Below are 121,896 nucleotides of genomic sequence, written 5' to 3' on the forward strand. Positions count from 1 at the left end.
CTCTCTCTGCCTAAGAGCGTCTGGATAATTCCTTGTCCCTGAATATTTGGATCTTTGACGCTCAATTGTCCAATATTAATACGAGTCCTCTATTGAACACGCAGCCAATGCAGAGGCTGAAGTAATGGTGTATTGTGACCATAGGGAATCCGCATCATCCGGATATATTTATTGTTTGCGCAGACAAAAAAAACAACAACCTGCTAGATTTGCCTGTTTCCATGTTTATTAATGCCAGAACTCGGTGATTTATGACATTCAATGCAGCACAAACTACCTGTAAGAAATAGATTTGCACCATCTGGGTGTCCTCAGATGGAAGAAGTCAGAATATTCACGGTTTTGTCCCTTTTTCTGCTTTTTAAAGATTTTGAAAATGTGACCAATATGTAAATTTGTGCATATTATTTACATATGTCGGTCTTCAATCAAATATATAATATTCATATTCTCATTTGAACACAGAATATTTAATAAAAAGTATTCTGTGATGTAGTTACCAGTGTATTGTGCACGCTAATCAGATAACATGGTTAAAACTAATTTTTGTTTTTTAAATGTAAAAAAAAATAATGTAATGAGTTTATGAGAAGGCAACTACCACATCCATTAATGTCACTGATGATCCCTGGAGAACTGCAGTTTTCGGTATTTCTCTGTTTGCGAGGGGCGAACCGCTCGCTCCGTCAGAAACCGCTGATTGCCGTCAGCCCTCCGGGAGATGTAAGTGTCACTTGATGGCTCTTCATACAACAATCTGCAGCAGTCAGAAGTGATTTTGTTGATTTATTGCAGCACGTACTGATCTACGAGGCTTCGCCTGGTGGGTAAATCCTTGTTGTAAAGATCTTCTTATGTTTAGTGTTACTGCTTGAACGATCTCTCTGTTCAGCATTTAACACCCTGGATAGACAACTGATCCACAATATCCTTGTGTTCTGGGATTGATGTAGACATGATCCCTTTAGTAATCGCAGTTTCTTTCATACACCTTTTATATTTCTCATGATGTGCCCGTTATCCGCTCGCTCAGTTACACATTTAATGCAGTGGGAAACTACCTGCGCCAATATATTGGAGCTTGGCTCAGCTCCATTTTTGAGCAGTGCTGAGCTTACAGGTAATAACTACTGAGCAGAGTGCATGGGGGTTTTAAAGATCCCCAAACTAGGTTTAAGCTCTACTTTTTAACAGACCTCCACTGGAAAGACAGAGCATGATTGGTCGATGCCCAACAACCCGCCCCCCCCCCCTTCCAATGGCAGACAGCGGATATCACATATCTTTAGGTCATTGTCTTAAGTGGATCTGATACAGCCCAAAAAGCATAAATTGCAAAACAAAGCATGGCAGTTATTTGCTGTTATGTCCGTGTCTGCCAGTCTGCAGCCTGTAGTTAGCATCCTTGTTACAGAAAAGCTAGCAGACCGCTGGCAAAAGCTCAGTTTCCCGCAGAGGTGCTCAACAGTTCATGTTTTCAGGATTTCTTCAATCATGCACAGGTGAGCTAATCTATTTTTCTTAGTCCCACCTGTTTCTACAGACTGATATTCTTAAAACATGACCTGTTAACTCTTGTGACTGGTTTTGCGCAACTCTGCAATCCTGTACTCAGTCCCAAGTGAACGCAACACTAATATTTAAATTATTCAGACATTTGAGTTCCTCCAACATTTTCTTATGGTTTTTTTTTTTCCTCCATTCACACACACACCAAAGAGGTGTGTTTGACATTGATGTCTTCCTTCGTCAGTGTGACAGGAACCTCCTGTCACCGCTCTGTGCTGCTGTGGGACCCTGCACCTTCCACTATATAACTCTCAGTCTTTGACTTCCTGCTGCCTCCATTCCTCTCCATACACCATGTCACTGCCCCTGTCACATGCAGTCCTGTCCTCACTAACACATCACTCATCTCCTGATATACTCTGTGCTGCTGTGGACCCTGCTCCTTCCACTATATAACTCAGTCTTTGACTTCCTGCTGCCTCCATTCCCCTCCTCACATCATGTCACTGCCCCCTTGTTCTGTCATGTCATGTAATTAAGCCATACATAAAAACCATCTATGTTGAGTGCTCTCACAACACTGCCCCCCCCCCCCCCCCACGTATTTTACAGCTGCATTTATTCACTCTACCTTTTTATTTCTCTATTTTATGGATACTATATTTTCTCCACTGGCCTGCTCTGCGGAGCGCTGCAGCACCTTACAAATTACAGTAACACTAATCCTAGTATGTTTTGTTATATTTTCCTTTTACAACACACTCCTTACATATGTACTCAGTCTGTGTAATGTCATGTCTGCTGCAGGAAAATAAAGTGAGATTCAGCAACCAGACGACGGAGCCAACAGAGGAACAGAATGTGCTGGATCAGGTAACAGTCTGTAGCGGACTTACTGCCTCTTTAGATGTCGCTAACTTAGTATCACAGCGATCCCGTCACCGATGCGCAGGCAGCCGTTTCGTAGGTTGTGCCAATATACACAAATAAACCTTTTAAATATATTTATTGAAGAATATGAAGTGTATACTTTATATAACTGTATTCTTGGCTGGAAATATGAGAATTCATCCTCTCGTTAATCTGTGCAGAGGGTACAGCCATATATTACACTGAGAAACCGTAAATATTGACTCCGCCCAGAAAATGGTTGTATCCAGTGTACATACATGGAGGATCCATGGATTTTATGTAGTAATATAAATAGTTTTTGTTGTGTGTTTTTTTTTTTTTTTTTTTTTGAGGTACTGATAATATTATTATAATGTTTTCTAGTGCCTCAACAATTCTAAATAATCACACACACCTTAGTGATACAGATAGTTTATAGGAATGGTGGCCAAACATCCGTCAATTTACAGATGGTTATTAATAGCGTTACTGATCATTATATGTCTCTTGCAAACAGACAAAAAAGTAAAACGCTGATGTACCTGTGTCATGAACACTCAGCAGGAGTCTCACTAGTTGTTTCCCCAAAAAAATTTCAATATTTAAAATGTGGGTCAGTAACTGTCAGTAAATTCTTATACAATTGTCAGTATTTAATATTTAGAAAAGTTAAAAATTCTGCTGGAGGAAGAGTTTGTCTGATGCAATATATGATTTATGGCGGTTTAAATACTATGGGGGGGGGGGGGGGGGTTTAAACCCATGAAGCGATTTTAGGAATGAAAACAGTTTGTCAAATTCAGGCCGCTGTGTTCCTATTGGCTGTTGCACGTTACATTTACAGTATTCCTGGGGGTAGATTATACCACGCAAAAAGGAAAAGTGGAGGTGTTGTCTATAGCAACCAATCAGAGTCCAGCTATCCTGTTCTAGAATGTACAGGATAAGTGATTACTAGAATCTGATTGGTTGCTATGGGCAACGCCTATATTTTTCCTTTATAGCATTTTCAGTAAATTTCCCCCTAGAGTCTACACTTACTATATTTAGTTTGGTCTTTCAAGTTGAGTAACGATTCTTATGTATTATCATTATTCTCTCTCTCTCTCTCTCTCTCTCTCTCTCTGTAGCTTGTCAACCAGCTGAAACAGTCCAAGAGCAGTACCAAGATCCCATACAGTGCCCAGGAGATATCTCTGGCACCGGCTCCCTCGTACATTATGCCGGAGCCGGAACTGACCAGCCAGAGTAAGATGCCGGGAATGATGTGGGATGGGTTATTAAACATGTGACTGTGGTTTTGTTGTAGAGGTTTATAAATAGTTTGGTGACCTCATACCCCCGCTCCCTTCCATTGGGCACCACACCACTAACCCGTATGGTGACAGGATTGTCACATGATCGGTAAGGGGATTATGGGATATGAGGAAAAACAATGGTACAACCTTATTACCTTCATAGAAGATATTCTGGCATCGGGGATATTAAGACACCTTCATCGCTCCTGACATTGGAGAGATACAACCGATATTTGTCGTAGACGTTACTAATGTGTTGTGTATTGTCGCTGTACGTTGAGCCTCACTTATTTCACTTTCCTTTGTCTTTAGGAAACATCCCGTCTCCGCTATCGCACTTTGATCCCGCGACCTGTCCAATTATCCCAGGACAGGAAATGACCATCGAGATTTCCAAAGGGCGTTCCGGCCTGGGGCTGAGCATCGTGGGTGGGAGAGATACTCCGCTCGTACGTTGGTTGCTTAATAACATTGTTCAAATAATGCACATTAATTCACTGTATCATAATATGCAGACAATGTGCCTGTAGCATCTACACAAAGTCATTACTTTGAAGGAAATTCATGCTGATTTTAACAGAGAGCCATTAAGCTCATAAATCCCCCTATGATGATTCTAAAAACAGCTTAATGATCCCACACTCCCTCCACAGGCGAATGTGTTATGTAATTTATAATAGTCTATTAGTGTAACACAAAAACTGCTCTATAATTAATGATTACATTAGACTGTAATTAAAAATGCATTGATAATTTTACTGTTCAGTGCGACCCTGTTCTGAGAGAGTCTGCTGTTCAGTGCGACCCTGTTCTGAGAGAGTCTGCTGTTCAGTGCGACCCTGTTGATTTGTTTTCTACCTAATGAATCCAGTATATAACTCTTACATTTGTAGGTCACTCAACTTCAAGACAACCGTGCATTCAATGATTCCCTTCCATAAGCAGGATTCAGTTCTTATAATTCCCTTCTCTTCCTGTGTTTTGCAGGAGGCTGTGGTGATACATGAAGTTTATGAAGAAGGAGCTGCAGCCAGGGATGGGAGACTGTGGGCTGGTGATCAGATTCTAGAGGTATGTCCGCTATATACATCATATTCTTATTACCAGACGGATAATCTGCATTACAGACTGCAAACATTTGTCGTGTTGCTGACCATGCTGCATATAAAGTGGTTTCAGTTCCCACCCCACCTGTATAGCCAATAATTCCCTTCCTTTTGATTTCCATTTCTTTAAAGTGTATCTCCTCTCAAAATCAGTTTGTATAATTAAATTCATTGTTTGGTAATACAACGTTTTGTACAAATCCCTGATCCTTGTAATAGTACTTCTGCCTGAAATAACTTCTTAAAAACTATTGCACTATCACCGCCGTCTGCCAGGTTGTAGATGGCTAACCTACCATAGAAACATCTATAACCAGACACAGGTAATGGTCAGATGTTCACAGTCTGTTACATGGCAGTAATAGTGTGTCTCTCAGTTTCTAACAGGCTATTTCAGGCAAATATATATCTATATCTATATATTTTTTTTATTATATATATATATATATATATATATATATATATATATATATATATATATATATATATATATATATATATATATAAAATAAAAATCTAAATATATATATATATATATATATATATAAAATAAAAATCTAAATATATATATATATATATATATATATATATATATATATATATATATATATAATAAAAATCTAAATATATATATATATATATATATATATATATATATATATATATATATATATATAAAATAAAAATCTAAATATATATATATATATATATATATTTAGATTTTTATTTTATATATATATATATATATATATATATATATATTTAGATTTTTATATATATATATATATATATATTTAGATTTTTATTATATATATATATATATATATATATATATATATATATATATATATATATATATATATATATATATATATATATATATATATATATATATATATATATATATATATATATATATACCCTTAATGTAGCCTTCTATAGAAAAACCCAGCTAGGAAATTCAGTTACTGAGCGTTCAGCTTCCTATACACTTCCAGGTCTAGCAGACCGTTCCTTTTAAAGCGATAAGAAAATCTACTCTGGGAAAACATTAATTTTATATGTATAAATTAAAGTGACTTTCTGGACTATTAATAATCCAGAGCACCGCTGCTGACAGTATACGGGTCCCCCAGAGAACGTCCGTCCTCTGTTATACATAAAAACTTCAAATTTACATTACAGAGAAACTGGAAGAAAATGTGACTTTTACAGACAAATTAAAATGTGTCCTTTTGAAGAATATACATTTCATGTAGGACGATAGCTGCTACGGGCCCTGCTCTCATAGTTAGTGAGCTCTTTATATGCCCAAAACTATCAGTATCAAAATCTACTTTTGGGGAATGAAGCCCAAAAACGTTGAAAATGTTCACAATTATTTTTTTTTTTGTTGTGCTATAATTTTAAATATAAGGCACTGTCATTGTTAAAATAACATTTCAAATGATCGTCATCTGTCTTTCATTTATTTTGGGCTCACTGTGTTTGTACAAGAGCACCGGTGTCTCGTGTTATTACAGCCGGCCGTGAAACGCAACGGCAGCGCCAACAATAAAACAGAGAACCTTGAGAATTCTTGTGGAAAATGTTATATGCACAAAATATTGTGTGATGTCCAATAAAAATAAATCTCTGAAGCTTCTCCTGACTGGCGGGACCTGTCACCCCCCCCCCCCCCCCTGCTGCCGTTACAGGTGAACGGTTACGATCTGAGGACGGCCTCCCACGAGGACGCCATAACTGCCCTGCGCCAGACTCCGCAGAAGGTGCGGCTGGTGGTGTACAGGGATGAGGCGCAGTACAGGGACGAGGAGAATCTGGACGTCTTCCAGGTGGAGCTGCAGAAGAAGAGCGGGCGGGGCCTGGGGCTGAGCATTGTGGGTAAGAGGTAAGGTTCGGCATGACTGTGACATCGACCATTGAGGAACATCTCTCAGGTAGAAAGTTACAGGGGTCGGACAGCAATAAATCAAATGAACGTAGTTTCAGTTTTTATGGACTTGCTGATATGTTGTTACAGACAGGTGTCTCTCTTTCTTTAATTAAATGTATTGTTTTATATTATCACTGAGGTTAAGGGTAATCTTGAAGGTTAGAGGGCCGAACCGAAGTGTATCAGGTTGCCTAGCACTGATTTAGGTAAAGCTGTTTATTATTATATTATTTATTGTCTTTTGGATATGATACAGTACTCTTTGGTGCATATTCAATTGTTGGCGGTTTCCGCCGCGGAAAAACTATTACCATTATTACGGTAATACTAGCCGGATTTCAGCTCGCAGCTCCCTGAGCCGCGGGGCGCGTTACTTTTGGCTGTAACGCCAACAATTGAATATCCCCCTTTGTAGCCAATGTAGAACTGAAATGTATCATATCCAAGATAATTATTAACTCTATTCACATGACTTAAACTTCCATTGCTGAGTAACGTGAAATAAAGCCATCGACCCTCCGGATTGAAGCCCCCGGGGGGGCAAATCTGCTCTATAGTGTGTCTTTTGTTTGAGTCTGCAGAGGGAGGGGCCTGGGTGCTGGAGGACCAATCGGAAGCCACAAACATGATGTTTTAATAAAGGATAAACTTGCATGTAAAAATATCTGTTCTACAATTTTAGGATTATTTGTTAATCTAAACACAAGTTAATTGTAGCAGAGGGTTGTGTTCACATGGTAATGAGATGAAGACATCCAGCTAGAACTCACAGATATAAGTGTATTGTTGTGGCAGATGTATTGTACATGATGATGATCTATGTCTGACACTTACTGGAAATATAATTTCACAGCGTAGTCCTAACAACATTTGCAGCAAGTTAGTTGTGATTCCATGTTTATAACATATATATTACTATTTGTTTTTGTTTCCTCTTAACCAGTTTGTATTTGATATAATCACTTGACTTTCACAAGAAGTTACTTTATATATCACAGGTTATTTCTCGAGACTGATCAATCATTTCCCTAGATTGTGACCGTCTTTGTCCCAGCTACTGTAGTGCGTCTCCTGGGAATGAGGAATTGATGGATCCGTGAGTCGCTCACCATAATAATATATACGTTTATTGCTCTGTCTTCCAGGACCGGCAGCGGAGTCTTCATATCGGACATTGTGAAGGGGGGAGCCGCCGACTATGACCGGACATTAATGCAGGGGGATCAGATCCTATCAGTCAATGGTGAGGACGTGAGGAACGCCTCCCAGGAATTTGTGGCCACCATATTAAAGGTAAGAACTGGAGAGTAACTTGGAGATAGACTTTATGTACACGGACGAGCTTCTAGAGTGTTTAGTAACGTCCAGAATCCGGGCTTTGTTCAGTCTCTCGAAGTTCCCCACCCAGATGTTGTCTCCTGTCCCTGCGTAACGGCTCTTTCACTTGTTACTGTACTGCGCTGTGCGTAGGGAGTGATTTATCCGCGCTGAAACTGTGGAGCACATAGGGAGGTTCCCAGCTCGGTGGACAGTAACGTTCTGTAGACTGTAAATACGATAGATTATCTGGACTCCTGGTGCAGTTTCAATGCTGCTGGTATCATGGTCCAATCACATTGTATCATCCGCTCAATTCATACCGAATAAAGCCGCCCGTACGTAAGGACAGGATTGTACCCCTATTAGTTTCCATGTGTCCTTGCTTTCTCAGCATGGTCCTATTTTTTTTAATCACATTATTTTCCAGCAGGTCAGACTCCTGCACCTACTGTAAGTTATCAGAGGTGGATTAAGAGGGTAGAACTGGTTACTGTGTTATCACCTAAAAGGAAACCAAGGTTGTGTTTTATGGACTCTGCAAACTTCATATCACAATGGCGTCCGGTGATTCAAACATTATGGGCCTGATTCCGAGTGAGACGTTGGCCCGTAGCGTATCTTTGTGTTTATTCACACTGTTCAGAAAGTGACCGTACGTAACTGCGACTATTCAGGTCAGAAACTTTTCAGCACTTTGGACTCAGGCGCAGATACGGCTGAAAAAAGTGGTTTTATTTTTTTGGGTGTTCTGGGTCAGGTGTAAATAGATGATGACGAACACCCGAACTAGCGAACCGCTTGTAATTAAAGGTTTGCAAATGATTCGGAGACGCTTATTGAGACTTTAGTAGTCGCTCGGCCATAGATTAGGATTTGCCAAGTAGCAAAATGAAATACATGATTTATTATTTTTTGTACGCATGTGGGGAAGTAGTTCCTGCTGTATTAGGTTATTCAATTTTAAATGATGCTTAATAATAAGTGTGTTCGGAACATATAAAATAAAAGGTTTTGTACAAGGTCACAGGTTGGATGTAAGTGTCTGAGGTGCGTCTGTTGTTCAGACGTATCTGCTGCTCGTTCAACTCTGTATCCGGCGGACATTCATATACACTTGTCTGCAGTTTTCCTCAGTGCCACGTTACGCTTGTGGATGCCACGTTACGCTTGTGGATGCCACGTTACGCTTGTGGATGCCACGTTATGCTTGTGGATGCCACGTTAAGCTTGTGTTCCCCTCTGAACCAGACCCTATGTGTCATTCATTTCTCTTTGTGGACCCAGACTCCACATTAATAATGATCTCTCTGGCTGCACCTTTCCGCAGCCCATAACCTGATCAGGAACATTTTCTACTTTCTATTTTGTTTGATCAAATCCAGCATTATAAATAAAAGTTGCAAAGTATACTGTGTGTAAAAGGTGTGTACACGGACATATGACCTGGTCATGGAATCATGAAGAGCGCAGTTGAGGCCGTCCTGTGGGCTGAACCGTATGAGAATGCAGCTCGTCCGCTCGCTAGGAAGAAAACACATTACTGACTCTCTGTGTGTCTTAGCGAATAGACAAGTGAGTTGTTTTCTGTTGGTTCAGCCCTTCCACTATGTGTAAATGATGGGGGTTCTATCATGTCCTGAACAAACCCAGTAATTAGTAGCCTATAACTAATCCTTTCTCTTGTGGTGCTAAATCTATAACTTCACACATCCATCCAGGGCTCCCATCATCTAGGTTGCTGTGGGGAACAAGGCTCTGTATTCTGTATACACATCACAGATTGTTGTCCCTTGCGCTGGTGATGTAGAGAATCCTGCTCGGAAAGATTCCCCGCTGTGCGAGTCCTGTGTAATTTATAGAACTTGTCAAACCTCACGCGTTTCACCGTGACGCGTCCATTTGTTGTTGGTTGTAAATCCAATTTCAATCCCCCTCTCTCTCTCTGTGGTTTCCTGAAGCTTGTGTAAATGTATTTATCTGTCGTGTCAGCCAATGACTGTCCCCGGCCGCAATGTCGGGATGGCGGTGTGCGATTTACCGTGGGATTCCCCGTGGCTGTGATTTTTAAAGCGACTTCTGTTTTATCTCCAGTGCGCACAAGGACTCGTTCATCTGGAGATCGGGAGACTGCGAGTGGGGTCTTGGTCGTCCTCCAGGAACTCTTATGACGGCAGCCAGGTGCGATGTCCAATGTTTTCTACTTATGATTGACGTAGAGAAATGTTTTATATTGTGTTCCAGTTGCTGCAGTGATTCAGCTTTAGCACATTGTGGACTGTTAGACAATATACCGGTGACAGAGGACAGGAACTCTGCCCCGCAAAGTACTGACCAATCAAAGGACCAGAGAGAATTCTAAAAACATATAAAATTAAATTAAAGGACACTTTTGCAAATCATTTGAAAGGAAAATCTTAAATGTGGCTGAATCTTTGCACTTAATCTTTATTGCACCCCAATATGTCTGTGGTTGCCCCTGACAGCCGTTTGCATAAATAAGACTCGTTATATTAATGGGAGATGTCTCATGAGCCTCTCATTATCCTGATGCCCGTACTATTGAGACACTGATATTATTTTTAAAAAAATGGCTGCCAGAATTTTGTGCAGGTGACGCGTTCACAGCATCTGAGAGTCGCTCAATATCATCATCATCAGTTATTTATATAGCGCCACTAATTCCACAGCGCTGTACAGAGAACTCGCATCAGTCCTGCCCCTTTGGAGCTTACTACCGTGTTCTTGTCTTGAGTTATCCCAAATGCAGAATTTTTCCAACAGTTGTTGTTTTTTGGGAAACATGATGTGAGATCAGTGATCACTTCAGCACACTCTGCTCTGTACTATTATATCCTGATAGTTTAGGCAATTTTGCGACATTGAAACCCTGTTTGGCTTTTCCTGTGAGCGACCCCTAGCTGCCTGTTCCAGCACTACACCGGGCAATTCTCACATTGATATTATTCTTTGTCTTTTATGAAGTTATTTAATTGTATAACTTCTTCCTCGATAAATCCTTATAATGTGACAGTGGACAAATAGATTAATGTGTTATTGCCTGTAGCAGCCAATCAGTTGTTTGCGTACATTGGTCAATCTCGCCCCAGACGGACCGTTGCCTGAGATGCTCTGCAGAGTATGGGCACAGTGTTATTATATAACTTATATGTCGGTTGCAGGCGCTCCAGCTGTAGGTGACCTTGTCCTGTAGCAGAAATGCCACAAATCAGTGATTCCTATTAACGAGCTCTGATAATAAAACCAATGTACTTTATAAAGAGCTAATACTGCAGCGGCTTAATTGCAATCAATGACTTTGTCCTGCGCAAATCCCTCAATTCATAATATGCTGGGTCGATATAACTGCTTCCCGCTGAATGAATGCTGTGCGCGGTCCTTTATACGGCCGTCCTGTGTGCTGAGACAATTATCTGGCACTAGAGCGAGCGCTATGGAAACAGAAGTCATTATTTCAGGTTTCTACGCTTCAGTGGTAATTACATACCAGTCAGTGGCCTCGTTCTTATGTGGGTAAACGTTACAGGCTCTGCAGCCGAGTCTGCGGACTCAGCACATGAGATGTAGCCAGAGACCACCGAGATTCTGCCCCAATATTTCTGCAGAATGGATTATATGCTGTAAACGCTGGGTCCACCCCCTCTTATGAAGTGTCAGTAGAACAGTACATCGCTCATCCTGCCCAGAGAATCTTATCTGTGTATTTTAATTTATTATCAGAAATCTGATGTAAGCTACAGGGAGTTATTAACGAACATAGTGCAGATGTGGACCTTGCTCATAGCATCCAATTAACTTTGACCCATTAAGTGTAAATTAGACAGTGACGGCTAATTTCTAAATACTTTAATGCACCTTTGTCTATTATACTTTGGACAAAATAAAAACCCCAATAGTCACCAATGGAACAGTGCCCCCTGCTGGCTGAAATACCAAAAACATTCATAAACATTGATCAGTTGGTGTCACATTCTCATGGGCTTAATTGTAAATGTAACTATTTATGTCTTACACTCGGTGCCTCCACCAACGAATCAGTCCCAGACTTCTGCGGTTCCATCACAAATGCTCTTATCACCCGCTCCCCACAGATTCATTTATTAAGTGTTCTATTAGTTTGTCCTGGTCTCTCAATCCGCAATCACATCTATCCATAACGTACTGGATCCATCATCTCGCAAGTTGTAACTCTCTCCAAACTGGGCTGCCCCGTACTAATCTAGCTCCATTTATATCCACACCCCCTGTGTACAAGGTTAATGTTACTCCAAGCTATGGATTTAGTAAACAAATAAATGGATTAAATGTACTTTGCTGTACTGGCGTACCTCCTGTCTGGCGTACCTCCTGTCTGGCGTACCTCCTGTCTAGCGTACCTCCTGTCTGGCGTACCTCCTGTCTGGCGTACCTCCCTATGTCTGCCGCAATCAGTTAAGGTTGTCCCTTCTCCTAACTGTATGATAAAAGCCCACCTCAGCAGGAGCTAGGATAGCCCCCCCGGGAGGTACAGACATTGTAGGAGTACCCTCACTCACTGAGGCAGCCTTGTGTCATACAGGCAGCGAGTTACTTATGGCCATCATCATCTATTTATTTATATAGCGCCACTGTTTCCCAGCGCTATACAGAGAACTCACTCACATCAGTCCCTGCCCCATTGGAGCTTACAGTCTAAATTCCCTAACATACACACACACACACACACACACACACTAGGGTCAATTTGATAGCAGCCAATTAACCTACCAGTATGTTTTTGGAGTGTGGTAGAAAACCAGAGCACCCGGAGGAAACCCACGCAAACACAGGGAGAACATACAAACTCCACACAGATAAGGCCATTGTCTGGAATTGAACTCATGACCCCAGTGCTGTGAGGCAGAAGTGCTAACCACTGAGCCACCGTGCTGCCAAACATGAGTGAAGACGCCTCTCCTGGCCATCATGGTGACCAGCTGGATTGGGTTATTCGCTGGAACATAGAGAAATTATATTTACCCTTTATGCTTAACATTTTATGAAGTATAAAGGTTGGTTGGAATTGGGTTTGAATGTGGGGATGTGGGTACGGTGATAAGGGAGGACAATGGGCATTTTTTTTTTAGCCCACACTTGTCCCAGCTTCACACTTTCCCTTTCATCCATCTCTGTTTTCTCCAGTGTCCCTGAAGTGTAGGTGGAAGCTGTGAACGCAGCACTTTGTGGGAACATACAATAAGAAATAAATACGTTCCTGCAGGTTTCCACGAAGCTGAGCGGCTTTTCCTTGTAGCACTTCTTCTACGTGCTTAACAATAACTTCAACGGGGGATTTGAGTCTAATAATAGCCGGCTACGTCCTGTAATTAAATTGTAATGAAATTATTATGAAGGCTTCGGAATGTACAACAATTTAATTACTCTGCAAATCTTTTGTTCCAGATCAGTAAGAGCAGCTCTCACAGCGCTCAGCCGCCCTCGCTCGCCCCGGTCGTTTCCAACGCACAGAATTTCACAAGCGCCAAGAGGTCGTCGGCGCCGTCCTCTCAGAGGAACTCTGGTAATAACCGCTGCGCTACGTTCTCTGCCTCGTGCTTCCCGCAGAGTATTGCTCCCGCCGGCAGCAGTGGCTTAGTGTTAGGGGTCTCACATGTGACCCCGACTTCTCTAACGACAGACACAATGCATTGAAAAATAGAACATGAAGTGTACTAGAATATATTAACTGTAGATTATATTATTAATACTTCACCTGCAATTGATTGGAGATCTCCACTAGGGGGCAGTAGAATTACTATGAGACTTCACCAGACTGTGTCAGCGGTTGGGGTACGTATTTCCGATGACCGTAATCCTGACAAGAATGATAGTGATTAAAGACGTTACATCTAAATTATAGTATGTAGATATTTACTCACTATTGCGCTGATGGTAATCATGATTTTTATGACTGTGTCATTCTTGTCGGGATTAGTGTCATCGGAAATACGTACCCCAACCGTACAGCCGCTACAGGGCCGTAACTAGGACTGTGCGACAGGGACGACCGCCCAGGGCGCATCGCTGAAGGGGGCGCAATTTAGGAATATTTTAGGTTAATTTGGTTAAAATTGAGGTTAGGGGGCGGCATTTGTCTTTCTCACCCCAGGCGCTAGAATTCTAAGTTACGGCTCTGAGCCGCTATTCCTGCAGGGTAATCGCGCTGTAATAATGGTACTCTTTGTTCTACGTCGGCTGATGTGAGGGATTAGTCACCCAATCAAAGCTGACAGCACTAATCAACTCTAGTTTCTTATCCTCTGTATCTATTCCCGTTTAGCTGTAGCACCTCTACTTATCAATAGACGTTATTTAAGTAAATATATTAGAGATTACAGTGATTTACATTTTATTGGTGCGACGGTTCCCTCTGCACCGAGCGCTAACTAACCATCAGCGCTAACCTGTCCTCGCTACTCACCAGAATCCATGGGTTATATATTTATATGGATGCACATAATAGACGGAGAGGAGAGAGAGATTAATGCTGCTCCCAGGATGTTATGTGTCGGACGAGCTAATGGGGGGGACACAGAGAGGACAGACAGATATTAGGGAGCAGTTTATGTAGGGCAGATGAGACAGAGGGGTGGATGATTGGGTGGTGGAGGGGACTTTTGGGTCAGGTCTGCTGTATCACATAGGAGATGATCTGCTCACGTCTCTACCTCTCGCTCTAGGTACAGAACTGGAGCCCAGGACTGTAGAGATCAGCAGGGTAAGTGCCGACATCCACAGAACATGGATCTCTGGTCCTATAGATCACAACGTAACTCGTCCTTGTGTCTCCACCCTCAGGGTCCTAATGACGCTCTAGGGATCAGTATAGCGGGTGGAAAAGAGAGCCCCTTGGGTGACGTTCCTGTGTTCATCGCCATGATCCAGGCCAGCGGTGTCGCAGCTCGCTCTAACAAACTGAAAGTAAGTGTATTACCCCGTCTCCGCGTGTGTGTGAGCGGCCTCGCCGTGAGCGATACTGTACTCGGGGCAAAGACAAGTCCATGATAGTGGATGATCTACTTAACAAAGGAGAGAGTGATAAGTATTGTTGTAAATCATTTATAATATGTTAGCACACAAGTAGGTAAGATGCAGAAACACTTCAATGCACACGCTGGACGGCCCTGATCAGAGGAGCTTACACTCGGTTCTGTACTTAGACTGACGCGCTTTGGGTGGTTAATATAAGAGGAGCATAAAATGTTTTCTTTAATAATAGAACAGTCTGTTGTTACCATTGGATGTCTGTAACCAGAATGATCATTTTTCCTATGTAACAGAATTATTATAATGGTTATATCATGTAACATACATGTATACTTGCTACATACAGTCGTAACATGTAACAAGATCTGGGACTCTGTCACATGATCACCCAGTGAGTAAATATCATTATCATATATTATGGGACGTGTCTTCTGTGGCACAATGTCATAGTGACAATGATCTTATGGAAGCCGTATTAGGGTGGGGATATTAGGGACAAACACAGGATTTGTAGAGGGGGTTTCCACACCACGCCACCAGTGGGCGTGACCAGCATGTATGGGGGCGTGGCTATAATATTAGACAGTGCTTGGCTGCTCTCCAACTCTTCCTATCCCCATAATATACATGGGCAATGCTGCGTGCACTACTGTTAGGTGCACACAGCTCTCCCTTTTCAAGCAGAGCCGTGTGAAGCCGGGGCAGGGTCCAGCCACCTCAATTATACAGTGCCCCAGGCTTGGAAGGGGGTTTCCAGGCACTAGAAACCCCCCCCCCCCCTCGGTTTGCCTATGGATATTGCTTACAGTATACTTTTTTTTTCCTGATTCCTCTGCTTACACTTACAGATAAATTCCTTTTAAATTTAGTAACAGGGAGTGTTGAGGGTATAAATGTGGGCATGTTATCGATATATATTTACCCTGGTGTTTGCTTTTCCGCTGTAACTGCACTGATAATTCCCTTTATTACTGTCGCACATTACACACAGTATTTATCCCTGTTCTCTGCTAATTTACCAGAATGTCACCCTGGTAAATATTCCCACTGTGCAGCATTGTACCGCGGGTTTAATTGTCATTGTGTGACATTCGTGTGCAGCTGTGTTATAGTAAAGTCTGCTCATTATTAATCGCTGCGTCTTCAGTAGCGATTCACGTATCCTTGGTCTGCGTTTCACCCGATACCAGGTATCTCTGGGTTACGGCAGCGTTGTACCATGTGCATGATGTTATCCATATTGATAAGTGGCACCGTAACACACGTACTGTTGTTTCTTGCACACCCAGGTGGGAGATCGCATTGTCAGCATTAACCAGCAGCCACTGGACGGCCTCTCGCACGCGGACGTGGTCAACATCCTGAAGAGTGCCTACGGCAGCATCACCCTGCAGGTAGGCTGGCAGCGTGGTACAGACCTGTGAGCGGCTGATAATTGGTGCTCTGACCGTGAGCTCAGCTCAGGGGATCGAGAGACGATTATAACCACAAGCAGAGAACCTCGGTGTTAGCGGGGATGAGGAAACGCCTCAGGTCTGGAAATTGCAGTGTGCTGGAGATGTGAATGGATTGTCATTCAGTGTATTAACGTCATTGTAAGAGGAGCTCCCGGCTCACTGAGACGGATGGATCACTGATGTGAGTTCATCTGTAACAGTATTTAAACTGCTGCTTAATATATTTATTATAGAAAACATTGCACTAGGTTATGATTTCCCGACATCTATTCTGTGTGCGAGTTGTCTGCAAGGCTTTATTCTCCATCATATAACTAGTTATTGCATCTGCAGCCGTCTCTGGGCATTCGGCAGCTTTATCCGCCATTAGACAAGAGGTTCTTGGTGGCTTTTGCCCTTTTTATGGAAGGTTTGGTGAGAAATCTTTGCATATGCCTCTTATATAATTATACTCCGTAAACAAATCTACATTGAATGCCCCCTAACACTTTCAGGTCTGACATCTGGGCCTGAACGCCCATCTCGTTCTCTGATTTGCCTACATATGTGGGCACAGTTAATACGGTTGGATAACGGCTGCACACAGAGTTAGAAGGGGTCATTGATTGACCAGTTCAGCCAATCTGAGAAAGATCTGAAAGATCAATGTTAGGAGAGAATCGGGATCTGCTCATACACGATGTGATTTGCAGCCAGTTCAGTCTTAGAAGACAGTTGTCAGCGCTTATCCTTTACACTGCATATCTGTGTGTGTGTGTGTGTGTCTAGCAAATTGAAAACCTGAGGTATTGGTTCATATTTTGTTCAAAATATTTAAGCCTGCATCCCAGCATCAAGGGCACCTCATTATATGCAGGTCCTACACTGACCTATATGCTTTAAACACCATGAAAATGCAGTTAAAATCAGATGCACTCACCTCCCAGGTATAGGGGTTTAGAAGTCTTAGGAGAGGTAATTGTCCAACAGGGTTTACAACATTTTTGGGCACCTTTAGGTTCTAAGTACAGTGGACAGTCCAAATAACTAGAAAATCAGTTGTAGAAAATGTTGGGTAGTTTTGTACTTCTGTAGTTTGTACAATAATTATACAGAGAGTTCGGGCAGTTTAAAAATATTGCTGAAAAACTTTTCATATTTTTTGTGTGATATTTTCATTATCCACTAAAAGGTCATTGGTATAAAAAAAAAATAGGCTTACAGGAATTTTCAAATAACTAAAGATAAATATGAACATTAAGGGGGGAATTCAATTGTCGTCGGAAACACCGAAAATCTCACGGTCCGCGCACTATTACCGTTATTACGGTAATAGTGCGCAGAGAAAAACGTTACTACGGTAATTTTCTCACTGGATTTCAGCTCGCGGCTCAGGGAGCTGAAATCCAGCTAACTATTACCGTAATAATGGTAATAGTTTTAACGTGCCGCGGAAACCCAACAATTGAAGACCCCCCTAAAAAGGGAATGTGAACTGGCAAATGTAAACTCTTCCTTGCATCAAACGCATTTTTATATCAAGGAGTCTATCCAAAATATGATATTGTAACAGTTTTGTTGTATTTTGAGGTACTTGTAATAATTTGAGAAATCTGTACAATCTCTCACTTGTCATTTAAAAGTTCCAGTGTTTTCTTTTTGTGTGCTTTTTAAGATGTATTACTTTAATTGTATTTAAATACTTTATATAAAAGGATTATATTTTGAGACTGTATAAACAAATATTGATTAAAACATGAAAACACTGGTAGATACAATACATTTCACTTTTCTCATTAACATCACATTCACAAGTGAATATTTTATTCTTCCATGAATATAAAATTATAAATATAGTTTTTAACACTTTTGTTATCTGCTGCACTTTGCTACTGGGTCTAGAAATGTCTGTCTCACAAGTTTAAATGTCGTCAACAAGAACAGAGAAATCTCTTGTAACAGACGATAATCATGATGGACACATAGGTAGTTTTGTGTATTACAAAGTTCCGCTAGCGCGACGCAGACTTGTAGAAGGCAGATAATTGTGTTCACTGGCGTAGAAAGCTAATTATCTGCACGTCCACATAGCTCCCGCCAGACGCTAATCTTCCATCTTCCAGCGGCGTCTGTGCAATCATCCCAGTCTGCTGCTCCAGCGTGTGTCCAATTTAATCTGCCAGATGCAGCTGGACTGAGATAAGAGGAGTCGCACTGAACTGCGGGATGACTCCGCTGAGCAGATTGCAGATCTCCTGGGAATGCAGTTATATAGGATCTGTCTGATAACCGTCATACGCACAGATTAGTACTGCTGTGCAGTGAATGACAAACAAGACTCCCGGCATCTGGCGGACACAGAGATGATCTGACCGTGCTCTATACATTGAACAGTCCTGATTGATAGATTTAGCAATGACTTAGTGTAATATTTATCTGTTACAGATTTCATCTCAACAATACAATTGTTTCTCAGACTTTGTGTATAGACTGAGTATGACCACTTGTCATTTAGTTAAGTAGAACAGTTTGTCAATACAGATACATTGTATCACTAGATGATGATGGCTTTTTTATTATGAGGTCTGTGTATCTGTGAGCGTATGTGCGGGACGGGCTGTACACAGCGCTGAACACAGTCTCACAAATATGATTTCAATAGATTTACAAAAACAACAGTTTATTCTATTATAGTAATTCCCAGGCAGTTGTTCCGTAAAATAGCAGACGGTATGTGTGACAATGATATAGGAAAGATCAGGACATTTATTTAACAGAAATGGAAGTACATTGAAGGATGATACAACATGTGTTTTAATTGAAAAACACCCAATAAAATAAGAAATGTGTTATTACTCGTTAGTAATAATCTCAGTCTCCATAGATGGAGATATGGGAGGCAGTGATGTCAATGTAGAAGATTACTAATCAGCTCTCCAACCTTCAGTTCCTTTATTCAGTGCACCAATTATTATTATTATTAACTGAGGGGGAAAAAAGTCACATAAGACAAACCAAGAAATACCGGGGCCCCTCAAGGATTTAGTTGAAATAATACAATGTAATTTATTATTATTATTATTATTGTATATTGCTGTAAGTGTTGATCGTTCCTTGAGCCGTGGTGGGGTTCACAAGGAGCTCAGCAGTGTAGCACCCTCCAGTAGTATCTGGTAACATTACAGAGGGACATTGTAAGATTCCAGTCTCTTTGTTCTCTGATAAATCCTGCAGTCTCTTTGGCCATTTTGCTTTGTGATTCATCAAAGTCAATTCATGAGTTTCTGTGCGTTCTTTTTGGGTCAAATAACAAACCAGATTTATGGGTGCCGAACCCACTCACCTCTTCCAGCCTGTTTTACTGTTATCTAAATATATTCATATTTCACTTACTGTACAATCTTGTGGCCGAATTCCCAGAGCCTCTTGTGTGACACGAGATTATGAATTACAACCAGAACAGGGAGATGTAACTGTGCGTGTTCTCATGTTCTTCTCATATGACTACAGAATGGCTTATTGATTGACAGCTATACATAGTGAGAGTCCCGGTGATCAGGGCTGCCAAGAAGAATTCAGGGCCCGGGTACAACAAATTCATGGGGCCCCCCTCATATTCAAGTAAGACCCAAAATTTTTTTGCGCCGCCTTACGGCGGCGCAAAAAAATTTAGGTGTATGGTCATACATTCAGGGGCGTGGCTAGCCAAATGGCGGTGCAAAATTTTTGGGAGGTGTGGTCATGCATTTGGGGGCGTGGCAAACGTGCCATTGGGGCGTGGCTAACATAAAAACCACTAGGCTCTCAATTCGCCAGAGCGTCACATATGTTCAAGCACTCCTGACTTTCAGGACATCTACCACCACAGTGTAGTATACAAACAATGCAGTGTGTACACAAACAGTTCAGTCTTGGCCTACACCTTACATTGGGCACAACATTCACCAAAAATTGGTATTGTCCTTACTAGAATCACAACATTTCACACACTGTGCTGCTCTCTCCTACCTGTTCTTCTCACTTTCTCCACCTGTGGCTGCTGCTTTCTTTTGTTGCGGCTTGTCCGGATCCAGAAATGTTGAAGGACCTATTTTGAAAAAAAATGGCTACATTTAGAAAATTACAGCCAGCCCCGGCCTTAAATCAATAGCACCCACGATTAATAATTAGGCCTTCCTCCAGCCCCAACATTAAAATAATAGTATTCACATTTAATAAATAAACCTATTTCACTTCCTGCAAACAGCCCCAGCAATACCTATTTCCCGCAACCATCACTGCCATTAAATAACTCATAGTCACATTTAATAAATAGACCTCATTCTCCCTAAACTCACCCCAAGATTCAATAGCCCCCAAACCACCCCATCTTAAATTAATAGTCCCTACTATTAAATTGCCTCACCATCATCCTACAAACAAAATAGCGCCCATTAATTAGCCGCCACCTACCGCACACACACTACATTGCAACAAGCCCCATCACAACTACACTGCGACCTCCATGCTGCTTTCCCCCCTTTTTATTCACTCTGTGCCTCTCTCCCCTTTTTTTTAACTCTGTGCCTCATTGCACCTTTTTTTCCTCTGTGCCTCTCTGCCCCTGTTTTCCTCTGTGCCCCTCTACAGTTTTCCTCTGTGCCCCTCTGCCCCTGTTTTCCTCTGTGCCCCTCTGCAGTTTTCCTCTGTGCCCCTCTGCCCCTGTTTTCCTCTGTGCCTCTCTGCCCCTGTTTTCCTCTGTGCCTCTCTGCCCTGTTTTCCTCTGTGCCTCTCTGCCCCTGTATTCCTCTGTGCCTCTCTGCCCCTGTATTCCTCTTTGCCTCTCTGCCCCTGTATTCCTCTTTGCCTCTCTGCCCCTGTATTCCTCTGTGCCTCTCTGCCCCTGTATTCCTCTGTGCCTCTCTGCCCCTGTTTTCCTCTGTGCCTCTCTGCCCCTGTATTCCTCTGTGCCTCTCTGCCCCTGTTTTCCTCTGTGCCTCTCTGTCCTTGTATACCTCTGTGCCTCTCTGCCCCTTTTTTATAGTACTGTCCCTCTGTTTTCCCCCTTGCCTCTCAGTTTCTTTCCTTACCTCTTGTAAGCTTCTTTCTTTTCTTCTCTTCTGTCTTCTCCTTTTTCTTCTGCCTTGGTCTTGTCAGGCTGCGGCGCTCCTCACTGACTGACTGTCGGGCGTGACTTGATGACGTCATGCCCGACAGTCAGTGTGAATGGAGAAGACAGGAAAGGAGGGACGCGGCGCCGCGGTCACGTGAGTATTGATTTTTTTATTTTATTTTTTTTTTTATTTCTTATAGCTCCCCCACCAACGGACCACCCCCCGGGAAAAAAAAAAAATATATATATATTTTTAAAAACCGCAAGATACAAAAAAATTTTTACAAAATAAAATAAAAAAAAAATTTCAGCGAGGGCCCGGCCCGGGCCCCCTGGCATGGCCGGGCCCGGGTAAAATGTACCCGCTCCCCCCCCCCTCTCGGCGGCCCTGCCGGTGATTGCAAACCCCATAGTATAATATGTTCCAGTCCATTGAAGAGACGCTTAATATTTGGTCTTGGAGAGGAGGTAACCATTTTGTGGACTGAACCCAATATTCACAAGCATACAAGTTATGATTTCACTAGGAGCCAGTGACATCACTGAGAATGCAGCCTATCCAGTCACTAGGAACCAGTGACATCACTGAGAATGCAGCCTATCCATTCACTAGGAACCAGTGACATCACTGAGAATGCAGCCCATCCATTCACTAGGAACCAGTGACATCACTGAGAATGCAGCCTATCCAGTCACTAGGAACCAGTGACATCACTGAGAATGCAGCCTATCCAGTCACTAGGAACCAGTGACATCACTGAGAATGCAGCCTATCCAGTCACTAGGAACCAGTGACATCACTGAGAATGCAGCCTATCCAGTCACTAGGAACCAGTGACATCACTGAGAATGCAGCCTATCCATTCACTAGGAACCAGTGACATCACTAAGAATGCAGCCTATCCAGTCACTAGGAACCAGTGACCTCACTGAGAATGCAGCCTATCCAGTCACTAGGAACCAGTGACATCACTGAGAATGCAGCCTATCCAGTCACTAGGAACCAGTGACATCACTGAGAATGCAGCCTATCCAGTCACTAGGAACCAGTGACATCACTGAGAATGCAGCCTATCCAGTCACTAGGAACCAGTGACATCACTGAGAATGCAGCCTATCAGTCACTAGGAACCAGTGACATCGCTGAGAATGTAGCCTATCCATTCACTAGGAACCAGTGACATCGCTGAGAATGCAGCCTATCCATTCACTAGGAACCAGTGACATCACTCTATGCCGATGAATATTAGTTCAGACTACTATATAGAGGCCACCACTGTGTGTGTAAGTGATAGTTGCACCTTTTCATTCCACCATCCATCCCCGAGTGTGATGACAGTAACATCTGAAGAGAAGTGTTTGACATCTTGGCCTCTCTTGTACTTCTTTTCCCTCCTGTTCAGCATCATTTTTTGTTTATATCCGTCCTCTTTCAAAATTCTGCTTTATCTATAATAAAATGCAAGTTAATAAAGCCCAGTGCAGCAGGAAGACGCAGCACAGACAGAGCAGGTGAGAAATACAGATATTATTGGCATCTATAATGGCTGTGATCCATGTTACTGTGACAGCCGCACATTACACTGACGTTTGTACATCTTATACATGTCACATATTTATCAACTGTCTTATGGTACAATGTGTACGTAAGATAAAGAGGAGAGCGTCCCCTGCTCACCCCGTCAGCTCACTTTAATCAACATTCTGGAAATCTTAAGCTGCAGTACAAGGACTTGCGTTTGTTCCTTATAATACTCAGGTTTCCCCGATGAAGACTGAGGCAATGACATCAGAACTCACAATTTATACAGTTATAATTTACAGGCGTTTATATACTTGTGCATTATATTTTTAAGTAAAAGTACATTAAGAGCCTGATAATGAGTTATTTGTTCTGTTTATATAACGTGAGGATGTTGTTGTGCAGAAATAAATGGGATTTTGATGTTGTCCCATCTCGCTCTGTGTGTTTCATGTTGTAGGTTGTAGCAGATACGAATATTAGTGCGATCGCCAGTCAGCTGGAGAGTATGTCTGTGAGCCAGAACTTCAGTACCGATCAGCAGTCCGAGGAGGGGGAGTGAGTACATCTTTACCTCTGGGGGGGGGGGATAATGTACTGATTCTTCTGGGAAACTGTTTATAAAGACCAGTAAAATCACACCAAAATTCTGCATTGTTTCACGATAATTTAACCACAGGGTGGCACTGTCTTACAACTGTTTATAAATGATATAACATCTTGTGTATATAAATAGTCATTTAAAAAAAAAAATGGAAGGTACCTTATAATTTTTAGCCTGAGAAAAACAGTGGAGAACAGTCTCCCTAAAATATCTGCAAATATCTTTTTTTTTTGTTTTGTTTTGTTTTGTTTCCCAACTTGGCCATTATATCATATTTCCTAGTTTTCGCTCCTCTCCAGGTCTTACTCTCCCCCTCCCCCTCCCTCTATAAGATGCTGGTGAATTGATGCCACAACTTTCTATCGTTCACTTGTTGTGTTTTGCAGGTGTCCTGTCCCGAAACTCATTCATCTGGAGAAGGGTCAGGATGGTCTTGGGTTTAGCATTGTTGGGGGGCACGGGAGCCCTCACGGAGATCTTCCGATTTACGTCAAGACAATATTTTCTAAGGTAAATTGTTGCTACACATCTCAATATCCATTTTCTATCTATATCTAATGACCTGGCCATATACGTCGTACATGGTCTATCAACTAGTATAACAAGAGTCCGCCGGGTACATATATATCTCACAGATGGGATGTGGTGGGATCTTCAGAGAAGGTTTCACAACAGGAGGACAATGCACCAGATTAAGCGGAGAATTGACAATTTGTGGGAACCCAGATCCACAGCCTCAAGGGAACCTCTTGTCTGCAAAGCTGCGTTCACCGTAAGAGGCTTATTGTGCATGTTCCCCATATTGTTGTGCAAGACAAAAGTGGTGGTAAAACTGTAACATGAGAATTGAAACAAATGTATCACTGACAATGCTCCGTATTGTCTTAAATGTGAGTTTTCATATTCTGGAAGTAAAAGGGAGCAAGCATATTATTGCAGCATTTTTATACAGTACAATTGGGGGGGGGGGGGGGGGAATGCAGATTTGTGACATTTTAGGGCACAAAATATGTGGATATGTACATATAGTCAGGGTAAGATGAATGCAGGAGGCTGTAAACCTAGAATTGTGACATTCAAGTGGTGCGATATATTATTATTATTCAGGAAACACCGGTCCGGACTCTGCCCAGCACTTATATCCTGGGGAACAATGTGGGAAGAAATGTTTCTGTTCGTTCTCCCTGCACACAGGAGCTACGTGCCTGAGTATTTATAGTGCTGCCCTCTGGTGGTTGATGCTCAGTAATACAACTGCATTCTTTCCACTGACAAAGGCTGTACAGAGGGTGATAAAACACTCTCTTTACATTCTGCCATACGGTATAAATTACTCTGCGGAGATCCCATGCGTGTAGCTCACAGCCTGATTACTTCCATCTGTTCATTCACAGACCCTTTGTTCCTGGTACATTGTAACAATACTGCAAATGTTTCCTCTTATTTTGTTCTGTAAGAGTCCATCTTTAACAGCTGTCTAAATGGCTGAAACAGGAGAGATTACCGCGTGTTCTACGTTATTACATTACAAGACAATCTTCTCTCCGCTCGCCCCATAAACGCGTAGTAATTGGCCTCAGGGTGTTGTGATTTAATAATCCGGATTATTATAAAAGGCCGCGTGTTCCTGTAACCGGTACCGTGAACCTCTTTTCAGACTGTAGCTCTTGTTGTTGTTTTAAGAATTAGCATCTCATTTGAAGAAACTACTGTAATTTATTTTATTTTATTAATATTTATTTTTTTGCCATTTTTAACATAGGGAGCTGCTGCAGTCGATACGAGACTGAAACGGGGCGACCAGATATTAGCGGTTAACGAGGAGAGCCTGGAGGGCGTCACGCATGAAGAGGCTGTCGCCATTTTAAAACGTCAGCGAGGAAACGTGACGCTGACGGTGTTATCGTAATGACCGTGTGTGTGTGTGTGTGTGTGTGTGTGTGGTGATTGTCCGAGGGCGCACAGTGTATCACAGGCAAACGGCGACTCTCCTGCACTTGGGAAACTAAAACTCCTTTGCATTGGACAATGGCTGTCTGGGATTTGTAGTTCCACAACTGCTGGAGAACAATCAATTTTGCCAACCTCTGGTGAAACGCGTGAATTCTGTGTGTCCCGAGGAACCACTTACCGTACCGCGCTTTTTGCTGAGTCCAGTGTACAATATAAAGCACATTAATACAGAAACGCATTACCACCGTATTACCTTAATAGCGGACAAGTCTTCCAGCCAGCCCGTAGTACAGTATAATGTCATTTTGTCGTCTTGTCAATGTAGAATGTTTTGCAAACTCTTCAATTCCCTAAATCCGTCCTTGCACTTCTGGGATATAAAGGGTGTATTGTTTAGTGAAATGTGGGAAAATGCTAAAGGACATTATGTTCTGGTTAAACAATTACACTGATTTTTTGAGATATTAGGAGCCCAAGTAAAGAATTTAATGTGCTGTAACAATGAAACCTGTTCTGTGTGTTACAGAAATCTCTCAACATTTCTGGTGCTGGTAAAATGAGACCATTGTAGGAGCGTTTGACCTACAGCTCGTATAATACTTCAGATAATAATAATTAGCGCTGGTGTGACTGATCAGCGGGAGACGCGTCAAGCTGGTGATTCAGCATAAGTACAGTAGCTTATAGCGGGCGCACACTTACTGTCTAACTTGCACCAGATTATTTAGAGCTAATTGCTGACTGGGTGCTGCAGGTTAATGCACATTCTTACATTGGCAGCATGTTAGTAAATAACCCCGCTGGCTTCTTGCAATTATGTTGCGCTTTACATTCCTGCGATCTGCACAGCGGATACAAATTGACTCTGTGCTCTCATTTCTACTGTGTTGTACTATTGATAAGTGTTCTCAATGTATATGTATATAAAGCGTGTGGATAGATAAAGCTATATATTTTATTTAAGACTAAAGATTAATTTTTTTCAGAATTATAAGAGTATGTTGCACTGTGCGGCTTTGTTAGGGCGCTGTTGGTTTGGGGCAGAGTAACAAAACAAGATAAAAAATGCTGCTAGCTCAATTATTTGTAGACCTCCCCCTGGTGGCAGAAAGGTAAACTGCACCTGCTGTGGTATATAATCAGAATAGACAGGATTAGACCTGGAATAAAAAGTGGCCACTAATAAAAATGATATACAAATACTCTATATATATATATATATATATATATATATATATATATATATATATATATATATATATATATATATATATATATATATATATATATATATATATATTATTGTACAGCCTTCAAAATTGGCAGCCTCCATTGTGTGAAGATAACGGATACAGTTTAATGGCTCGCTCAGGCTTACTGGTAAAAAGATTTCTCTACTCTGAGCGAAATCCCCTTTTAATGGATGACTTTTATGATTTACCAATTAATACGCCGGCTCTGTTATCCCCTTGGTGGACTTAAGAGGTTCGGAATGTGAACACTGAATGTATAGACATCTTTATTCTGGATATATGTGTGTATTTTATATACACTTTTTTTTATATATATATATAGAGGGTGACAGCTGAATGTAATCTGTATACCTGGCTTAAAGCGTGCGCGGCCTGCACACGGCGGCCATTTTGTGAGTTCCACCCTGCTGTCTGTCAGTGCACTTGGATCTGGTACCATCACTGAGGAATTAGGCAATTTTTTAATGTTAATAATTGACCATGAGTCTGCTATATATAATTACCGGCTGTGTACTGTACAGAACATGCTAGAACCTCGTAATAATCACCAAGGAAGGAATACTCACATAGGAAACATTATTCCCGTTTTAAGAGCTCATAAACTAGATTAGAAAAAAAAAAAAAAATAAACAAATGTCATTTCAGTAAGATTTTGTGGTATTTTCCTTTGTATGTTACCAAAGTATATTCCCTTATATACGTATTTATCAAACGGTCTGCTTCCATGTGTGACCTCGCTTATCTTACATTTGAGGTGTGGCTCATACAGCGATGACCGCGTTCTGTACAGGAAACATGAAGTTTCTTCCTTTAATTCCTTGTGATCTACTATTTTTTGGAGGGAAAATCTACCAGAACAGCCGACCGTGCGTGTTAATGAGCAGGCCAATCCAATATCGTTAGTAATTAAACGCAGCGTGCCAAAAAGGATGCCCCGGAGCCAATGTTTTGTTCCACGCAGACCCTACCTGTCACTGTTGATCAGTTTGTGACTTAAGATATTTAAGCTGTAAAGAATCATTTTGTCTCTTTTCTGCTCAGGTGAAACCTTTTCTTGTGTTTTATAGGTTTATTTTAATAATTGAAACCTTCAGCGGAAGGCCAAGCTAATTGTATTTTACATGCCTGTAAACTAATGAAGTGAACAGAATATTTTATTAAGCTTATACAAATTCAAATAAAATAGTTGCTTACAACACGATCTCTGCAGTTTGGCGTCTTCTGTTGGGTGCAGGAATTTTAATCTCCGTTCTCAGGTTAAAGTTTCCACCTTGTCAGCACTAAGGGCAAGAACCAGGAATCTGCTGCACTGAACAAACGGGGTCCCGAGAGGAAGTACTGATGTGTTGTAGGGGGCAGACAAAGAGAAAACACCTATAAAGTAAATCTGTCCCCTCCTATAAACACATTGGTGTGTAAGGATTTGTCGAAGATTATAAACTGAACTTAAAATGAAGGTAAGCCAAATGGTTGGCTTACCTTCATTTTAAGTTCAGTTTATAAGCTTCATTTATATGCATATAACTCGACCTTTCAGCTAGTTTCTGAATTTAATTTCATCTAGAGGTTGTGGCCTCCTGCTGCCTCCATTCCCCTCCTCACATCATGTCACTGCCCCTGTCACATGCAGCCCTGTCCTCACTAACACATCACTCATCTCCTGATATACTCTGTGCTGCTGGGGGACCCTGCCAATGGCAAAAACTGGCACATACAGTAAAACACTGTCACTTATTGTGCAGTTGGATACATGTGTCTACTTTGCTCAATTCTGAATGCAGAATACACAAATTGTAGGTTGTATTAAAGTCTGTTACATGTATGATGTGCTGGGTTCCACTGGGCAGTTTAAACACTGCAGAAAAAGTCCACTTTTATGTGATTTCTTTAAAATGTCTGTGGTGCAGATAATTGTGGCTTTATGCTCACCTCTAACGCATAGAATAAAAATAAGGGTCATGTGGGGTCATAAGTAAGTTATCCAGCAGATGGCGCACTTGCTCAGCTCTCACTAATTTATGCCTTAGCTTCTGGTAGCAGAGGTTTAATTATTTCAAGGTCATTTAAATAACCTCTGCAGATGAGAAATGCACCAATGACCGGCACTAATTCATACTGTGGCTTCTAATTTATGTTCACAATCTATTAAATATATTCCAAATAATGCTCAAAATCCATCAACTGTAAGAGTTTCTACATAGAGGTATCTGAATGCAGTATCCGGGCGTTGGGGTGATATGCTGCAGATTTGTAAATCCGGGCATTGGGCTGATATGCTGCAGATTTGTAAATCCAGGCGTTGGGCTGATATGCTGCCAGACTTACAAATGCTGCATACTTATGTGAATTCCAATACAAATGTATTTTGGTGGGAATTTGTTACTCTGTTACTTTAATTGAAGAGTGAACTGTGATAAGAATGGAAGGAGATGGCTTCTGTTAATAAAGTTTTTGTGAAGCAAATGTCAGTGATAGCGAAACGCGCCTTTGTACGAGAATCCTCTAAGCAGCCGTGTATTGAAGGTGTTAACATGAAGAATAAGTTCATAAACGCTGAGCTCTGGCATCACACAGCCCTATTATCATACAGCTATTATGCACTAAACTATAACAGCATATTATTGTCTAATATGCATTCCATACAATTGTTGAATTCCTCACATCTAGTAACCTTTATAACGAGAGCATACATTTAAATCTAGGTCTTTTGTTAGCTGATTTATACAGGTATTTGTGGGAAATGAAGATGTTAAATGTTCTAACAATGAAGATAAAGGTTCGTTATTGAACATTGTCATGGCAGCTGTGACTTGTCATCTGTGCTAACGATCACACACTCTTGCTAACGTATTGATCCTATTGTCACATCGCAACCAGCACAAACAAGAAATATAATCAATATTCTGCTGTGATGCCTGTGGGGAAAAGAAAATCCCCTTTTCTTCCCCTAAATAGGCATTCAGAATGGCTGAATTTAATATGTATAGAAACTGAGTCTATGCTCATTTAATGTAATGTAGACTTCACTAAAAATCTGTCCTGGAATATTCGCTTGTACAAAATATAAAGCAATTTGTCTCCGTATTCGGTCTATCCACGGCTGTCTGATGCTTCAGTGCCCAGACGAGGACTCGGCTCTATTAGAACAGGACGTTTTTATGCAGAAAGGCTTTTAGATTTACTGTACACAGATTTATTCCCATCTGCCTCAGTACACATGGCTGCGGATGCCTCCAGTAACATTTTACACAGTCATTTAAATTGGTTAAAAAGACACCAGTATTTCTAGTTGTTCCTCTCTAATCTAAAGGAAACCGGGGATGAGATCTAGAATTATTATTTATGTCCATTAACCCAGGCGTCAATGACAAGACTTTGATCGGATGAACCCTTACACCTATAAATGGATTTTTAGTTCTGTTTGTTGTTAATTTAATCTGATTTCAGTTTTTGGGTATTAATATATATGATAAATAGCTGAACACATAATAGTTTTATGCTTACAGTTTAAACATGGCAGGTGCCTATTAGACAACATATCTGCCGGCACGGTTACATTTAACCCAATGGTACCTATGTCTGAGTGACCATCATTTATAAACGTGGCCACATACGTTGGTCATACTGCGTCGATCGAGTTGTTGCTGGTAATGGGTTGAACGGGATTGCAATGCAATAAATAAATGAAGGTCATAAAATCAGTTAGAACTAATGACTCCTTGTTCATTTTGATTGTGTACAATGATCACGTTGATGCTCATGGATGCTTCATTAGTTGACCAGTTTGGCAACATCTAGAAGTTACAAAATTGATCAGCAAAAATTGTACAATGGGACCAGCTTAAAGAGAACCTGTCAGGTCCCCTCTTAATAACTTTTCTCCTTAAGCAATTACATTTTGTTATCTTGCAATGTTATGCACCACTGTGTCCCTACACATCAAGGCCTAGCTGCCGTCTTAATGACATGAATGTTCATAAAGTACACGCATGCTGTTATTATGTAACCGTGAGATCTCAGAGCTGAATGGAAGTTAGATGACCGCTCCGAGATAGCGCTTCAGGGTTGTCTCATTATACTACAGGACAAACACCTTTACAAGTCTACAGATCTGAAACAGAGCTGCAGGTTGCAATGAATGAAACACTGAAATATTTATATATTAATGTCCAAACACATTTCATCAAAGATAGATTACCAGGTTCTACATATTTCTTTTAATTATGTATTACACTGAGCCTTCTGTATATAGGTAAATAAACTGTTCTTGTCCCCATTAACCAGGCAGGTAGCACATTAATAGCGCAATGTCTTTTCTGACAGCTCAGCTCTGCTTCCAAGGAACTAGAGAGCTATATTATTTTCTATCTCCTGGGTGGACAGGGACAAAGAGAAATATAAGACACTAAGGACAATGTAGAACCTGGTGACGGGATATTCAGCTTTCAAATTACTTTGACTTGGAATGCAACATTTACTTAATTATATTGCTTTATCTTTGCAGCTTCCTTCTGTGATTTTAAACATGTCCTTTGCATCATCCAGATATTTTTTTTTATAAATGTCATATTTGGTATGGTTTATTAGTTTAGAGTTAAAATTTATGCACATATTCATAGTAGCCTATGAAATATTAAAGGGAACAGTACTGATCTACAATACATTGTAGAGTATTTTCGTGACCTCTCTACAATACAAAGCATCCTTGGGACCGCCATACAATGCAGAGAGCATGCTCGTAACTGCCCCACAAGTCAGAGAGCATTCTAGTGACCGCCATACAATACAGAAAGTGGACCCCTCAATCCAAAAATGGACTAATGTCAAACCTGAAATCTTCTGCTATAGGTCTCTTAATAAAAAAAAAATCCTTCCACTATATCACACACAGGAAAATAGTTTTAACCCACAGGTCAATGATTAAACACGAACGGGGATTGGTCAATTATTCCCTTTCAGATTTGCCAGGAGACCTGTCTCTCAATCCACCAAGCTGGATTAAGCATTCCTGCTACCTAGCAGAAGGCAAGACTGTCATTCCAGAGTGAAGGAATGAGAGTTCTATAAGCCACTTCCCTTTACACAGCTCTACTTAGAGATGTCTGTTTATCACAAGGTGATGAGCTAGCATGCTGAGCACGATTAAATGTAAAATCTTACATTTAATTCATCTAAGAAAAGAAATTGGTGAGAAACCTGCATTCTAATCCTTATGTATGTTGCATCTTCTCAATAACATACGGTAAGTATCCATTTAATCATTTGTCGCTATAATGAGGATTCTCAGAACAGAGAACCCTGCGCCGTTTATGCAGTCAGTTACAAATAAATCCATGATAATGAAAATACTCCCCTCTCGCGGTCTGCTGTCAATAACTAAATATATTATGCATCTTGCCGATGGTACTTGCTTATTGATCCAAGTCAGCGACTTGAGAGGTGATCAGACTTTCAGTGAAATATTGCTGCATCCAATTGGCAACTTCTGAATGATTTGCTGAGTAAACAAGGCTGATCTGAGAAGAGAGGAGATTGTATACAGTTCACCGTCCTCTACCACACAGACAATACACATTTACAGTTGCACATTAAATTCACATGGAGAATGGTCTAAGGAAAGAAAGATGACATAAGATAAGATATACTTTATTGCTGATTTACTTGACATAAAAACTACTTTTGGCGATATTGGGCTGCGTAGATTTATGTGGGAAGTTAATGACAAAGTGTTATGTGAGATTACAAAGGAAATCAGATAATCAAGCTACTAAGAGAGATAAAGGGCATCATATTGGCAGGCATTGAAGAGTTAAAATATGGCAGCTGTCTAAATATGTCTCTTCCCACATCTATATAAGAGAAGCTCGGCTTCCGTTCCGCTTGTACAGTGTATATACATTTGTGTGTGTGGCAATCATTATACATTGCGACATGTATGCATTATATAGCCGGACAATACAAACTTTTCTATACTTGTAAAAAAAAACCTCCTGTACATTTTGAAAGCTTCTGATGCGTTGAACCCCGTAGAGTCTAATGTCTGACATCACTTATTTGGCACACTAGCACGTCAATAATACATTCATAAAGCTGCCCCCAGCTGGCCCTGTTCTTTGCCAATGTACGTCCACTTTCATACACGGAATATTATAACCAAGATGCTCTACTGAGTGTAATAGTCACAAATATTACAGCACATGACCCAAGCATTGCAAAGACCACTAAACATGACATAAGTAGATATAGAATAAAACGGCATCTTGTAATACTCTGATATATGTATGTAAAGGGGTTAAGACACTGTACAGAAAAGTCGTCTGAATAGGGGGAAACAACTGATCCTCTGTATTCAAACCCTTAACAGAAGTGCCCTAGTTCTCATTAGTGCCCGAAACACTTGCTGTACAGTATTTCCAATGCTAAAACTGAAACACTAGACCCCCCCCCCCCCCCCCCCCCCTATTCATTTATTAGGAACCAGTGGGGCCGATGCCTTTACTTTTTTAGACTTTTTATTTTAGAAGGGATGACATGTCTACAGCTGTCCCCTCCTCCACATCAGATTTGTGCAACACAAAAAGCAATATCAAGCCCAACAACATTTGTGTCATTGCTGAGGGTTCCAACTTCCAACACAATCGATGGACCCCTGTAGGTGCTGCAGGATCTGTATAATAAAGAGTCCTCAAAGCAAACGCTTAGACCAGTGGTTCCCAAATTGTGCAGTTCAAATCCTTGGGGTGCCGTGGGCAGGACCAGTGGTAAGCAAGGCGGGGGGAGTACTTGGTCCTTATTTTGAGTTGGGGGGGCCTTGAAACGATTATGGAGACCCTAAGGGTCCCTCTAACTGAGAACGTTTGGAATCCACTGGCTCAGACCGTGACCCCAGTAAATCTCATTGTTCACATTTAACCAACTGAAGCACAAAAAAGCTCCATGTTTTGTTTTTAATATAGTTTTCTACAATACCAGAGACTTCATGACAAGCATTGCAAAATTGTCTTCACAATTGGGGGATATAAATTAAAATGTGGGAGATGTTTCCCTATCAGCATTTGGACTTTTACATATGAGAACGCTACAAAATGATTTTGGATTAAATATTAAAATTACATATTTAAAATGATGACAGCTCCAGCGAGTACAGGCTGCTCTCCCATTTGTGCGCCTATTTCTGTCTTGGCTTAGAGGAAAATGTGTTTTAATTAAGCTAAAATAAGACGGGAAACATTTGTAACCACAAGTATCACCGAGCTCTTTAAGTCAATCTTGTAGTGATATCAGCACAATCTCTTCCAGGCAATTTGAATATGACATTATAATCCACCCACTTCTGTACTAAATGCAGCTAATTGCCCCCATTCCAAAGAGCAGATGGCAGAAGTGCGTTTGCAAAATAACGATTTCTGTCATCTTCAATTCTTCAATTTGAAAATGTAAACACTGCGCAGTAAGAACAAAATGTAACAGAGTTATGTGATTAAACAGAGATACAGAATTACAAGTTTAGGGGGATATTTAAAGGTAATGCAAATATTACAAACTGGGGTAAACGCCCCAATCACATTAGGAGAATAATAAAATTCAAACGGTCCTTTTTCCCCCCTTTAACGTGATTGAGTGTTGGATTGCCCATAAAACTTTTAGTAACTCACCCCTATAATATTTTGTGCTACATTAGGATATAAAACGGCAATTTTCTAATATAAAATAAAATATTTGCAAATGCAAAGTGCTCCATAGTTTGCACATTAACACTCGTGCCAATTAAAAAGTTAACACAATGTTTTGTGCTAACACTTTGTGGCACGTGACCCTATAGGTGTCGATACTGTAATTGCCCAATCTGGAGAGTGCTAATCTTTGCAAGTACAAATGAGGACTCAGGACAGCACATTCCCTCACATGCTCTGTGCCTGATATCTGACAGTCAGAGAATTTGTGCACAGAGGCTTACAATCTGCTCCGCTCCAGCTGTTATACAACTAGCAGACTCTGGGGCAGTACAAGTTCTAACATGACCCCTATCACCCCGTACAAAATGCCCTGGTCCTTAACGTTCCTCCTAATTTACTTATGCAGTTACTTGGGCTAAATTAATTTATTGATAGTAAAAAAAAGTATCCTATTTATTCATTCTGCCCAGGTTACTGCAATAGTAAACACAGTGAGGAGCTAATGGTATTTTGTACTCCGTGTAAGGAGACATATTGGATTTCCGAACTTTAGGGGGTGAGTTAGCCATTGACGTTAAAAAAACAAATAAAGTACTTAGAATAGTTAATTAAGCTCAGTATGTGCTTGTTAAGGATAAACAAATATATCAGTGAACATCAATATTACAGTAATATAGCACCTAGTATCCAAACAAACTGTGGCAAATTATGTCTTTTATTTTAAAGTTCTTTATATTTAGATTCCCACACCCTGTAATACATGACGAATGGGGAAACATGGGCGAAAGAGGTTAGTGATGCATTTTGTGCTACTTTAAACTTATTTTGTGCTTTTTTTATTTTTAAAAATCAGTCTTTGAAAACTCGTTCAAGAACGAAACCGATGATCTAGGACTAGGAAGTAACAATTGATGCAAACTGGTCTCTGAGTGGTCAGCAATGCAGGTACCTGACCAAGCTGTATTCCAAATGTGCTTTCAGAGAATATAAAAAATAGCATACTGTACGATATTGTACACACTGTGATAAGGACTAAAATTCCTGCTCCAGACTCGTATATAATGGAAGAGAAACTGTATCATTATACTGAGATAATGTTATAATTGAACAGCAATGTAGAAGACAAGTGACAATGCTCCTGTGCTATGACATCACACCCGTGCTATGACATCACACCTGTGCTATGACATCACCATTCCTTCTTTTAAAGGTCACTTTCTAACTAAGGGCAAGGGAGGAATGGTCACATTCTAGACTCCTGAATGAACCATTATATAAACACTGTATATGTAATACTGTTTGTGACTGCCACCTCCAGAGAAGTCAATGTACAACATGTTAATATCACTGAGAAAATAGATTGCCTATTGAACGTCAGCATGTTAAACATGAATTATATGAGAACCCTGTCATCTCAGCCCAGAAACTTAGACATTTCTGAAATACTTGGTGTAAATGAAGACAATGCTGAGATGGATGATATGCGTTCTGTGTTATAACCAGAATGACTGCAGAGAAGAATGAGTCTATTGTCCTCCATGGCTGTTTACAATGTGCCTCCTTCTTCCATGTCAGCGGATGGGCAGGAACGCCGGTGCTCTGTGTGGGCTTGTAGAAGTGCTGCAATCTCAGTGTGGGCGGAATCGGCTACAATAGACAAAGCAGAGTTTCCAGCCTGTTTCAAGAAGGCAACAAATAAAAAGTAGATTAGCAAAGAACGACAGGAGAGGGTTACACTCAATGGATGCTATATTATATCCACGTCACAGGCACAGCCAATGGAATTTTATTTTCTAAGAACAATATATGTTTTATGTAGCACTTATGTAACTTTGCGTCTCAATTGGCACTTTTCTATCAAAAACAATATAGAGTTTTTTTCATTAAGGAGAAGCGCAGTGCTTAATTTACTGAAAAAGACTAAAAAAACCAACTGTAGGTATTAAAATCAGCGTAAAAAAAGTTATTCTCATGTTGGAGGACGCCTTGTTAAACATATATAGATTGGAAACTGAGCAGTTTGTAATTATTGGATGATAATACATTCTATTACCAAGTATGCAAATACGCTGCATTTGTCATGACTATGTGGAGACTGGGGGCCATTGTTCAATAGGAGTCTATGAATATCAGAATTCATTTTATCTTAACTGGGGGGGAAAAAAAAGCAAAAACTGGAAAATATTAAACTTCAAATCAAAAGGGAAAATAATCCATATTTGTATAGTACCTTTTCCTTATAAAAAGGCATTGAAAACCGTGATATCTTTGAATATATTAAGATGTATTACCGTATTCTGCTTGTGATCAGATGGAGATAAACAGGAGCTATAATAATTTTGTGCAGCCCGTTTTAGTGTGTGGGTATTTTTTTTTGTTTTATAAGAAATAATGTTTTTATTTTTTTTAATTATTATTTAATATAGTGGTGATCAAGGGTTCTAGGGAAGTTTGTTTGAATCAATAAAGGATGGTTTGAAAGCTCTGTATGTTATTGTCGCCCCCCCCCCCAACTCATAGTATATTGGTCTTGGAAACCATAATTGCCACTACAGAGGTTCCAAATCTTGGTAATTAGCCCAGAAGGGTCAGGAAGATCCGCAACGCTATTTTTCCACAATAATTAGACCACATTACAGGTCAGTGTTGTCTTATTGTTACATGATAATGTCATACAAATAATAATATTTCTAAAAACAATTGGTTGTACAATATTTTTTTACCAGCAGTACATTTACTGATCTTTGCAAGCTACAGAGTTGTGTACAAGTCATAGACTACTAGACTACGTTCCAGGAGCAGTAATCTGAATAACCGGTGATCAATGACTGAAGGCAGCTTGGAATAATTGCCATTTCCTGTGAGGTTATAAAAATGGCTGCTGCCTGTCTAATCACACTCTTCTTGTGTATGCAATCAGTGGATTATCAATCAAGGTTTAATTGCAGATGGAAACAAACTGTCTCATCTAAACTTCCAGGTTTAATTTTAGCGCTTTCCTTTATTTAAAAGATTTTCCATTCACCCCGCAGTAAACTGATCACTTCTTGAACTGCACACAGGAATCCCGATGTTAGGAAACACATGACAGATCATGAACAAGTGTTTGGCGCCCCCCATTTTACTGGGGTGTGGTAAAGGTGTAATTTTCATATTAATATGCCTTGTTCTTGTCACCCAGGCCTTGTCTCAAGCATCATGGCTTTACTGACAAGGAGGGGAGGGGGGTTGTGGGGATCTCTAAGGGTCAAGGAAGACCCCCCTCCTGCCATGTCCTAGTACTCTACTTCTCATGTGAGGGTGTATTGTCCTATTTCTGTAGAGCAGTGTTGGCTAACCTGTGACACTCCAGGTGTTGTGAAACTACAAGTCCCAGCATGCTTTGCCAATATATAGCAGCTTATTGCTGGAAGGGTATGCTGGGACTTGTAGTTTCACAACACCTGGAGTGTCACAGGTTAGCCACCACTGGTATAGAGTGTAATAGAATTGGATTATGATCATGTCCAGTGGTCAGGTCATGTTGGAGGTATAGTGTCCTATGTCTGTATAGAGTGTAATAGAATTGGATTATGATCATTTATTTATATAGCGCCAACATATTCCGTAGCGCATTATGATCATGTTCAGTGGTCAGGTCATGTTGGGGGTATAGGGTCCTATGTCTGTATAGAGAATGTAATAGAATTGTATTATGATCATGTCCAGTGGTCAGGTCATGTTGGGGGTGTAGTGTCCTATGTCTGTACAGAGTATAGTAGAATTGTATTATGATCATGTCCAGTGATTAGTTGGTAGTTTTAGTGTATTATGTCTGGCAGTGGAATCATTACCCAGGACACTGTGCAAACACTAAAAATATTAAATGTGTATGAAAATTGTGTTAAAAAATTGCCAGATATGCAAATTAGATACTGGACTGCAGGGGTTCACATAGTTACTCTGAATGTTCTTATACTAGTTCTTATGGTAGCTTGTGCTGTGTACGAGTTTATTAGAAAATTTGACAATGGGTTTAGCACTATTAGATCCTTACAAGGTCAATCCCATTTATTATACCCTTGCATAAAGAACATTTGCAGTTTTAAAAATATAATATTTTTAATTTTGCTGCACTACACAACCGCTGCATTAATGTGGGCACAGCGGCCTCTCTGCTCAAAGGCAATTCGAGGCGGGTGTAATTGGGGACATCATGTCTAGCCTTTTAGATAACACCACATCTGAAGTCTGTAATTCAGTTTATAGAAATCATTTAGTCAACAGCTTTTAAATGTTTCATAAAAATAGTAACAGCGTGAGGTCATACAAAGCACTGCGTTCTTTCAGTGCCCCCGAAAATCAATGTTACAGTGCAGGAGCTTGTTTGAAAGAACAAGGCACTTTTTGGAAATCAGAGAATCCAGCTGTAATGTCATTTAGTTTGGACTCACAGCTTCTGCCACTCTGCCAGTTGTCACATACCTGGCATACCACGATTATCTCCGACAAGATTTATATCCCAGGTATCTGATAAGGACACAAGGCCAGTAAACTGCAGTATTAATATCACTGCTCATTTATGCAGCGGATATTGAGTTGGGAATGGTACAATTTCCTGGTGGGGCCTCTATCCTGGTTGCTGGGCCTTCGCCCGCCAGGTCTAAGAATCCCAGAACAGCCTCACTCTGTGGGAGTTGTGGTATTTTGTAATAATCTGGAATTCCATCCTCTGCACTGTATTATACTCCTCGTGTCAAAGTGATAAAGGATAAAAGTTCACAGGAAGAGAAATATTACACCAAAGGAGGAGGGGGGCTACGTGGATGGAATTGCCTCCTTGTATGATGGAAACAGGACTGTCTGGTCTGCTCTGGGTGGTCGCACATACATTACAGAGGCCTGTGCTGTACAGACTGTACATCCTGGACACAAAACAATCCTGCATTCCAGTGTGTGCAGGAGAACAGTGTTTGAGTGACAGCTCTGTTAACAAGCAGGCTCTGCCGCAGCTGCCAATCATTACCCAGACTCGGGTTTCCATTTGTTGTATGCAGGCAGGTTAATGTAATTCTCATCCTGATTCAGGTCATGTCATCAGGAATTATTGCACATTTGTTAATTTAATCTTTCAAACACACTGGACTGTGAAAGGGGACGTGCATTACAGGCCGTATTCCTGGTAGTACAGGGAAGATCCGAGAGCCGATACAGTTGTATTAAACGGGTCTTCCCACCTACAGCCACTGATTTGTACGTACCCTCCTGAAAATATTATTAACTCGTTTAATCTGTGCCGTGTTCTCCTTTGTTTTTCACCAAAGCCTTTAACATTGTTAGGTCTGAGGACCAGGGGTTGAGCAACTACAGAAAATTATGAATGATGCCGATCTGACTGAAATAAAACGTATATAGTTTGATTACAACTAAGGCAGCAATATAAAGTATAATTATAAAACATGAGTTGATGCTGCTTTAAGGCATTAAGAACTCATTAAAAAAATATTAACTTGCTGAAGGGTAAAATAAAAATATACCCCAATCATGTATACCCGTTTCCTGGTTAATTAGAAGGTAATTCAGGTTAACAGACGGTATAGAATTTGAATGGAGTAGACAGAGACTCAATGAAGGGTTTCAAAGGTGCAAGTCAGGGGGCAAAGATATAACTCGTTAAGTATGTGCCCCCTTTACATTTTTGTACTGATGACATCCCTGTCTGCAGAACATTGTTCTGATCCAGCTGCCCCTACATAGATGCACCTTGATATATTACATCAGACTCCTCTCTCTCTCTTTTGCCCCCCACGTCCAATCCCTTGCTCAAGCCTGTCGCTTCCAACTGCGCAACATCGCCCGCATCCGACCCTTCCTCTCACTAGACGCCATCAAAACCATCATCAATGCACTCATCATCTCCCGCCTGGACTACTGCAACCTCCTCCCTCTCTCCCATCTCGCCCCGCTCCGATCTGTACTCAATGCAGCTGCCAGACTTATCTTTCTCTCACGTCGCTCCTCCTCTGCCTCCCCTCTCTACCAGGCCTTACACTGGCTCCCTTTCCCTTACAGAATCCTCTTTAAACTCCTTACTACCACTTACAAAGCTCTCTCCCAGTCTACTGCTCCCTACATCTCTAACCTCCTTACCATTCATACTCCCGCTCGCTCCCTGCGCTCGGCAAACGACCGTCGCCTCTCCTCCACTCTTATTACCTCTTCCCACTCCCGAGTCCAAGACTTCTCCCGAGCTGCCCCCCTGCACTGGAATGACCTCCCTCACTCCATCCGTCTCTCTCCCACTCTGTGCTCCTTCAAACGGGCACTCAAAACTCACCTGTTCCTGAAAGCCACCAACCATCCACTTAACCCCTCATCCACTCTGCTTGTTCTCCCCTCTCTCCCCTGGTCCCTTTTTCTCCCTTGCATCACTGCCTCCCTTCGTGCCTGTTTTGTCCACCCTCCCTTAGGATGTAAGCTCGTATGAGCAGGGCCCCTCTCCCCTCCTGTCTTCATACCGACTCTTCTGCTCCGCCCTCACTCCATATGTCTGCACTGAGTTTCCGAAGCATTGGTACTTAGTGTTTATTGTTCTGTGATGTTTTACCCTGTATGGTTTACTGTTCGTATTATGTAAGGCGCTGCGAAAACCCTGTGGTGCCCAACAAATAAATAAGAATAATAATAATAAAACATACACAACACTTCGCTTCCTATGGTACGTCCATCAGTGGTTTACAAACTATCTGCCATTGGCAAAATACACAAAACGGTATTTGTGTATCTTATACGAAACAACTCTGGTCCATTAACAATACATAAAAAGTGCTGCACGATGGGTCTGCCTATGATGGACACAAAGCTACATGGATAATTAGTGGGCTCACCATCATAGTTTACCTTGTCAAAGTTTGTTCTGATTGAAGACTACGACCAGGACCGTGAACAGAAATCATGGGGTACAGGATACTAAGAGCAGCCCCCACTCTTCTCTATTCTCCCCCTCTACAGTCCTCTTACTCTAACCTTCAAACAGACACAGGCTCCTTTCCAACCAAGCTCAATAACTATACGGGGGAATCCAGCTCCTTGGAATGCCCAGCACCGCTCATTATGGGGTACTATAGTATCCAAACATCACAGGATTTCCTGCACACCCTTATGGGAAGTAAGGAAAGAATCTGTTGTTGTATCACTGCAGAGTCCCCCCACGGCACATCACTAACAATCCTTGCTGTCACTTCTATCACACTATGTACACACTTGACGTACAAGGTTACAACTGACCCTGCTTGTTACACCTACAATGGTTTAGGAATTAAAAAGTTTCTAGAAATTGCACAGATCACCGTGTCACAGAGAAGATAAATAATGTAGTAAGTAAAAGTATACACTGGAATTCCCCAACAAGTCATGCCAAATAAATTATGGAGATATTTCAAACGCCTAGATATTTTTATAAACACCCTCGTCAGCCTGTAAGGGTGATAATTATACTGAATAAATGCTTTGGATAGTGGTACTGAGCAGTTGGCCATACATATAGAACAAGAACATATACTAAGGACTACATAGATAGTGACATCCAGTACACAGAAGAGTTCTGTACTACAATTAGCTGGAGATGCCGCTCCTACAATCTCCCAATTGGGGGGGGCGATGCTTTGTAATATGGGTTGGAAAACCCCTATCCTTCAACATAGCCCCCACAACAATGCTTCGCTCCCACAGTATTCCTAATACTCATGGCGATTGCAGTTCTCCTATTTGCAAAAGTGGTTAAATGGGTGGAGGATGAATTAATAATTAAGCAGAGTTAAAAACCCATTTTAATCCCCAATATAATCCTTCACGTTCTGTTTCATGTAATTACCTCTCCTCCCCCTTGGAAATCTGGTTCTACTCAGACGCCAATCTGAAGTCATTTTCTACTTCACCACATACATTTTCCGTTCAGTGTGTTCAATCTTCTAATAAATATTATGCAGTTACACGTGTTAAGTCAGTGTTGCATGTAATTGAATTTGTTTCTACTTTGGTACGGACTTTACATGTCCATCAGAAAAACCTAATGTACGTGGAGGAAAATCTCTGAGCAAGAGAAACATGCTCTGTTGTTGCCCACCGAGTCGCAGCCTTGTGGCTGAGTGGTCTAAAATCTGCAGGTTTCCTGCGGCCATATTAATGCCGCATGTCCAAGCACCTTACAGGTATTGAACACACACATATACTATATGCATATTTGTTACCCTTTCAACATAATTTCAACATCCCCTTAACCAGTAATAAAGAAATTTTATATTAACCAAACTTGTTGGATCATTATTTCTCATCGTCCCAAAGACTGAACCACAGGAGATTTACACATCGAACAGGTCCTAGTTGCAACACCGAGCGTAGAGTTAGCATTAATAGGAGTAAGTAGCATTAGTCTAGCACAGTGTTGGCTAACTTGTGACACTCCAGGTGTTGTGAAACTACAAGTCCCAGCATGCTTTACCAATATATAGCAGCTTATTGCTTGAAGGGTATGCTGGGACTTGTAGTTTCCCTGGAGTGGGCACAGGTTAGCCAACACTGGTCTAGCATAACAGACATGGAAGGTGGACTTTGTACCTTATCCTTTAGCTCTAGGTCACAGTCTGGTTGAGATAAGAGCAGCTTCACGATCTCCAGGTTGCCGATCTGGCAGGCGATCATCAGGGCAGATTCTCCATCCTCGTCTGTCAGGTTCACATCAGCTCCACAGTCCAGTAGCACTTTTACCATGTCTGACCTGGCGTGGCTGACGCCAATCATCAGTGCCGTTTGCCCACCCTGAAACAAAATGTCCATGTGTCACTGCTGAAATCACAGAGACAAGTATCACAGTGACCTAGCAGGTTTATTCTACAGGGAATCAAAGGAAAGCTTACAAGAGATCTTCACGTTTTCCTATAAACTAGAAGATGATTTGAATTTATTATTATTCATTTTTTTACGATTCCTTATTACAGAAAATAAGATTTAGAATTCAGGTGACAGGTAAAACAACATGACTTCAGTAATGGAGATAGAAATATAAAAGACACTTCAGTCTCTAGAGTCATTAATTGCTTTTCTTTAATGCATAGTTGCCTACTCTCCCGGAATGTCCAAATATTGCATCATCTTAGCCCCGCCTCCTGTTGTAATTGGCCAAAATTGTGACAATCGTTTAGTGGGCGAGACCCAAATGATGAGATTCATCAAGCCCCGCCCCCGCACGCCCACCCCCCCCAGGGATCTCCCTGAAGCCAATGAGGAAAAGTTGGCTAGTATGGTGTAACTATATATAACGTAAGTGATTACCTGAGTAGCGGACAGATTGACATCCCCAACACTGAGGAGCACTTTCACCACTTCCATATCTTCATCCGTTTCCGCTGATGCCAGAGGGGTGAGCATCACTGGGGTGTACCCAGCTTTATTCTGGTGGTCCACATCACACACTCCTAGTAAAGAAAATGTAAGGTATATTACTATGTAAAACATAGAAATCAAGCATGACGCCTTATATCATCATCATCTTCATTCATTTATATAGCGCCACTAATTCCGCAGCGCTGTACAGAGAACTCACTCACATCAGTCCCTGCACCATTGGAGCTTACAGTCTAAATTCCCTAACACACACACACACACACACAGACAAACACTAGGACAAATTTTGATAGCAGCCAATTAACCTACCAGTATGTTTTTGGAGTGTGGGAGGAAACCGGAGCACCCGGAGGAAACCCACGCAAACACGGGGAGAACATACAAACTCCACACAGATAAGGCCATGGTTGGGAATCGAACTCATGACCCCAGTGCTGTGAGGCAGAAGTGCTAACCACTGAGCCACCGTGCTGCCCATACAAGTTGGTGTCTTACTTTTAATTAAAATTTTTCATGTTTAATTAAAAAAACCATTGCTAAAATCCATCTAATTCATTCTCAGGTTATTTCCCGTTTGGATGATAATTATAACATAACATTACATATAGCGCCATGACATACACCTCCTGAGATTATGGCCACACGGATTTAAAACAAAAATGTTTCTTTGTATTTATTAGTGTCCAGGAGTGTGGACAATTACGCAGGTATTATTTAAGATGCTGAAAACATATACTAAAAATGTTTTCATTCATTTTGATGTGAATTTTAAAACTAATTTTATGCTCATTTTAATGGCATATTTTTAAATGTAAACATTCACTATATATTTTACAAGCAAATTGTTAAAAATAAGTAGTACAACATTTACAATATAATAGTAAAGTGGTCCTTATTTCTTACAATACAACTGGGTAGCTGGAGTCAGAGAGAGAATTGGGGATACGCGTTATCAGCGGCTGACGGCCATAAGAACTGTCAGGTTTGGACTTTGCAACAGTACTGGGGACACAGGAGCTGGAATTACATTTAAGATTTGACAGATCTCTTTGAACTAGGCCTCTCCGATCAATACCCAATAACTCTCCTCTCTAGAACGCAGCCTCCTCCGTTCCACATCATTTACAGACAGCTCCACAGGTCACCCCGTAGATGTCATTTATATCGAATTGTTAAAGTACATCTTGAAAATCTTGATAGAGTTTTAACAGTGTACTGAGTTTACACAGACACCAGCATACAGAAAAGGACGTGCAAATCTTCACACAATATAAAAGTGCACAATGACAACTTGACATTTACATTGTTTTCTGTACTGTTTCAAGAAACAAATACAGTAAAACAGAGAACTTCGGTGGGGTAGCAGAGAGAGAACCTTCATTTAAACATTACTCCACTGGGATCAGACTGTTATTTATTTTAAAGCTTTTTTCAGCTGCAGAACTTCGGGCTTCTTAAATACACTGCAGTCCATGCAAGTCGCCCAAACATCCATCTCTTTTAGTCACTCTGTATTGTTACAGTATTAGCGGCAATTTATCTTACAAACCAGTAATCCTATACGAAGACAATAAAATAAACTACAGTATATATGGTCTTATAATTATAAACATTCATTGAATGAGAATTAAAGGAGCAAGCCGAAGCAAATACCCAAGAGCTTCTGATAACATTGATTCACAAAAGTAGCTTCTGACATTTGTTTATCAAAGATGTTTACTATAAGCAGATACTCCAACATGACCCATCCACCAACTACGGAATGCTCTGCTCCCATTGCTCAATTTTCTGGTTAGCAGAAAATGAACCTATCAGTATGTTTTTGGAGTGTAGGAGGAAACCCACGCAAACACGGGGAGAACATACAAACTCCACACAGATAAGGCCATGGTCGGGAACTGAACTCATGACCCCAGCACTGTGAGGCAGAAGTGCTAACCACTGAGCCACCACGCTGCCCACACTATAGACTTTTGGAACCATAAAAGACGTGTGTTAGTGGGTAATATCAAGCAGTGAGGCACATGACAAGGTTGCACACAGGGTACAATTATCTAGGCTCCTGTCATGGTTTGGGTATGTTTTGCTATAAAGGAGCCTCTGACCTCCACACTCAGCCAATGCCAACAGCTACTGTACTAAGACCGTATGCACAACGCAGCTCCCCCTCATCCTGCCTCTCACAGTAATGCTGGTCATCTTTCTCAAACTCTCTGCTTCCCTTTGTTGTTTCAATATTGTTTTTTTGAATGGAAATTTATTATAGGCTTATTTTGTGGTTATATTTGTATTATATTACTAAACACAAATCTATTGTTTTACTTGCAGCTTTCATTAAGTAAGGTTGAAGAGGAAATTCTTTCTACTGTTGAAAAAAAAAAAAAAAGTTTTGTTTGGCACAGCTGTCAATCACTATCCCGCTGCTTGACATCAGAAAGAGGAATTATGGGATATAGCATCGTCTGGCAGAACATCGGATGACATATCTGCTCCCCTAGAGGTCCAGCAGTTTAGCGGCTCTCCAGCATGAGCAGACTAATGGGTTTCCCAGCCCTCTCCATGCATATAGCGGATGTGTCAGGGTTACTGAAGGTACGATTTAGAGACCGTAAGAAAATCATTATTTCTTTGCCAAAATGTTTTCAGCCTGCCCCTTGTGCTGATCCTTGACTGAGCACAGGGAAGAGATTTAACATCCTTTCTGCAACTTTCTGCCTTGTTACCTGCCCCCAGCAGATGCCAGTCTGGGACATTCTGCGACCAGCGGACATTTCGGCACTTGTAAAATTACAGCAAATCAAGCACTGGAGCTAAATATGTAAATTAAGGCCTCCTGTTTACAAACGCCTTTTGAAATGCACATTAGGGATATTGAAGAACAAAGCTGGGTACACACTACAGGGTTTTCAGCCCATTATTGGGCCAAACACACGATAAACGACTGTTCGACCCGATATGGCAGTAGTGTTTGCATGCTGCAATGATGAACGATTACCGTTTCAAAGTACATTGTATAATTTCATTTGATTTCTAAACTGGACTAAATATCTAGTTCATGATGGAATGATGTTGGGCAAATTCTGCAGTGTGTATGTACACCCCATAGAGATCTATGGACACTAACGGTCCGGAGTACAGAGTCAGGATCTTTTCAGCCGATGGTTATGACAGATGAAGAGCACAGATCTGAAGGTAAATCATGTAAAACGTGTATAGTGTGTACACAGGAATCACATCGGGAAAATTTTTCTGTACTGTGTACCCAGCCTACATCCTGTGTGCATTAAGTTTATGTTATGATCTTATTCCTTCCCCCCCCCCCACCCTTTTTTTCAAATGTTGACCACCTCTCAAACGAAACACACTCCTCTATTAACTCATCCTGCACATCACTTTAGTTGCAGACAATGAATATCAGCTGCTGATTGGGACCTTTTTTTCCCCCAGTCGTTGGTAAAATCGTTAACTATATCGCATCGGGAGAAATTTTCTGTAGTGTACATCCAGCCCAAGTGTTGGGTAATATAAAACACAAACTATACGGAGCGCATACTGAATATAAAAGTTAGGTAGCTGCAAATTGGCCCTAATTCTAGTGACTGTCCCAGATTTTTTATGATGTGCCCCCATTTTGCAAATGACTTACAAATTAAGGGGACTATTTATGACGGATTGCAATTTTTCCCCGTTAATGAGCATCCCTTATCACAACGATAAGAGATGCGCATTTTCAGAGGCTACCCTGGCAAACACCATGTTTCCACTGACTGTCAATGAACTTCCAGGTTCTGACCCAGTGTCTTTACTGCACACAGACTAATTAGTTAGAGGAGGGAGGGCAGAAGCGTACAGTCTGCTGGGAAAGATTAGATGATGCTTCTCTGCTTTCTCTATAGGACAGACCTGCTAACGCCATAATCAGGTACATCATTCACCCAAAAAGGCCATTGCTGGATGTAAGCCCCTATACCTGGGAGGTGAGTGCATCTGGTTTTAACTGCATTTTAGGTCAGTGTAGGACCTGCATACAGTGAGGTACACGTGAGGCTGGGATGCAGGCTTAAATGTTTTGATCTAAATATGTACAAATGCCTCATGTTTTCATTTAGCCAGATACACACAGATATGCAATGGGAAGGAAGACCGCTGACATCAAATGTCTTTTTGATTTATTTATAGTTATTGATTTATTTTTTAACTATTTATTTTGAAAAATAGCACTGATATACAAACATGAATCAACATTTAGTACAGTGCAAAAAGCATAGGTAAACAATGCAAAGGCAAGCATTCGAACAAAAAATAAATAAATACAAAAAACTGTCACAGGAGAAACCAATGAAGAACGCTTGTTGTACCAATTACTCAACCTGTATAACATTTTCCAAGAATATGAGGTGGGGGGGGGGGCACTGGTCATCGCTGAAGGAGGAGAATAGAACGCAGAGGTAAGTACTTCATATAATCTCAGGAAGTCTCCTATAAATAGCAGCAGCCTGCAGGCTCCCTGATCTGCTAGACTTCAGAGCAGTTTACTCACGTCATGTTATATCTCAAATGTGGTACAAGCAGAGTCACCGAATATATAAATCTGAAAGGTCCCTAATCAAGGGTGTATTCATGTTGGATAACTTAATGTATTTTAATAGAAAAGCGTGTTATTGGTTTGAACTCTATGGCGGCTGCTCCCTGTCTGGACTGTCTCTACCAACCCCAAGTATGACTCCATCTGTTATTATGGATGTCATAGAATACCACGTCTGTCTGAAACAGAAGCAGAGCTTGTCAGCCTCTCCTCGCCTACCCAGACAAGTCAAGCATTGAACACTTCAAGAATCACATGCACAGGTGAAAGAATCTAATTTATAAACCAACTAACTTTGTTACATAGAGCAATCCTCAAAACATGATGGAAGATAAAAAAAACACGCTGTTTAGTCTTGCGCTGAATTTCTACTACAACTATTGACAAGTGTGATGAACCTTCCTCCATCATAAACAGCTAGTGGCACATTCATCAGCTCTAAGACAATGTTTAAAATTATGAACCTGGAATCCTATTATTGAGATACTGGCTTCTGCACTGCCTGATCATGATGCAAGCTCTCTCTGCCATACAAAAACGCCAATTGACAAAGGGAAATGTTAGGATACAGGAAAGACATAGTTAATTCAGCACTTCAAATGGTTTAACATATATTTGCAAATGTGTGCAACGAAGACTTTTGCATTTTTATCTACAGTAGAAATGGCAGATCTGTTGCTGGATATAGTAGTGTGCTGGAGGATCTCTCTTTTAGGATAGCCCCACCCTTTCAAGCACCTGCTATAGCCTATAAATTGATTGAGCAACTTCCACTTCTTTATTAGTTCAATAATACACAGGTTTTCAGATAGGTTACCTCCTAATACTGTCTTGATTTGCTCTTTACACAAAACCAATTGTTGCTAGACAACACATTGTAGTGTTTGGCAGAGCATTCTGAGACTTGTAGTTAACAACAGCTGGGGAGTCACAAGTTGCCAAAACTTCCTGTACAGGGAAAACAATTAATTATACAGTAACAGACTAATGTTACCCACCTGTATCCAATAGAAGTCTCACAATCCCAAAGTTGGAATGTGATACGCTGTAATGCAGAGCTGTATTCCCATTCTCATCAGCAATATTGACGACCATCTGCAACAGCGAAGGGCTGATCGATCTGAATTCATCCAGATACGCTGAAACCAGATCAGGAGACGACGACTTCTGGCTGGAGACTCGGAACCACTCTTGGCAGACGGTGTATAACGTTTGTCTCTACAACAATACAAGAGTTATTAGTTACCGGCGGCGGCCAAGCCATGATGTCTATCCCCAAACAATCCAGAGATAACCACAAGTGAGAAGTAACCGCAGCACAATGTTCTAAAACATTCCCTATAAATCAAACGTTTATTGCAAATGTAGAACATCTATCTCGGGGGCTCATTCAGATGTTTATATTGGGATTCCCTGGGGGCTCAGCCAAAAGAGCTGGGTGATGAGGTCACACCAGAAACTTGGAGCGGTTTCCAAGACAAGACAAGAGGGCTGGAGCGCTATGAGGCAATTAATCTCATAATAGATTACATTCAGCAATTGTAAACCACCATATAAATAACTGGCTCTGAAAATACCAATACTAATTGTTGCAACTAAGTGAAGAGTCTTAATTTGTTCAGCCATTAAGTATGAATTATGAAAATGTAGGCAAGACATCCAACCTTGCATTGTTAGAGATACAGACATAGCTTTGCAGCTACAGATTGTTGCGTTTCACCTCTGTTTGTAGTGCATTCTTTGTCTCCTGGTGGCTTGTAAGATAGATGCTTAATGTTGCTCCATCTAAACTGGGAAGTCTGTTAATAGTGGTGTTTAATCTGAACTTTTTAGGAAATACCCGTTGTGCGTGGCTGCACTGAACAGCAGATTATCAATGCTGTTTTTTTGGAATGGAGCGCTCATTCGATTAACCTTGTAATGATTTGACTTCTGGTCGTTCAGCTTAGAATAGGGATGCTGATCGGCAGAGACCCACAGTTAAATAGAGAATTCTGATACCTTACAAAACACGGACTGTAGGACAGTACAGTCAGAAAATAAACTACTACCATAGTTGGGTCTGAGTGCTGACCGTCAGTACATTACTTGCCTAATTACTGCTGGTAAAACGTAGTTATTTTTAGGGATCACTGATCCCAATGACAACTGTTCTTGTCTGCATGTTAAGCTCAAACACATCTAAAAAAACTGCATGAATTGTTGTGTTTCCAGTTGTACAACAGCAGTTATTACAAGGATCAATGATCTCTTGGACAAATCCTTTTTGCAAATGGTATTAAGGTGCATTGGCCACAATTATATGCACGCTGTAAAAAACTGCAAGTCATAGAAATAGGAATGATAACATTCGGCTAGGTTTGAAAACATGATCATACGTTTTTCTGTAAGGGCTTAATGTAAACAAATCCCATTAATAAATATTCTGACCAATAACATTCTGAGAACCAATAAACATTTAACCTAAAAAGGTGTGCCCATTGTAAATCCCCACCCCCCCACATACATGCCTAGGAAGATGGTGGGCTTTATCTGGCTGGCAGATATGCGTTAGAGCTAGACTCTGAGCAGGTTACATAGGTAGTAGTAAGGTTGGGGGGAAAAAAAAGGGACACTAGCCCACCAAGTTTGGGTCTTTCTCAGATTCTAATTGTGTTGATCCAGAAGAAGGTAGAACAAAGCCTCCACTCCAATATTTGCCAACTATGGGGTACATTTATCAAACTGTGGGTTTTGAAAAAGTGGAGATTTTGACTACAGCAACCAATCAGATTCTAGTTATTTATCAGTACATTCTACAAAATGACAGCTAGAATCTGATTGGTTGCTATAGGCAACATCTCCATTAATTTTCAAACCAGCAGCTTGATAAATTTACTCCTTATTCTTGGTAAGGAATTCAATGGCTCACCCACTCTCGCAGTAAAGAATCCCTTCCTATGCTCATGGTGAAAGAGTCCTTCTTCCATTCACATTTGACACGTTGACCTCTGTATGGTTGTTCGTATGAAAAACAAATCTAGATGCTCTAACCTCTCTTTATAATTTAACCCTTCCTTCCACTTTATTAATGAGGAAGCTCAGATATGAACCCACTCTAGTTCTCCTACTTATAGTGATGTGTCCAAAACTGTACCCCATATTCAAGATATGGTCTAGCTAAAGACTTACAATGGTAACATTATGTTATGTACTACAATGCACTGTGTACTATCCTGCTCTTAGTGTCATCAGCATACATGGACACCTTACTTTGCTGGACATCAACAATATAATACAAACAATGAAAAGTTCCATTTCTACAGATTGGTACCACATAGGATTTCTGGCACTGACCTGGCTGTGATGGAGTCCATAAACATAACACATAGTGGTCTATCAATTACTGAACTTGGCTCCTTTAGCACACATGGGTGGAGGACACCTGGGTCAGGTGCATTATCTGTCTTAATATTGTTTAAATTTAACCATACCTGCTCCTGTGTTAGGCAATTAATAAACATTTAATGGTGTGCATAGATTAAGCCTACATAACCAATTTCCAAACTTTTGTTTCCTTCTTTGTGAATATAAACATTTCTCAGCTTTCTCTTTTTCTTCTCCAATTATTTTTCCTTGTTAATTTTTTGGTGGCCAATTACTAATAGTTGTCATTTTTTTTGGCATTTACAAACTTGAACTGTATGGGAATTAGACTTGCTATATTTAGCAATCGCTATCTTTGCTAATCTGATTTCCTTTTCACATGTTTAACTACATTCCTTGTGTCTCCATAATGGATTTGTAGCCCTTTCTAGGCTGAAAATACATTATGGAAATACAAGGAATGCAATTTTAATTACTCTTTTTGTTCCTCTTATCTCCGATACATTATGCCATTGGTTGCGGTATCTACTTGCAACAGTATTTATTTAAAATATTTTTCAAAAATGTCCTATTTGGTCTCTGTACATTTATTTTAATGGTTTTTTGGAGCTTATAAAACTGTGCCTTTCCAAAATTCATAGTTTAGTAGCTTCCATATAAAATGTTTTATTGAAACGCAAGTCATATGTTACCATGTTGTGACCACTAATGCCCCCACACTCAGGGCAGGGATGGCAAATTTTAGACCGGGGGGCAAGACTCGACTCAGTAGCCTATTAGGAACATTTTAAAAGAAAAAAAAAAATGTAGTTGGCCCAGTGACCCAGCCCAAGGGACCAGCCTGCCTCTGTCCACACTTGTACAAAAGGTATAATATCTGTAATTAGCCTATAAGTTGGTACCACGTCCAGCAGAACAACCCCTTAGTTGGTGGGTCTTGTTTTCTTTCTGCAGCCTTTTGCAGAACTAGTGTCATTGACCCAATTTATATCTGGATAGTTAAAATCACAGATGAGGAAGACAACATTTGTCTTTGCTGTTCATTTAATTTGTAATCATTATTGAATTCCAGTAAATCATTTATGCTGTGTGACCGATAACAGACTGTACTTTACTGTTGTGTTTTTATCCATGTATATTATATAGCTATAAGAATTGTATGTTGTTATAATCTTCACCTACAGCCTCCCGCTGGGCTCGTCTTAAACAGGTTTTCACATCTATATCTCTCTCTCTCTGTCCAAAACATGTTATATTCTTACAAATTCATTGTCCAGTTATAACTTTTACAAAGTCTACATTATACCCCTATATCATCAATTATTTTAATTCACCTATTTAGTCTGGAAGGCTCCTAGCATTTGTTAACCTATATTTGATATTTTTAATGGCACTTTTAATTTAATACAAACTTCTAATGCTTTCCCCAGCTCTTCCCCACATTTGTCTTGTTGAAGCCACATCCTATCTAAACTATATTGAACATAACTTGTATCTTAATAAAACTCCTCCAGTCAACTAACCAGCTTCTCCCCCAGCACCCTGCTCATTGAGGTGAAGCCCGTCTCTGATAGAGAATCAGCCCAGTTCTCCAAAAAACCCTGAATCCTTCTTCCCACACCAACTTCACAGTCACTTATTTACCCCCTTAAGCAGATTACCCTATCTGCCCTCACAAATCTAATACCAGCACCTCTAGTTTTCACTACATCCCTGCCCCCGTCTTTACTGTTAGTGTGAGTACTCTTCACTCTACTCCTCCTTCTGCAATTTGGTCATGTTCCTAAGGATTCTGCTCTCCCATATATCCAGCCTTTCTACACTGGCTCCGACCAGTGAGTACCAAACGCCTTTACATGTTGCCAATGTACCTAAGTGTTGCCTTTAGTTTCAGAATTTAGGCCTCCAGATAAACAACATTCCCACATCTTGCAAAGTTGATGAAGAAGTGCATAATAGTACATGATGTACGCTGGATGGAATAACCAATAAAAGAAGACAACCACCATATAGGCGAGATGCTCTGTGATTGTTATTGGTTCATACTGATAAGCTGTTTGTCAGTTTAATTTCACCTCTTGGGAACACGGTTAGAAAATGCAAATATTCAGCAAGTTTCTCCGGCAGAGTGACGCATGCATCTATGTGTTACTGAACATTTCCACACCAAAAAAAAAAGAAATATGCATTTTCCATTAGATAAAATATACGGAACATTATTTTTGCTATAAAATTCTATGTTTCCATAGTTAACCGTCTCCATTGTGGTTGTAATCTCTCTCTGTAGGAGCCATCATTAAAGGTGCAGCGATATATCGCAGACGCTGCAGGCGTTTTCTGATCATTGTTGTGATCACATGTGTGGAAATAACCGAAGCAGAGAAGATCTGTTCTTATCCTGGCACCTGCTGTTTCCATACACCGAAGAGTCGGAAACTTATTATACCCCTAATTGCCAAATTGTTACTGCTAGACACAGCCAGAAAAGTGCGTATTAAGAGTGGTGTCTTTGTGTTATGCAGAAAGAGGTAAGAAACACGAAGCGCTGTAACCCTCCGTGTGAAGGACATGGTCTCTCTAAAGGCAGCTGCACTTCCATCTCCATTATCAATGTAATGAAAGCTTTACTATAGGCCAGGGTTTCCCAAACCCAGTCCTCAGGGCTCCCCAACAGTGCAGGTTTTCCATATCTCCTTGCTGGCGCACAGGTGTATTCATTACTGACTGACACATTGTAACAGATCCACAGGTGGTCCTAATTATGTCAGATGTGATCCAGAAAACCTGCACTGTTGAGGAGCCCTAAGGACTGGGTTTGGGAAACCCTGCAGGCACATTATCCAAGAATCACATAACTTGGATACAGTGACATCATTACCTATTAAAACGAGCAATTAAAAAACAACAAAAAAAAAACAGGAGGAGGAATTATTAATTGTCTATTCTACCTGATCTATAATGGTGAGACCGGATTACATTCAGGAGCAGTAATGAATAATGATTATTGATTCCTGGGAGAACAGAGTGTCTTGCTTGCTGAAAATTAAGTCTCTTACATGCTCTGGTTTTCCCAGGATAGTCCTGATTTATGCAGCTGGAATTTTTAAAAGCTTACCTAATGCCCACAGTAGACCGCCATATTATGTGCTGAAAAAATACTCATGAGAATGCAACCTATTAATGCTGTAAGAAGCAGAGACATAGATAGGTTATATAATCAGTAATGTCACTGGCTCCTAGTGAATGGATAGGCTGCATTCTCAGTGATGTCACTGGTTCCTAGTGACTGGATAGGCTGCATTCTCAGTGATGTCACCGGTTCCTAGTGAATGGATAGGCTGCATTCTCAGTGATGTCACCGGTTCCTAGTGAATGGATAGGCTGCATTCTCAGTGATGTCGCCGGTTCCTAGTGAATGGATAGGCTGCACCCTCAGTGATGTCACTGGCTCCTAGTGAATGGATAGGCTGCACTCTCAGTGATGCCCCTTGTTAGTGGGTTGATAGGCTGCAATCACAGGAATATTGGCTCAGCTCACAAAATGTCTAATTAGACATCAATGTAAAGAGCATATTTTCATCACCTATACAGGCTTATAGAATGTTAAGAACTCACTTAACGGAATATGTTTAAAGAAATTGCTAATGATGAGTTTCAAATGGAACACTGAGCAAACTGCTTCAAAAATTGTGCTAAATCCTCAAGTATTGATCACGCTGCTGTGGGCATCTCCTGTCTAAATAAACGACAGTTAAAATAATGGGATGCAACAAAATCTTGGAAATTGTTGGGGCTACCCAGGATCAATGATTCCGATGCCTTCATGATATATTTAGAGCAATTTGCTCACATCTCATTCATTCTGAATACATTCGCCTGACTGAGCCCTTACTCCTGTTCAGGGGTTACAGGATCACATATGGCTATTGATGTCTTTCGATTTGTAGATTAAAAAGTCCTTTTTAGCGTTTGTTTTTTTTAGGAGAGGGACTGTGCCGCCCTATGAGATTAATTATATTGTATATTCCATTATAAAGCATTTGCCTTTAAACTGCAAAGTGTGCAGCTAACCCATTGCTTTTTAATTAAAAGACCAATCATTACATACTGCTCTCATCTCTAGCCGGGGGCGATAAGAACAAAGTGGGATGAGAGAATGGGAGGGGTAATCTATACCAATTTGTTATCTGTGGTGGTCCTCAGCTCTGCAAGATGACTGCTCAATATTTGACATTCGCTGCGAAATGCTTCCCCCATCGAACACCTGTATGGAGAGACCGGAGACACACGTCAATATCTGTCTCTAAACATTCATCACATTGCTGGAGAGAGAAGAGATGTTACTGATTGCAGAGAGCACAGTTTGCTTGATTATTTGCACTCATTAGCTGGTTCATTGTACGTTTTCATGGAATCAGCAATACTGGGATTAGATCTGAATCACAGACTTTAATAATTCCCCTTTCACCGATAGTTCAATGATCAGATGACCTAATTAATGGAAAAAAAAATAGCGTAATTGCCTTTCTTCTAATCCAGAAATGTTCAAACCAACATAGGCAGGCCCCCCAGATTTTTATTTTTAACTTAATAACTGCAACTTAAATGAAACGTTTAGTGTATTAATAATGAGTGAAACATATGAAAAAAACTTACATTTAAATAAAAATAGATTTGTTACTCATTTATAGGCAATTCAAAGTTTGGTTTGAGCTTCAGTTGAATATTAAGCAACCCTAGTTTTGAGGTGATTTTAGAGCACAAATATCACTTTAAATCGCTCATTTAAGGCTTTTCCCATAAGAATTCATGGGGGAGCAATACAGGTGTCTGGAAAACTTCAGATTCTTGTAGTTACAACCTAGTTACAAGAAGGGACTAAGTATGTGGGAAGTAAGGAGGAAAGAATCACTTATTCTAAAGCAGATTCCTTATGTCCCAGGATTCACTGGAATTGTTTGTTGTCAGACAGGTGGGTGAAGCAGACGGAGTATGGTGAAATAGTCCATCACCCACCTTTGAGCAGTTGCTGAAATCTCATCTTCCCTTGAATCCTCTTAGAGCATAAAGATTGAGAAGCTGCTGAACATTCCAATAGGGGCAAAGAGAGCATTCCGAGAAAAGAGGAGCCGTTCTGGGATATATCCTGATGACGTACACACGAAGAACTAACAACGCTTTGGGATGAGCGTAGTGAGCAATTGGGAGAGATAACATTGTATATGTAGGAAGGGGAAATTACAGATGGCTGTATAGCTTCAGGATTGTCAGAGTGGCAGCTGGTGTGGTGAGTAAGCCTGGCAGTGGTGTCCACAATGGACTGCAGTCTGTAGATGGGGAAGGTCAATCCACAGTAGTAAGTGGGTCTAGGACAAAGCCCCAAGATACTACAAGTGAGTGGAGAAAAGGTTACACTAATATGTGAGACACTAAATAGATGGTTGAAAAAGTATGGTCACAAATCAGAAGAGAACAGAATCATGGAAGGCAAAAGACAGCTCGGACGAGAAAAGTATAAATAAGACGATTGTCTTTGGGGTGTTCAGAGAGGTAGCTGTGTGAGGGAAAAGGGTCAAGCACACAGGTCGTTAAGGGAGATCTAGATAATAATTTAGCAACTTCCTCAAAGGAAACGTGAGGTAGGAAGGGGAGTGGGGGGTAAGAAGGCTGCTGTGAGGGGGAATTGGTTTTAGTAAAAGTTTCATGTATAACAGAGGATGTATCAGACGAAAATAATTAAAAGAACCAGACAGAGAAATCACCAAGTAAACTTAAGAAAAGATAAGGTTGATACAAAGCCAAAAGAATACAGTGAACAAAGGCGAACAGCATGGACATAAAAAGAAGAGAACAAGAGAGAATAAGAATAGTACTCCAGGATAGGTCACCTTGGTGTGGCTGGAAAAGATATAAGGAGGTGAGGAATAGAGTGTTTGTTACATACTATGTGTGTATTCAACACTGAAATGGAAATTGATTTCCTAGATTGTGGCGATTGAAGATGTGAGGCAGATAAGGTGCCTGGGAGCAAATGTAAATACAGGAAAGTCCAGGGTCTGGTGAGATATCACCAGCAGAAAGTACTAGGAGAAGGGATATAGAAAGTAATTGCTAGAGGATTGTAGGAGTGAATATTTCCTTAAGGGGGGGAGGGGGGGGGGGGTGGGGGGAGATCCTGGATCATGAGCTAAGCATGAGCTAAATAATATAGAAATAGAGGCACGGAAAATGACACAGGGCTGAATCATTAATTATTCATATGTACACAGACACAAACAGCATTCATCATCATCATCATCATCTATTTATATAGCGCCACTAATTCCGCAGCGCTGTACAGAGAACTCATTCACATCAGTCCCTGCCCCATTGGAGCTTACAGTCTACATTCCCTAACATACACACAGACAGACAGAGACTAGGATCAATTTTTTGATAGCGGCCAATTAACCCACTAGTATGTTTGTGGAATATGGGAGGAAACCGGAGCACCCGGAGGAAACCCACGCAAACACGGAAGAACATACACATTCCACACAGATAAGGCCATGGCCGGGAATCGAACTCATGACCCCAGTGCTGTGAGGCAGAAGTGCTAACCACTGAGCCACTGTGCTGACATGAAGCCATATTTGTGACAGGCATTGTCCTCACAAATAACAGCAAGTTCATGAATTAAATTCATCTCCAACAGTTCTTATTTTACTTATACAAAAGGGGAGATTTCTAACATCAAATAGGAAACAAGCTGTCAGAAAAGAGGCGTAGTCTCACTGGTAATAGGTCACCATCATTTTTTAGTAAGGTGCCACAAACTCCACAGCGCCGGAAACTCCGGATGAACAAATCATACAAATCATTCATAATAAGAGCAGTACATATGAAGCTGATGAGGGAAGTTCTCATGGGAGGCAGAGGGCCGAGAGCTATAAGTTGTGGATAGATTGGGGCGTGTCCTAATGTTTGCCAATATTCCATTTTAGAATGGTGGGAGGTATGCACATTAATAGTGACTCCACAACAAACAAGTTTGCCAGAAAAATTGCAACTGATTACCGTAACCGTTAACTCTATATAATATCAAGATTTTTTTTTTTCCCCCATCTAAAAAAGGAGGTATTACAGGAGTTCCAATAATTCAACACATTTTTTAAATAAAGTTTCTACTTCCCATGAAAGGACACCCAACATATACATAGTGCTATTTAATAGAATTTCACAGAGATGTAATTCACGATTTTACTTGTTCTCCTCTTGGCATCATCTATCTGTAATCAACTTTAAAGGGGAAAGGGCTAGACAAAAGACTGTAGCCAATCAGAGCACTATATAAACATTAGAATGTCTACGTAACTAGACCAACTTGTAACCAATCAGAGCAAAAGAACATTCACAGAGCTAGAGTAACCTGTAGCCAATCAGAGTATTAGAACATTCAAAAAGGGCTAGTCCAACCTGTACCCAATCCAACCTCTGGAACACTCACAGGGCTTGACCAACCAGTAGCCAATGAGAACCTTAGAAAATTCACTGAACAATTTTAAACATATTAAAAATGCCATCTGCAATAGACACATCAACAAAATATGTGTGTTACATGTGCAATATGAATTTAAATTATTTAAGGCATGTAACACAGAAAAAAATAGTGTGCTGGTTAAATAAGTATTTTCCCAATTTACATTAAAGACATTTTCTTCCTTCAGTGAATAAGACACTTGGAATTTGTATTAAATCACTGACAGGTTCCAAAACACAATTCACTGAACCGTATCTGACAGTTTCCTGACACTGTACAAACATGACTTCAGATTCTGCTCTAACATGTGTTTCATACAATATCACTTCTGCTCAGGTATTATTGCAATGATGTAGGTATTATTCTTTTTATGAATGGCAATTGTGCCCAATTATTCTAACGTACAAAGCCTTCTCTGTGCGGCAGAATGAGGTCACTGACAGGCCCAATCCTCTGACATAAGCAATATTTAATGTAATCCTTAAAATCAGTGTATTTTACAGACTCACAAATAGCTTGATCATGGATAGACCTTTAGGTTAATTTCTACTGTACTGTTAGAGGTTTTTTTTGTCTGTGTGTCTCCTTGATTTGTGTTGCATGTGGCAGTGTGCAGGTGCTGATTTTTTGTGATGTTGCTATAGTCTTCAATAACTGTTTATAACAGGTTATTGCTACTAACATTCATAACATATCTCACAGAAAGCAGAATTTACAAAATGCAGAACTTCAGGTATTGCCAGATCTTTGCACCTCTACAAATCTGATTTGTGTAAAAATCTGCCACAAATTAATTTTTCTCCAAAGGCTTCACTAGGACCATAGATTCATCCTCATCACAGCTGTGATGTTACTGATACATTCCTATAAATCTAGATTCAGCCCAGCTTCGCTGTGTTAAGGCAATGGGTACGTACACTTTAATATTCTATCCACTGATTACAAAGCAAACATTCTAAGACTAATAATCTAGACACAATTTGTGATGCTCTATTGCTCTTTAGCAGATATCATTTTTCATTTCCTATTTAAAATAACATAACATAAGACATTGATCCATTATTTATTTTCATACCTAAACAACGACACCTGTGCAGACTGTAAATGAACGGAGAACATTAAACCTCACCCTAATTAGGATCTGAGAACACCAAGGCAAGTCCTCCGGAAAATAATAAGTCTTTGTATAATCAAACCATCATGTTTTGTATCATAATGTTTTATATATACAGGTGTAATTCACATCCAACTTTTCTTTAACGGACAGGCTAACACCTACTCTTGAAAGCAAATGAATGAACTTAAAATCCATATGTTTGTGGATGTAAAATATATCTAAGTGGGTATGACTTTTAAAATCGCTTTATTTACATTTGTACAAGATTATACAAGGGACAATATGGTGGTTTACAAAGTTTGCAACAGTTTTAAGCAATAATGGTTTGGCACACGTGAGTATTGTTTGATGAACATTATTTATGTGCAATACAAATGTTAAACGACAATAAATGCTGTTACTGAATTACATATGATTTGTTGTTTGTTCTAAACATTCTCCACTATAGGGATACTTTTAAGCCATAAGTAACAGTCAGTGTGGATTGGAAAGTATACTAAGGATCCCAGGTCTTGTGGAATTTCTTCATTGTTTTGTTTTGCAAGCTTGTTATATATTCCATATTCAATATAAACCAGATGTGATTAACTACCTCTTGATGAGTGAGGGTGTCTAGTTTTTTCCCTGATTCATACAATCTTGTGTTTGGCTGTAGTGTCAGGTTATCTGAGCCTTTGTCAATATATTCGATGGGATCACATAATAGGGAGATTGGGAAGCTGAAGTTTGAGCATTGTCCTCTGATGTTGGAGATTAGTGCCAAGATGTTGCTCCAGTAAGATACAGATATGTGTATGTTTTAAATGGCAGCTGTGTAGATGCGATTGTCTTCTGTTATCAGCTATTTTAGACACTCAGTGGCTCTCTGCAATGCTAATAGCAGGAAGTCAGGAGTGCATATTAATAACGGCGTCCCCCAAAAGCACAGACACATTTTAAATACCTTTAGTGACAAGGTCCTTAAACTTTCTACATAAATACTACAAAATGTTACATTAAGCTCTTGTATACGAGCAGTGCTATCTATTCGCATGGGCATAGTATAACAAGGTGAGAGTCAAATACTATAACTAAAATAATGCCATACAATAGTGTGCTGTAAGCCTGGCCACAAATAAACCTTAGAGTCAACCAAGTTCACTATTCAAATTTCATGACACCGAGATGACAATTACAAAATACCAAGGACCTCTTCCCGTATATTCAATAGACCATTACACTATTGTAATTAAAGTGTCAGAAAGCTACATAATTAAGCCTTACAGCGCAGTATATTATATACATTACTCCTGGTGGTCTGCCACTTAGACTATAAAACAAGAGTGAGAATTCTATCCCTTCTGACAGTAAAGGGTTATTTATGTAAACTGCACTAGTGATGAGATGTTTACAAGTGAAGTCTTTTCAAGGTCGCCCAGCCCGGCCTGGGTGTATGTGGAGCATCACATCTGGAAATCATAATGGAATAATACTCAACAACAGAGAAAAATGTGACTATGGTGACTGAGAGACAATGCTTAGATTCCAGGACTCCTAGTTACACTAAATCAAATCTGCAGTTCAGAAAGAGAACATTTACTGAGCAGGTATATTGAGAAACGTTTCTGGGATAAAAATAAGCTCAGGGAAGGAGAAATCTCTGTTGTTTTGCAACATAATAAGACGTTGCCCCAGAGCTATAGAGCCATCGGCCCACAGTAAATCTACCGGGGCTGGTTGTCAAGTGGTTAGCATACTGCTATCCTGACTCCTATCACGGTGTGTTTATAATCCGCTTCTGCCTTTCCCACTTATTTTCTAGTTACAATAATATTAGCTGAATTGTTTACTATATATATCCATAATACTCCGCAAACGTTTTAAGGCAGGTATGGAAAAAATGCTGCAAAGTAAGAATGCTTGCAAAAATAGAAGTGTTAATAGTTTATATTTATCGATTTAATAAAATGCAAAGTGAATGAACAGAAGAGAAATCTAAATCAACCCAATAGTTGGTGTGATCACCCTTTTAGAGCAGTACAATAATTAGTGTCATCAGGCAATAATGAAGCATGGTGGAGGTTCCTTGCAAGTCTGGGGCTGCATTTCAGCAAATGGAGCTGGGGACTTGATTAGGATAAATGGTGTCCTCAATGCTGAGAAATACAGGGAGGTAATTATCAATCATGCAATACCATCAGGGAGGCGCCTGATTGGCTCCAAATTTATTCTGCAGCAGGACAAGGATCCCAAACATACAGCCAATGTCATGAAGAACTATTTTCAGTGTAGAGAAGAACAAGGAGTCCTGGAAGTGATGATATGGCCCCCACAGAGCCCTGATCTCAACATTATCGAGTCTGTCTGGGATTACATGAAGAGACAGAAGGATTTGAACCAGCTACATCCACAGAACATCTGTGGTTAGTTCTCCAAGATGTTTGGAACAACCTCCCTGCTGAGTTCCTTCAAAAACTGTGTGCAAGTGTACCTAGAGGAACTGATGATTTTATGCTGATAAAAATAAACTATTAACACTTCTATTTTTGAAAGCATTCTTACTTTATACACACACAATACTGCAGGTGTCGAAAAAAATGCACCCACCTCAGATATGTTTTAAGTTGTATTGTATATTAACATGTGTTTTCTCTGCAGACAAGACACAGCAAGGCGAAAAAGCATTGTAGTCAGCGGCCATGGGGATACCCTTCTTTTAAAGTGCGGCCCATATGCTCAATAGCACCCTTATGAAGCCAGGGTAAAGGGGGGTGGGATCCCCAGGGGCATACAGGACCCCCTCTCATTGGTTGTGATAATTATAGTATCAGCTGGAGCTGATGGATGCACTGCTATTTACTTTGTCACTTTTCAAAAGATTTTAAAATGAAGCGGTGACCTCTTTTTTAAACAAATCTCTTGTCTTTAGTTCAAGGAAAAGAGAGGTGGGTAGTAAGAAAGGGAGCAGTTTAAGATATTTTATTGTATCACAGCGACGTCACCATAGGCTCTAGGCAGCTGCATTTCATGTATTTTGACAAATCCTCCAATAAGACACATTGTAGCAAAAAAAGAAAATAAAAAAAGTTCCAGCAGGTATTCTCTGTATAAACAAACATTTTCCTTTCATTAAACTGTATTGTCTGCTATAATCATATAATACCACAAATTATATGGTACTTTACACATAACATTTCCAGAAAGTCTGCATTATAAAAAACCCTTGAGCAATATGTACCGTGTTGCATGTGAAATAATGTACAAAGTAATAATCTTATCATACTTCATGGACACATAATATTAGTCACCTTATTGACATAGACAAAACAATCTGCAGTTATAAATGTTACCTTTGCAAATTCTGTTGGTCTTCGGACGTGGTTGGGCCTGAAGTCTCCTGTAACTCCTCCTCGGTTTTCGATACAACAATGGTGTCCGCGTGGCCATTGTCACAATCTTGTGAATGCGTCGGAACCTCCGCCAGCTCGCCAGCTCCGAATTCCTCAGAGGAGCTTGAATCCTCGCTAGATGTTGTTTCATAACTAAGCACATCATATTGGATTAAAAAAAATCAATATACCACATAAAAACAATACAAGAGGAAAAACACACAAATCCTACAACGGAATGAGTCATGTTTGATCCTACGATACATATGTCAAAGGAAATCGTATGCCAAAGTTCATATCAGTCTTGTTGCAGTATTTAAAAGATCAAATCAATCATTGCAGACTTTGTGGGGAGGGTGGGGTTAAATATACAAAATGTGTCCTTTGTATAACCCCTACTTCATATCCCTCTTTTAGATTGTATCTAACAAGTACTTTATTGAGCAAATTCTCAATCCTCTGTTGGGCTGAGCATATGCAGTCCTTCTGTGCTTTTTAGCCATGCTTTTATATTATCATAAGAGTTGGTGAAAAGCTTTCTATTAGCAGCAAGTGAAAGAGTGGACATCTGCTGAAAAGAGAATGGTACTGAATATCATTAATACTTACACTAAGGAAGAGCAAAACAATGCTAAAACTAGGACTTATTTTCTAATTAAATTAATTGAAAATGTAAAGTATATTTCCTGTTATATAACTCGTTTAGAAGCCATGGTCACATGACACCAACCGTTTGTTACACGGTATATTGCGTTTGTCAGTGTCAGACAGATATTCAAGTGCTACAGATAGAATCACCCGCAGGGTCAAGTAATAGCTTTTTGCCTCCCATTAATCACAATTAGTTTAAAGTTAGGAAACCAACAGATGAAGTTTAATTAAGTCAGGAGGGTCAGCTCATTAGCCGAGGACTCTGGACAGTATCTGGAAGTCTTGTGTTGAGAGATTTAACTCAGCTTGTTTAATATTTTGATTTTTTTTTTCCTCACTAATAAACATTTATAACAAACCCTCCATAATATTTTTATTCCCACCATATTACTGTGGTCCAAATACAGGTACAAATGTGAAACCTGTTTACCCCTGTATGATATTATTAAGCTTACACTGATTGAATAAAAAGAAAAAAATAGAAAAACACTTGTTATGATTGTTAATATAAGTTATAAAAATAAATATTCTAGAATAATAAAGTATATACCAGTTTCATCTCATAACAATTGCACGTGCTTCAATGTTGAATTAGGTTAATTAATTGTTAAAAAACATTTATAAAATCAATGATAGGTAAATAGCATCCCAACAGTGACATACACATATATATATAGTTGCCACGCAATCATAAACTAAAAGATTCAAGGCACAGCAGTCTGTTTGAAACCAATCACAGATGATAATGTGAATAAATCGAAGTCCTGTTTCGGTATTTTTGTCTCATTCAGATGAATAGCAAGAGTATATTTTACTGCAGGAGTCTTTAAGGTTAGTGCATTTCAAGCTATTGGTCTAAAGGTGAATATCATATAGTTCAGTCCAATCGTATTGGCCACTTAGAGACTTCTCTAAGCGAAAGCCTCAACAATGGTTTTGCGATGCGATGGGAAAAACACAAATTTTGTATCTCCTACAAAATCTTATCTAATCTCCTCTGATTCAGTGATTACCTCATGGCTCTAACCATCCCAAGCAGGAGAGCGTCACTTCTGCTAAAACAAGACTTATTAAAATTGATAGCGAGATTGTCAAAGCCCCTCCGCACATGAGTTTATCAGAGGTTTTATTCTAACTAATATATAGAGCCAGAACCTTTGAACACCACTATGGGCTGTTAGAAGCACCAGGGACCTGGGGAAACTGAGGACTGCAGGAGTGCAAATAAGCAAGGCGGATTGGCTTATCTTCAATAATCTGGTGAATCACAACACAAGTTGCAGCCTGATGTTGGTTATTGATGTTGGCCACGCACATAGCCATCTTTTCTGCCAGTTTGGACATTTTAGACAAAATTGACCCAAAATCTCGAAATGATCGCTTTGTTGAAAAAAAAAAAAAAAATGTTAACAAGGAGCCATATAAACAAGGAGCCATATAAACAAGGAGCCATATAAATCTGATCATGGAGCTGCCCGTCATGACTGACACCCAATAATGACTGTCCATGTGCAGTATCCCATGGGTAGCAAACTGGGCCCAAATGCCAAATGACTGGATCTGTTAAACAATACTTTTAGCTGTTATAAATATAGACTGGAGAGCTTGCCGGTAAAATTTACTCAGACTAAAGCAGGTTTGTTGGACCTTGTGACAAAATCCACAATTGACATTACTATTATGACTCTTTGCACAAGCTCAATGACATCACAAATGGAGAAAATCAGTGGACTGATCTGGATAAACGTTTTATGATAAATATACAGACTAATATACATCACAGAGATAATTCTGTTGGAGCGAATAGTTTATGTAAAGATTCCATTTTGCAACATTTTCCAGACGCTTTTTGGAGTTTGGAGTCTAAAGGTGGATTTCTTGGTAAACGTAAAGGGATTTTCCACCTTCGGGACATCTGCAGGGGGTCCCAAAACATAAGGCTTTAATTGTTCCCAGGCAGCAGTCGGGGACACCCCTGACGCTGCCACCGTGACTGGCCGTAATTATTGTGTCATGGGCAGGTGAAGCTGGGAGTGGGGGGTGCCTGTGGCTGGATGTTAGTTGTGAAGTTGTGAACATTTGGGATCCGATGGGATTATTAATTAGAGTGGGCATAAACACTGGTCAGAATATCCACTTAAAAACAGGCAGAGTATACTTCAGTTAAATATTCGTGGTAGCCCGGCTCGGAAATGAACGACGAGTATTAAGTAGAATGGAGACTCTTCATCTGCAGGTTATTCATATATAATAAGGACCCCCTGTTCCACCAGCCCAGTGTTCCCCATATCAGCACTTCAGCCGGCTGACCCCTAATCACCAAGCAATGTAAATCAGGCCACAAAAGTAACATTGTGCGCGTCTAGTTGATGCTTACCCACCATTGACCCCAACAAACTGGAGATTCTTCTTGGCTCGAGCCTCGCTGCTCGGAGCCGGCCGGACGCTATTGTTTTTCTTCTTCATAATAGATTTCAGGCTGCTTCTGGGGGAGGCTTCTGTGCAGGAAACAATAGAAATGAATTAGTAGCGTACAGCTGGTGGGGTGGACCCTTATAATGTCTATGACTGATCACTGTGGCAGACGTGGGTATTGAGAGAACGGTAGGAAGCAGACCTAGATTTAAATATTTTGCCCCTCAGGCCATTGCATCATCCCCCATGGCAATCCATCTATATAATATAAATACAACAACATAATTTAGCGCTAATTGAGTCTATGGTTATATATTTAAAATATATGGCTGATAACTGATGCTTACTTGGGTATTGAGGAAATTATAGGAAGCTGATACAGATATACAGATTTTGAAACCCCTGGTCACTGTACCCATACATGGTCCCAGCCCCCATTGCAATCTATCTGTATAAATTAAATACATTACATAATTTATTGCTAATTGAGCTTGTTGCCTTTGATGTTACTGACATAATGGGCCTGTTTCATTAAGGAAGAAAGTAAAGCAAAAAAAAAAAAAAAAGGAAAACAAAAATGAGTAACTTTGCACCTTGGCAAAACCATGTTGCATTGGAGGGGGGAAGGTAAATTTAAAATGTTGGGACAGATTTATAGTTGGGGTAGGGCATGTCCTAGATCAATATTAAATTTCAGTGTAAAAATAAAGCTATCCAGTATTTGTGCGCTACATGAAAAAGCAGCCAGTATTTCCCTTACATGCAAAATCTTAAACGGATTTGCACCCCTTGCATTGTAACATGGTTTGTCCAGCAGGAAACTGTACTTTTTTATTTGCTCTACTTTTCTTAATGAACCAGGCCCTATATGTTTTTCCTATTCGATATTTCAGTCCTTAATCGTTACACTTGTAGTCACTGTGATGAGCTGTGAGCTATGTATTTTACGGTTAGCACATACTTGCCAACTCTCCCGGAATGTCCGGGAGACTCCCAAAATCCAGGTCGGTCTCCCGGACTCCCAGGAGAGCAGGCAAGTCTCCCGCATCCCGGAATTTGCTGGGCATAATAACTCGATTTGCAGTGAATCGCGTCATTTTGGCCTCGTCCCTCGCGACAAAACGTCATTTCCGTCACAGGGCCAATAACTGGATTTTGGCAACGCCCCTCCTGCCCTCTAGTCACGCTCCCCGTCCAGGATCTCCCGAACTTCAGTGCCTGAAAGTAGGCAAGTATGGGTTAACAATGGATTTGGAGGAAATACTGCATCAAGCTTTCATTTTAAGAAAGCTGCAGAATAATAATTATCCAACTGATAATATGATTATCTGCAAACTTTATTAATTATTTAGGAGAGGGACCTGTAACAACTAAAAACCACACCAAAATCTGGCTGTCTGCCCTGGGCTGGTGTATTACATAGGTATGGGGGGGGGGGGGGGGGATGTCAGCTGAAAGCTTAAGCCCACAAAACAGATAATTTGTGTTCCTCAATTGACGAAGTTAGAGAAAAAGAAAAAGTCTGTAGAGTTCACTTTAAAATTGTTGGTAGTCTTTAAGCACATTGTCTAATCTACTCTGTTAAGTATTCCACTAATGCTTATTTTAAACACAACCACATACTTGGTTTATCTTTACATGTCGGTATTGAATTTCCATGATGTATGACTATCAGGCAGGAAATATTAAATAAACAAGCTCCCTCCATTCTGGTCACAGGCCTGTCAGGTACAAGTTATGGAGGAAACCAGCTGAATTGGACAGACTTGGCTTGGGACAAAAAAAATCAAAAGTCTTTATAGTGTATGTTTTACGATGATAAAAAAAAATAGCTTATGCTAGCAAGAATTCCATCGCCGCTCTCAATACAATTTATGGCCACGCATCGACCAGATCTTTTCCAAAACATTTTACAGTGATTAAAAAGTCTTTATCTGCCCCTTGCTCACCTCCTTGCTGGCTCTCGGTCTTTATATTCTCCCTACTGGAGGTTGTTTGAGTGGAATACACGGATGACAGCGAATTAAGGGAATTCACCAGCTGATTCTGGATGGAACTGAGTTTGGAAGCGGGCTGTTTTATGGCACTGGCCAGATCTGGATATCCATGTTCTAGATATGCCCACTGCTCCTGTAGGAGATCTTGTATTCGTTTTACATACTGTCCAATGTAGGCATCCGTAGCAGGCTGATGGTCCGTGGGGCAAGGTTTGATCTCGACAGGATTTTCCACGGAATTGCAGGCTGTGTCATCACATACTTGGGTTTGGTGGATTTGAGAGGCCGACGTCTTGTCCACAATATCACCTTCTTTTGCACCGATCTTTAGAATTTTTCCGGTTTCCATTGAACCACTGACAACATTGGGGTCTATCAGCACATTACTGTGTACAACCAAGACGGAGGTCTCACCAACCTGGTCAGATAACAGCAAACCTTCGCATGTCTCATCTGGAGGTTGGTCTAGATCTCCTGGCAGGACACCACATCCCATTGACCGAGTCTCAACAGCAATGTTGGCATAGGTGGTTTTGTCAGAACTTTCCTTTTTGCTCTCAGCTTCCACTTCTTCTGTGTTTACCGCCATATCTCTAGAATGTGCATCTCCCACAGGTTTTTTTGTTTTCTCCATCATACTTGTCAAATCCACAATATAAACATCCTTCGCCTTCAGTTCATTGCTTTGTTTATCCACCAATACCCTGAGATTGTGAACCTCTCTGGTGCTGTCGTCCAATTGTTTGGTCAAGTCTATTACCTGCTGTTTAATGGCTGAAAATGGTGAGCTTTTTATATCAGCAAAACTTAACTGCCCATGGACATCCAGTTCTCCATTTCTAACATCCCCAGCCTCAGCTTTGTCTTTGCTATCCAAAATATTAAGTTCTTCTGTCTCCTGCTCTTTTTTGCTCTCAAGAAGTTGAGAAAGTGATTTGAGCTGAGCATTTAGGTCATGGTTTTCCCCTTCAAGCACAGTTATAGTGTGTTGCAATTCAGGAATAGTCTTCAGTTGTTCTTCAAGTTCTTTAATTCTTTTAAAAGCGGCTGCTATCTGGTCATCAGAGTGGAAACGCTTTGGACTTGTAGGCGCCTTGAAAAACTCTAACCTGTTCTCGCTGAAGCTGCTGATGGATTGCGGCGCTGTTACATACTGGCTGTGGTCGGAAGAAGTTGTGCTTTGTGGTAGGCTGGCTGGAAGACTAGATGTTCGAGCAAATTGTGGCCTCTCTCTGAAGCTGCTAAAGTCTTCAGAAGTCAACTCTTTCAAGGGAGGATCACATAGATTATCCTTCCTCCTATAATTTAACTCATGGATGTATCTCAAACGTAAAGATGAATCACTTCCCGGACACACACGGCCATCCTTTGCGTCAGCCCTGTAGCTGCTGGGGCTCCAGGTTCTACTAGAGGCTGCAGAGTAAGACTGTGACCCATTGTCTGGTACACTGAAGTTTCGAGGAAGAGTGCTAAACTTGGACTGTTTTGCTCTTCTTTGGATGTGTATCCTCTTGATGGTATTCCCTTTTTCAATATCATGGACATATTTCAGAAAGTCAAGGTCCAGGTGAAAACCATAAGGTGTCTCCACAGAATAGGACATGCGGTTTTCTTTCTTTTCCGCCTTCGATAAAACATTTTCACCTAAAATAAAAAAAAAAAAAAAAGGAGAAAAAGTGAAACACAAGATTTATTGGCAAACAACAAAGATGGTGGTTCACAAACTTTTTTTTTTAATCAGCCCTGACACTACTAACAGTAACAAGAATTAAGCCTTAAGAATAGCAAAAATTTATTTTACTGAGAGGGGTGTAGAAATACCATAAAATACCACATTTTACCTACGACAGACAAATTTATGTAACAGGCATATATGCATGTTTCTACAGGTCTACATTTGTATCAACACGCCTTTAATGTACGGTCAGAGTTACAATGCCCTTTCCCTCCCGCGTTCATTCTCTCCAGGTGAAGGTGGATGTAAGTGTCAGAGTCGCGCTAAATGGTATAGATGCATACGCTCGTGGACACTTTCTGGGACTGCGCAGAGACATTTCACACAAGATACACTATGGAACCTGGCGTACGCCCCACTCAGTATAAACCCAGCTTAACATATACATACAAGGGTTGATGCCATCAGTTGGCCGGACGGACAGAATGACAGGATTAGTTTGGCCAAGAAGTTGCTCCGCACACCAGTGCGATTGTCACAGAGTAGTTACCTGCTGATAACATATCAAATTCCAAACCTTTTCCATCTGATTCAAGGCAACAGTGCATACCTCCCAACATTTATAAAACTAAATTTGTTCAAAATAAGCCCTGCCCATGAACCGTACAAACCATGCATGATCACTTTAAACCCTGCTAGGTCCGCAGGATCACTACAATCCAGCAAAGCCACATCCGTTTTCCAATAGGCCATGCACCAGTGAAAACTTGGGACTATTGGGAAGCATGAATAAGGCACCAAACATTACGATACACAAGGCCAATTTGCCAATATCACCAGTGAACATTCAGTGTGGCATTATGCCTTTTCCCAATTATTTTACCTGTTTTTATGTCTAACTGGAACAACTGGTACTTCCCGAAAATGAAGGCCAGTCTCACCCCAGAGACCCACTGCCCCTGAATAATAGATAATGAACACCTGTGTACTGTTTGGTGAGTGTCCCTTTTTGTCTTATGCCAACAGTGCTAGCTGTATATAGGTGCAAGACCTCCACCCAATTATTACCAAGTGAACATCACCTTTAAATTTGGAGAGAAATAACAGACCATGTATGAGGGTTCTGGGAAAAAGCTCTCCATAAGAAGCTGCTCATGTGATCATAAGATGCTCAGATCGTCTCTTACGCCATGTTAAATTATTTTGATTTGGCTTTTGAAGTCACAATATAATTTGCCATGCAAAAGAAGGCAAGAGAACCCTTGTATAACAGATTTACGCATACAACATGATTCCGCTACGAGCAATGGGATAACGACCAGATTTCATCTTTCACAAACTATTACATCAAAAAATTCTTTAATTTGAACATCCTTCTCCATTAATGGAAATAATACATGTGTTTTGTACAAGTCTCTTTGTATCTCATTAGGATGTCTCTACTTACATAAATTAATGATATAATTCATGTTTTTCCTTGATCCAAGTTAATAAAGAAAACATTTCAGTTACAAGTAATGGCTCATTTTACGGTGCCTGATAGGAATGGATAAGTGAAAATGTAAATTACATCAACACTTTGCTTAACAGTAGTTATTAATCAAAGCAATGTGGGCCGGTAAATGTTCTAGAGAAGCAGAATTAGATAAACAGATTTAATAAGCAGCTGAAGTACAAGTCGCACATAACTCAACGCTTCCATATTTTATGAATGCACCAGCCTGGGACAATACTTTCTCCTTCTCAGCATAATTCAGATATTAGTCCTTAAAGAACACTTGAGCTGTACACACAATAGCAGCAAACGCTCCATCAGCTGAACCAATATGTGACTGGAACCTGACATTTCACAGACTGACGGACACCATAATATTGACAGTGAAAAATGTTAACAGGTTCACTGTGTTCAAGTGGTTAAAATGTCGACATTGTTAACTTTACAAACTGTTGACAGTCACAGTTACAATCTCGACACTCAAACGGCAATGCCACCGCCAGCAGTTCCCAAAATGCCAGCATGCCCAGTACCAGGGACAAAATGTTTTTTTTACTATAAAATACTTTTATTACCCCAGGCACACAACCAAGGGGTATGGGAAGAGCAATAGGGGGCCTGATTTAGGAGCTTTTTCAGCATTGTTACTCTTCTGAGAACCAGTCAGACTGGAGCAATCTTCTCCCATGGGCCGAATTCTGTCACAATAACCATCTCCATGCATCCAGTGGTTCTTTGGTCTTCTTCATCGATTTTGGAAAACACCCCGTTCTCCCTGTCTTCACTTCCAGTTCTGGCTCCTCTGTCCCTGCAGCTGATGCTCTGGTATGAGATTTTTCTTGCACCTGGACCAAAACCAAAACCAAGCCCATGGAATCAGCCTTACGTTACAAACAGTCTGTGGATCACCACCGGAAAAACCTTCCTTGTTCTTTACATCTGTGATGAAGTCTGGATCTCTACCCACAACCAGAAGCTTTGGGTCCACTCTGTGAAGCTAGTTCCTTGGTTTATTGGTCCATTGAGTATTATTCAGTTTATCAATCCTGTGACCTACAAACTTCATTTACATCTCTCAGAATCCACAATACCTTCCATTCCATTCCCCTACTCAAACCTCTGGTGCTCAACAAATTCTTCCAGACACCCTCCTGACCTTCCCCCATTCAAACTATCTGTCACCCTCAGTTTCTCATCCACTGGAAAGGATTTGACCCAGAAGAAAAAACTTGGGTAAACAAAAAGGATCTCCATGCTCCTCATCTACTGGAGAGCTTTTATAGACGATACCCGATGTCTATCGAGTTGAGAAGGGAGGGGGAACTGTAATGAGTCGTCCTTCTCTGTTCTCTCCAGAACGCCTGCCTGCTTCCTCTCGCAGTCCAGACGCGCTGTTTACGAGCGGGCACGCGTGTTACATTGCTACGCAACGTGCCGAGATTCTGAACATAGCGGCGGTAATTAAACTGCTCTCTCCCCTTATAAAAGTGAGGCTCTGGCATCATTAGCGTGCAAGAGTATTTGGTCCCCAGTACTCCAGCATTCCTGACGCCTATTGATCGATTCTGGTTCCTTACTTTTTGGGCTGTCCTGACCACCCTTTCGAATATCATTTGGCTCTGCATTCTCCTTGTGGCACTTGACCTCTGGCTTGTTTGACCTTCCCTTCGGATTCTGTTTCGGTACCTTGCACCTCGCTCAGCTCTGACTCGGACTGCCTGACTAATCTTCTCACCTACTACTTCACTGTAGCTGTTTTGGAGAACCGTGACCTGCACATTCCGTACGGCAATATCCATACCTCCTTGCGGGGTTCAGTGGCAAAGACCATCATTCACTTTTTGCTATTGTGTGACAGTCCCGATATTTCAGTCAGGAATGTTGGGACAAATGAATCAGTGAAAACAAGGCACGTCATGTGGTACACAGTAGAGACATTCAGGACACTATGGGAGGAAGATGAAGGAAGGGAAATATGGATTTCTTTCTTTTTATAAAACATTGCCAAGCATGTTGTAGTAAACATTCATTTATATTTGTTTTTGCACATATGTTGGGAAGTTGTTTCCACTAGGTTATTCAAGTTTAAATGACGCTTCACAGCAAATGCGCTTGGAACAAATAAAAATAAAGAAGGCTTTTGTACATGTTCGCAAGTTGGACGCAATTCAGACCTGGACGCATCTTCAACACTTGCGATTGAAAAATATGCACGCAAGTTACGCTTCTGTTCTACTCTGAATCAGACTCACAATGTTGTTGACATACATACATAATCTATAAATGGAAGCCTCATCCTTTTTTTTTTCCTCCTTCACTATTAATAAAATTCTATACAGATTTACTAATGAGTTAAAGCTGCACCAACAAGAACATAAAAATTCAGTACATTAAATAAATAAATAATAACAACCTCTACAACATTTATCAGTGACATCTTCCCACATAACCGCTGGCAAATTATAAACTAAAAGACATAACACTCCAGTTAACCCACTGCCTCTAGCATTGTGACAATCAAAAATTGTGTGACCATTTTAATCTTACAAGAGTTTGAGTGACATCATTTTTTCCCGGAAGGAAGGAGACAGGAAATAACTAGAGAATGAAATAATCAGAGGACACTGAAAGTGAATAATCTATTTTAATGCTATATTTTAAATTAGAATATAGGCAAGTGAAATTACTAGACATCAATACAAAACCATAATATTTTAATTTGTTGCAATAAAAACAGTTTTATATATCAACATCTAAGCACAATTATTGTTATTATTATCATTGATTTGTAAGGCGCCACAGTGACTCCAGCGCTGTCAGTGGGAAAACAAGACACACATAAAACAAGGACATACAAGGTAGACAAAATAAATGCAGACAAGAAAACAGAGTATGGAGGATCCTGCTCATTAGAGAGCTTACATTCTAAGTGGGAGAGGGCACAGTTGTAATGAGAGGAGCGAGTGTGGCTCAGAGTGAAGATTGGGACAGTTGTGAGGGTGCAGTAGTGTGAGTAGTATTGGTGGGAGTAGGGTAAGATCTGAAGGCTGTGGGAGAGTCTGATTGGGCGTGGTAGGGAATTCCATAAGTGGGGAGCAGCACGGGAGAAGTCTTGTAGGCGGGAGTGAGAGGTGGTTACCAGAGACATGACAAGGTGCAGGCCAGAGGTAGATCTAAGAGGGCGGGAGGGAGAGTATTATGATAAGAGATTTCAGATGCATGCAGGGGTAGTGTTGTCGCAGGCAATGTAGGCAAGGATGAGAAATTTGAATTGGATTCTGGAGGATACAGGGAGCCAGTGTGGTGTGATATATGTGGAGCGGCGAGACAGGACGATCAGTTTTGTTGTGGCATTTAAGAATGATTGAAGCAGGGATAGATGGGTGTGGGGAATGCCAGATTGAAGGCGGTTGCAGTAGACGGGAGATGATTAGACAGTGGATAACAGATTTAGTTGTATATTGGGTAAAGTGGAGGCGACAGCACCAGGAGAGAGATTAGATATGAGGAATAATGTGGAGTCAAGTGTGACATCAAGGCAGCGGGACTGGGAAACTGCGGAAATTGTTGGGTTCTTGACAGTGAGGGAGATTTGGGGGATGGCTTTGACACTTGGAGAACGGATAAACGTTAATATCACAAACACGATGCCTTCACATTATGGGCCTCATTAGAATTGGACACAAATTGCTCCTTTTGGAATGAACAAAAAAAAAAAATGATATATATATATATATATATATATATATATATATATATATATATATATATATATATATATATATATATATATATATATATATATATATATATATATCTATATATATCTAGAACGTGCCTTTATCTTACACAACATGTGCAACCAAACCTTTCTTCTCAGCATTACCCGCCACGACTACTGCCACCACTTTCTATCTGGCATACCACATGCTCCACCATCTATCTCCACTGCAATCCATCCTAAATGCAGCAGCAAGAGTGATCTTTCTTTCTCACTGCTCCCCATCTGCTGCACCCCTCTGAAAATCCTTACACTAGCCCTAGATTGGCTTCCCATATCTTCAGGAATGTAATTCCAGTTTTTCATTCTAACCTTCAAAGCCCTCAACAAGATCGCCCCTTAGTACAACTCAAATCTCATCTCAAAATACTCTACTCCCTGTTCTCTACCCTTGACCTGCGTCTCACCTCCTCTCTGATAATCACCTCTCATTAGTTCCTACAATACTTCTTCCAAATCCGCTACCCACCTCTGGAATTCTCTTTGATTAGACTTTCCCACAGCCTTTAAACCGCTAAACATTCTCTAAAAACCCACCCTACACCCACTGTTACACCTTTGCTGCTGTCCCAATCAACACGCTGGACTCACATTATTTCCTCTTGGGTTAGCTCTGGCCTTCTCATTAGTTATCACAGCTGTACTCATCTACGTTGTATGTCTCTGTTCTATGTATGTTCTATGTATGCTCTGTGTTCCCATCTGTCCATTATTGAAAAGCACTATAGAGCCTGAAAAATCAACAACAATAAATCATACTTGCCAACTCTCCCTGAATGTCAGGGAGACTCCCTGAAATTGGGGTGATCTCCCTCACTCCCTGAAGAGTCTGGCATTCTCTCTGATGCTGTACCAGTACAAGACGTGGTTGGCTTCGCCATCTGTGGCATGATGACAGTTCTGAAATTGTGTCCTATGTCCATGTATTGATGCCTATGGAGGTGGCCATTTTCATGGAGACCAAGATTTAATCAAAGACTGACAGCTAAGACAACATGACTTCAGTAATGGAGACAGAAATGTAAAAGACACTTCAGTCTGTAGAGATTCATTAGCTGCTTTTCTTTAATGCATAGCTGCCTACTCTCCCGATATGTCCGGGAGACTCCCGCATTTCTGGGAGACCTCCCGGGCTCCCAGGAGAGCAGGGCAACCTCCCGGTTCTCGTCCCCACAATAGATAAGTGGCGGGGGTGGGGCTTAATGATGCAAATATCGCGTCATCTTAGCCCCATCCCCTGCTGTAATTGGCAAGTATGTAATAAATATTACAGCAACCAATCAGATTGTCATTTTCCCAGTGCTGTTTAGAATGAAAGTGAAAGCAAACATCTAACTGGTAGCTATGGCATACTCGCCCACTCCCCAGGAAAGGCGGGCAGACTCACGAATTTCGGGAAGTTCTCTCAGACCACCGGAAGAGTAGCCCAACCTCCCGGATCCCGCTCGATCTTCTTGAGAAGTGGGTGTGGCTGTGGTGATGAGGCGCGCCCCCCCCCCCCCCCCCCCAGCTGGCCAATGCACTTGCCTTTTGGAGTTAGAATAAAGAGTAGGAAAGTATGGGGGCAAGATACATTTTTTCCATTGCAGGAGGGACACTATGCACACAGGCCCTTCTGTCAACAAGGTTGCTTACCTAAAATGTAACATATATCAGTAATAGCACATGTCAGTCTGCAAATGAGCAATACCAGAAGCCTGCTGTTTATTGCACTTGGTACATTTGTACCTTGGTTACAATGATATTCTACATTTCACATCTGGCAAGAACTAGGGCATTGTTGCTAGTATGTTAAACTAGAAATAACAGAAAATGTTCAGTTTATTGCATAACCACAAACAAACACAGTTTAATTGATATAAATTGGCCGGTTATCATTTGCCCCTTTGTTATGTGGTTGTTCATGGATAGTTCGTAGCTGAAGATTTAACTTCTTTGTGAACAGCAATTGCTAGTCTAAGGCATGCCTACAATACAACCACCCAATATACTAAAAATAGGAGGACACCAAAAACTGGGTCAGGAAAGGTGCAGAAAACCTTGGAAGTTAGACATTTCTCTTCATGCTGCAAACTGTACTTGAAAAGTAAAAAATAAAATCTAATGGGTACCATTTTGCACAATTTTCATAAATATCCCCTAATTTATTTTAATTTCAATGTATTAGAATGAAAACTTCCATTGTATTTACCCGCACTAATATATATATATATATATATATATTCTAAAAACATATATGTTGATGACCTATCTCCAGTTACGTACCATTTGTTTTCTCCATATTTGAACTTCCTTCACCCGGGATTAACTAGCAAACTTCATCCACAAACAGTATTCTGTGAAACCTAGATAAAAAGAAAGAGAATACATTATATATTAAGTTACGCAAACTAATATTTTGGACTCACTGTTCAATTCATTCTGGGCCTGATTCACGCCCGAACTCTTTAAAAAGAGCATTCAACTAGTTCTGCCTGTATTCAAATCCTATGTATCTCATAATACGCTACAATCTGAACATGGATGGACATACCCAGGGCCATCTTAACAACATTATGGGCCCCCGGGCAAAGCAGTGCACCGGGGCCCCTAGATATAGATATATAGATGTATACAGATGCAGATATAGATATATAGAGATAGAGATAGAGAGATAGATGTACTTGCTCAGTGACCCTTGTAGTTTTTTTTTTTTAGGTTTTTTTCTTTTGCAGGATTATTTATTCTCGTTAAGAGCCGTGCCTATGGGGCCCCCTTGCCCGTGGGGCCCCCGGGCAGCTGCCCATCGTGCCCAATGGAAAAGATGGCCCTGGACATACCCTCTCTATAAGCAGTACTTGCCATACGTAGACACACAGAACACATTGCAGTATAATCAAATGCATATGTACAATAAAAGGTCCCATCAGATCACAAAGCTTTTATTTGATTATAAATTAAAATTACTTAACAGTATAATCATTTTAAAAAAAAAAAAAAAAAATTCAAATACATTTTATTTTTTTAGCATTTACATAAAGATGACTTCAATACGTACAGTACATACAATGCATTTATATAGTCTATATTAGTTGCATACAGTTGTTGTGTGATAGTTAGTGGCACACATACGTGTAGTTTTTAATGCAAAGACGATGTATCTGTCATCACTATCATCCGGCATTTACATCTGACCTGTAGTGGGTGTAGAAGCCAAGGCTGGAAAAAAAGCGTACTTAGGACTAACACAAGATTTTAACCGGCTGCATTTGCGTTGCATTGGCCCTTACTGTACACTGGCTGTGTTAGTCCACCCTTCCCCTCCCCATTGTCACCTCTCAAGTCGTAGACATTCGTAAATGTCACTTGCTTGCAGCTATGAATTGCCTACAATTGCGCTCACTGACATAATGTCAGTTTTTGGGCATGCGCAGCGCGGAATCACCCAAGATACGCTACACAAACCGATGGATGTCCGGACATGAATCAGGCCTTCTGTGTTCTAATGCACAATGTAGAATTATACGTCAAACTGTTGTTTGATGAGAGCTACCGTTTTGGGGATGGATTTTCTTCGTATGATTCAAACAAAACACAGACAAGGGAGAAGTCCAAGAGAAAATTGCTTCCCAGTATCACGTGTGATGCCACTCATTTCTAAGAGAGGAGCGACATGCTTTTTTAGCTAGGATTCTATTTAAAATATTGTTACACTGTTGCTGGATAATTCCAGAGAAGCTCACCCCCATCAGCGCCAATGTCAATCACTTCTCAAGGTTTGACACAAGAGAGAAGTTTGAATCGATACACCCCTCAGTGCAACATGTTTAAGAGCGATTTTAACACCATGCTACTGAATAACACGGGCACAAAAATCATTCTTTCCACAGAGCTTTTGTTATGAATGAAACATCCTCCTACAAAGTCTAATCTAACATGGAAACAACCAATGCTACAAATTACTCACCAGGTGCTTAATTATACGGAAAAAAGCATATATTAAAAATAAAACCATGTTGATGGAACAGATTGTTCTAGCTACAGTACAAATGTTTGTGATGTTATTTCTGGTGCATACTCAAATTAAGCAGCCCCCTCTACCTTGCATGTAACAATGATTTCACTGTGAAATACATAGACGTATACTGGTGGAATAATTTAATAGCCCGATAACCGTTCTTCTCTACCTGCTGATGCTATCACACCGATACAAATGCACAGTCTTCGTGACACTCATAGCAGTCACACAATCTACAGTGTTGATACAGGGGAGCCGAGCGCACTGTGTAATTAGCATTGTGTATTTTACATTTCAGGTGCGCCTGTGTTGCCAAGCCGTGGTGGGATGTTTACATTATAAATAAAATACCAAAGTCTGATGATAGATGGGTACAAAGAGTCCACCACGCACAGCTAGGCTAACCGGACAAACAGCAATAATAATACAACCGTGAGGGACACATTATTATTTATATACTTTGTGTTTTGCTTTTGCACACTCTGCTGCAGAGATCACAGAAAGAAAATTTGCAATTAAGTATCACCTGCTTCATCCCAGCCACATAACTAGATCATTATAAATTTGCATATATTATATAACATTCACACATGAAAAGAGATTTAACAAAACACTGCAGAAATGAGAGGCAATTACTTGCCCCATGCATTAACCAATACATAATCCAGACCACAATGAGGCAAGGAGAGAGAGAAAAAAAAAAAACTAAAATCAAAAACACATTAACAACTGCTCATTAACACCATCACAAACTCAGAATGCCAGAGGCTGTCATTTTCTTCTGCATTGCAGTTGGTTTAGGAGAGAGGGGGGAAAGAAATCCCCAATGGGAAATAGAGAAATCACATATTGAAGAAAATTATTACTGCCATTTGACATTGAATTTCTCCTACCTGCGTGTACAGGAAAGCACTTGAGTTTGACGTTGCCCTCCCAGAATAAAAATCTGCTCCCATTGCAGGTCAATGAGGGGAGACTGTTTACAGCAGAGAGCTATGTGTGTTCTCCCTATTAACAGGCTCTGTCAGGTGACCAGTGACCTTCAGAGAAAAGCAAATAATAAAAAAAAAATTGTTTTTGGAGAATGTGCACTAGAGAGCGTTATAGAAGCGGATTTTTACTTTATTAGAAAGGGTGGGGGCGCAGGGGAGATTTTCACTTCTCTTCTAAACCTTAGAACAAACATTATTCATTTTTGTGAGTAAATCAGAGAGGATCTTACACGTGCGTTTTAAACGCAACAAACAATTTTCAAAAAAACAGTGGCATTTCGTGAGAAGCACTCAATAAAAAAAACGCTCTCCAATTGAAATGCATTAAATTTGAGCCTACCCTGCCACACGTTGTTTTTGACAACACCCTAAGGGGCAGATTCAATTACCAGCGTTGTTTGAAGGAAAATCTCTGATTTTTTGCGAGCAAAAATCAGCTGAGAAATTAACGTAGCAACGCGCAGCCATATTATTCTAAAGAACAACGCGTCTGATTGAATCTGCCCCTAAGGGGAGATCCAATTCAGCGCAAGGTTCCAGAGTATGTTCGATATCTAAAACATTGATGATTTTTGCATCCATGTTTTAGGAACTGTAATACCTAGAAATTGGCGCAGTTAGACCTTGCGCTGAATTGAATTCGGTCATGCCTCCGAAAACTTTAAACAAAACAAAAAAGTCTTAGGATGTTTAGTTACTTAGAGGTAAATGTATCAAGCTGAGAGTTTTCCGGCGGGTTTGAAAAGTGGAGCTGTTGCCTATAGCAACCAATCAGATTCTAGCTGTCATTTTGTAGAATGTACTAAATAAAACTCTCAGCTTGATACATTTACCCCCTAGTTGTGTAATTAATTAATTAAGGAAATAACTCTAGCTAAATTTGAGGCCATGTGGGCCCTCTGGTATTTTAGGGGAAGTCGACCTTGTCATCATCAGCCATGGATACAGACACCCTCCTGACCTTACATTTGCAACTGAACATGCCTAATCCCGCTTCTGGTCCTCCTCATGATTGAATGGGAGAGGATCCATCCTGATACATAAGCTTCCCCATTTTTATTAGATGTTTAGCTATTTCAGGGCTTGCAATTATATATTTCTAATAACTTCCTGTTAGAATAGATTTTGCAATGTTGCCCGGTTCCCTCCCCCCGCCTCTCCTTCTCCCCCAGTTTTATACAATAAAAAAACAAGAGAAACATTAATGTTTGTTGATGTAATAGGTTTACGGTTAATATGTATGCAAGGGTTTCTTCTTCAATAAATACAAAGTAAGAAAAACAAAAAAACGCCAGCAAAATAAAGATGGACGGGGAAGTTGGAACTATTAAAAAGAAAAAAAAAAAAAAAAAAAAAAAAAGTGGCTTGTTTAATAATTAACAGCAGACACACAGAATTCTTCAGCAAGACTGTGGTGTATTTATATTAGTACATTGTACAGACATAGAAAAATCACAAGAGACTGCATGCCTGGCTTGGAGTAACCTCTCACAACATTAGTATGCAGAGTATAGTATTCAAGTTATTGCCTTCAAAAGTAATATAGTGCAGACCCTGCACTGCATAATAGCTGGAAGCTGTGCTTTATCTTCAAAAAAGAAAACCATATGAAGAGGGAACGAGAATTCTAAATCAAAATAAATAAAATACAATGTTTCTTTCAAGCTGTAACTCTTAGCTTAGCTTGAACTACAAGTCCGATAGCAACTAGACAGTAGGAGCGAGTCTGTAATGAGTCAAATTGGGTTACCAGTCATGGGAGCAGGGGGAACGGAATTTGTTTTTGTATGGCTGTGAGGCAGCAAAATTTGGTCTGAATTAGTGGATTCTACCTTTTTATTAAATATAATAATGATGCAATTGACACAATTTCTGTCATTATACCTCCCAACTTTCCCGATTTAGGCAGGACAGTCCTGATTTAAGGGAAGCCCTGTTCCTCAGGTGACAAAGTTGGGAGGTATGTCAGTATAAGGTACGCCCCCATGGCTGACATTATTACTCCTATAGTTATCAGACCTTACAAATCTATTCTAATTCATTATGCATGAGCAGGGGTGGTTCATGTCCTACGGTCCGCTCCTTGGGGGTGTGACTTCTGTCATACAGTTACTGCTAGCCTGTCCTTTATGCAGTTCCGAGTTACTACCTTTCAAGTGTGAAGTTTTATCCAAGATAGAGACATAGTTTATTGAGAGGGAGAGCTGTAACATTACGGTAGACATAGTGAATTTGGTACAGGAAAGATGGCAATGTCTTGTCCTTCAGGTCTTTGGCTGTGCACCCCCAGGATCTCTTTCTGGTCCACCAGTTAGGGTGTCCTAGTGGACTGATAAAGGACTGAGCCAGCAGAAGTGAGGCGAGTGTTACAGCGACTTCTTCCTGCCAACTCAGTCTTTCTTCACACAGTGTGTTGTCCACCGAGTCAGGGCTGTAACTAGGGCTGTGCCCAGGGAGCACCGCTGAAGGGGGTGCAGTTTATGAATATTTCATGTTAATTTGGTTAAAATTGAGGGCTAGGGAGATGGCATTTTTGTTTCTCATCCCAGGTGTTTTAAGTTACGGCTCTGCAATGAGGAAAGTAGGAAAGAGCAGAAGCACAGGTAAGAGATGGTTGGGTTGAATTATCTTGTAATAAATCAGTTCTGGGACAGATACAGTCAAGTCCATAAATATTGGGACATCGGCACAATTCTCATATTTTGGGCTCTATACACCACCACAATGGATTTGAAATGAAACTAACAAGATGTGCTTGAACTGCAGACTTTCAGCTTTAATTTGAGGGTATTTACCTCCAAATCAGGTGAACGGTGTAGGAATTACAATGGTTTCTATATGTGCCTCCCACTTTTTAAGAGACCAGGGGCTAGATTTACTAAGCTGCGGGTTTGAAAAAGTGGGGATGTTGCCTATAGCAACCAATCAGATTCTAGCTTTCATTTATTTAGTACTTTCCACAAAATGAAAGCTAGAATCTGATTGGTTGCTATAGGCAACATCCCCACTTTTTCAAACCCGCAGCTTAGTAAATCTAGCCCCAAAAGTTATTTCATGGACATATGTGGGCTATTCCCTCATTATTTCATCATCAATTAAGCAGGTAAAAGGTCTGGAGTTGATTCTAGGTGTGACATTTGCATTTGGAATCTGTTGCTGTCGACTTTCAATATGAGATCCAAAGAGCTGTCACTATCAGTGAAGCAAGCCATCATTAGGCTGAAAAATCAAAACAAACCCATCAGAGTGATAGCAAAAACATTAGGTGTGGCCAAATCAACTGTTTGGAACATTCTTAAAAAGAAAGAACTCACCGGAGAGCTCAGCAACACCAAAAGACCCGGAAGACCACGGAAAACAACTGTGGTGGATGACAGAAGAATTTTTTCCCTGGTGAAGAAAACCCCCTTCACAACAGTTGGCCAAATCAAGAACACTTTCCAGGATGTAGGTGTATGTGTGTCAAAGTCAAAAATCAAGAGAAGACTTCACAAGAGTGAATATAGAGGGTTCACCACAAGACGTAAACCATTTGTGAGCCACAAAAACAGGAAGACCAGATTAGAATTTGGCAAACATCTAAAAAAAGCCATTACAGTTCTGGAACAACATCCTATGGACAGATGAGACAAAGATCAACTTGTACCAGAGTGATGGGAAGAGAAGAGTATGGAGAAGGAAAGGAACTGCTCATGATCCAAAACATACCACCTTATCAGTGAAGCATGGTGGTGATAGTGTCATGGCGTGGGCATGTATGGCTGCCAATGGAACTGGTTCCCTTGTATTTATTGATGTGACTGCTGACAAAAGCAGCAGGATGAATTCTGAAGTGTTTTGGGCAATATTATCTGCTCATATTCAGTAAAATGCTTCAGAACTCATTGGACGGCGCTTCACAGTGCAGATGGACAATGACCTGAAGCATACCGTAAAAGCGGCCAAAGAGTTTTTTTAAGGCCAACAAGTGGAAGGTTATGCAATGACCAAGTCAATCACCTGACCTGAATCCGATTGAGCATGCATTTCACTTGATGAAGACAAATCTGAAGGGAAAATGCCCCAAGAACAAGCAGGAACTGAAGACATTTGCAGTAGAGGCCTGGCAGAGCATCAGGGATGAAACCCAGCGTCTGGTGATGTCTATGTGTTCCAGACTTCAGGCTGTAATTGACTGCAAAGGATTTGTAACAAAGTATTAAAAAGTGAAAGTTTGATGTAGGATTGTTTAGTTTGTCCCATTACTTTTGGTCCCTTAAAAAGTGGGAGGCACATATAGAAACCTTTGTAATTCCTACACCGTTCACATGATTTGGATGAAAATTCCCTCAAATTAAAGCTGAAAGTCTGCAGTCAAAGCACATCTTGTTTGTTTCATTTCAAATCCATTGTGGTGGTGTATAGAGCCCAAAATATGAGAATTGTGTCGATGTCGCAATATTTATGGACTTGACTGTATATTTTCTCATTCATTACACTTCAAACACGTTTCTAGCATGGTTGGGGACTTGATCCTGACCAGCAAATCATGATGTAGTTGATAGTCCGTGTCCTTGAGACGCTAGAAAAAGGAATCCTTATAAAGCAGTCGACAAGAGGCAGAAGCATTTGCCAGCTTCTTACCTGTGAAGTAGTTCATCCAGGTAAGGAAATATTAAGGTGGGATGCAATGCCAGAGAGGGGAGCGGGGCAAGGGCACTGCAGATGTGCCACCACCACAGGCACCGACAAGATTCGTAGATTTATTGTTTTTTTATCTATTTGATTTTTGTTTTTTAAAGAACTTTATGGCAGGGAATTCCATATCTTGACGGCCCTTACTGTAAAGAACCCCTTCCTTTTAATGGTTGTAAAATTTCTGCTCTACATAATAATCATATCTCCTCTTAGACGCCTCTTTTTTAAAGTAAACATGTCTAAACTGGCTAACCTATTATCCTACTTAATGACTCCACACTTTCAATTTTGTCACCCTTCTCTCTACCCTTTCAAGTTCCAAATTTTTTTTTTTTTTTTAATAGAGTGGTGCCCAGATCTGTATTCCATATTCAAGATGAGGTCTAATCAACGATTTATATAGTGGCAAAATTACACCTTCTTCTCTTGCATCTATGCCCCTTTTCATGCATGCCAATACCTTATTGGCCCTTGCAGCTGCTGCTTGACATTGAGCACTATTGCCAAGTCTGTCTATGAGCACTCCCAAATACTTTTCCATCACAGATTCCCCTGAATTTATCCCATTTCCCCATTTATCCCTAAATTCATAACCTTTCATTTATCTATGTTAAACTTCACCTTCCATTTGGCTGCCCAATCCTCCAGACAAGATATAGTTTCTCTACAGATGGACTTGAATAATCTGATTTTATGACCTTACAAAGTTTAGTGTCATCTTAAAAAATGAAAATCATCACCAAGGTCATTAATAAATATATTTAAAAAAGTAGTGGCCCCAGCACGGAATCTTGAGCTACACCACTTAAAACATTTCACCAATTAGAAAATGTTGCATTTATCATAAAACTCTCTATTCCTTATTCTCCAACCAGTTTTCAACCCAAGTGCAGTTTAGAAAGATTTTAATGGTACCCACACCTGTTACCAGATTGGCTCTTTGGATTTTGTCTACCACCCGTCGCCCTTGTGTGGCAGAAGGGACAAAAGGACTGCATTTATTCATCCAAGAACCTTGTGTGCATTACATATTGTTGCCATTGCAGTGATTTACAACTGTATTACAGAAGCATCGGTCTTTGGAGGTTCAAAGTAATTATTCTCTACTACATGTGGAACGGTGCAGAGTAAACTGAATTAATTCCAAGAGGAAGTCCTGTAATTAAATTCAGATAAGCTCCTGTTTTATTATTGTTTGGTAACAGGCTATTCACCTAATTTTGTACTTCATGATGGTGCAATTTATATTATACTTCACCATTCGGCACCCCACAAATAAATATACACACACACACACACACACACACACACACACACACACACACACACACACACATATATATACACATACATACATGCATATACGTACGTACATACATGCACACACACATATATTTCCCTCCCCACAAATAGGTTTTCAGTGACTTCTATCACTACCATTAATGAGTCACTAGATGGTACTTAACAGCAAAGCAAGTGTAGGACACTATCGCTCCTAATTTAATGGCGGTTGAACTCTATTACAACTCTACTCCTAGGACTGTCAAATGTCAAATATCAAGAGCACGACAGGATTAAGGAAATCCCATTTGGTTTCTGAAGACTAAAGGTGTTGAATACAGAAATGCTATTTACCTGTTGTAAAATACAAACAGAAAAAAAAAACCTTGACTTGAGCTGAGCATTTCAGTCATTTTATAACTCACTGAAGGGTTGTACTGTACTGAAGTGAAACAGAAATAAGTAATGCATTAAACAGCTAACACAGAAAATCATTTCAAGCCTTAGAGGCCTTAGTATACATATCGGCTTTTCTCTTGCATCCATGGCCCGTCCAGATTCCCTACTAATCCTTAAGTGTACTATGAGCATGTTCTCTAAAGGGATTAATGATCCTTATGAGTTGCATTCAGCTGAACTTACTGCACGTCAGAGCACACCTGAAAGTACTAAATCACATGCATGGAAAGGACCCGTGTGTAGGAGCTGTAACACCCGTCTAGCACAATGTTCAGGATTGTACATTATTACAACTGGACCAATATGGTTGTAGCAGTTTTGATAATGGTACACTAATGGCAATTGTAACCTAAATAGGGGCAGAAGTTTTTGCAAATGAAGGAAATAATTTTTTCCATTAAAGGTTATTTAAAGTACAATGTCACTCTTTTGTTCCCAATTAGCTCACAACTGATAATCATCACCATCAATTTATATAGCGCCATCAATTCCACAGCATCATTGTATATATGTGTATCAATAGGAAAATTATAATTAACATGACTAAAACATGACGGGTCATGAACAGACCCCAAAATCCCTCAACACAAACCTTATGAAATCGGGACTTATAGCAGTTCATTAGTGTAAGCAGAATGATCCTGTACCATAGTAATACACCAAGGAGGTGAAAACAAAGTCTTTGCAGAACAGTTTGTTGCAATTCCAGAAATAATTGTGGTCTCTTTGGGAATATTTGTTCATTTTCAACTTTTTTTTTTCTCCTCCACACAGGAAATCAATGTAACGAGTTTGCAATATGGTGACTGTGGCTAGAGAATGTTCTGTCTTTTCTAAAACTATACACCGCACAGAATTCTAATCAGGCGGAATAAATATGGGCTGGGCATTAATGAATTTAGCAAATGGCTTCAAACAATTAGAAGAAAAAAAAAGTTGAGGAAATGTTCATTCTTATACTGTAGGTGTGGTGAGCAGAGGGAAAAATAATAGCTAAAACACAGTAAACATTACTAGGCACCTAGACAAAAAACTGAATCATGCACCACATCCAAAGGCCACTGCTTTAGAACTGGTGTGGTGTATTTACATATCTGTAATTAGGGAGTTGGTTACTAATCGCTCCAACCTTTCTTATTGTTTCAGGGATTAATAGTTGAAACATTTAGTCTTATCATGACCAGTTTTATGTAAAAAAAAGGAATGTTATTCAGTATTTCCTTCCCGATATATCCCAAACAGCAACATCTCACATCTCTTCCATCCCACAGTTTCAAGTCAATGTATGGACCAGCACAGTATTAAACACATACTTGCCAACTCTTTAAATCTGTACTCAAGGAGATAGGAGTAAAGAACATGCGACAGAGGCTAGGAGGGGGTGTGACGACGTTATTACGTTACTATAGCCCCGCCCCTACCATAAAATACAAAAATTCACGGCATTGACTAGCGGGGGTGTGGTTTAATGACCCACCCTCCGTTATTCAATGTGAATTTTGGCATTTTACCGGATCCGGGAGGTTTACCTACTCTTCCGGGAGTCCCCGAAATTCGGGAGCCTCCTGGAAATTCCGGGAGAGTAGGCAAATATGATTAAACAGCTTAACATTTAGCAAAAACTGATGGAGCACATAGCATGCTTGACAGATCTGGTAAAAGTAAAATCATTTCAATTATTACCTCAGTAATTTCTAAACTTTGACAAATATTAATGTCCTGTAATAGTTATACTTGCTGTTTTGCCAGTAAACATGGCATGTCTGTGCTGGTTGCTAGACCAAGTCTATCAAAGATAGAATTGCAGGTCTAGTAACAATTTAAATTGGTTCACAAAAGATAACTGAAAACAGCATTTAAAAAAGGTAAAAAAAAAAAAAAAAGAACTATAATCAGTGTTTTTAGTCCTTCACGAAAGATGTGTTGTAGAAGCTGTAATTGTAAGGTAAAAAAAAACCACAGTAAAACAATGGGGCTAGGATGTACATCCATTTTTGCGTAGGATATGCTCTTCCACACTGTGCAACAAAAACGCATAGACATACGTCCGTATATAGTTTTGTCAGTATCGCTGACATGTATCTCCTTATGTCTGGATAAAGGGAACAGGGGTTTGGAACAGGGAAGTGTAGACAGAGCACAATAGAGCATGATCACTGCGACACAATTAGACATTGACTGCATGATTGTTGTACCAGTAGATTCGCCCTTTAGGAGACATTTCACTTGCAGGTACTGGACGGTTGGTGCAATGATAAACTAGGATGACTATGTTGATAACATGTATAACATAACATGATAACATGTAGCCGTTTCTGATTAGCCGATTATGTATTGACTGTTCTCGTTCTCTTTGATCCTGGCAATGTGAGAGTATGGCACTATAAGTATGTAATGTATTCGGTGCCTTTATACTTTCCTGCTTTATTGTAACATCTTTAATATGTAAAAAGGGCTTGCTGTAAATTCTGCTATATTTTGCAATTAAATATCTTTGTGCATTGGAACCACAACAATCACATTGGACAATGTTTTATTGGTAAGCGATAAAATGACTAATACTTTGAAAATGTGACTGGCATTTATTAATAATTTAACGACCATATTCTCTTGTATATGATATTTCTTTACAATATTGTGTACAATCAAGGCAATACCACCTTAGAATCCACTACCAACACTGTCACGCCACATCTCTACGCCATCGCTTTACTATAGCCGGTGTAAGTAAACCTGATGTCCTACTGTTTTTGGAACGCATCCATTTCTAAATAAGCCCCAATATGTACCATTTGAAATACTTGCAAAAAAAGAAAATCTTCTGCAGAAAGGTCTGTGAATGTTACAAATTAAATTTCTTATCATAAAGACCTACATTAAAAGAAAATCATCTTTCCTTAATAGTAGGCTAGCTCGATGTGAAAATCACTGGACATGGTGTAACATTGAACAACTGGGCCTTGACTACCATGACATCTGATTATTCAACTTCAAAAGATGTTTGAGAAGGTTGAGAGATGAAAAGAGTAGCTGCCTTTTGCCAGAATATTTTGGCACTTTATAAGATCTAATAATAGAATATGATTTTCTTCATACTCACAAATCCTGTTTATCCAAGCCCAACTTATTCTTAGCAGACTCAAGAATAACACAGCCTCATCCACTGAAGATAACGTTGCAATATTAATAGTATATTTAGTCCTCAAGTCCCAAGGCTTTGTTATTTTCATGGCTATACTTTCAGGATGCTTAAAATAAATATAGGCAGCAAACCGGCAAAACATCAGTATTGCATCTGGCAACACTTGGATTCAGTTTCCGAGAGCACTTTGATTCTTTGCAGCAGAGCACTCGCCTATCTAGGTACAAAATTTCACCCCTACCTATCCCACCATGACCATAGTGTATGACCCCCGGGCATGCATATAATACAACTGTATTATATGTTAATATTTCACTTTCATTAACAGAAACAAAATATATACAGAGGACTGTATCCAAAACAAATAATAAGAAAGGCTGAGAATTCCAACACTTAGGGGGGAGATTCAATTCAACCAGTACTCGTTTTCCCTGGCATCACTAAGGGGTGTGAGGAGAAATGAGCAGAGATTACTTACAGTAATGGTTGGCAACATGCGCAGCCGGACAATGCGATGTTGTCTGGTGCCATTTTGCAGCCAGCTGAACCCCCCCTCCCCGGGCTAGATTTACTAATGCTTCTTTAAAAAAAAAAAAGTGGGAGGTGTTGCCCATAGCAACCAGCTATCATTTTCTTTAATGTACTACATAAATGAGAAACGGAATCTGATTGGTTGCTATGGGCAACACCTCCACTTTTCCTTTGACAAGTTCAAGTAAATCTCCTCCTTAGACAGAAATGCTACTATGCAGTTGTTGCAACATACAAAGCGATGCTGAGCATTACTCCCAGTATATAGAGGAACCTATATTGTACTGTCCCTGCAGAGTGAATAAGGACAGGTAATGATAATTATTAATTACATCCAGCATAGAGCAAGAGAAGTAGTACTCTGCAACTGCCAATACATAGAACATAACATAATGTTATGAACAGTACATCCAGTATACAACACTGAAGGAGTGATGCAGTATATTTGGTCAATATTAAACATGAGAATTTTTTCTTCGATAAGTACATCTAACAAAATATTTTTACAACTGGGTATTGTCCTGGCAAAAACAGGAGAGTGTGATTGTTAGGCAAAAAAAAAAATTACACCTAAAATAAATGCATTTTTGCCAAGTATAAAGCCATGATTGAGCAAATATATAATTAATATTAAGTAAAAAGGGCCCTGATATGCAATCAAACGTTTATTTTCCAATGGGTTTAGAGTGATGCACAGGAGGATTAATTTATATAATTAGTTTTGGATCACGGCAATGAAAATGGTCCTTTGTCACAAGGATCTCTGGTATCTTTGTAACATCAGCTCTTTTCTTATTAGACATGAGCAAGGTGCTAATTAGTCGTTAACACATTTAATTTAAACGTGTAAGACTGATTTTGCACAAAGAAGTGAATATCACCTCAATAATTTTATTTTATTTATTTTTTTATGTGTAAGAGGTACCTCCTCCCAACATCCCTCATACAGAACCAACAGGATTACATATGCAGGTTTCTTAATACAAACTAAAAGGTTTTAACATTTCTGTATATTTATTTAGGTCATTGGCTCGCACAAATAAAAATAAATAAAAAAAAAAAGTTGACCATCCATAACGTTTTTGGTTTTTTTTGTAAATCCATTTTTCAATGTCCTATACAAATAAGATTTGCATTATATGTACTGCTAAACTGAAGCAAACATGGTTGTATCATTTAATAGGATACAGAATACTTTTAAAGAACAATTTTTGCTCTACTTTTTGCTTCCACTAGTTTATAGAGAATAACTCGCAATGTTTTCTGTGTCACTTTTTCTTCAATAATACAACTGATCATACACCTCTTAGGATGCCTTGTTCAAAAATTATTATTTTATGGTAGAATGTAAGCATTCTACCATAATATGTTATACTTTACCACAATGGCATTGAAGTCTGTGCATGATGATTACTTAATTGCAGGAACAAAAAAGCATGAATGTGCAGAGATAGAAAAAAGCTCCCAGCATAAAATAAATCATGCACTATATTTTACAGAGTACAAATAATAATACACTCTGTAAACTTTGGAAAAAAATATATTTTACCTTTAAATCATCTTTAGTGAAAGGGAAGCAATGGGTTGTTCTAGAGTCTCTAGAACAACCTGTAGCCAAATCAGAGCATTAGAATATTAAACAACATAATGGATTCTTTCTACTCAACCAACTTGTGTACCTGTCTAGGTAAGCTTGACATTAACGAAAGCACCAATTAGTGATGTTAGTCTCCAGTAAAATGAAAGCATGAAATATTATACTTGTTTTAATAATTTGATCACAGCTACATTTAATAAATCGGTTTTAAAACCACAGTGCTACATTTCCTTTGCTTTGTTGCATCATTATGGGAGAGGGTTCGCTGTAGGAATGTGTTTGGGCATGTAAACTCAGGTCTAGTCCAGGACCTTGTGAAAACAATCAGCGAGGGCGCCTCTATGCCAAGAACAACCGCTGCTACAGTTGTTAGGAATGAGCTAAATACATAATAATGACCCCAACGCTTGTCAGGTACCAAATGACTCATGTCGGTGAAAAGGTCCCAAATTATTCCTGTTCCTTTGTACAAAGAGAGACTTCATTTTACAGGCACGTAGTGATGTATACATCGGAGGGAAATTAGGAATTATAGTCTATTCTGCATTGTAGGAACTAAAATCAATGCATGTTAGAGCTTCTGCCTACTGCAATCAGCCATCATCTACAAGACTGCTGGAAATATCACATGCTAAATTTACTGAATAGAACATGGAGTGCAATGGACACAAGTACAGTGTGCCTTAGCTGTATAGTGTGCCAAGTGCACTTCACACACATTCCTCCCATTAAAATGATTTAGATACGAGATATGTGTGTGGCATTTTTCACATTTTGGTTTAGACTCCTGCATTAGGAGGAGACCTCAGTTACTCCCAAGACAGATGATTCTCCCATAACAGCGACAACATGGCCGAGAACGGACATCTGTCGTCAAGCCACGCCCACTTCTGGGAACAGACGACGAAACATTTAGCATCAGCGTGGGTCTCCGCCAGGTGCGTCGGTTTCCTCCTACACTCCAAAAATATACTAGTAGGTTAATCATACTTGCCAACTCTCCCGGAATGTCCGGGAGACTCCCGAATTCCCTGTGTGTGGCAATCTCCCGAATTCTGCCCACTTCACTAGGAAGTGCCCCACTTCCTAGTGAAGTGGGCAGAATTAGATCCCAAACGCCGCGATTCACCGGAAATTATGCGATTTTGGCCGCCCCACCCCCTCACGCCCACCTCCACTGGCTGGCTCCCGGAAGAGAGCTGAAGAAAGTAGGTAAGTATGAGGTTAATTGGCTGCTATTTAGTTGACCTTGGTCTCCCCCCAGTCTCTGGGTGTGTATAGGTTAGGGAATTTAGATTGTAAGCTCCGATGGGACAGGAACTGATGTGATCGAGTTCTTTGTACAGAGCTGCGGAATTAATGGCGCTATATAAATAGCTGATGATGACCATATGCCTTTCCCTGCCCACTGGTTGAGGTGAATTCTGTCATTATGACACACCCACCTCCTCTACGCATCTCGGAGGGCTTCAGATAGATATAAAGGATTGGCTTATTCACGTCCTCCGATAGCGAAACAAAACGTTATTCTCTCTAGCTTTCTTCTATGGTTTTTAGCCATATATTTATATCATACAGATCAGTTGCTTATTTTTTTCCCCATGGATAGGACACATCACTCCTGTGCTCTCTGCATTAACTTCAACTGTATCCAGGGATCAGCTTGTGTTTAATCCCTGGGCAATAATAATAATAAAAAAATGAAATACATGCCTAAGGGCTTGTACACACAGGCAGCAATTTAATTCAATGTGCTGCAATGCATATAGCGCAATAATAACACAAGTGTATAGATCTGTAAACACATACACACTTCATGACAAGCATTTGTATTGCATTACATTAATTTCAATGTTCTATACTGCATTCCAAAGTGTTAATGTTTGGCAGAATATAATGGAGTTGTATGGAAGTGATCAGGACGTACAGAGCTGCAAGAGGACATGTAGAAGCAAAATAATTAAAGTAATCTAAAGTTGTAAGACCACGTTAGATAGACTTAGGCTGGGAACATACATTGAACCAGCTGGCCTAGCATCAACAGTGAAGTTCTTTTTTTAACAAAAGAAATATAAAACATGCAAAACTTTATTCATAGCTTACATTACAGTTGTAGTCTATGCAAGAAATAGGCTGTACTGCTTAGAACTTGTGTACAAAACAACTACTGAAACAATGTATCTGGATGATGAACATCTGACAGAATATATCTGGTATCTCGACCATCCCTGCAGCTGCATAAATACTTTCAAGTCAAGAGAAGGTTTTATAAACAACAAAAAATGGATCATCAAAGCCAGGACGTTTCCTGGAACGTTTCCCCAAGAAACAAACTCTATAAAAAAGTGGCATTATCATAATTTATAGAACATAATCAGAGACAAACTTGATTCTCAGGGGAACGGGAAGGAAATAAAGAATTACAGATCAACGTTATTACAGGGAACATAATGTAGACCTATGCCAGGTCTATCTAAGTTCCTGGCTGGTGAGACAGGCAGAGACCTTAGTTCCACAGCAGGTGGTTGCTTACCTCTGGTTTTAATCATCATTAGCATTGTTCTTAATAATATTATAGCTTTGCATAATACAAAAGACTTATTGTTGGGAGTTAGAGATGCCCTCAGGCGCAGCATCCAGAAGGCATATAAATCGCCCACCACAATTCAGAGCAATCATGGCCATTTAATTATTTCAGTTTGCTTTGGAACATAATTTGGTTTGCACTATAATGAATCTTTCCTTTGAGATTTCTTGTCACTTGGTACTAGAGATACCGCCGTGACATCACCAGATTTAACAATTTTGCACTTCTTTAAGTTCACCTTGGATTTTTTAAAATACATTAAAATATAAATATGGTCTCTTTGTTGCTGGAAGACAAATAGCAACTTCCTTTGGTAGTAGGCTGATTTTTTTTATTCTACAGGCAACAAAAATGGAATAGCAAAACGTACAGACAATAATTGCAGTCTTCCATATTTTTGCCCTTAGTTACTTTTACATATGATACTTTGAGCAGTTCCATAAAACTACCCTTAACTCTATTCTCCAGCATGTAGGGATCATCATCATCAGCAGCTATTTATATAGCGCTACTAATTCCGCAGCGCTGTACAGAGAACTCACTCATATCAGTCCCTGCCCCATTGGAGCTTACAGTCTAAATTCCCTAACATACAGACACATACACACAGACACAGACACAGACTTAGAGAGTGAGAGACTAGGGTCAATTTGATAGCAGCCAATTAACCTACTAGTATGTTTTTGGAATATGGAACGAAACCAGAGCACCCGGAGGAAACCCATGCAAACACGGGGAGAACATAAAAATTCCACACAGATAAGGCCATGGTCGGGAATGGAACTCATGACCCCAGTGCTGTGAGGCAGAAGTGATAACCACTGAGCCACCGTGCTGCCCACATATATATGAACTGAGGGTCTCAGGGGCAGGGCCGCCGAGAGGAAAGGGGGGCGGGTACATTTTACCCGGGCCGGGCCTTCGCGTGAAAATTTAAAATTTTTCATTTCCTTACATTTTTTTCTATTTGGTGATTTATTTTTTTCTTTCATTTATTTTTATCCGCGGGGGTGGGGGTTTGGTCCATCGGTGGGGGGAGCTGGAACGAAAAAGAAAAAAAAAAAAAAAAAAAATGAATCATACTCACGTGAGCGGCGCCGCGCCCCTCCTTCCTCTCTTCTCCATTCACACTGACTGCCAGGCGTGACATCATCAAGTCACGCCCGTCAGTCAGTGAGGAGCGCCAGACAAGACCAAGCCAGAAGAAAGAAGAGAAGAAAAGAAAGAAGCTGACAAAAGGTAAGTAAAGAAACGGAGAGGCAAGGGGAGGGAAACAGAATGGGACAGTACTATAAAGAAGATCAAGTAAAAAAACAGGGGAGAGAAGCACTAATTAAAAAAAAGGGGGAGAGGCACAGAGTGAAAAAGAAGGGGGTAAAGCAGCATGGAGGGCGCAGTGTGAGCATAAGGGGGCACAGTGTAGTTGTGATGAAGGGGCACAGTATTGTGTGTGTGATGGCACAGGGGGCTTGTAGCAATGTAGTGTGTGTGAGGTAGGTGGTGGCTAATTAATGGGCGCTATTTTGTTTGTAGGGTGATGGTGGGGCAATTTAATAGTGGGGACTATTAATTTAAGATGGGGTGGTTTGGGGGCTATTGAATATGGGGTGAGTTTAGGGAGAATGAGGTCTATTTATTAAATGTGAATACTATTATTTTAATGTTGGGGCTGGAGGAAGGTGCTATCGATTTAACACCGGGGCTGGCTGTAATTTTCTAAATGTAGCCATTTTTTTTTCCAAATAGGTCCTTCAACATTCCAGGATCCGGACAAGCCGCAACTAAAGAAAGCACAGGTGGAGAAAGTGAGAAGAACAGGTAGGAGAGAGCAGCACAGTGTGGGAAATGTTGTGATACTAGTAGGGACAATACCAATTTTTGGTGAATGTTGTGCCCAATGTAAGGTGCAGGCCAAGACTGAACTCTGTGTACACATTGTATCTTGTTTAGAACATAAAATAATTTTATTGCTTTTCTATTTAGTGATGGTTTTGCACTTATTTTTTTTTTTTTTATAAAGTTTTTCTTTTCAATTAAACCAGGGGAGTCGTTTAGGAATCGCTACAGACTAAAATACGTCTCTTATTTATCTAACCTAGATGTAATACTAATTAAAATGACAGCTACTTTTAGATCCATGCCCTTGTGGACCAATTAATTAAACTTTATGTGGAGTAGCTGAATCAGGACTTAAGCCTGCTAAAAAATAATAAAAAAAAATAATCACATGGTGACATCACTCGAATTTCCCATGGCGATATGGAAGCACTCAGAACAGCTTTCAGACTTTGCTGTTTGTGGTCTCATTCCCCCCCCCCCCCACCTCAATTATGACATTTGTAAAGAGCAATCTGTGGTGTGGCACTTCTAGACATTATTACTCATTTTTATTTATAGAGCGCCACAAGGTATCCGTAGCGCCGCACAGGGACAGACAGTATCACAGCACAGGGTGAGACAGCACAGTACAGGTAACAAGAAGCACAGTAACTCGGGAAGCTCAAAGTACAGCTAGAGGGGGTGGGGGAAAGGGATAGTCTGCATACATTGGTAGAACTGAGCCCAAAAGGTAGGGAGCAGATGACAGATGAGAGCCCCAGAGGGGTAAAGAGAGTAGAAAGAGGGGTCGAAGGGCAAAAGGACCTCAAGGAGGAGGCTAAGTAGCTGGAGAGCAGAGTTATAAATGGTGGAGAACAGGAGGAGAGGTGGCCCTGCTCGAAGGAGCGTACAATCTAAGTGGAAGGTTGGACAGACAGAGACAAGGGTGAGAGGAGGAAAGGGGGAGAACGGAGGCTGAGACAGGGAAGGGGGAATAGGGGGGGGGGGGAGAGGAGAACAACAAGGAGGGAAGTTAAGTGGGAGACTGGATGGCTTTTAAGAAAAGGTGGGTTTTTAAAGCCCGTTTGAAGCTGGACAAATTGGGGGATGTTCTGATGGAGCGGGGGAGCTGGATCCAGTGGAGGGGGGCAGCGCGGGTGAAGTCTTGGATACGTGCGTGGGAGGAGGTAACCTGGGGGGAAAGAGAGGTGACGGTCATTGGCCGATCGCAGAGTGCGGGATAGAACGTGAATAGAGAGGAGGTTGTAGATGTAGGGAGCAGTGGAGTTGGAGAGGGCCTTGAATGTGAGTGTGAGGAGCTTGAACAGGATTCTGTAGGGGAAGGGGAGCCAGTGAAGGGCTTTGCAGAAGGGGGAGACAGAAGAGGAGCGGCGAGAAAGGAAGATGAGCCGAGTGGCTGCGTTGAGTACGGAGCGAAGGGGAGCGAGATGAGAGCAGGGGAGGCCAGTAAGGAGAAGGTTGCAGTAGTCCAAGCGGGAGATAATAAGAGCGTGGATAAGAGCTTTAGTGGCATCTTGGGAGAGGAAGGGCCGAATGCGTGCGATATTGAGCAGCTGTAAGCGGTGCAACATCTATGTCACACAGAGCAACAAGGTATTAAAACAGTATTTTAAATTTTGTTTATCAATTCAACAAAGGTGGCATTCATATTTTATTAATATAAGTTCCAACAATAATATGGCTGCTATTTTCAATCCTTGTACCCAGAGATAGAGATTATATATATATATATATATATATTAGAACGGACAAGATAAAGTAAAAGTTTGTAATATTGTAATGCAAACAATAATAAACAAATAAATAGTAAAATGTTCGTATTACAAAATCCGCTTACAACCAAATTTTCCATTATTCACCTCTTTTCTGGAGAAATATAGAAACAAATTATCATCACTACAGTAGTCACATCATAAGTGCCGAAACTACAAGGTAGCATAGAAAATATTCACAAACTTAGTATTAACTTCAAAATCTTTTAAAACCTACTGATGTTCCTGGTTTCTTGCAAACTTGATTAGAAGATTTCATATTTACATCAAATCTAAAATAAGATACATAAAATGTAAAATAAAAAAATTAAATAAGTAAAACTAGTTTTCTGTGGATCCTCTAGTAGTCCATGGGTGGCAATAGCGCCCACGAGAACCAGAGGATTTCTTAACATTGACCTGGTTTGCAAATCCCCAAATAATTTGTATAGTATGTACTTATTGGATTGCACCAATAGTTCTCCAAATTGGATATCTGAAACACTATAGTTATCAGGTGATGGCAAAGCAGAGATGTAGCCAATGTTCTGTGTTTCCCCCAAATTTACCAGGTTTATTTAATAAGACCACAGGAAAGCAAAATATTTTCAGCAAATATCCGGTCTGCAAATCCTGCTTAATTTACATTGCCAATGAGAATACTTGCTTAACTTGACAAATCTATTTTTAGTTCCTTAAGACATTTAAAACACTATTCACAATTCACCAACACAAGAAACAAAAAGAAGAATTGAAATACACCCTGTAGATACAGCCTTAGGATTAGATTTACTAAAACTTATAAAATGGAAAAGAAGTGTTGCCCATAGCAACCAATTATCTAACTATCATTCTCTAGAGTGTATTAGGTAAATGAAAGCTAGAATCTGATTGGTCACTAGGGGCAACGACTCCACTTTTTCTCTTTAGAAGTTTTAGCAAATCTACCCCTTATTCTATTTCCCTAAATGTGTGAATAATATTTGGGATTTATTAGCATTTGGGTAATTCTCATACAAAATAATTCTCTCCAACATGGACCATAAAATGTGATTTTACTGGAGTTGCTGAGATTCAAACCATGCACTTCCTGCAGCGATACAGTTACCATTGTAGCGACAGCAGGAGATATTCAATTAATATATATATTCTTTTAAATTGTATTCATTTAGCCATGGAACTGGAAGTCCCAGTAAGCACACATTATCCGACAAGCCAGCTCACGCATGTGCAGATCCACCAAGACCATCACTAAGCTGCCATGGCAATATTTTCTTAACAAATCATAGGGATAGGAGGAATTATATCACTGCAATAAGCGGCCCTATCACCAGTATTTAATAACTAGACCCCTTGGTGTTTGTATACATTCATACAGTATTGCTGTCAGGACATATCAGCTGCACCTCTCTATGAACCTCCTGCTGATTGCAGCTTATGTTCAGCTCCAGTCCTTTGTTTTTTTGGAGTGACTGTGTTTTGACCCCAGTTTGTGTACATGACTGACTTCCTCTGTCCAATTCCTGTCCTTGTCATTCTTGTGTCTTTGGCTATCCTGACTTGTGTGTCAGTCTTCACCACTGCTTGCTTAGAGGAGTTTTTATTAAATGTGTTCAGTATCTTTGACTGTGGTTTTTTGGAGTCAGTCACTCCTATTGCAGGTATTCCCATGTACTTTAACTGGGTTTGTGCTCTTAAAGGGACACTATCCTCAATTTTCCCGTGTTTAATTGTACCCAGTAGGTGGATATACATGATAGGCATGACATTACATCTGCAACCCTTGCCAGTAGGCAATATCCTCAAACTATTGTACTGTCAGAAGATTATCACAACCCTATTATATTGGCAGCAGGGCTCTGCGAGGATGAAAAGGGATTATGGGGAAGAGAAAACAAACAATGGTACTTTACTGAATAGTGAACTCTGCAATTCTTCCTTGTACTGCTATAGAAACTAGGTAAAGCCAGTGACAAGCATATAGTTTCTTACATTCATCCCTAAATATCTACCTTACACAAACTCAAAGGAAACATAAATCTAAGGATAGAGCACCATAAAACGGGATTTATACTTACGATAAATCTTTTTCTCTGAGTCCATCTGGGGGACACTCCTTAACCATGGAGACTTACAAAAGCAATCCCTCTGAAGGGTGGGACCGCTCTGATCTCCTTGCACGCAGAACACTACGGCCAAAGGAGGCGTTCCCAGACGCAAATATATTAAATTGGTAGAATTTCGTAAAAGGTATGGACCGAGGACCAGGTGGCTGCTCTGCTCAGCTGGTCCGCCGTGGCTCCACTACGAGCCGCCCAAGACGCCCCAACCGACCGGGTAGAATGGGCAACAATACGTTTCGGCACAGGGTAAGGTCGCGAAAGATGTCACCATCTTTCCCAGCAGCTTCAAAGACCTGGCTACTGACAGCCTCTTGTCTGACAGGATCCTGCCTGTCCACTCCATCTAGGACCTCAACTTGTCCTGTGGAGACAACCTTCTGCTGCGTACCAAGTCCCTCACTAGTCTCAAGAAACTCATTCTTAGACAATAGATTCTCTGTGACCCTTTCAGACTCTAGAAGTTCGGTCATAGACTGAACAACTCGTCTAGCCTTAGCACCCTGAATGGGTGTGACTAAAACCTTTTCCCTTACTGGAAATTCTAAGCCTGTATAGCTTTGTCTGAACGAAGCAAATCGACAGCCCTGAGCCCTTTCTGATTTGACAGAAGCCAGCGAGGTAATTTTTTTCCAAAACCTGAGGTGAGCTGGTCCCATGAATTCTATCACGATATTCTGGACCTACTCGTCTACCGAGGACCCTGTCTGCTGCCGGGCAAACCCAAGCAGCCGTCCTCCCACCCCACCCTCTGGACCCAGAGGTGGGTGGTAGTCATGCCGCTGGTCTATCCGGCAGCTTGGCGGAAGAAGCTCTCCGTGCCACAGAGGCAAAGGATGACCTTCCCCTACGGGACTGTCTCCTGGATTCCACGGCCCCTGGGTCGGTAGTCTGGCTTTCGCCAGACCCGCCCCCCGTAAGGAGGCTGTCTGAAAGAACTAAACCTAGGCCTAGCCCTAGGTCTTGGAGTATTTACAGGCAAGGACGTCTTCTTGCCCCCTGAAGCTTGTAAAATCCAAGAGTCTAATTCTGGACCAAATAACATCCCACCCGTATACGGGATGGATTCTAATGATCGTTTAGACTCTGAATCCGCATTCCAAGCCCTTAACCATAACGCCCTTCTAGCTACTACAGCTGTAGCTGAAATAGACGAAGCTATGGAGGCCGAATTATGGGCCGCTTCATATACATAGCCTGCTGCCTCCCTTAGCTGCATGGCCAGAGGCAGTAAATCTGAATCCTGCAAGGCAGACTCTAACTGCCCTGCCCAGACTTCCATGGCCCTAGCTACCCAGGTAGAGGACAATGCTGGCCTGAGGCTAATACCTGCGGCCGAGAAGATCGACTTCAGCAGGGATTCTAATTTCTTGTCAGTCGCGTCCTGTAAGGTCGCTGACCCGGGTACAGGTAGTGTAGTCTGACGAACCAATCTCGCCACAGGTGTATCTACCTTTGCCACCTGTTCCCAACGGGTCATATCCTCCTCCTGAAGGGGATACAATATGCCAAACTTCCTTGGCATAGAGAACCTTTTATCTGGATATTTCCAAGAGGTCTCTACAATATCCCTCAACTCAACTGAGGAAGGGAACCTGACCACCTGCTTAGAAGCCTTCTTAAAGAGGGAGCGGTCCAAAGACTTCGTCTCCTCTACTTCAGCAAACCCCAGGGTCTGACGAACTGCTCTTACCAGATAGTCCATACCCTGGTGCCTAGAGTTTCCTTCTGACTCTATAATGGACACATCTGAATCGTCCAACAATTCCCCCTCCTCCCCTGAGGAACTCTCAGAGTCTGACACTGACCACAGCGCTTTAGCTGTTTGTCTACGTCTTTTAACACTACGCTTGTGTCTGGGGTTCTCCAGTAGATGGGTAAGCCGGTCCAGGCTTTTAGCCACCGCTGACCAACCCACCTCTCCCATCTGGGAAACCCCCGGGAGGGCTGGGGAGGGAAATACACCGACCCCTGGGGAAAATGACTCGTCTGTCATTCCTACTGTTATACCCTGAGAAACCACAGATGTAGCTGGGATCTCAACTGGTTTAGATAACAGATTTACAAGGGTATTAACTCCCTGTGTTAAGGCAGCCCACTCAGGAGGATCTACCGTTATGGTGGAGGTGTTTATAGGCTGTTTCACAGGAGCCACAGTGCAGGCTGCACAGAGCCCCCCCCCTGATCCAGCCGTTCACTTGTTAGTTTAACATTACATTTTGAACAGACATTATGTTTGGTACGTGTTGTTTTGCTTTTATCTGCCATCACAAGATAAGAAAAACGAAATCACGTTTCAAAATTCACAAACACTTCTCCAATTTATCAGAAAATACAGATTAGGTTATATTAACATATCATAGCATTTCTGATTTAAATAAGACAGGCTTGGAGAACTTTATAGTTTTCTCATAAACAACAGTTCTCTCAACACATCATTGTCTTATAATATACATGTCTACACATGCACACACATACACACAGAAGAAAATAAAAGTGATACTCAGCGGGGAAGATATGTGTCAACAGTGCACTTCTCTTCAAATGACTGCTGCAACTGTCTTCCTTTTGAAGCTTGGCACCAAAAAGGGATCTTCCACGTGCTCACTCAGTGGGGGAGGGGAAGAGGTATTTCTGAACACATTCCCCTACCACTGGAATCTCCTTCTGTGTCTCTGCTAACAGTGATTTCCCCAATCTACTTAGGTGAAATCCTGTTGCTTTATCTTTCTCACATTTTGCTACCACACCGCAAAATACAGGTACATATTTATCTATGAACCAGTCAAAAGATAGTATTTCTGTTCCTTTTCCTCTATATAGAGAGTATAAGGTATAATTTTTTTAGTCAAGCCGAAAGGCTGCAGCAGGTTTTTCAGTAATGACTGCAATTAGCACAGAACACCTGGGCCCATTTAGCATTACATTTGGAATAGACAATATGTTTGGCACGCCCAAACACTTCCACAACCTTTATCAGAAAATACAGACTAGATTATTTAACATATCATAGTATTTCTGATTAAATAAGACAGGTTTGGAGAACTTTATAGTTTTCCTTAAACACAGTTCTCTCAACACCTCATAGTCTTATAATACACATGCATATACAGAAGAAACAAAGTGATACTTAGCGTGGAAGATATGTGTCAACAGTGCACTTCTCTTCAAATGACTGCTATAAACAGTCCTCCTTTTGAAGCTTGGCGCCAAAAAAGGGATCTTCCACGTGCTCACTCAGAAGGGGGGGGGGGGGGGGAGAAGCTGTGTTCCTCAAACACATTCCCCTTCCACTGGCTCTCCTTCTGTGTTTACCTTAACAGCGTTTTGCCCTTTCTATTATATTAGGGGAAAACCTGTTAGAATGTGTTCCCCGCTAGCACTACTCAAAGAGCGCCATCCTCAAGAATTCACTGCCATCACCATGGGAGGAGGAACTTGGTATACTCCAGCTGGCTTCCGGGGAACCTCAGCAGTAAAGGCACTCTGTGCCTAATGGCAGCGCCCGTCCTGCATCAGCGGGGAGAGTCTCTTGCCGACTGCTTCCCGCTGTGAGAAGCGCTTCTTACCTCTCTGTCAGCGGGGCCGCCCCCCCCGACAGACGCTTCTCCCACGAGTCAGCTCCGTTTGCACGGAGCCTCTCGCCACTGTCAAAAGAAAAAAACTGCAAAAGAAAAGGATAAAAAACCTATAACCAGTGAACCCTGTTCACTGTCTCTCTTGGAGCTCTTCAGGTGCAACCTTCTTCCAAGAGCACCCAATTCAAACTGAGGTATGTGGGAATTGGCGGGGGTGATATGCGGTCAGCTGAAAAAAGTTAACTCTTTGGGTGCCAGAATCCTCCCCCCCGACTCAACCCCATGGTTAAGGAGTGTCCCCCAGATGGAGGAAAGAGAAAAAGGGTTTTCAATTTAAAAAATTGTAATGCCAGATGCCAAATTTTGGGAATGAATATCTAGAACCAGGCTAGTCATTTGTTTTCACCTACAGCAGCCCCTTTACCCATAGAACTAAAAGTGCTCATCGGTACTTGGGGACGCAGTTGTAGAGGCTTATTCTATACCTGAAATATTAGAGGCACCAATGATACTGGATGAAGAAAACACAGACACTCAAAACCTTGCCCCTAACATGGGGCTTCTCTGGAAACTGCTTATGAAAGGACCTTTTAACCTCTGAGAATGAACACTGACAGATGGAACCCAGGACCTCTCCAGGAGACCATATCCCTTCCAATGAACAAGCAAATGAGAGAAGACCCCCAAGGCCATTTAGACCATTAGTATATTTCAAATTTCCTATTCAGTTTGACCATCAACCAAAACTGGGCCGGCTTGGACAACCTTTTAAAATGCAACAAAGTGTAAAAAAAGGTTTCAACAGAGAAATATGAAATGTCCTGGGACACCTCATGGATAATATGAAATCTATCAGAAAAGAGTGGCTTTGTCTTGCTTATAATCTTCTAAGACCTTCTTAATTAACGCAATCAATGACTGCTTGTAGTTTGACAATGATATACCCAAGAAAAGTCACATTTCTCCAATATAACAAATGATCTTTTAACTTTTCCCAAAAATCTTAACGTAACTATGGAATGAAGTAAAAGGAGGAGAAAAAAAAAAAAAAAAAAACACAAGAATATCATTAAGATATAGGACTACAAATTTTCCCAGGAATCCTTGAAAATCTCATTAGCAATAGCTTGGAAGACTGCTGGAGCATTACATAGTTCACAAGGCACGACTAAATTATCAGGATGACCATCATGAGTTTTAAATGCAATTTTCCATTCATCTCTCTCCTTGACTTGTATCATATACGAACCCTAGAGTCAATCTTAGAATAGACAATAGCCCCTTAATTTGATGAAACAATTATGGAATCGGGGTAAGAGGCTCTTTATTATTAATTGTAATTTTGTTTAGACTTCTAATCAATGAATACGCAGAACATCTTACTTGGATGCAAAAAAAAAACAAACAAAAAAAACAAAAAAAAACAGTGTTTGTACATAATGTGCAGGGTCTAATAAGACTCTTATCCAAAATTTCCTTTAATATTTTCTTCCATGACTTTAGACTCAGGGGATGAGAGTGGAATAAACCTTCTCATTAGGAAGTTTTGAACCGGGAATTAGCTTAATGGCATTATCAAGTTTCCTATGCGGAGGCAATCCATCATCTACACCTTTTTTTTTTTCTCCACAAAAAGCACAACAGAAAATTCCCTACAAGGACATAGTGTATTTTCAAGACATGTAGTAGCAAAGTGGACGGGCAAGGGATGAACATCATTCGTGACAATCCTTACTCTACCTTACAATCTAATTCAAATTTCAGTCAATACAAGGGTTCTACACAGTAGACCATGGATAACCCAAAATTAGGGGAAAGCCCAGAATTTAATCAGAAAAAATAAATATATTCCCCTTGCAGACCCATAGGGTCACTTTAGGAATCTTATAGCGAATAACAACCTCAGACAAAAAAAAAAAAATTAACAGCCTCACTATTAATAAAAGTTTCATCATCAACATTTATTTATATAGCGCCAGCAAATTCCATAGCGCTTTACAATTGGGAATTTGCAGATCAATCTTAATGTTGAACTACGAAGGCTTTCAAGGGTCACCAGAGCTGGGAACTGGATCAAAAATATTTTAGTTCAGACAACTCCAATCTAAACGGACTGAGCATAGTCAGATCAAGCCAACGGCGGTTAGTTAGACCAAGAGATTCAAAGAAGGTGTCCATTGAAGAGAGTATTTGACTATGAGGTTTCCAAAGGCCCATATTGAGGATTCCCTTGTAATTGCGATACGATTATCCCAACTCTCTGTAAATTAAGTTGAGATCTCGCTCTTCAGAGTCTGAACAACAATTTTCACAAAATTTTCTTAGCTACTTATGGTCACCAAAAAAAATGGTTAGTCTCTTCCTGGGTTGTGACTCTAGGAGATAAGTATCATCTGGGTAAGGATCTGAAGCGGATTGGCCAAATCTTTAACTGCCCCTGGTAAATCAAGTATAAATATTTTCTTTTTCACTTAAGCACTCTGTAACAATATCATAGATAATTGTAAAATTGGTAAGCAAATTAAAAGTCTAACTTCTCTCTACCCCTTCAGTAGCCCCTCAGATATTACTATTCTGCTCTGTTTTCAAGGCAGTCTACCTCATTTCCTAACTGTTTCGTGGAATTTGCTATAGTTTCACTAATGGACATTGTTCTGACAGCTCCCAGAATTCCACAGTGAATACCACCACCCTGTAAATAGCTTATTATAATAATGTTTACAATTTGGCAACAAAATGTAAAAGCAAACTTAGAAACTAATCCCGACTTAAGTAGATCACTGGCATTGATTGAGGTATTTGCTTAGCATTTAAGAAGTATAGATTAGCAGCAATATCTCTTGTAACTAAATATATTTTAGAAACCAATTTATTTTCCTCAGAGTGATTTGCGTTCCTATGTTAACAGGAAACAGATAAAATCAACCTTTTTAAACAAATGTTGTTTCTCCCAGGAATATCAGCTCATTCTGCCCCATATATATGCAAAATATTTTTAAAACAAATACGTCAATTACGCTAACTTTTTCCCCCCATTATTCTAACCGCTTTTTAAGAACTTTGCATAACAATTGTTTAATGATTGGTAATATAGTCACTTTTTAAGGGTTGAGGGGTCTATTTCTATGTCTGCCTGTGTGTGTGTTAGGGAATTTAGACTGTAAGCCCCAATGGGGCAGGGACTGATGTGAGTGAGTTCCCTGTACAGCGCTGCGGAATTAGTGGCGCTATATAAATAAATGATGATGATGATGATGATGATGATCTGTGCATAGTGAAAACTCCAACGAAAACAGCTGTTTTTTTTACCAGAGAAAAGCTCAGTTAACACTTCAGAGCATCTATCAAATGCTGGAGAGATCACCAATTTCTCCGTTGTTAACTAATCGCTGAATACTGTGGTCCCCATAGACCTATATAGCGAGACGGAGAATGCAGTCTACAGACCCCAATTAACAAAAGGCTGAAACCTTTGCTTTACGCCGCTAGGCCCTTAAAGTTAACACAATTTCTGGATGGCGTTATGGACTCTGCTGATGCTCCTCCCCTCCTTCCTGTATTTTAATTGCTATACTAAATATAAATTATACTGATAATTTAAAACTAGATAAAGATTTGCATGTACTCAACAGACCAATAGCGCAAAAGTGCCATTGGTGCCGGCTAGGCTCCCCCAAAACGGTAAATAGCTCTGAAAAGTAGACGTGAGCCCGGCGGAACTAATCGTTATATATCTTAGAAAAAACCCAATACTCTATAAATTATCCATAATCACTTTTAGACCGCAGATGGCTTTACCGATACATGACCAACACTGTAATTTTTGGGGTGCACAGTGTTCCCTGGGAGTAATTTCTAATTGACTAGAGACTGTGCACGTTAGCTGAAATGTCCTCAGCTTTCATGTGGGCGGGGAGGGAACAACTTGTAGACATAGGTGCCAACTTTCCAGACCTCCCTCCTGCAAGATTCAGAGGGTATGAGACTTAAAGCATATAAAAGGGGTGAGTAGCCACCTTCATAGGGGCATTTCTCTCACCCCGCAGAAGCACTGGTGGAGATTGGGTCTCATTCCTGATGTTTAATGGGGCACTTTCACCACCTTCAATTTGCACTTCTGCAGGAAAGGGCATTTCTAAGACACCCCAATGTCCCCTCGTACTCATGATTAATTAAAGACATAAATAGGGCCGAATTATTGAACAGGGTGGTCCTAAAGTAGGTTGGAGATTGACATTTTCTACCACCACGTGTATTCACCGACAAGAAAATGTAGCGACCAGTGGTCCTGGGAGGCCATTTCTCTGAAGTCAGTTCCAACCTCGAAATGCCCTTGGAGGACACAAAGGAGAACTGCAGGTTTACACTCTTTGTGATATGTTAATGAGCCTTAATTTATACCCTTTTTCCTCAGAACAAATTAGGTTCTCTCTCGGTAACGTATAAGAAAAAGATCTTATATTTTGTATGTTATTGAAGAAATTGAGGATTCTGTCCATAATTTGCTTTATACAATTAATGTAGCCACAAAAATGTATCCCAAAATATATTTAGCCACCTCTTCCAATGGTAGTGATGCCAAATCTGTACTACACACAGGGGCCAGGATCAGTGTGCTGTAAATGTATTTATTTCCAAACAACATGTTATTAAAGTGAAAGTAAGAACAAATAGATCTATTGGATGGATTAAAGAGTAGCATGTAAGCTATTCAGCATTTTATTTTATACTAAATCTGTTACTACTGGCAGGAGGAGACTCAGGGTCTCATCTGGATCTGGATCACTTGGGTTTCTTTTGGCTGAAAAACAAAAGTTAAAAATAAAAAACACTCAACTGTGTTGGGGGGGGGGGGGGTCATGAGGCCATTATGTGGGGCACAGGGTAATATATGATGGGCATTAGGCTGTTATGTTGGGCATAGGGCTATATTTAGTGGGTGCAGGATGGTGATGCTAGGTATGGTACTGCTGTGGGCTTGAAGTTGTTATGCTAGGCACCGCTACATGTTGGTGGTGAGATTGTGGTGGGCATGGGACTATATATATATATTACGTTAGGCTCAGGATTGTATATGATCGGCACCAGTGGTTATTATGTTCGTTGATCCGTTATGTACAGCATTTAATTTTTTTGTCATGCCATGCACTGAACCCTTTCATCATTTTACCACACCCAAATCTTATTGTTGCAATGCACAGGTATACCCAATTTGATTGTACCCTAAATGCTAAAAAAAAAAAAAATAACCCTCCATACATATGAAGGTGGACACTTGTCTGGTCCTGCCAATGTGCTGCGCTATCAGCTTTTAGGGACAGTAAACCCCTCGAGAATCACAAATCCTACAACTTTATCTCATCATCATCATCATTTATTTATATAGCGCCAGCAAATTCCGTAGCGCTTTACACTTGTGAACAAACATTAATAAGACAATACTGGGTAATAGATACAGACAGAGAGGAAAGAGAACCCTGCTCGCAAGCTTACAATCTATGGGAAGCAAAAGAAGGAATTTTAAACAATTTGTGATGGTGAATCTATATACAAATAGCCATCTCTATGTAGGATTTCATGGAAGTGATCGCATGACAGTTATTTATAGTGCACCATAAACATTGTCAAATCCTAAGTGAGCTCTTATAGAGACAAGGACATGCATCTGTTTGGAAACTGATAAAGGCCACTTACTGAATGTTACTTTGTATTCAGCGATGCTGTTACTTAAGATGCCAAGTCCTAAACCGATCTCTTTACAGGCTCTCCGCACAAGCATTTTAAAAAGCACAAGAATTTTTGTTGTGTTTTGTAGGACTTAATAGTATACACAGAAAACACATTTACAGATGGAAACTGCAGCAGAAAACGTCTTTAGTGCACTGCAGAGCTTCCAGGCTCATGGGTGTGAACAAGCTCATAAAGATTAATGTATGTTAAACGTAATGCCGTTTTTAAGCATGAACTAATCACATTCTAAATGTATGTGCATGAATTAACACAAGTATATTTGAAAGCCTGGCAGGGTCATTCCAAATGAGGTACATGGAAGCTTACAAACAGGATGCCCAATTTGGAGAACAAGGCCTACCAGTAACCAGGCAGCTCCTTCTCCTCTGGAACCCTTCACACACTGAGAGGAAGTCAGGACACTATTCTGCACTGATCAGAATGGCCAGGTATCAATGCATTGGTAAAAGACTCTCTACGGGCATTTGTTTTGGGACAGTTTACCTCCATTTAGAAGGACTGAACTAGTTTCGGATTTATCAACCAGGAGATGGTCCCTAAAGAGAGTAAACATTGGATTGTGTGTTGCTGCTTCAGTTAGTAATGCACATATTGAATTGTTTTCCCTGTTATATAACATTCATAGGATGGTGGGCAGTCATTTTATATCTGGTTTGTATTTGAATTAATATTGTAAGAATATTTATTTATAGCAAATTATTTTGAATATCTGCAGGAATCCTTTTAGAGAAGCAGCAGTCTGGTCTTCGTATTCTCTTCCTATAAATGTTGGCTATGCGAGGCGATCTATAGCTTCGTTAGATTTTTATTATTTCTTGGGAAACCAAAATTTAGTTGTACTACTATCATGTAGGAAAGTGCCTAATTTTGTCTGATAGATATATAGATTATATATATATATATATATATATATATATATATATATATATATATATATAATCTCCTTGGTAAAAGGAACAGTTATTCATCTCCTTCTAAAGGCACAGATAAGGCAATTATTAGTTTTATAGCGGCCCCTCTACCACTGGGACTGAAGGGAGGATTGTAGCAACTCCTCACATCTCACTTATGTTTCTTTCCTCAAGGCCTCCACCTTAAGGAGAGGGCCGCCAAACTTTGTCTGGAGGGGCAAATAAGTGGGCTATGGTAAAAAAGCAACCTTTTAGATATTTACATTAGTCCACTGTTTGTTTGTTTTTTATTTGAAAGTTCAGGAAATTGCTTTTGTGCTCCTAATGCAAAAAAAAAAAAAAAAAAAAGTGCTAAAACCAGAACGTGCAAAAAGGTGTCAAACTTCAGGCCCTCCTCTAAAGAAGAAGAAGAAGAGGGGCCCCACACTGTCCCCAGCCCTTGAAATCAAAAGGTCCCTTGGGTGGGGGAGTGGGGGGCATAAGGCTAGGGGTGGTCCCTTTATCCTGAGATCTGCTTATGATTCACCCAGGGTATGGAAACTTGCTTACCCCTGGAAGGGAGGGCATTGAGGGGGTGGGATCCTAAAGGCCGTACTTCCCCTATTCAGGGAAATACAGAGCCCATAAGGGCTTACCACACACCCTAGATCCATAAAATAAACCCATAAAAATTAAAGTGACAAAAAGGAAGTGATATACACCCACACACAGCACTGTTTATTTATAACCCCAGCTTGTTGGCTGCGCAAATATAAAAATTCTCTACAGCCGAAAAGCCAGGGCAAAATGAGACAAAGCAGAAAAAGAAAATATGTGCAAAAGTCTTGTTTGAAACACGTGACGTGGATCATCAAATGTGATTATCAGGCACCGCCGGGGCACCTCTCCAGAAGAACATTATTCCACAGCCTGGCCACAAAAGTCCTGAACCCGATTTTGCAGAACTTGTATAACCTGGGTCTGACAGTGCAGGTTTAGAGTAAAATCAAAACATTTGCTGGGTCAGAGCAGAATCTGCCATAGCAGACTTCATGGTTAGGTCCCCATCGTTCTGGTCTCAGAGAAGAAGTCCGGCAGCCACAGTGGAAAGAATCAGGGACGAGCCAAAGTCAGTGCAGACAGAAATTAGGTGTAGTTAAACAAGCCAAAGTCAGCACAAGGATGGGCAAGATGATGGACAAGCAAGGAATAGTAGTAGGAGTAGCACAATGAGATCACAGGTACAAACCACAATAATAGGGCAATGGAAACAGGAAGCTCCTCTGTTTAAGTGGTCCTGCAAGTCCCCCGATTGGCCACTGATTAGCTTCAGGTAATGCTCATTGTTTATTACCAAAGGGTTTGTAATTAGTCTTAAGAAATTAAGTTCAAAGAGTTATATGGAGCAGCAAGGAGCATCAGATGTTCAAATGAATTCAATCTAAGGCTGGGTACATACTACATTGTTGTCAGACAATTTTTGGGGCCAAACACCCAATAAACGACCGTTCGGCCAGATATCGCATTAGTGTGTACGCTCCAACGATGAACAATTATTGTTTCAAAGCACATTGTATTGTTTCATTTGATTTTATAAATGGACAATAAATATTGTTCAACGATGGAGCGATGTTGTTCCAATTCTGCAGTGTGTATGGACTCAGGACCGGCAGTGTCCATAGATCTCTATGCAGTGTGTATGGACTCAGGACCGGCAGTGTCCATAGATCTCTATGCAGTGTGTATGGACTCAGGACCGGCAGTGTCCATAGATCTCTATGCAGTGTGTATGGACTCAGGACCGGCAGTGTCCATAGATCTCTATGCAGTGTGTATGGACTCAGGACCGGCAGTGTCCATAGATCTCTATGCAGTGTGTATGGACTCAGGACCGTCAGTGTCCATAGATCTCTATGCAGTGTGTATGGACTCAGGACCGTCAGTGTCCATAGATCTCTATGCAGTGTGTATGGACTCAGGACCGGCAGTGTCCATAGATCTCTATGCAGTGTGTATGGACTCAGGACCGGCAGTGTCCATAGATCTCTATGCAGTGTGTATGGACTCAGGACCGGCAGTGTCCATAGATCTCTATGAAGTCGCAGAGTCACCATCTTTTCAGCCGATGGTTATGACAGATGAAGAGCACAGATCTGAAGGTAAATCGTGTACAGTGTGTACACATGAAGCGGCTGCTGTTCGGGACTGTCAGTCATTGGCAAAATCATTAACAATATCGCATCGGGAGATACTTTCTGCGGTGTGTATTCATCCTAAGACTGGTTGTGAAGGTCTCCCCCAAGTGTCTGCTTAACGCATTAGTTGAGTTGAACTTAATATTACTGTATGGAACTCAGAACTGAAAGGCTAGCAGTAGTTAAGACTGACTGAAACCACTGACTAGAGATGAAACACAAAAAATATTATTTCTAAATATATTCTAAAAAGCAAAAAACAAACTGCATTTGTTTTTGGAGATTGCGAGAAATACTGTAAACATGAAATGCAATCTATTTGATCCAATTTATTTTTCTATATATTCAGTTTTATATTTAAATAACACTGTTAAATTGTAACTGAAGCAAAACTATTATTTTTCATGATTTAACACTCCACTGCAAACCCTCCTTCCATTTCTAGGCTGTAAAAATCTGCATAGTAGACACTATGTATACAACCAGAACCGAGAGATCGGCATGCCGCTAAATCTTTCCAAGTCAATGTCATTGAAAGAAATGCTGACGCCAGAATTATGAGCCCAGACCAATAAAAAAATAAGTCAGTCTTTGCAATATTGACTTATTTGTTTCATAAACAATTTTGATATGAAATCCAGAATTATATATCAGTTTATCTTTTCTCAACATAATCCTCGCACCCATTGGCATTAATTTTGTGCTTACTACTAGTGTTTCTAACGTTCGTACAACGCATGTAAACGGGTATGAAAATGGAACGCAAACAGATTTAAAACGTTACAATCGCCCCTTGACATAAAATTGCAACACAAGAGTGAAACATTTTACGCATTAGAACAGAACACAAGGAGAGCAAGGCAAAAAAAAAAAAAGGGAGTACATCTTTTCCTGGACAAACTATGTTACAATACAAGGGGTGCAAATTAGTTTATTATTTTGCACATAAGTTAAATACTGTCTGCCTTTTCATTTAGCACACAAATACTTGATAGCTTTATTTTTACACTGAAGTTTAAAATGTGATCTAGGGCATACCCTAACCCAACTTTAAATCTGTCCCCACATTTTAAAGTTATCCCCCCCCTCCTCCAATGCAACATGGTTTTGCCAAGGTGCAAAGTTACTCCTTTTTTTTTGCTTTGCTCTCCTTAAAGACTCAGGCCCAGAGACCACAACTTATTTGAACAAACCTGGTATTCCTGTATGCCTTAAATACACTTGACCTCAACTTCTCACCCCACTTTTATATGTTGGCCCAAGCAGAATTTTCTATTACAATCAGATAAGAGCCTATTTAAAAATATATAATTATATAAATATACTATTTTTATTCCCATCACCAGTGAGAAGGAAGTGGGATGAATGAGAAGCCAGATAAACATTATCTGCTTTCCTCATCCTAAAAATGATCTTGGCCCCTCGATACTGCTTATAATAACACATGGCTGTTTATTATTTTACTGCCTTTAAGGGAAGAGACACAGTTTAAACTGCTTATGTAAAGGTTGCCTCAAATGTCTACATAGGAGGGGCTGTGCCAGCGGCAGGCTGGTCTAGGGGGCATCTGCCCCCTTCCCGGGCCGGTCCCATAGTGGACTACCATGGGCTGGGTTACTGGGCCATCTGCATTTTTTTCATTGAAAATAGGCTACCGAGTCGAGTCTTGCCCCCCCGGGCTAAAATTTGCCAACCCCTCCCCTGGGATGTGTGGAGTCATTAGTAGAGATGAAAACTGCTCTTTTTTCTTTAAATCGATTTAGGATTTAGGACATTTTAGAAAAAAGTCTATTGTGCAGAGTTACACTGAAGAGCAGATTCTCACTGCAGCTCTTCTGGCCAGAGCTCTCACTAGGTAAAGCATTTAACTCTCTTATATCCAGATCACTCATGTTAGAGACCTAGAAAAGGGTTATTGTAGAGAACCTAAATTTGGGAACATTTTCATTAGTGTCATCCATAGGTGTGGAATAGAAAACTGTCCCAAGGGATCACATTATGTTGGAGGATGATAGAATGTATTCTTGGTATTACCAACCGGATACTTTAGAGCTCATGTGCAAATGAGCCCTTAGGAATTATATGAACCAGGGCACAGATCACATTATTGGTCCCTGCCCATTTGCAAAACAAGGGTGAAACTGGCAATTGTATCAAGTATAGTCTAAAGTTTTCTCAAGAGAGTAATACAAAATGAAGAAAATTCATTTAAAAATCATCTTTCCTTAACATGTAAAGTAGTACAAAAACATTGTGTGATGGTTTCTTAGATTTGTAGAATTCAGAAAAGTAATATCCCGGCTCTGATAGAAGCCAGATTAGTATATACATAGGACTCAAAGATGAAAAACCATAAAACAATGATTTAATTTTTAACATAAATCCCTCTGTTTTCTTGTTACAAGACACATTGATTTGTTCTATTTTCCTTAGAGTTTTTCTTCAAGCTGCTATCAATGATTTACACTGCTAAGTGTCATAAAAATTTCCATGGCAACCACAGTCACATGACATATGATGTAATGAGCAGGTTTTGGAAAGTCCCTCTCCTCAGCTTGCATGTTCTCAATACAATGTCCCCCACCACCCCACTTCCATGTGACCACTGAGGAGCCTGTTGACTGACTGGCTTGGATTTAGAGATCAGATTACACTTGCTAAAGTGCATCTAGCGAAGAGATACTTTCTTGGAGATGCAGCCATACCGAAGCGAAAACTGAGTAATATGAATACATGAGGATGTCTTGGTAAAATTACTTTATTTACCAAAAGGTGCAAAACATGGTGTTTAAAGTAAAAAAAAAAAAAAAAAGTCTAAAGTGGGCCAGGAGGGAAAGTACAACTAGTAGCCGGCAGAGCACAGATTCTTCACTCGCTATTTGACAATTGTTATTCCGCTACCTTTTGTATAACGTGTACCACATGCCTCTTAGGTTGTAAGTGCTTTTGGGCAGGGCCCATCTTTTCCCTCTGTATCATGTCATCTGTTTACGTCAGGGTTCCCTCTATTATAGCGCTACATAATATGTTGGGGCCTTATAAATAAAACAAACAGCTGTGTCGGAAAATCCCATGAATCTGTCCTCTATGTGGGTCCCATCTGTGTCCATACTGTATGTTCTTGGACGTGTGGTACTCCCTCCTATCCACAGTTTTCTTTCCTCTATGTTGACAATATTACAGAAGAGGAAACAGAGAGTCATATAAAGGGCCGGTGAGCATATTTGCATCCATATATTTATTTACTTTTGCAGCCACGAGATGTTGTGAAGTGTTGCCTGAAGGGTAATTGTAAAACTAGCACTTCTCTGACCTAAATATGGTTCAAGTCTGTTTAATATTATTTTACTGCCAATCTTTAATAAATTATTAAGAAACATAAATATTTGACCCATCTACATCATACTTGTTCACGCTCCTGAAATTTCTGGGAGACTCCGGGTTGGTATCCCGGACTCGAGGGAGAGCAGGCCACTTTCCGCACTCCTAGTCAAATGGGCAGAATGAGGCCTCAATGATGCAATTTGTGGCGAATTGCATCATTTTGGCCCCACCCCCCACGGCCAAATGACGTGATTGCGTCATAGCACCGCAGGGCCAAGTGATTCCCTTGCAGCCCCCTCTCTTCAGTCGCACTTCACCTCCCCTGCCCCGTAGGATCTCCAGGAAGGGCAATAGAAAAACTAAAAAAGTCTTACCCTATTCCCATAAAGAATGGGAAAATAAAAATCTCCTATCAGGCAAACAGTGCATATCCAAAATTCATAGCAATTTAGCTGCCATAGTGTGAATTCCAAGACTCCCGATCCTACAAGCACAATAATGTTTTAGTTGAGGGATGTGAGCACGATGACTGGTGTCCGCCTCCCTTTCCTTCCCATTGTCTCTCAATTAAGCTGGTTTATTTTTACTCCCTATTTATTTGCATTGTGTGAGGCCATCACATTACTCACAATTGGCAGTGGCAGCAATTGGAAACTATACAAAGTGGTAGATACAAGGCCCTGCAAAGTAACTAGTTCTTGTCATTGAAGACAAACAGCCCACCATACATTATCATCCAGCAACATTGGGCCCATCAGAATGCTTTAATGACGTGGGTAATGTAAAATTAACGGATACAATATTTTTTATCAAGATAGGAGATATTTTATAGATAACGTTTATTGATATAAAAAGTCTACACACCCTAATTGAAATTGCAGGCGTTTGTGATATATCATGTCAGACATTTTTCCACCTTTAGTGCGGCCTTCAAACAAAATGCTAGTGAAAAACAAAATAAAAAAATTACAATACCCTGGTTGCATACCTGCGCACACCCTAAGCAAATACATTGTAGAAGTAGCTTTATCTTTTATTACAGCAGCACATGTTTTTTTGATAAGTCTCTTTCAACTTCTCACAATTGAACTTTACAATTCTTTCCTCCTCTTCGCTGCACAATACTTCACTGTCCATCAAATTGCCAGGGGATCACCCGTGCACAGCCCCCTTTAAATCATTCCACAGGTTTCCTTTGGGATTGAGGTCTGGGCTCTGATTGGGTCTTTACAAGAATTTGACCACCCTTTTCTGAAACCTTTGTCTTGTATGTGACCTTTCAATTGTTTTAATGTTGGAAGGTGCAATTCCTCTTCAGATTCCTGACAAATGCCAGCAGTTTTTGTGCCAAAATATCTTGATATTTGGAGCTATTCATTATACCCTCTATCCTGAATACAGCCCCTGTTCCATCTGTAGAGAAGTAGCCCTCAAAGCATACCACCTCCACCAGGCGTCACAGTAGGTATGGTGGTCTTTGGGTGATGAGCCATTTCGTTTTCGTGCCAAACAGATCTTTCACAATTAAGGACAAGGATCGATCTTGGTCTCATCAGGCCATAAGGCATTTTCCTACATGGTTTGGGGTGATTGAATGTATTATTTTTTGCCAAAAACTTAGATGGGCTTGGATATTCTTTTTGTGAGAAATGGCTTCCGTCTTTCTACCCTACACCACAGCTCAGACTTGTGGGAAATATGAGAGGTTGTTGTCACATGCAGAGAGTGACCAGCTCCTGACAGATTTTCCTGCAGACCCTTGTTGTAGACCCCCTGATGAGTTTCCTCCTTGTCCTGTCATCCACTTTAGATTGACGTCCTGATCTTGCAATTGTCTCGACTTATTGATGATGGTCTTCAGTGGCCCACGGTACATGTGATACTTTTTAAATTATTTTACACCCCTATCCTGATTGCTACATTTAAACAACAAGATCCAGTTGATGGTTTGAAAGAGCTTTGCAGACCGTGGTTATCCCAGTAGGATATAACCAAGAAAGCTGCAAGGAGATCCTACAGGTACAGCCGATCTACATTAATCACAATCACTTTCATTGCTGGCAGGTGTATGCTAATTACATTTGAACATTATTGTGAATGTGATTAACTCTGAACCTAACTACGGTCCCATTATGAAAGGGTGTGTGCACTTATGCAACCAGAGTATTGTATTTTTATTTTATTTTTTCACTTTCTCCTAAAAATAAAGTCTGTTTTTCACTTGAATTTTGGTGGTTACATTGTCACAATAAAGTTGAAAAGGGGTCTAGCATGATTTATGTTGATTTCACAAACTCCTGCAATTTCACTAAGGGTGTGTAGACTTTTTCTATCCGCTGTATATGAAGCAATCTTATTGTATCTTTACATACACTAATTTTTCTATAAAAGGTTGAGCAGAACATGTGAAACAGTTATTTCTCTGTATGAATATAACCGAGAACAGGCCTATTGCAGAATATCCAGGATCAGTGCCCCCTATAGCCCACAGACTGAAAAATGGTAGAAAACTTGTGTGGTTTAACTAATCAACCACTTCTGAACAAAGCATGTTTCAGACATAACATTATTTTGTTTAATTCAGCTACAAAGAACAATTCTTTTTCTGTATAATATGATTCAATTTTTACTTTTTTTTAATTTGACATAGTCACCTATTTTCTTCTGTCCTGTAGTTGAACTTTCATACATATATTGTCATTTCTGCAATACTAAGAAGTCACTGTTTTGTAGACTGCAGTAACATTGTTTCAACAAAGTAAACACAAGTAAAACAAAACTAGCAATAGTTGTGGCTGTTAAGTTGCTCGCTTGCTACATTCCTGCTGAAATCTCCAGCAAACAAGTACATGGGTTAGAAACAACCTTAATCACAATACTTTGCAAATAAGCTTATCAAATGAAGGCTATGGATAGAAAAAAAAGGTTTACTTCTAAAGGGTAATATTGATTGGTAGCTAAGAGCAGGAATTCAGTGCATTACAAAATGTTATATCTAGCATTCTGCTCAGCATGGTATTGACTGCAAAATACAATTCCCCTTCTGTGTATAGACAGGGGAGCAATTTCCCTTTAAACTGATGCAGTGCCACTTTTTTAACTGGTGGTTAATTGTTCTGTTTTCAGCAGCACAAAGAGGTTTATCTGATATCCAGGAAGAAGTTTTACATGGCACAAAACCGCCACAGATGAAGATATTACTTATCTTTTATAGTTTAATCCACATCCTCCCAACTGTGTGGTGTGTGTCTGGCAATGTTTAACCACTTAACACCAGAAAAGCGATAGAGAAAAAGAGACATCATGTTCCCCTTGTTGTTACACAGATAATCTACATTCATATTGACAGATAGCCACTCTTTCATGAGGCAGTCCATATTAACTCTTTGAGTGCCAGAGAGGTTCTCAACCCAACCCATCGCAAAAAAAAAAAAAAAAAAAAAACACCCAAAAGGTTAAAGAGACTTCCCCTGGGTTTCTAGCAAGCAGCTGAAAAATGCCTCTGTGGTTTTGAAATATGCAGAAAGGACCAAAAATGAAAAAAACAAAAACACAACAACAAAGAAAAAAAATACAATAATGCAAGCAAAATATAATTCAGGAACAAAGTGAAAATAAAATCAATAGTCCACAAAAATATTAAAAGACAACAGCCCCCAAATCACAGAGCCTGAGGGCTGCGGTCTGAAACAATACAACCACTCTGTACATTGTATACCAAAGTTCTCTCTTTGTTAGGAACTTAACAGCACACACCCACCTCTCCTGAAGAACAAACTTCCATTCCTGGATGGTAAAAAATCTGGATTGGCTAATTAACTCCCTTATGTTCCAAGTAATCTGAGCCAGAGGGGGTCAATAAAATACTCTAGGAGTCTCTCGTTATAAATATTTGGGATTAACCGTTTATTGCATGTTTCTTTTCTTCCTCCAGATCCAGGTTTGGCACCCCACCACCACTGTGGACCCTTGTACAATCAGATGTTTCCTATTAGGGGGCCACATAAGGGGGTCTTCAGTCATTTTCATCAAGCCACTGAACAAGCTCACTTTCTCCTTATACAGAACAAATCATTCTATGGGTGAGAACGATTGTTTCTTTTGGCTCCGGAAAACACACAAAATGATTCTGCCAATACATAGATACGTCCTTCTTTCCTATTTCCAGAGCTAATTCATTGTTTTCAATAGGTGGGAAAGCGATATAGGAATTTACTAGGAATGGGTTGACAGCAGAAAACGGTTTATCTGCAAGGAAACAGCTGGGAAGTCTATACAGATATTCCATAAAACATTAGGAACAATCGCAGTTAGCCTTTCGTTCTCCTACTCTAAATCCCCCCCGTCATTGATAAGGATACAATAAAGGAACATGCGTGCACAATGATTGCCTTACCTTGGAAATGTGTGGCTGCCTGGTTGCTGCAGGTTTGCAGAGAATATGTAGCTGTGTGTGTAAGTGGCTGAGAGTGGGATGGTCCTGCATTCTTACTTGATCAGCCAGATGCTGACACCGTCGTTCTTAAGGAGTATGAAAAAATTTGCCTTCTGCAAAACTTACCCAGTGCTGTTCTGACTGCACTGTCCTTCCTTAAGACCAAAAAAAGAAAGAAAAGAAAAGCAATGTATTGCTTTATCTCCCAATCCTCTTGGAAATTATACAACGCATTTCTTCAAAGAGTGGATTTTGCTTCTCCTCATAATTGTAAAATATTAATCTTAATTTTGCTCCCTTTGATGTGAGCAAGAAAGATTAAATAACGTCTTGGCTTTGTTATGCTGTAACGCAGCACCAAGGAGCAAGCATTATATACTAGGAATATCTTGTCTAACCTGGACAGTGTTCATCAATTGTTTAGAATCTATTGCCCCACTCTTTAAAACGCCTATATAAGAGGTGAACCATTCTGAGAGCAACATGCTGTTGTTCTAATCATATGTAATGATCCGGACTGTGTTTAGCCCGCTGACAGCTGAGTCTTGTTTTGAATTTTACTCTACATAAGAGTTTCTTGAGCTTTGTTCATTAAGAGGGAGCATAGTTGTACAGACTGTAAAGGACATATATTAAGATAATAATAAAACATATGTACTCTAAGTTCTAAATTGATTAGTTTGGAAATAAGTGCTACAGAGAACATGATTGTAAAAAAAAAAATCTGTCAAGCAGGGTTCAATGAACTCCAAATTTGCAAGCAGCCCTTTAGGGTGGAGAT

General features: G+C 40.3%; 2 protein-coding genes across 5 annotated transcripts in view; one reads left to right on the forward strand and one right to left on the reverse strand.

The window, feature by feature from the left end:
• PATJ (PATJ crumbs cell polarity complex component) overlaps positions 1 to 26,906 on the forward strand; it is a 159,203-nt gene extending 132,297 nt beyond the window's left edge. For both annotated transcript variants that reach the window (XM_075181788.1, XM_075181789.1), the window contains 14 exons: positions 2,317 to 2,382; positions 3,531 to 3,648; positions 4,011 to 4,147; positions 4,686 to 4,769; positions 6,502 to 6,695; positions 7,886 to 8,033; positions 10,152 to 10,238; positions 13,500 to 13,617; positions 14,777 to 14,814; positions 14,895 to 15,017; positions 16,373 to 16,477; positions 23,594 to 23,691; positions 24,124 to 24,247; positions 25,500 to 26,906. In XM_075181788.1, the coding sequence (XP_075037889.1) occupies positions 2,317 to 2,382; positions 3,531 to 3,648; positions 4,011 to 4,147; positions 4,686 to 4,769; positions 6,502 to 6,695; positions 7,886 to 8,033; positions 10,152 to 10,238; positions 13,500 to 13,617; positions 14,777 to 14,814; positions 14,895 to 15,017; positions 16,373 to 16,477; positions 23,594 to 23,691; positions 24,124 to 24,247; positions 25,500 to 25,646 (1,587 nt within the window). In that variant the 3' untranslated portion in view covers positions 25,647 to 26,906. The remainder of the gene's footprint in view (positions 1 to 2,316; positions 2,383 to 3,530; positions 3,649 to 4,010; positions 4,148 to 4,685; positions 4,770 to 6,501; positions 6,696 to 7,885; positions 8,034 to 10,151; positions 10,239 to 13,499; positions 13,618 to 14,776; positions 14,815 to 14,894; positions 15,018 to 16,372; positions 16,478 to 23,593; positions 23,692 to 24,123; positions 24,248 to 25,499) is intronic.
• Positions 26,907 to 33,871: 6,965 nt separating this feature from the next.
• On the reverse strand, positions 33,872 to 121,236 carry KANK4 (KN motif and ankyrin repeat domains 4). 3 transcript variants are annotated; one of them, XM_075181790.1, is made up of 10 exons: positions 121,077 to 121,236; positions 78,235 to 78,314; positions 68,971 to 70,662; positions 66,984 to 67,104; positions 63,917 to 64,108; positions 56,128 to 56,215; positions 49,584 to 49,803; positions 43,929 to 44,071; positions 43,215 to 43,415; positions 33,872 to 36,294 (listed from the first exon to the last, which is right to left on the reverse strand). In XM_075181790.1, exons 2-10 carry the CDS (start codon positions 78,248 to 78,250, stop codon positions 36,166 to 36,168), a joined length of 2,802 nt encoding a protein of 933 aa, XP_075037891.1. In that variant the 5' UTR covers positions 78,251 to 78,314; positions 121,077 to 121,236; the 3' UTR covers positions 33,872 to 36,165. The 3 variants fall into 3 exon arrangements, with proteins under 3 accessions (XP_075037891.1, XP_075037893.1, XP_075037892.1); XM_075181792.1 differs by lacking the exon at positions 121,077 to 121,236 and adding an exon at positions 120,441 to 120,801; XM_075181791.1 differs by lacking the exon at positions 121,077 to 121,236 and adding an exon at positions 80,860 to 80,955.
• Between the last annotated feature and the right edge of the window lie 660 nt (positions 121,237 to 121,896).

This window comes from Mixophyes fleayi, chromosome 8 (genome assembly GCF_038048845.1).
Source record: "Mixophyes fleayi isolate aMixFle1 chromosome 8, aMixFle1.hap1, whole genome shotgun sequence".
Taxonomy (NCBI): Eukaryota; Metazoa; Chordata; class Amphibia; order Anura; family Limnodynastidae; genus Mixophyes; species Mixophyes fleayi.

Coding starts and splice junctions, on each gene's coding strand:
- KANK4 (XM_075181790.1), bottom strand. Junction 67,105..68,970: donor GACCGAGAGCCAGCAAGGAG/GTGAGCAAGGGG, acceptor TTTCCTGCACAG/AAGCCTCCCCCAGAAGCAGC. Junction 44,072..49,583: donor GAGACTTCTATTGGATACAG/GTGGGTAACATT, acceptor TTTCTTTACTAG/GAGTGTGTGATGTGGACCAC.